The 144,179-nt window shown below is 38.6% G+C and overlaps 1 protein-coding gene and 2 pseudogenes across 1 annotated transcript; 2 read left to right on the top strand and 1 right to left on the bottom strand.

The window, feature by feature from the left end:
* Positions 1-8,834: 8,834 nt before the first annotated feature.
* Positions 8,835-9,539, bottom strand: LOC149237440 (uncharacterized; annotated as a pseudogene).
* Positions 9,540-27,113: 17,574 nt separating this feature from the next.
* LOC149237439 (putative calcium-transporting ATPase 11, plasma membrane-type pseudogene) lies at positions 27,114-27,793 on the top strand (annotated as a pseudogene).
* Positions 27,794-27,822: 29 nt separating this feature from the next.
* On the top strand, positions 27,823-98,668 carry LOC149237438 (uncharacterized). The gene is made up of 3 exons (XM_089369269.1): positions 27,823-27,977; positions 28,113-29,300; positions 98,398-98,668. The coding sequence occupies exons 1-3, from the start codon at positions 27,823-27,825 to the stop codon at positions 98,666-98,668; spliced, it is 1,614 nt and encodes a 537-aa protein (XP_089225395.1).
* Positions 98,669-144,179: the final 45,511 nt, after the last annotated feature.

The following is a 144,179-nucleotide window of genomic DNA, read 5'->3' as shown; positions in this document are numbered from 1 at the left end:
TCATTTGACTGGAATTTACTTGGTTGACTTGGGAAAGTCAAAGGTTGACTTTGACTATTTATTGATGTACAAATTGGATTATGTATCTCAGTGGAACATTGATTGAATATCTAAGAAGAAGAAGAATTGATTTTGGGATTTTTCCCTTGTGGTGTTTTGCTATGGTCTTTGACAAAAAATCTTTGTGTCTCATTGTGCTTGGCTATCTTTTATTATGCATAATTGCTTAATTTTTACTGGGGTGAATGAAATTGAATGCTACATTTTTTTAAGTAATTATAACAACATAGAACATGAGAAAATTTAACACGAATTATGTACTATCCCAGAGTATTTTTAATAATGATTTTTAGGAAAAACTTGCCATAAATTTTTTCTTAACAAGAATAGCACAAAAAAATGATACAAAATAACTCGGAAATACTTCAATCACAAAATATACAAGATAGCCTCAAACTCGGCTAGATTCATCCTTATTATATTAATATAATCGTTGGTTACAACAGTAGCAATGGTTGACAATAGCTCCTCAAATCAAATAAACTATAACTGATAAGCACACCCTTGAATGGTTGATGAATTCATTGAGGAATGAGATGGATTTTCATTCAATCTCACCAAATAACCCAAGGGTTTTCATCCCGGGGCTAACTGAAGCTGAGAACTAGGTTCTCAAAACCTCTCACAAGATAATACAAAAATCCAATATGTCCCAAATGATTTGCTCCCCCTCCTTTTAAAGGCTTGATGGATCCTTCTCCCTCTTTCTGGAAGCACTTTTTAAATTATTTTATTTCACGCTCTAGAATTGTCTCCTTTTATCCTTATCTTAAGTGACTTTTTATTTTATTTTAGTCACTTGGCCTTTCCCACAATTAAGAATTTCCCCTTTTTATTTAATTAAATGACTAATTAAATTCACCTTTTAATCTGGGAAAATGACAAATATGCCTCTATGGTCTCTCAGGCCATTGAAAGTCATTTTTCACCATCCCATCATGCAAATCTCTTCGGTCTGGTTCCAACGAGCTATTGCACTAAGGTGTTTCATTAAACATTCTTCCCAAAATGACACCTTAAGCATATTTAATTAAGGAATGCTCATTAATAACCCAATTTTATGAGAATTGTTGGAATGCAACAAAACCAAGAATAAACTGTGTAGAATTGACCTTGATGATGAAATGTTGTGAGCGATCCACGTTAGACTCCATAAAAATCGTCTAAATGATAGTGAAATCTCGCTCCCATGATCGAGTTGTCATTAACCTTGGAAATCCATCCTACCTGCATCATAAGGGAGACTAAAAATGGGGACATCACAAGTCCTCCCCGTTGAGATTAGTAGCTTGGGAGGTACTCCAAACCTTAGGGTTCAAGGTTGTGGAGGAATTGGCACCACAAAACTGCTTTGTGGGCTAAGAACCCAACATATGGGCTTTGCACCAATGTTTTAAAAAACGGCTGAACCAAATTGGAACCGGCCGAGCTAACTGAGCCGGACCCCTGCCCGGGTTGGCTTGGTACAAAAACTGGCCCAAAGGTTGATCCGTTACCGGACCAGCCGAGTCGGTCATCGACTCGGCTAGTTTGGTAACAGACTGACCGACTCGACCCAACCTAACATAACTCAACCGAGCCAGTCAAAACTGGTCCATAACGGAAAAAGGAGGGAACAACAGACTCCAAATTATATTTTTTTGGGGTTTTAGGTTTTTTGCAAGTCCATCTAACCTCTCCCAAGCCTATAAAAGTTACCCAACCCCCTCACATTTCCTCACAACTATCTCATTGCATTTGTGTGAAAATTTGTGAGGAGTTTGTGAAGAGTTGTGGAGTTGGTTTTTGGAGCAGCAGTGAGGAGTCTCTTGGGCAATCATTGGAGCAGCAGTGAGGAGCTTCTTGGGCAGTCATTGGAGAAACATTGAGGAGTTGGTTTGTTGAAGCATCATTGAGGAGGCTAGAGCCTAGAGGTATTCTTTTTTACTTCTCAAATCTGCCTTTGCGTGTTTTTTGTTGTTGCAAAATGGAAATTGAAAAGAGTAATTATTGTAAAAGAAATGAACATTGAAGAGTTGTTTTTTTTCCTTTTCATTTTCAGGTTTTTTTTTTTTCTTTTCATTTCCAAATCCAAATATAAGAAAATGTCTCCTAGAATGAAAGACGCTTCTTGGGCATATGATGAGATGATTGATAATCAAATGCATTTCAAATTTTGTCATATACAATTTAAGGGAGGTGGAGGGGGCATTCATAGACTGAAACAACACTTGGTTGGTATTAGAGGCCAAATTGTTCCATGTGCAGCATCAACAGAACAAATTGGGGATATTAGGAAGGAGTTGCGAGAAAAATTCAAGAAGCTTGAGGAAGAAAAAGCTAGGCAAAAAGAAATAGAGACTGAAATTGGGAGGAAGAGGAGTATAAAATACATGATGGTTGCCAATCCCAATTTTTATTATGAGGGCTTTTCATATATCCCTTGCACTGATGCATCCGACCCCTTTCGCTGTGTTCCTCCCTCTTTGGAGTCTATTCAAGAAAAGGGTAAGGGTAAAATTAAAAATAAGGGTGATCCCAAAAGTTATTCCACACCCTCCCGTCCCTCTGATAATGCACATGGTCCTCAAGCTAATAGAGGTCAAATGTAGCCCACTTTAGATGACCATTGGAAGAAAGAATTGAGAGAAACTATCTGTGATTACATAGCAAGATGGTGGTATGATGTTGATATCCCCTTCAATGCTTCTCGTTCACTATATTATGAACCTATGCTTGATGCAATATTTGCTACTGGAAAGGTCTTCATAGGCACTACTATTCATGAGTTAAGGGGATCTCTTTTGCAAAAAGAGGTTTTGTCCATTGATGAATATTTGAAAGATTTCAAAAGATCATGGGCAAAAACAGGATGTACCATCATGTCAGAGGGATGGACTGATCAAAGGAACCATACCATCATAAAATTTCTTATCTCTTGCCCACAAGGAACCATGTTTCTAAAATCAGTCGATGCATCTGATAGGGTGAAAGATGCACACTTGTTGTTTCACCTTTTGGATGAGGTTGTTGAAGAGGTGGGGGTGACTAACGTTATTCAAATCATCACAGATAATGCCTCTAACTATGTTCTTGCTGGTAAAATGTTAGAGGAAAAACACAAAACCATCTTTTAGACCCCATGTGTTGCACATTGCATAAAACTCATGCTTGAGGATATTGGTAAAATAGATTGGATCAAGAACACCGTTGAGCATGCCAAAAGCATAAAAAAATATATCTACAATCACTCATGGATTTTGAACTTGATGAGGAAAAACACAGGGGGCAAGGATATTGTTAGGCCTGTCGTCACTAGATTTGCAACTCATTTTTTGACACTGCAATCTATGATTTCCCAACATAGAAACTTGAAAAATATGTTTTCCAGTGATGAATGGAATGAATGTCAATGGGCTCGCAAATAAGATGGCAAAGATGTGAGAAAGAAAGTTAATGAAGAAATATTTTGGGAAAAGGCAGCAGAGATTGTGAAGGTTGTTGAGCCACTGGTTAAGGTGTTGTGGTTGGTGGATGGGGAAAGATTGGCTATGGGATTCATTTATGAAGCTATGGATCAAGAAAAGGAGAAAATAAATGAAAAATACAAGGATAGAGTGGCTAAGTATGGGTCCATTTGGGAAATCATTGATCAAAGATGCAACAATCAACTCCATCGCCCTATACATGCAACTGGGTTTTTTTCTGAACCCAAGGTATCATTATAAAGCTCTAGAGGCAGAAGCTTTGACTGAGGAGGTTAGAGATGGATTGATTGAGTGCCTTGAGCGTATGGTCCCTAAGGAGAGTGACCAGCTAGAGATACACTGACATATCACTTGTTTCAGCAGAGCCACAAGTACCTTTGGCAAGAACCTAGCAAGGATTGCAAGGGAAGTAGATGAGCCGACTAAACAAACAATTTCAATTTTCAAATTCTTATTTTGTTAAATTGTTTATAATTTGAAAGTTGGATAATTTGTTGAGCTAACTCATTACAAAAATATGTTTTTTGCAACACAATGGTGGGAGGCATTTGGTAGCCATTGTCTTCAATTGCAGAAGTTTGTAATCTGTATTTTGATTCAAAATTGCAGTGCTTCTGGATGTGAGCGCAATTTGTCTGTCTTTGACAAGATTCACATGAAGAAGATAAAATGTATGGAACAAAAACGGTTAAATGATCTAGTCTATGCCCAATACAGCCTCTGGTTAAGACACAACCAATTGATGAAGAAAAGACCTAATACAAATCCCATTGTGTTGGAAGATATTGATCCAACATCAGATTGGGTAGTGGAGAGTCATCCAACAAAATTTGATTTTTATGCGGATACTGGTCTTGATTTGGATTTAGAAATGGAGGCATTAGTTGACCATAATATTTAGTTAAATGTAGATCCACTAGTACCAGGCCCAACCCCAATCCCTCCAGTTGCAGGCACTTCTTCTACTTAGACACGACGCAAGTGCATAGCTAGTCTATCTTAGCGTGTAGATGTTGCGCTTGCTAGTTCTACTTCTATAGTTGCAGTTGGAGATCGTGATGAGGAGGAGGAGCCATGGGTTTCCCTGTCTGACTATGATTTAGAGTCTGAGCTAGATGATGTTGGCTTCTCTAGCAGTAGCTAATAGTGACTAGTGACTGGTGATGTTTTTTTGTAGAGGCCATTTAGAGCCTCCTTGGTTATGTGTTTTTGTTCTGATCTCTATATATTACATGTATTGGACAATGCACTGGGGGACATTTGATACAATGAATATATTCATGAGCCTACTTTGATCATATGTTATCTTATCTTTATATTCTAATTTTTTATGTTAGGAAACATGAATGAAAATCTTTAAAATTATTTTTTTTTATAAGAAAATAAATATTTAATGTATTTTTTACAAAGACCGAGTCATTGAAATCAACTAGGCTGAGTTGATACTGAGTCCGAGTCGACCGTCGACTGTTTTAGAGTCTGAGTCTGAGTTTTAAAACTATGCTTTTCACCCAAGCTCTTGGGTGTGAAACCAAAGATGATTTTGTTAACTTGACCCTTGGAGATGGAAGAACACCATTAAGGGAGCAAGGGGCAACTTCAAGCACCAAGAGAGGAGGTCTACAATTTGAGAAAATATATTTTTTATGTGTCAAAGTGTGGAGTTGCAAGTAAAACTGACAAGTTGGCCTCGAGTAAGGAGATGCCATTAAGGGCTAGTTGTCACACCACACGTGACATATAAATAAGACAAGTCGTAGACCTCACTTGGTATCATCCTAAGTGCAACACATCAAAGATCATCCCTGAAATAGACACAAATATTACGCAACCCTAGCCGAACTCAAGGAGGATGAGTTTTCTATCTTCAGTTGGGAATCACGATTTCTGTTAGACCGAAACTCACAGGTTTTAGTCAACGATTGCATCACCAAAGATAAGGATCCACAAGAGACGGTTACTCCATGTCGCAAAACACACAGGGATCGTTGGTTTATCCAATGTCTAACAATCCCCCCTAACGCGAGCCGGGTGTGTATCAAACTCGTGAACTACTCTATGATACCACTTTTTGGGAAACACGATTGCCGTTAGACCAAAACCTATAGGTGTTAGTCAACGATCGCATTGACAGAGATAAGGATCCACGAGAGGCAGTTATTCCATGTCGCGAAACACATGGGGAGCGTTGGTTTATCCAATTTCCAACATCTTCTTGGGACTAGTTTTTGTTGCGAGTTTCTTTGGAGTCTAGGCTGAGGATTTGGAGGTGAAGTATGTTAGTTTTGGTGCATATCTGAGGTGCGTTTTATCTATGATTCAAGCCGCACACCTACCGTGTAAATTACAGAGGTCGAATCTTATTTTGGAGGAGGCCGAGAGGCCTAACCTAGGCCATAGGCACATGAAGAAGCAATAAGCAAGTAAGGCTTGTTTTGGAGGGTAAAACACAGGGTTTGCAACAAAGTATTAAGGTTGAGGTGTGCCCTAACCATGGATGACAAAACTCAGTGAAAGTGCACAGGAGCCAAGGACAAAAGGAGTAGAAAACAAGGTATGCTTATCTCTTTTTGTTGATGTGTTGCTAGTGGATAGAAGGTCCAAGTTTGGACAATTTGTGAGGGTCATCTTGACGATGTTAGGAGGGAAGCAAGTAGGTGATCTTGGGAGCCCTAAGTGCAGACCTTGAAGGACTATTGGTCTACTAGGAGGGGTAGATTTGAAGAAAGCTTCAGGCACTAATCTTTGAAGGACGAAAGAAAGAGGTCAAGTGGAGCAGTTTGTCTAGCCCAAGTTCGCTGAAGAGAAGGACATCTTGCAGTGATAGAGGACAACACTTCATGGCCTAAGTTTGTCTCATTGGAGCAACACAGGAAGGCAATAGAGGGAATGTTGAAGTTTCTAAGTCTACTAGTTAGAAACCCTCCATGCACTTTACTGATTTATTCCTACCTAATTGTTTTGTTACTTAACAAATTATTTACAATGTAAACACTGAAAATAAACACTAGTGCATGCTCAACATATTACAGATCATCAATTGAAGGAAACAAAAAAAAGCACACAAAATGACACCATTATTTTTGGACCAATGTCCCTGAAAAAACCAATGCGAGAAAACCGGTGCAACTATCTGAGGGTTTTCTTATTAAGCAATTTTAGAGTACAATCTGGGTGCCAAATCCATCTTACCCAACAGAGAATTCCCTTGGCAGTAATACCTCTTAGTCTGAGACAGATGTCCCGACTGAAACCCTGTATAAACTCTCCGGTAGCTCCTCACCTCCAATCTGCCCCAGAAATCCCAGTGTCAGCCTCTCTGGACTGCGTCAACCTCTATCTGCCCAGTGTTGGCCCTGCGTCACCCTGAATAGGCCTGCATTAGCCTCAGGAGGCCCTGTGTCAACCTTTTGGCCTTATGCGTCAGCTACGCTGACCTCTCTGAAGCATTGCGTAACTCCTGGCTGCCTCTGTGTGGCCCTGCGTGAGCCTTGGCTGCTATTGCGTCACTCTCTGTGGCTCCTGCGCTGATCTCCCGGTACTATCTCTACCTCTCTGTCTCTCTGTACTCACCACCCCTCAGGTGCAACTCTGATCACTAATTCTATCTCTTCTAGCAAACCCCGCTCTAGAGAATAGAATGACTGATCATTTGTTGTGCTCTCCAAGTGACCCTCAAGTCTCCTCTTATACTTTTCTCGTTGACATATCAGCGACCAAGATTAATTCCCTAATCAATGGCTAAGATTAGATTTGGCTTGATCCATGTATTTTGGACCATTCTAACATAGTTTTATATTAATCCACATTAATATTTTAATTTCGTTAAGTTTAGACTTAGGGATTCCATTAAAAATATTAATTATTTTAATATTTCTCAAATTGTTTAGAATCTGTCCAAACCCTTTCTGGGTATTGGAGATCTTATGTGCCCCAACCTCTCCACCAAATTTCGTGGCTAGAGAACATCCAATGCTACCCAAAATCAACACTCTCTCTTAGCGAGGACTATACTCTAGCAATACTCCTCACTGAGTATCATCCTTATCATCTGGCATCAGTCCCTGTGCTGATGCTAGGCCCAACATCCTCTACACTGTTGCATCCTGTATTGCTACCCATGGCCCTGCTACTGCCACTGCTGCATCCATACTGCAACTTCCTTTGCATTCATGCTGCTACTGTTCCTTTCTCCCAACATTGCATCTGCACTGCAACTCCTCTCATCATGCTGCCCACTGCTGCACTGCAACTGAGTTACTAAGAAGTAAGTAACTGTAATGTCCCTTAATAATAAATAATAAATAATATAATATAATATTAAAATACAAGAAAATAAATAATAAACAATAAACAAAAAATAGTAATAGTAAATAAATAATAAATAATAATAAATAATGATAAATTAATAAATAACAAAACTAAAGCTAAATAAATATAAAAAGAAATAAAACAAGAAAGCAGTGAAAATCAGTAAAGCTATCAAAAAGTAAAAACAAAAGAAATAAAACAAGAAAGCAATAAAGTTGCATGTAGACACATGGAGTGTGTGCATGTGGTTCCCCTTCCAATGTTTGCTCTATTTAATAGATGGTGAGGAAGATGAGAGGTATTCCATCATTCCAAGATTCTATCATTCATTCTCTTGGGAGAATGGTGTTCTAAGACAGAGGAGTCACTGGTAGTAGTACATTGATTGAGGGCTCGGGGGTGGCCAGTTGTAGCAAGTCCTTGCGCAATTGAGCCTACGGTTGGGTGGATAGTCGTCCCCAAAACCTTGTTGCAGTAAGCAGACTTCAACCATAGGTAAGTGCTACTCATAGTTTGAACTTGATGTTAATTAGTTGATTAATTACATGTTTATTTTGGGCTGTTACATATGGTATCAGAGCAAGTTCAACCCTTAGGGCCTATGGGCATCTTAGATTTTTTTTTTTTTTTTTTTTGGGATTTTTAACTTGACTTCTGGGAGGCCGCATGTTTTTTTTGTTTGTTCTACAAACCCTCGCTATATACGTAAATTTTTTTTATTCAGTGCATACTTGCTGCATAAAAAGACAAGGGTTTTATTGGCAAGACACTTTCAGAAGTTTTTGTTTTGGACTTTTCTTTCTGTTTTTGATTTATTGCGTCTCACAGACTACTAAATTGGCGCATGGATTAATGATGACAATGAAAATCCCTCACAGTTTTTCAAGTTCCATGTTCTAAATAACCAGATTTACCAGCTCACTATTTATTTTTCCTTGAAAATGCAAATATGATAGCCAGGTTCAAATAAAAATTATGAATTTGTTCCTTGAAGAACTATGCGTTGTAGAGTTTGAAGTACAATTGCTCCATATATTTGTCAATGATATTGGTATCGAGGTCCTCATCTAGCTTCAAAACTTGATTTCTACGAACTAGTCGCACTCCTTTCTTCTCTGCCCGATTCTTAGAAGACCAGTGTTTACAAGTTTCTTCCCATACATCGTCAACATCGATTAACAGACCCATTGGCATGTGTGGCGGATGAATCCTCTCAATCCCTCATACACTTAAAGATTGCAATTGACTTGTTGTGGAGTCTCCATCTTTGCAATCAATGATCATGATTCTGTTCATCCTTTTATTTATCGGGCGAACAGGGCCCTTAGAAGTGGATCTTCTACGAACACTGCCGCGCTTGTTAGCTCTAGTGTCCGAGAAGCCCTTTTCCACCATGAATTTAAGTTCAAAGTTCTTGTATTTCATTTCTTCCATCCGCCTCTGGGCCATGCCTTTGGGGTTGAGACGGTTTCCCACATTTTGACTTTCAGGGTTTCTAGAAGGCCCCTGCTCGTTTGACGAATTGGCATCTAAATTTACAGATCCACCATGTGCATCAAGTAAGAGTACCTTTCCCCATAAACGTCTGTGTTTTTGTAAACAGGAGCGCCTGCGACGGGGAATCCATTCACAGAGACTTTGACCGTGGAACCTTTTCCCTGAAGCTCTTCCACATCCACAGAGAACCTCAAAGTTAGCCATGGATGGATTTAGCAGCCCGCCCAACCTCCAATTTTCACATGCTCAAAATTGGACAACAGCGCATTGTACTCTTATTATCCTTCTTTAATCCTAACAAGGTATCTGCCGACTATCCATTAGTTTCCTTCGATTTACTTAACGACTGCCCGTGAGTTTTCTTTGATTTACTTGATGAATGGTCAATAGGCGAGGTTTTTCTAGAATCCGAGGACTTATTGCCAGCTGCCCATATTGTATCTGGGCTGTTCTGTCCATAAATCTTGGGAATTTATATTGTCTTTCCCTATGGCTACACAGGTTTGTGTTCTGTAAGGTATGAAGGGTTTTCCTGGATTGGGTTTGAATGAATTGATGATTCGAGGGCCTGGTCTATGAGCAGGAGTGGTGTTGAAGGCTTTTGCAGAATTGGTTCTGTCAATTGATGATTGTAGGGTTTAAGGAGTGGAAAAAATTATTCATCTTTTGATGAATTGAGTTGCAGGATTTAAGTGTGACAGGGCACATTTAAAAGTAGGAAGAAGAAAGTGTTTTGTGCTTGTGATATAAACTGTATTTTGGGTTGCGATATATACGGAGTTTTGTTTTGGTTGGTTGGAGAAAATACTTATTTGGAGGTTGTTTGCCTTGTTAAGTTGGTGATCAGTCTAGAATAATACAGTAATGGGTCAATTGAAGGATTTTCTCCTGACAGATGAGGCTTTGGGCACATTCATGCCTATTGTTGTATATTGGGTTTATTCTGGTATCTATTACTTGTTACAGCCTCTTGATGGCTACAGAATGCATACTCTTAAGGAAGAGAAATTGAAGAATTTGGTGTCAAGGAGTACTGTTGTGAAGGGTGTGTTGCTTCAGCAGTCTGTTCAGTGGTTGCCTTGTCTTTATTTGCAGTATGTTTTTCTCCCTTTTGGATATTGATTAATTAAATATGGGGTTAGTCTTGATTCGACTGCAATATGTTATTTTTGACATGGTAGTGTCGTGTATGAAGAGTTGAATGCTTTTCGTCCTTTACCTGCGCTTATTATTTTGTATTGTTTCACCCCTCAATCTGCTATATAAACAACAGCTGTTATAATCTTATTAATTGCATATTTTGGTTCTGTGTTCTTTCCTTCCTTTAGCCATATCCTCATTTTCATGCGCTGATTATGTTGTATTGTTTCAATCGTCATACTGCTATGTAAAAATACAACTGTTTGAATCTACTTATGGGCATTACCTTATCGTAAAGTCATGCCTGCAATGGCCTTGAGCCCATCTTGATCCATCCTGATGTTCATTATATTACTCCAATCTTAAAGGGACCGATTTCATTATGTTAGTTCGATTGTAAAAGAACAAAAACCAAAGAAACTTGTGTTTGCATGTATTCATTTTTGGTTGAGCTATTCAATGCCCAGGCTTCTTATTTTCTTTCTTTATTTCAGAATTGGGGATCCTAAATAGAGGAGGTTGTTGAAATTTATGTTTCTGTCTTTCGCTTTTGTAATCTTGGTTAGTGGAACTATATTAGTGAGGCATAAGAAGGATCTTGATGCATACATTGGAAATTAACACCTGTCTTGGACTTCTGATGTTTTTATGCAAATTTTTTTATCGAGGAACAGAGCAAGCTATACAGAACTAATGAAATCCTTCTCTGTCCATTTCCTTAGTCCTAAAAGTTAAAAATATGTCAGGGAAAGATTAAACGATGTTTTTGCAACCTGTTTTGACTTGGCAAACCTTGTTCTTGTAAGTCAATATCAAGAACAGTCAGCCCAGCTTGCCTAATAATTGCATGTTTTTACCGCTATGATTCTTTGTGAGGTCATATTTATTTGAATTTTATATAGATTGTTGTTCTGGGTCAATTTTGCATGTTTTACCTCTCTGATTCTTTGTGAGATTCATATTTATTTGAGTTTTATATAGATTGTTATTCTCGGTCAATTTTCTTGCAACTAGGTATGGGCATCTCATTATACGATGTTTCTACAGAAACTATTTTCGATATATCAAGGAAAATAGCTTGTCTGGATTTTGTTGTTCACTGCAGCCTGATGTTTCTACTAAGCAATGGTTGATGATGCAATTGTCTTATAGGAAAATTTTGTTTTGATGCAAATATCAAACCTTTCTCAATGTGAAATTTATAGTATAAGAGGGACAAATTGCATGTGTCCATTTTGTTGGCAGTTGCATTCTTAAGCCTACCTAGGATCCTTAATGTGTTATTTGGTATTGGCTAGTATTTGACTTTGTATTTGTTTACCTCAAGGGCAGAAAATGTTTATAGTGGCCCTTACAAGACCCTTTCCAATTTAATTCTGGTGCTCTGTAAGAATCATGCATTGCATATTTCTGTTTGTTTCTGATGAAGATGCTCCCAGTGAACACGTGATTGCCAAGTGTAAGATTGATTTGTATGCTGATTGTTTTTTGTGTCCTCGTGCAATTATTAGTGGTTATAAGAGTTTGCCTTTGACAAGAAACTTAGCAAAGTACTTAGTGAGGTTACAATTACTTTTAGTGTTATTATTTCAATCGTTTGCACTTGTTATTTCGCATATAGTTTTGTGAATTTGATGAGAAACTTAGCATTACATTTGTTGCAAGTAGTTTTTTAAAATTTCTGTGCTCCACAAATCCAATGCATCAACGATTTTTAGCAAAAACATAGCTCTCTAACAATTCAAGCAATATGTGGAAAACAAAAATTTCTAATTTCGATTGCAGAAATCCATCTTAATATGGGACTATTGAATTGGTAAATTGTAGGGGCATTAACATTGACAAATCATAACAAATCCCTGGACATATCTTCATTTGGATTATATTTGGATTATATTGGGATTATCTTTATCATTCAGTGTTATATCATATTCAGATCATGAGCATATATGATATACTTCACCATACCATGTTCCACGACACATTAATTGTAGGCAATGATCTTTCTAAATATCTTTCTGATAAATTAAAATAGTTGTAGTCCTCTTACATTGGTTCCACTAAAGACAACACACTTTTGTTATGGTTAAAGTGGTATCATGAATTGAACATATGAATGAATGAGACCTTTACTTTTAAACTTTGGGTACCTTCATGAAATACACATGTAAAATATTCTAATAAATTTGATTTTGCATTGCAATTGCCATTCAAATTACATGTATGTGCTCATTTACTACATTTGCATCAACGTTCTTAATCATATCATTTGGATATTAAACATCATCAAGCTACCATTAAAGTCTCCTTCATTCTTGAGTGAATCAGTTGGGTCTGCGGTATATATATAAACCACAGGATGGTATATTTTAGTCTCAGTGGCAAATCGCATAGATTTGGATTTGGAGCATCTAAATCATGTTTTATTGTTTAAACTTATGATACATCTAAATCGGACAATATGATTTCAGTTTAGTTTTACATGAGGTTTCGTGATTCAAGGTCAATTGGATATAGTGGATAAAGTGTCTAAGGAGAAGTGGAAAGGAAAAACTTGCAAATTTTCTAATGATAGATCATGTGTTTATGGCCAACTTGGTGCTAGATAGATACTTATGGTGGTTTAGAGGAAGTGTCACAACATGGGTAAGAAATCAGTAAGAAGAGGCGACCTATTTTAGAACATAATGGAAGAGTTTGGTATAATCATAACTTGGGACTCTAAAGGTATCACTATAAGGTGTATCCAAGGATGATGCACATAAAGAAGAAAATATTGGCAATCAACTAATGAAGTTGAATAATCATGGTAATAATAAAGGTCATTTTTAAGGAACCTGGAAGGTATGATAAAATAGAATGATTGAAGAAGATAAGTTGTGTGCATGACAACATCTATAACAGTTTCCCCTCTGATGGGAGAGCCACATTGTAAAGTTTTCCATAGGTGACTAACTATATGAATGAATTATGGATAACAAGATGTATGATAAGGGAATTTTAATAGGTTGATAAGCGGAGTACATTTGATAGCCATTTTAATGAATGTATTTATAGGGTATTACCCAAGTTGGGGAATAGTCATAACATTTCCAAAGTGTATCAATGCTATGCTTTTAAGATAGGAGGAAAAGAAGCCACAATGACTGGAGGTGAGAAATTAAAGTCAATTTAATAAAATAGAATGAAGTGAAGAAGTTTCCATTTTTTTTTTTAAGCTAGTAGACATGGAATATTAGGAAATTAAAACTAGGAGAAAATATATATATATATATAAGAATATCTGGTAGGAGGAAATGAAGGGATGTTCTATCAGGAAGAAAGTTCTTTAAGGGTATTGATGAGTGGACCAAGAAACATGATTGGTAATGGTCATAGTAATGATCTACATAGTTCAAAAATGTGAAGAAGCTTTGTTCCCATAGCATTAAAAGAGGTTGTTTCCACATAAAACCACACATTTAAATTTTTCATGGACAATGATGATAACATTGTTTCCAACTGTTTCAAAATCTAAAATAAAGATACTATTTAATGAGCAAGAATCTCTTGTCCAACTTGAAGAAGGGTGAATTTACAATAAAGCAATCAAATGGTATTGAGATAGGAACTTGACGAGATAAGAAAATATTTTGGTGGATGAAAATGATAATTATTAAGTGATGTATGTATAAGTCAACATGGATCAACAAACCCTCATGCAAGTAAATTAAGCATGATATAAAATTAAATCATGATGACCTAGTGTTTGCATATAGCGATATTGGAATCGGTAAGCCAAAGGGTAAATGGATGTAAAACCAAGGGATTTTAAGTTTGAGATAGATGATTTAAATAATGATTGTATAACTAGTAATATCTTAACAATGAATTTCACTAGAATTTCCTTGGGGAAGGAAGAATATATAACGAGAGATTAAGACTCAAGATGATGAGGCTCATGTGAAATTTAACGATGTACTTAGATGATTATACCTATGGTGTAAATGGTCAACTTCCTAGTGAAAGAAGTGGAAATGATTATTGAAAAGTAATTGGTATCTTGGTGAAAACACAACACTAATAACACTGATGGATGTTGAATAATCTTAGTTCATAGTGGAATGTTTGTAAAGTAAATGAAATTGATTTTTTTCGATGAATCATGATAGAGTATTATTCTATATTTGATAAGTATTGAGATGCTTCTCATATTGATGATGTTTCATGATATGATGGTATGAGGGTGATCATGCACATGTGGTTCATATTTATATAGTTGTTTCAATAGTGATGATGTATCCTTATGATGATGATGATATGCATCGGCATTATGATGTTATGTCAAGGTATATTGACATATTCATTTACTATGTGATGATAGGTATTTTTTTACTCATGATGGATATGATATGCATAACGTGGCATATGAATTATGATGCTATAATATGAGGTTTATTGACATGTGGTTCATTTATTATGTGAAGTCATGATATGTCTCTGATGCAAATATGTTGATGGTATTTCATGAGGTGAATCATGTGATAGTTGCGTACAAATTGATGACATGCATGAGCATGCAGTTTGTTATTATTCATAATGTTGCGGTTAACAATGATGAATGTTACATGATGACGTGCAAGACTTGGCATGTGGATTATTTTCTATGATACTATGGTGGTATAGCTAATGCATTGGTTACATGTTGAGGTGTAATGATTCACAGGACCCCACAAATGGGCCGAGAGGGCCGGTTTATTTGATGATCTCGTGCGAGCCCATACGCACAAAGGAGAATAAGTAACACCATATGGGCTGGGGACAAACTCAATCAACACTATATATGCCAGTGGTTCCTTTGTCTTGTGTAGCTCTTGAAGGGCTATGGGACCATCTTGAGGAGGCCAAGTGCCGATGTTCCAGGCTAGGTGCCTGTTATTGGATTGGGATGCCGAAGTCTGGTGGGGGTGTAAGGACTTCGATGCCTGGGGCTGTGCGCCTTAGTAGTTGTGGAGGGAGTGGGCCAACCTTGTGAGATGCCCGGAGTCATTGAGTACTGTACTGGATGCCTGCCTTGGGGTAGATGAGGTCTGAGTCAGGCGCGAGCCTTGGGGCCAGCCTTGGACTAGGATACAGACCGGGTCAGGCTTATTCCTGGTGCCGAAAGTGGGAAAAAGGACAGAGATTCCTTTGGATTTCCTGGGTGTTTTGAAACTTTCGATGCCCGTTGCTTATACTAGTTCAGTAGAGGGTGTCGGCAACATGAAGTAATAAATAACAAAAATAATAAATAAATAATAAATAATAAATAATAAAAATAAATAATAATAATAATAATAATTCAACTTAACTTCGGACAAAGTTCCTTAAAGTGGGGAAGTATGTAATGTCCCTTAATAATAAATAATATTGATGATAAAAATAATAAATAATAAATAATATAATATAATATTAAAATACAAGAAAATAAATAATAAACAATAAATAAAAAAATAGTAATAGTAAATAAATAATAAATAATAATAAAATAATAAATAACAATACTAAAGCTAATAGATATAAAAAGAAATAAAACAAGAAAGCAGTAAAAATTAGTAAAGCTATCAAAAGGTAAAAACAAAAGAAATAAAACAAGAAAGCAATAAAGTTGCATGTAGACACATGGAGTGTGTGCATGTGGTTCCCCTTCCAATGTTTGCTCTATTTAATAGATGGTGAGGAAGATGAGAGGTATTCCATCATTCCAAGATTCTATCATTCATTCTCTTGGGAGAATGATGTTCTAAGACAGAGGAGTCACTGGAAATAGTACGTTGATTGAGGGCTCGGGGGTGGCCAGTTGTGGCAAGTCCTTGCGCAATTGAGCCTATGGTTGGGTGGAGAGTCGTCCCCAATACCTTGTTGCAGTAAGTGGACTTCAACCACAGGTAAGTGCTACTCATAGTTTGAACTTGATGTTAATTAGTTGATTAATTACATGTTTATTTTGGGCCGTTACAATAACTAATCTCCCAACTCTGACCTCTCTGTTGGGCTAGAGACACTCGCTGATGCTGAAGCTCCCTTTGCCGCTGACAAGTGCTCCCTCTCTGACCTATGCGCTGTTGCAAAAACTCCCTACGTCTCGCACCGTTGCACACCTCTCTGTGCCATCTTGCACTGGTGCAACACTCCCGTGCCTCCTGCATTGTTGCAGCCTGCTAGCCTTGCGCTGTCTCGAGACTCCTGCGTTGTATTTCTCTCTGTTGCTCCATCCACATCCATATCTACCCACATCATCCAGTCCTGCTACTCCTCTTCGAGGCTCCCGTAGAAATGTCTAATCCAAGAGGCTGGGTACCTCGAGGATCCTGCCCCTCATCGCCTGTAGTCCACCTAAAAACAACTTGATGTCTCCCCACTTCCGCTCAAGTGGTGCCTGTGCACTCATGGCACAGTCATCGTCTGTCTCCACTTCCTTCTTTGCCCTTGCTGGTGCTGCCTTAGTCTCAGAAGACTCTCATTCCTTCTTCTTTTGTTTTTCTTGCTTTCCCTCAGATTCTAGGGAAACATCTTCCTCCTCCTCATTTTCGACTCTGATCCCCTTATTGCTTGTTCCCACCTTTGTCTGTCGTCTGATCTCTTCTTGGCAAAGAGCCGCCCACATCTCCTCCCAAGGTGGAAGGGTCCCTCTACCCAACATACTCTGGACAAATACCTCCCAGTCCTCTGAGATTGCATTCAGGGTTGTTCTCACCATCAATTCTTGATCCGGCGTGGCCCCTATGGAAGTCAACTGATCTCGGATCTCATTTAGTCCACCGAGGAAGGTGTCGATCGGTTCTCCCTTCTTCATCTGATATGACCTCATCTGATTTTCTAGTAACATTCTTCTCTGCACAGAAGTATGTTGGTACAATTTCTTTAGGGCCTCCCACATCTCATATGTCGTTTCCTTCTTGGATATGTGTGGTACTACATGGTCCTTGACCTCGTCAAGGTTGATGCTCTTGGCCCTCGCCATTGCCTCCTCGTACTTGTAATTATGAGCTAGGTCAACTGGGATAGCTATCATCCTCAAGGAAAAGTGCTTGACATGATTTCTGTCAAGTACGGATAAGATTATCGCCTTCCAGACTGTGAAGTTGAGGCTCCGTCTAGTCTGTTCTGGTCTCTTACTCTATGTAGTGCCATGCTGCTCTTCTACTTCCCTCGTGGAAGTTCTCGATGTGACTCCCTTTGAGTCTCGATTTCCCTCCTGGAAATCTTTTTGCCGATGTCGATATGCCCCCTACTCTGATCGTTTGTGCAATGCACCACTGATCCAGATTTCTCGACTAGAAACCCTCAGTAGAAACTCCCTCCTCCTTGGCCTTGCCCTGTAAGGTATTGTTTTGACTACAGTACCCCACTAGCTCCACTCTGCAACTTTCCCAAAGCCTCCTAAACCCTAGCAACCTGAAGGTGAGAGCTCCTAGGCTCTGCACAATCCCGGCACCAACAACTCGGTCTCCTCAGCTAACTGTGTCACAACCCTCTGGCCCTTTACGTGGCTCGGTGTGAGCCCCCCTTTTCCTCCCTTGGCCTCTGCACTGCTTCTTCCTGGCTCACCCTTGATAATGCAGACACTGCGTCACCCTTCCCTTGTTGTTGCTCTATTAAGAACAACTTCTGTCACTCGAGACATCTGTTTTCTACTGTTATTGCTTCGCTCGGCTGATGTCCTTAGTTCTCTTATGATCCGCAACCACGCTTTGATACCATGTTGAAGTTTCTAAGTCTACCAGTTAGACACCCTCCATGCACTTTGTTGATTTATTCCTACCTATTTGTTCCATTACTTAACAAGTTATTTACAATGTAAATACTGAAAATAAACACTAGTGTATGCTCAACATATTACAGATCATCAACTGAAGGAAACAAAAAAAAGCACACAAAATGACACTATTATTTTTGGACCAATGTCCCTGAAAAAACCCAATGCGGGAAAACCAGTGCAGCTATCTGAGGGTTTTCTTATTAAGCAATTTTAGAGTACAATCTGGTACCAAATCTGACTTACCCAATAGAGAATGCCCTTGGCAGTAGTACCTCTTAGTCTGAGACAAATGTCTTGGTTGAAAACCCGTATAAACCCTTCGGCAGCGCCTCAGCTCCAATCTGCCCCAGACCCTCAACATCAGCCTCTCTGGCTTGCGTTAGCCTCTCTTTGCCCAGCGCTGGCCCTACGTCACACTGAATAGGCCTGCGTTAGCCTCAAGAGGCCCTGCATCAGCCTTCTGGCCCTCTGCATCAGCTATGCTGGCCTCTCTGAAGCACTGCGCAACTCTTGGATGCCTCTACGTGGCCCTACGTGAGCCCTGGCTGCTATTGCGTCACTCTCTCTGGCTCCTGCGCTGATCTCCCGATACTATCTCTGCCTCTCTGTGTCTCTATACTCACTGCCCCTCAGCTGCAACTCCGATCATTGATTCTATCCCTTTTAGCAAACCTCGCTCTAGAGAATAGAATGACTGATCATCTGGTGTGCTCTCCAAGTGACCCTCAAGCCTCCTCTTGTACTTTTCTCGTTGACATATCAATGACCGAGATTAAGTCCCTAATTAATGCTTAAGATTAGATCTGGCTTGATCCATATATTTTGGACCATTCTAACACAGTTTTATATTAATCCACATTAATATTTTAATTTCTCTAAGTTTAGACTTAGGGACTCCATTAAAAATATTAATTATTGTAATATTTCTCAAACTGTTTAGAATCTGCCCAAACCCTTTCTGGGTATTAGATATCTCATGTGCCCCAACCTCTCCACCAAATTTCATGGCGAGAGAACATCCTATGCTACCACAAATCAATAGGGAAGAAGTCTTTAAGAGCGAAAGAGTAGCGATGGGCAGTTAAGGAGTTTTTCACAAACGAAGTTGTGAACAACTCGCAAGAAGACCCTATGTATTGATTTGTTGATGGATTAATGATCAGCTAGAGGGAAGATTGGTGAGCTGTGTTCAGTGACCTAAGGGAGCAAGATCCATTGATAGAGACAAAGCTGCAGATTGGGAGTAGACAAACCAATAAATGTGTTCAAGGTATGACCAAGAGGAGCTGTGACGTATACTATATCAGCGAGATGGTTAGTTGTACTTTGTTTAGGGTAGATTGGTTGTCATGGTAGTTGAAACCAAACACTATTTGTATATCCTTGTATCATAGATTTTATGAGGGTCATTATCCTTGGTACGGGAGACCTAGACAATTGTATTACAGTTTGTTAATATAACAAAGTTGGGTTGTTGAAAAATTGTAAAAAGTTGTCTATTTTGTGCACTAGTTGATTCACCGTTGTTTATATTCTACTGTGCAAAGTAGTTTGTTGTGGCATTTGAGTTGGTGGTGTTAGAGATTATAAGATCCTAACCTATATTATCCTAGGTTGTGGAAAAACAACACTCCAACCTAAAGATTGCTTGACCTCAAGCAATCCGTATCTGTCCACTGTAAAGGCATCTGTACATCAATGCCAGGATCCCACACAAACCATTGTACCACATCATGTCTGCATGCCATCCAATCATGAGTGGACCCCTGGATACCTAGATCCCAAACTAACCTCTGACTAAATTTGCCATAAATAGATCCGCTTGGATCCTAATGCCACCTCGACCATCCATCGATGCTCATGCTCCATCTCTCCAACCGTGCTATGCCCCTGTCTAAGAATATCCTCCCAAGATGTAACATACCTAATTTACATATTTTTTTTAAATGGGCATTGGAGTTACTAAAGAAGAACATACCTTTTGAATGTTATATTCCTTCGTTTACTATACAAGCTATAATCTCCATTAACTCATTATCAGTATCGTTGAAATCATAAGGAACTCACTGTACAATGCTTGTTATTTCATGTCCTTGTTTTCTCATTCATCCAAAAATACCTATTCTACTCTCTAATGAATAGGTTTATTGTGATATTAATAATCATTTGACTTGCTTATGTTTATGAACACATATGCCAAAGTTATATCTCACACATAAGATTGTTTCAATCCCCGTTCTTGTAAAATATTGGTTATATCAATACATGTATTATCATCATTATTGCCTTCTTGTAATACAACATGATCCACCATTAACATAGGTCCTTACGTATTAATGCATCCATAGTATCTAGATCACATATTTCATACATTATAATATATTTATACTTCTTACCATGCTAAACCTTGGTGCATGAATATAACAACTATTTGTATGGTGGAATAATACCTTTGTTATTAATGTAAACCTTCTCGTATGTTTTTCAACCAAATTATGTGGGATATAGCATATCAAGTATGGGCTTCATACATTACACATGGAAGCCTTGTCATATGCCACACGAGAACTACCCATGTGAATTCACATGGCTCACCTGGCATGTGCAACTTCAATGATCGCGATGTTGAAATATGTAACTAGCTTTGGTCTTCATAATGACATGTGTAATTATGACTTTATATATTTAATGAAAAGAAAATAAATTTCATATTGTAAGTCTTGAGGCATGGGTTTCCTACTCAAGAGAATTTATATTATAGGTCAAGCACCCATTGAATGCTTCTAGGTTTGTTATAAAGTCATTGAGTCATTGTCATGTATGAATGCCCCATTTGGTCATGTTACATATTGTAAATGAAAATTTATTGAGTCATAATCAAGTCAAAAGACCCTCTAAGGCCTCGTCATCGTACAAAGTTCAAGTCGGCCTAAGGAAACTTCTAGTCGGCCTAAAGGAAGCAATTCGACCCTATGTGAAGCCTATATAAAGAAGACCTTGGCCTCATTTGGAAGACTCACTCTCACTCACACAAGTTCAATCATAGAGACAAAAGGCAGTGCGAAGAAGAGGAGATCAAAGGAAGGAGAAGAAGTCAAAGTTTTGGGTTTTGTTTTGGGCTACTTCTCTCCACACGCGTGGAGGAACTAGGGAATATTTTGTTGCAGTGAAGTTGAGTTACAAAAGTGAAGTTAGCTCACCAAGAAGAGTTGTTTTGGAAGTCAAATTTTCTAGGAGAGATAATCTGCCTAAGCGAAGAAGAGAAGTTGCAGTTTCTAGGAAAAATCAAAGTTGCACTTTGTTAAAATTGGCCACTAGGGCCAAACTTCATGTGGGTCACCTTATTCATGGATGATAATATTTTTACTAGATTCCTCTTATCGAGAGGTGTAGGATTGATCTAAAGATCATCTGATTTCGATAAGTATTTATGGAGATATGAATTTATTTTGATTATGGACTAATTGTCAAAGTCGACCAGCAACTTATGTAGGCTCAGAAGCCCAACAGTCGCATCTATTCAACCCCAACGTTTTGCATATAAATACAAGGAGTATTCTCCTCATTTGCACACTTCACTCTGATCACATCACTCTCCCTCCTGTGCAGAAAAGGGTCTCTTCTCTCTCTTGCGCAAAAAAGGCTCTTCTCTCACACGTGTGGAAGGAAGGACACAGATTTTAGGGCTGCAACTACAAATTGGAAGTTTGACCAGTGTTGACCATCATTCTCTCTCTCTGGACTGCACAGTAGGTGAACCTGAATCTCCTTGGAAGGCCACATTTTTTGGTGAAGGAATCAAGGCGATTCGACGACTGGTTTGCAAGATATTCACTGCCCTAGTTTAGGGCTGATCTAGGGTTTGTTGCTGTTGATGTAAATCAGATTTCTGTACTATTTCTCTCTTCTGAATTATTGAAGATAAAAGAAGATTTGATCAAAGGGTTTCCCCATATTGGAATTTGTCCCTGGCTAGCCACCACATATTGCGTCTCTTGTCTTGGCTTGTTTTCTGTCGATTGTTTAATGTTCTATCTGCACTTTACTTAATGTACATGTGATTGCTAATTTGTGGATAATAAAAAGAAAGATAAGTAAACTGCTCTAAGCATAGAACATACCATAACTTAACATGGTATCAGATCTGAGGTAAAGACAAAGCCTGAGCAAGAGCAAGAGCAATCACTGAAGAGAAGATTGGCAAGGCTATCCTAAAAGAACTATGGGGTCCTCAACACTCTTCCCCGCCGAAGACAAGCTTCGTGAGAAGTCTGACTATCACGGATGGAAGATGTCTCTCGATCTGACTTTAGAAAGATCAAGGAGTGTTGGACCATGTAAGAGGCAATATTGTTGAGCCTCCATCAAATGCACCCGCTGTTGCCAGGAACAAATGGAAATCCGGAGAAGTCAAAGCAAAAAATATCATTCGGGACTCTATCAACAAGCGCTTGGTGGCCTATGTTTATGAGCTGAACACCTCCAAGGAAATCTACGATAGACTGGTGAGTTTATTTAAAGTTAATGATGCAAATCAAGTTTTGTTTCTTAGAAATAAGCTGAAGGAAATTAAGAAGGGCAAAGATGAAAATATGCAAGCATATTTCTTAAGGATCACCGAGATCAAGAACGATCTCCTATCTATTGGGGAAGTAATTCTTGACAGGGAAATGGCACTCACAACTCTTGGAGGACTACCATCTGAATGGTATATATTCAGGACTACTCTCCTCAACAATAATGTAATTCCTGGATTTGAGGAATTAATGGCTAGATGCATTCAAGAAGAAGCAAGAATGGAAGAACAGGAAATGCCCACACTTAAAGGTCATCCCGCTACCTTTTCTTCTCATGCTAAAAGAAGAAACAATTCCAAGGCTAAATCCAAAAGGAAGACTGGACCAAAGGGTGGAAAAGGACGATGTTACCATTGCAATAAACTAGGTCATTATGCAAGGGAGTGTCTTGATAAAAGGAACTCACACCGGGATGATGATCAAAATCCCTCTCAAGGCAATTAAATAAATGGCAGGTAAAATGGCCAAGGTAAAAGGAGTGCTGGAAATCAAGGAAGAGGACAACCATTCAATAAGGCCAGAAATTCTAGGTATGAATCTAACACTGTTAACAATAAGCAGGATGAATATTATCTACCAGCTGCTCTATCTACCTCTGCTCCTCCAGACTCGCTGGGAAATTGGCTTATTGATAGTGGTGCCTCAAGGCACTTCACTAGTTACAAAGAAGTTCTCCATAATTTGATAGAGAAAGAAACCAACCTGGAAATTGTCCTTGGAGATAATATGAAATATCCCGTGAAAGGTGTAGGCAATGTCTCTCTTAAATTGAATCAAGGTAATACAATCCACCTACAGGATGTATTATATGTACCTGATCTTAAAAAGAACCTGGTGTCCATTTCGGCAATGGAAGACAAAGGCTACAAGGTGGCTTTCAGTGATGGCAAGGTACGTGTATGGAAAAACAATATTAAAGATGCCTTCACTCTTGGGTTTCGAGTTGATTCATTATATCAGGTCGGAGGAAGTCTGCTAGGTGTCATGTCTTGTGACACATCTCTTCAGTCCGAACTATGGCATCAGAGGTTTGCTCACCTTCATTATAAAGCTCTACCTGATGTAAGAAAAATGGTGACCAGGATGCCTGAGTTCAGATTAGAGCAAGAAGGTGTATGTCCTGGATGTGCTGAAGGAAAGCTAAAAAGGGGACCATTCCCCTCAAGCCAAAGCAAGACCTCCAATATATTGTAGTTAGTTCACTTAGACATATCTGGTATGATGCCTGTGAACTCCTTGGGAGGATATTCATATTACCTCACTTTTATAGATGACTATTCTCGCAAGACTTGGATATACTTCTTGAAAAAGAAGGATGAAGTGTTCTCTTAGTTTCGACACTTCAAAACCTTGATTGAGAATCAAGCTAAAAAGAAGATCAAAATTTTTTGGACTGATAATGGGACTGAATATGAATCTAATGAGTTTCATGACTTTTGTAAAGATGCCGGCATTAAGAGGGAGACTACTACACTGTACACTCCTGAACAGAATGGTGTGGCAGAAAGGAAGAACCGTACGATTGTGGAAGTTGTTCGTGCTATGCTCCATGATCAAAGAATTCCGAAGTTTCTATGGGCCGAAGCTGCAAATGCCGCTGTATATGTAGAAAACCAATGCCCCTATCAAGCATTGGGTTCCAAGACTCCCAAAGAAATGTTCACCGGTAAGAAACCTGATGTATCTCATTTTAAAATTTTTGGAAGCCCTGTATATTTTCATATGCCGAAAGAGAAAATGAACAAATTGGGTGCATCTGGAAAGAAAGGAATCTTCGTGGGATATAGTGAAAATACTAAGGGCTATAGAATCTATGTATCCAGTCAAAGGGAAGTCGTGATTAGTCATGATGTCACCTTTGACGAAGATATGGCTCTCAGCAAGGTGAACAATCTTCCTACTGTAAGGAGCTCTCAAGACGCTGACACCTTGGAACCGAAAGAAAAAGATGATGAAACAATGCTCGATGTGGAAGAACCCATGGATCCGATTGATCCTCCTCCACCTGAGCCTTCCTATTCTAGGAAGAGGCCTTCATGGCTTAGGGGGACACTTGATGATGCTGAAGGACACGTTGCACCCCGAGGAACCTTCTGTTAAAGTAAGAAACCAAACAGGTATCAGGGATACCTAACCATCATGACCACGATCATTCAAAATGAGCCTTCATCATTCTTAGATGCCGTCAAGCATCAAGTATGGAAGGATGCTATGACCAAAGAATATGAGTCTATTATGAAAAATGATGTCTGGGTAGTGGTTCCCAGACCCCTGGACAAGACAATTGTCACTTCTAAATGGATTTACAAGATAAAGCATGCAGCTGATGGAAGTACGGAAAAGTATAAGGCTCGTTTTGTTGCTCGTGGCTTCTCCCAGAAGGAAGGTATAGACTATGATGAGATATTTGCACCTGTTGCCAGATATACCACCATCCGCTTGATCATAGCCCTTGTGGCTTCACAAGGATGGAAACTACATCAAATGGATATTAAGACCGCATTCTTGCATGGTTCAATCAAAGAAGAGGTCTACATGGAGCAACCTGAAGGATTTGAGATTTATGATAAAAAATCTCATGCGTGCAAGTTGAAGAAGGCCCTCTATGTGCTGAAGCAAGCACCCCGAGCATGGTATGAGAGGATCGATAACTACTTGATGAAGCTGGGATTCACTAGGAGTGAAGCCGATCCCAAACTTTACTTCAAGGTTGAAAATGACAAACCTCTCATACTCGTGCTGTATGTTGACGACCTCTTTCTAACAGGTGCAGACCCTCTCATTCACAAATGTAAGAGGGAGCTGGATTCTGAGTTCGAGATGAAAGACCTAGGACTTATGCACTATTTCCTAGGACTCGAAGTCTGGCAGAAGCCAGGGGAAATTTTCCTATCTTAGGGAAAATATGTGGTGAAGATGTTGGAAAGATTCAGTATGGTGGACTGCAAGCCCGTAACTACCCCAATGGAGCTTGACTTCAAAAAGTTAAGCAGTAGTGCTGGTGGACCTGTTTTACGAAATGCCACCGAGTATCGTCAACTCGTCGGAGCATTAATGTTCTTAGTGAACTCTCGTCCAGACATATGCTTTGAAGTCAACACGTTGAGTCAACATATGGTTGAACCTCACCACATACATTGGATTGGTGCCAAGAATCTGTTGAGATATCTTTGTGGCACAATTACTTATGGGCTAAGATACACTGCCAGAGATGTGAGACTACTTGGATATACTGATGTTGATTGGGCAGGCAGTGTGACGAACCATAAGAGAACTTTCGGGTGTTGTTTCTCCTTGGGATCTGCTTCGATATCCTGGATGAGCAGGAAGCAGAAGTCGGTGGCTTTGAGCACTGTTGAGGCAGAGTATATTGCCGCTAGCATGGCCTCCCGTGAGGCAGTCTGGTTGCAAAAGCTCTTCAGTGAGCTATTTGGATTTACATTGGATACCATCGTGATTCTATGTGACAACCAGAGTGGGATCCGTTTATCAGAAAATCCCGTATTTCATGATCGCTCCAAGCATATCGATATCAGGTACCACTATATTTGAGATATGGTGCAGCGAGGAGCAATAAGGCTCCAACATATTGGTACAGATGAATAGGTCACCGACATTTTGACAAAGCCCCTAGGAAAGGTCAAATTCCTGAATTTTCAAGAATGACTTGGTGTCATTCAGAGACCCTCCGATGAGGGTCAAGTATGATGTACTGAGCTTTGGGAGCTCCAGGGGGGGCGCGGGGTACTTCTTGGAGCGACACATGACCACAGGGTGACTCACCATCCCCTGTTGGTGCACTTGGTACAGGGTAAAAGGTTCAACCTTCTCCTGTGACACCCCGTGGCGACTATGGAACAGGATGATTAGTTCTCCTGTGGGCCTGGATGATGTGTTCTCCATGGCGATTGTGGACATGATGATTCACTCTCTTGTGGGACAGGATGATTCGCTCTCCTGTGGACAGTGTTATCACTTAAGAATCCTAATTTCAAAACCGCTCACATTAGTTTGATGGTAAAAAAAAAAAAAATTCAGTGCTAGTCTAGTATTGAGTTTTTGTTTGCCTTAGAGTCTGAGTCTAAGGAGTCCACTATGCATCCTCATTCACCACTAGTCTCATAATTTACGCAATTTACATGTGTCAACTTTGTTTAAAGGTGATTATGTGCTACAAAGCTCTTTAGATGATTTCGTAGCGCATAAGTCAGTTTTAGGTGTTTCCGCAGCGCAACATGTTTCTGGTGATTTCGTAGCGCCTGTAATCATTTTAAAACAAGCACACCTTGGTGAGACAGTTGCGCACAACTCTGGGAGAAGTTGTTGCTGTGACTGGTGATGGCACAAATGATGCTCCAGCTTTGCATGAAGCTGACATTGGGCTTGCTATGGGCATAGCTGGGACTGAGGTTGCGAAGGAAAGTGCCGATGTGGTGATTTTAGATGATAATTTTGCAACAATTGTAAATGTAGCAAAATGGGGGCGTTCAGTATATGTAAACATTCAAAAATTTGTGCAGTTCCAGCTGACAGTTAATGTGGTTGCTCTAGTTTTGAATTTTGTTCCAGCATGTATAACAGGAACTGCCCCCCTCACTGCAGTTCAGTTGCTTTGGGTCAATCTGATTATGGATACACTTGGTGCTTTGGCACTGGTAACAGAACCTCCAAATGATGAGTTGATGAAAAGATTACCTGTAGGAAGAACTCAAAGTTTTATCAGTAATTCTATGTGGAGGAATATAATTGGCCAAAGTGTCTATCAACTCATTGTATTAGCAGTTTTGGAGATGGAAGGAATACGGCTTCTTGAGCTACATGGTTCTGATGCAGAATCAATTTTAAACACACTGATCTTTAATACATTTGTCTTCTGCCAGGTGTTCAACGAAATAAGCTCTAGAGATATAAAGAAGATAAATGTATTGCGTGGCACAATATCTCATTGCCAGGGTTTCTAGCCATGTTTACGGCCCTGTGCACACTTATCATGGATGCTCTGGCTACTGCTTACTCTCATTTGAAAGATCAGGAAAAACCGACTGATGAGGGTAAGGAGCCGACCGAGGATAAAGAGCTTGGAGGTAACGGCAAAGATTCATACGGTCACGCCCATGAACAACAGGTCTCGCCATTGGACAGCAGGTCTCGCCATTGGGTCATTTCTACGGTTTAGAATTGGCTATTATTGCTCAGTCAGCTGTTGTTGGAATATCGGTGGGTGGAGCGGAAAGTTCATGGATGCTAATTAGAGCTTTAGCGGCAGCGTTTACACTTCAGCAATTTTGGGAAGGAGAAAGGAAACATCGATCTTGCAATCCAATTTTATCTGATTGCTATTGAGCTACGGCCAAATTTTTGTGATGCGTGGTCTAATCTAGCCAGTGCATATATGCACAAAGGAAGATTGACTGAAGCGGCAGAATGCCGTCGTCAAGCTCTTCATCTTAACCCTCGTCTTGTTGATGCGCACAACAACCTTGGAAATCTGCTGAAGGCACAAGGATTAGCTCAACATGCATACCTATGTTACATGGAGGCTTTGCGCATACAACCAACTTTTACGATTGCTTGGTCGAATCTAGCAGGCCTTTTTATGGAAGTAGGAGATTACGCCAAAGCCCTTGCATATTATAAGGAAGCAATTAGACTGAAACCCAATTTTGCTGATGCACACCTGAATCAAGGGAATGTATTGAAGGCAATGGGCAGACCTCAAGATGCAATTATGTGCTATCAACGTGCCATTCAACTTAGGCTGGACTATGCAATTGCTTATGGGAATTTAGCAAGCGTTTACTATGAACAAGGCCAAATGGATTTGGCGATAATGCATTACAAACAAGCTATAATGCTGGATTCGACATTTGTGGAGGCTTACAACAATTTGGGAAATGCTTTGAAAGATGCTGGACGAGTGGATGAAGCAATTGCTTGTTACCAGTCTTGTCTTCAGCTCCAAGCAAATCATCCACAAGCTCTCACCAATCTTGGAAACATTTACATGGAATGGAATATGATCAGTGCAGCTGCCGATTTTTATAAGGCAACCCTAGCTGTAACAACAGGCTTGTCTGCCCCATACAGTAATTTAGCAATAATCTACAAACAGCAGGGGCATTATGAAGAAGCTATTGCTTGCTATAATGAAGTTCTTCGGATAGATCCAATGGCAGCTGATGGTCTTGTAAACAGAGGAAACACTCTCAAAGAGATTGGTCGTGTTAGCGAAGCAATTCAGGATTATATACGAGCTGTTACAGTTAGACCTACCATGGCTGAAGGCCATGCAAACCTTGCCTATGCTTACAAAGACAGTGGTCATGTGGAAGCTGCTATTAAGAATTACAAACAAGCCTTGGCGCTGCGCCCTGATTTTCCAGAAGCTGCATGCAATCTTTTGCATACCTTACAGTGTGTATGTAGTTGGGAAGACCGTGAGAATAAGTTTGGGGAAGTTGAGGCCAAGTAAGATTTTGTTTAAATTTTTGACAAATTTGCTTGACTTTATCTTTTTGAGGAAACATAAATCCCTGTGCGACATGTGTAAAGTTTAAAGAAGTTTTGGGCAATCAAATACTCGGCAAATAAGGGTCTCAGGACAAAGGCAAGCTGTTTAAACAATTCAGCAGTTTCGTAGCGCGCTACGAAACTGCTGTAGGTGATGGTTTTAACGCAAACAAATAGTTTGGTAATATGGGCGGGAATTTTCAAAAGGAAACACCTAAAGGATATGTAAGAAACCAAATGAAGCTATCAAAGCCGTTCAGATCAAGACAGGTGTATCTTTAAAAAGGTGGAATATTTTAACTCAAGTTTAAAGTTTGTGTTATAAAGCCACTTTATCACCGTTCATGGGGTATTAAATGAATTGCATACAAGGAATTTTGGCCTGCACACTTGTCCATCGATGAAGCCTCCAACACATCAGGAACATGGTAGTGTTCTATATTTTTGGGATATTAAAGGGCTAGAAGACATGCTGCTGTATATTCGAACAAGTTGTGGAAAACTGGAACCGAAAAGCAAGGGATATCTCCTAACACCACTGAAGCAGTTAAAGGGGTCAGCATCCAAGGTCAACATGGAGCATTGATTACCCATCTCAGCCATCTCAGCCAAACTGAAAGAAGACCAGGTGTCAAAGAACAAGGAGGAATCATTCGAATCATTCTACGAAGAAGATAGAGTTAGAGTCATAGTCAAATTAGAACTCTTTAGAACTCCAGTTAGCACTTATTGTATTTAATAGTTTGTTGCAAAGCAGATAGGTGTCATAAAAAGTAGTTATTGAATTCCCCTCATGCTGGAGGAGGAATCTCGAATTAGGTAGAATAATAATTCTATATATAGCTAAGACAGTGATGTAATGAGGGTTGGATATTTTATAAAACAGAGGACTATTTTGGCTTATGTAAAAACAGAGTTCAGTAATATAAATGTCTGTTTTACTTCTCAGGATTCATAAGGGATTTTCTTGTTCAGAATGTGTGATGGTATATTTTCTTTAGTGTTCTTTTACAGTTGTACAAATGCATAATCACTTAGAATTCATTGATCATGCTCTGACTTCCTGTATGTCTTTGTAAACTGTGGTTTTATATAAGTGGTATTCTGAACATCCAAATGCTAAATGCCCTGACTTCTATGTAAGGCATCATCATTGTTTGCTGTAGTATGTTTGACTCCATAGGCCCAATGGAAACTTATGTAATGTTTGTCCAGCCTTCATTATTTGTCAATGTTATTCACAAGAGTTAGCCATCTTACTAATAGTCAAAATCAATAATCCTTTGAGAGAGCCCTCTCAGGCTAAGGAGGCTAAGCCTTAGTCAAAAGATTGGTGTGAAATAGTTACTTGAAGTCTTCCTGGGTTGCAGCCTTCCAGGGCTTGATTTTGAGATAACAGACAGGATGATTTGCTCTCCTGTGGACAAGATGATTCGCTCTCTTGTGGGACAGGATGATTCGCTCTCTTATGGACAAGATGATTCGCTCTCCTGTGGACAAGATGATTCGCTCTCTTGTGGGACAGGATGATTCGCTCTCCCGTGGACAGGATGATTAGTTATCCTGTCGAGGCATTCTACCCATGTAGTCTGGGACTCATGGGAAGTACCTCTCATCTGATCAATGAGCAGGGAAATGAGGATAGGGACCATAGTAGTACCGATGGACGCATTGTTGTATATATCGTACTGCCTATGCTAGGATGACCTACATTGATCTGAGATCAATGATACTGGTTTGGGACCAGTGAGAGTGGTACACACTCTGAGACTGACTTCAGGTCAGTGGAGGATGGTATGATACATCTTCGATCATTTCTTCTTCTTCATAATTCGAGAAAAGTAGAGCAGAGCAAAGCAGAGCAGAACCAAGCAGAGCAAAGCAGAGCAGAGCAAGAAGGGTCAAGCCATACAGGACAATGCATTTGATGGATGGACAACAGTGACGGTCCGACAGATTGTAGATGAAGTTCTCCCTAGTTGAGAGGGAGTGTTAAAATTGGCAACTAGGGCCAAACTTCATGTGGGTCACCTTATTCATGGATGATAATATTTTTACTAGATTCCTCTCGTTGAGAGGTGTAGGATTGATCTAAAGATCATCCGATTCCGATAAGTATTTATGGAGATATGAATTTATTTTGATTATGGACTAATTGTCAAAGTCGACGAGCAACTTATGTAGGCTCAGAAGCCCAAGAGTCGGATCTATTCAACCCCAACGTTTTGCATATAAATTCAAGGAGTATTCTTCTCATTTGCACACTTCACTCTCATCACATCACTCTCCCTCCTGCGCAGAAAAGAGTCTCTTCTCTCTCCTGTGCAGAAAAGGCTCTTCTCTCACATGTGTGGAAGGAAGGACATAGATTTTAGGGCTACAACTGCAGATCGGAAGTTTGACCAGCATTGACCATCATTCTCTCTCTCTGGACTGCGCAGTAGGTGAACCTGACTCTCCTTGGAAGGCCACATTTTTTGGTGAAGGAATCAAGGCGATCCGACAGTCGGTTTGCAAGATATTGACTGCCCTAGTTTAGGGCTGATCTAGGGTTTGCTGCTGCTGATGTAAATCAGATTTTTGTACTATTTCTCTCTACTGAATTATTGAAGATAAAAGAAGATTTGATCAAAGGGTTTCCCCATGTTGGAGTTTGTCCCTGGCTAGCTACCACATCTTGTGTCTCTTGTCTTGGCTTGTTTTCTATCAATCGTTTAATGTTCTATCTGCACTTTACTTAATGTACATGTGATTGCTAATCTGTGGATAATAAAAAGAAAGATAAGTAAACTGATCTAAGCATAAAACATAGCATAAATTAACACACTTGCAGTTTCTGGTTGCAGATGAAGTTGCAGTTTCTGGTTGCAGTCAAAGTTGTAGTTTCTGGTTGCAGTCAAAGTTGTAGTTTCTAGTTGAAGTTTTTAGGCAAGTCGAAGTTGCAGTTTTTGGGCAATTTGAAGGTGCAGTTGCAGGATAGGTCAAAGTTTCTGGAAAGAGGAGCTTATCAAAGAAGGAGCATTGAATTGGTCTTGGAAGGGTTCTTGGTCAACGGTATAGGTCTTGGAATTCATCAATTGAAGATTCTATGAGAAGAAAAATTCATTGGCTTTTCTTCTCAAGCTTGGAGAGGTTTTGGCCCTCACTGATCGCCTACATCTTGTGTCCTTTGTCTCATTGTTCTTTATGGTTTGATAGCTGTTTGATGAAGAACACATAATAATAATCAAGTACAAAGAAGAACCTAATTAAGAAAAGTAAAAAGTCCTCACAAGCAATTATCATTATAAGATAAATCATCTAATTCCTACTGCCCTAGATTTCTCAACTCACGATTGGATTTCTAGATCTAACAGTATAGGAGTAGTCAAGCTTGTCAAAACTACTTGCCCTAACTTTTTGAAATCATTTGTCTCTGTTTCATTTTGTCTCACGCAGCCAGAGCATCGCTTTGCTTGCCCTGCAAGGTGTTATGGTCCTCAGTCATACAATTCTTGCTACACCTGGGGTTGAACGTATCCATCTGTCGTTTAGAGAACAAAGGTATTGTCCTCATAATGGGGACTTTGCACATAATTTTTATTATATTTCATGTTCTTTGCTTTATTCTGTTAATGGTTCTCACCAGTGTTCTTATTTTCCTTGCAGAGGCTTCAATAGGGTTTTGTCTGTAACATCGGGAGCCCCACATAAATTTGGATTTCCAAGGTTTCAAATTCGTAGCTCTCTTCGAGAGGTACCTTCTATTTCATCTCCTATTTTCCTTGTTTTATACAATTTGGGGTTTTCATTTTCGGTTTGGAAAATTAAACCCTTGTCCTAGTTCTTAAGTTGCAAATGGAGTTGAAAATTGATTATTTCCGGTGCTTTGGATTTGATGGACATTTGGGTAAGATACTTGTTGAAGAAAGTGTAACTAGGTTCGGTCTTCATAAATTTAATTTTGATCTTTGTACTTGTAAAAGAAAAGAATTATTATTTTTGTCATTATCAAGCATGGATTTCTTTTCCATTCGATAGGTCAAGCACATGTTTAAATGCTTCTAGGAAAGTCAAAGAGTCAATGTAATTATTGAAGACCCATGTGGGCATGTTACACTATGTAAACATATGCATTAGAGTCAAAGAAATATGTTTAGAATGATCCTCCAAAAAAATGACAAGTCTATTGTTCAAGTTGGCTTAAGAAATGATTTTTTATGCACAAATGTCAAGTCGGCCTCACCAGGTGATCAAGTTGGCCTAGAATGAGGGACAAACTCCCATATATAGAGAAATACAACCTCACCATTAGACCGTCAAGTGATCTCTGGAATCAGCGAAGAGAAGAGGCAAAAAAGAGGCACGAAAAGAGCAAGAGGGGTGCTTCTAGGGCAGTGAAGAAGAGAAGAAATAAATCTAAATTGTTGAGGACTGTTTTTAGGGCTCTTTTCTATCACACGTGTGAAGAAGAAAGGGAATTTATGTGGTCATATTAGATCTAGAAGTGAATCAACTTAAAGGGGTTCAATTAGGCTAAAGAGAGGCTCCAAATAGGCCTCCATCTCCAGCGAAGTAGGTGCCATCTCAAGCGAAGAAAGGGAGAAGTAAAAGGAGGTCAATTACAAGCCTAGATCAGCCACACATGCGAAGAATTCAAATCTACAGTAGAGTAAGAGGATGAGACTCTCATCTTGGAAATATCTCTCAAGGAAGGTCTCATTCTCTAGCTTAAGTGTCAAGGAAAGGGAAGATTGCTAAGCAAGGTAGAGAAGGAAAGGGAGACTCCAAAGAAGAGGTCTTTAAGGAAACCTAGGGTTTTTGTAGTTGTCGGAAAAAGAGCTACCAACTACCGGAAGAAGTGAGAAGGAAGAGATCAAGGTGCAAAGCAGAAGAAGAAAGACTGTGTCTTGTGCTTGGAGGATCTACTTCTCAAAGGTCTAGGGTTTGGCATTGTCAATTGAAGCTTCAATAAGAGAAATTTTACAAGAAGGATTTTCCTCTCTAGGAGAGAGAGGTTTTGCCCTAACAGGGAGCCAACATCTTATGTTCTTGTATTTTTTTTTTGGTAACAGTTTGATGAAGTAAGAAGAACACACACTAATCATAATAAGATAAGATTGTGCTAATAAGAAAAGTAAAAGTACTTCACAAATTGTTATCATCGATAGAAGAATCTCACTATAACCCAGATGCCCTAGATTATTCAACAATGCTTTCTATTTCTTTGTGCTATATGTGCTATGCCATTTTCGAAGAGAGCGAAGTTCTCATTTTTTATAATTAGTGCAGGGAATTGGGTTTTCTTCACTGTGTTCTCCTAGTTAATAGAGAAACTTGGTGCCTATTTTAGCCATGGCTTCTAATGGCCAAGGCACAAAAATGGTCCTTTTAGCATTTCGATTCTCTCTACTCTTCATTGTGATTGTTCTATACTCAATTATTACTTTTTGAATAATATAATAATAATGGGTACTACCCTGGCTTCCATAGTTTGATGAAGGAGGACATTCTCACACTCATTCTCAGGTATGATTTTATTGCATAAGCTTTTGTTTTGTATTGTTAACTTTACGCCTCTATACCTTGTTCTTCATAATAGTAATCCTCTGCGGGTTATCAATTGTTACAAGTATGGCTTGTGGAAAGAAATATGCTTATTCAGTTTGCAACAAGGACATTCACCTTAGTCTTGGAATTGACTTCGACTTCTTTGGCCTACAAGTTAGGCATTTTTCATGAAACTCAAAATCTCCCTAAAGTTATCATGGCGTGAATCTATGAATGATTTTGTTCTTGATAACTCAAGTTAGGGTTTCTTGTTAAGTTTCTAATCCTACTAGGGTTATGATTTGTATACAAAGTCCATGAGCCTTAACTGTTAAAATTGGCAACTAGGGCTAACTCCATGTGGGTCATCTTATTAATGGCAGCTGATATTTTTCTTGGATCCCTCTCATCGAGAGGTGTAGGATTGATCTAAAGATCATCTGATTTCGATAAGTATTCATGGAGCTATGAATTTATTTGTGTTATGGGACAATTCGTCAAGGTCGGCCAGCAACCAAATAAACCCCACTTGTGGTCAACGTTTTAGTATAAATAGAGGTGCCTTTAAAGTCATTTGGACACACATCCTCTTGGTGATCTCTTCCTCTCCACTTGTCTTTGGGTTTTGGTGGGAGGATAGATCTGAAGAGGATACGCTACCCTAGAGGATGCCCTAGATCCTAACGCTAGCATGGAGGAGATTATAACGCAGCAAGGAGAGATATAATTGCTGGTCTATGGAGAGCTCTATGCTGCCCTATACACAGCTCTATTGGAGAGCCCTATGCTGCCTTATACAAAGCTCTATGGAGAGCCCTATGCTGCCCTATACAAAGCTCTATTGGAGAGCCCTACACTACCCTATACACAACTCTATGGAGAGCCCTACGCTACCCTATACACAACTCTATTGGAGAGCCCTATGCTGCCCTATACATAGCTCTATTGGAGAGCCCTACGCTGCCTTATACACAACCCTATTGGAGAGCCCTACACTGCCATATACACAGCTCTACAGAGAGCCCTACGTTGCCCTGTACGTAGCCCTATGGAGAAGCTCTATGCTACCCTAACTGTAGTCCTCTAGGTGATATAAAGGAAGACTATTCAAGCATGCCCTAGTCACATCCATGGAGGAAGGAATGTCTGAAAGCGACTTTGATGACATGGAGAAGAGTGTTGAAGGGTACATGTTGAAGTCTGTCCAGCAAGGCATCATATGTTAGGACTGTGTTGATAATAGTATAGTCACTTGGATGGAGAAAACAATGATGATACATTGGAGAAGCATGATGTTGCAAGCAACAGATATATTGCAGCAGCATGATGTTGCAAGCAACAGATATATTGCAGCAGCATGTTGATGAATGCTGCAACATGATGGGTACAATGATGAAGTGTATCATAGCATAATGAGGGGAAACACAATGGTGAGGTACAACAGTATGATATAGCAAGTTCATAGTGCTGCTAGTATAAAACATTGGGACAACAACACGATACTTAGTGCATCAAGTACAACTAGCGTGCCAGGGACAACAAGCATGCTAGGGACAATAAGCATGCTCAGGACAATGAGCAAGCAAGGGACAACAAGCTAGCTAGGTGCAACAAACACATAGGTCAGTATGGAAACATGGTGCAACAATGGCACATGATGCAGTACAGTGATGGGTACCGTCATGATTGATGAAGCATGATGAGATGCAACATTGTGATGATGGGTGCAACATGGTGAGGCACAACATGATGACGAGATGCAACACGATGATAGGTGAAAGAGTCACCTTGGAGAATCAGTTGAAGAAACATGTCTTCAACTGATCTCATGTGTCACCTTCTTAGAGATGATCTATGCTCTCATCTAGATAAGTCAAAGTGTTGACTTCAGTTATAAATGTACTATCTCTCTCTCTCTCTATGCTGAACTATTGAAGAACATATAAGAAGAATATATCAAGGGTTTCCCAACATTGGGGTTTGTCCCTGGCTAGCGCCACATCTTGTGTCCTCTTGTCTTGGCTTGTCTTCTACGATTTATGTTTATGTTCTATCTGCAATTTCTGGAAAAGATATTGAGCTAACTATGAAAATTGAAATAAATTGCTCTAAGCATGGAACATACCTAAACTTAACATGGTATTGGAGCTGAGGTGAAGACAAAGCCCAAGCAAGAGTGAAAGAGCAATCACTGAAGATAGTTGGAAAATGACAAAAGGATCAGTGGATTCCTTATCCTTCTTCACATTCACCAAGGGTGAAATCATAGCAGAGAATATTATCAGAATAGTGCATCGGAAGCTTCTGATGGCCTACCTAAAGATCACTTCATTGGGAAGTCCGGATCTAAGGGTGGAAGGAAAGGCAGATGTCTTGGTTGCAATAAGTTTGGCCATTATGCGAAGGAGTGTCCGAATGGCAGGGACACATCACTTGATGATGATAACAATCATTCCAGGGACATCTTCAATGATCAGAGGAATGGTAGGTAATGTAGGTCATCAAGGAAATGACTGACTCTTAAGAGAAAGCAAGGAACCCTAGGTATGAAGAATTAAATGTTGTTTCTGATAAGATAAAGAAGTGTTGTCTTGTATTGGCCCTCTCCTTCAGATTCTTTGGGAATCTGGCTTATTGATTGTAGTGCTTCAAGGCACCTCATCAGATAGAAGGGAGCTCTCTTGAATTTGGTAGAGATGGAAACAACCGTGGGATTATACTTGGACTCGATGCCACCTATCCCGGAAAGGGTGTAGGGAATGTTACCCCTTAATTGAATGTGGGTAACTCGATTCGTTTAAAAGAATCTCTTTTATGTACCTGATCACAAGAAGAACCTGGTGCCCATTTCAGAAATGGAAGTCAAAAGGTTTTAGGGTGGCAGTCATCGATGGAAAGGTACGTGTTTGGAAATAGATTTTTCAAATATGCTTTTATCTTTGAGTTTAGGGTTAGCAGGAAGTCCATTGGAGACCATGTTAGTTGACATATAGCACCGGAGGTTTGTAAGTCAGATGAAGATAGGGATGCCTGAATTCAAAAGGAGCATGAAGGTACATGTCTGAGATGTACCACAGGAAAATCTTACAAGGGGACCATTCCCCTCATGTTGCAGGTCCATAGGTTTGGAACCCAAGGGGTTCGAGATCCATGATCGGGAATCTCATGTGTGTCGGTGGAAGAAAGCCCTCTATGGCTTGAAGCAAATCACCCCGGGTTTGATATGAGAGGATTTATAGCTTTCAGATGAAGCTGAGATTCACTAAGAGTGAAGTCGATCCAAACCATTGTTTGAAGGTTGTGGATGATAGACCTCTCATACCAGCACCTTCTAAGGACACCTATTTCAGGTAGGTGCAGACCCTCTCACTTGGAGAAGTAAGAGGGAGTTGGATTTCGGCTGTGGAATGGTAAATTGCAAGCTCGTGACCAACTCACCCTCCCCTGGTGGTGTGCTATGTATAGGGTGGAAGGTTCAACCTTCCCCTGTGATACCCCATGACGAATTTGGGACAGACTAATTAGTTCTCTTATGGACCAGGATGGTTAGTTCTCCTATGGAAACTGTTGGACAGGATGATTCGTTCTCCTGTGGGATAGGATGATTAGTTATCCTGTCGAGGCATCCTACCCATGCAGTCTGGGACTCATGGGAAGTACCTCTCATTTGATCAATGAGCAGGGAAATGGGGTTAGGGACCATAGTAGTACTATCGATGGATGCATCGTTGTATCTACCGTACTCTCTATGCTAGGATGACCTCCATTGATCTGGGATCAATGAAACTGATATGGGATCAGTATGAGTGGTTTGAGACACTCTCTTGTGATATTGATCTGGGACCAATAAAACTGACTTCGGGTCAGTAAGAGTGATATGACACACTCTCTTGTGATATTGATATGGGATCAATAAAACTGACTTCGGGTCAATAAGAGTGATATGACACACTCTCTTCAGATGAAACTGACTTTGGGTCAGTAGAGAATGGCATGAGACATTCTCGATCAATTCTTCTTCTTCATGGTTCAGCACAATAGAGAAAAAGCAGAGCAGAGCTTAACAGATCTTAGCAGAGCAGAGCAGTGCAGGGCACTAATGGCAAAGATAGTATAGTCAGACATATGGATCAGTGGATGGAGTTTTCCCTAGTTGAGAGGGAGTGTTAAAATTGGCAACTAGGGCCAAACTCCATGTGGGTCATCTTATTAATGGCAGCTGATATTTTTCTTGGATCCCTCTTATTGAGAGGTGTAGGATTGATTTAAAGATCATCTGATTCTGATAAGTATTCATGGAGATATGAATTTTAATTGTGTTATGGGACAATTCGTCAAGGTCGGCCAACAGCTAAATAAATCCCACTTGTGCTCAACGTTTTAGTATAAATAGAGGTGCCTTGAAAGTCATTTTGAGACACATCCTCTTGGTGATCTCTTCCTCTCCACTTGTCTTTTGGTTTTGGTGGGAGGATAGAACTAAAGAGGATACGCTACCCTAGATCCTAACGCTATCATGGAGGAGATTATAATGCAGTAAGGAGAGATCTAATTGCTGGTCTATGGAGAGACCTACGCTGCCCTATACACAACTCTATTGGAGAGCCCTATGCTGCCCTATACACAGCTCTATGGAGAGCCCTACACTGCCCTATACAAAACTCTATGGAGAGCCCTACATTGCCCTATACACAACGCTATTGGAGAGCCCTATGCTGCCCTATACACAGCTCTATTGGAGAGCCCTATGCTGTCCTATACACAGCTCTATGGAGAGCCCTACGCTGCCCTATACACAACTCTATTGGAGAGCCCTATGATGCTCTATACACAGCTCTATTGGAGAGCCCTATGCTTCCCTATACACAGCTCTATTGGAGATCCCTACGCTGCCCTATACACAACTCTATTGGAGAGCCCTACGCTGCCCTATACGCAGCTCTATGGAGAGCCCTACACTGCCCTATACGCAACCCTATGGAGAGGCTCTATGATGCCTTAACAATAGTCCTCCAGGTGATATAAAGGAAGATTATTCAAGCATGCCCCAGTCACAGCCATGGAGGAAGGAAGGTCTGAAAGCGACTTGAATGACATGGAGAAGAGTGCTAAAGGGTATATGTTGAAGTCTGTCCAGCAAGGCAACATATGTTAGGACTGTGTTGATAATAGTACAGTCACTTGGATGGAGAAAACAACGATGATACATTGAAGCAGCATGATGTTGCAAGCAGCAGATATATTGCAGCAACATGTTGATGAATGCTGCAGCATGATGGGTACAGCGATGAAGTGTATCATAGCATAATGAGGGGCAGCACAATGGTGAGGTACAACAATATGATATAGCAAGTTCATAGTGCTGCTAGTATAAGACATTGGGACAACAACATGATACTTAGTGTAGCAAGTACAACTAGCGTGTTAGGGACAACAAGCATGCTAGGGACAAAAAGCATGCTCGAGACAACAAGCAAGCAAGGGACAACAAGCTAGCTAGGTAAAACAGTGCAACAATGGCACATGATGTAGTACAGTGATGGGTACCATCATGATTGATGAAGCATGATGAGATGCAACATTGTGATGACGAGTACAGTATGGTGCAACACAATGTGGCGCAGCATGATGACGAGATGCAACACGATGATAGGTGAAATCGTCACCTTGGAGAATCAATTGAAGTAGCATGTCTTCAACTGATCTAATGTATCATCTTCTTAGAGGTGATCTATGCTCTCATCTAGATAAGTCAAAGTGTTGACTTCAATTGTAAATGTACTATCTCTCTCTCTATCTCTCTATGCTGAACTATTGAAGAACATATAAGAAGAATTGATCAAGGGTTTCCCAACATTGGGGTTTGCCCCTGGCTAGCACCACATCTTGTGTCCTCTTGTCTTGGCTTGTCTTCTACGATTTATGTTTATGTTCTATCTACAGTTTACTTTAATTCTGATGTGATTGCTAATCTGGAAAATATATTGAGCTAACTATGAAAATTGAAATAAATTTCTCTAAGCATAGAACATACCTAAATATAACATTAACACATTGTAGACTCTTATTTTCATTCAGGCTATTTGCCGATACATATATATATTGGTTTGTTTGATTTAGTCATAGTCCTTTTCCTTTCAAATTTAGTATGGTATCTATATTTGTAACATACCTTAAATTTATGTTTTAACTATGTTGAGATAACCTTTCCTTTTTCCCATAACTCGAGTTAGATATGACCCTCTGGTTCTAATTCTTTGTTACAATTTTTTTTGTAATTGTTTGTATTCTTATAAATTGGACACTTGCTTTTCTTTTCCTTCATCTCGATTTAATACTCTTACCATCTCAATATAGTATTCGTACACTAGTCTGAATGATTGGTTTACCATTCTTGTTATATTAATATGGCATGTCCAACTCCAAACTATTATATTCCACCTTTGTATGTTCAAATTGATTAACCCTTTTTTTCTTATAACATGGTAATGGTTTGCTTAGGATTTGATTATACAAATACTTTATAAGAATTTTCAAATGATACAAGTCTTTACTATACATATGTATATTTTTATAGTTACTATAATCAACAATCCATTTTGCTAGCTTCACAAACATAATGGATAATTTATTTAATTTACAAAAGTACTTCAAATATTACATCTTTCCTTATCCAAAATTTTACTCCCAGGTTCTCTGTGAGATTTGTATTTAATTGATAAATTCAGTTAAAAAACCTTTGTTTTCTTACTAGGAGCCTCCTTTGATATTCAAACTAATATATATATATATATATATTTATGACCTTCTTTCCAGGAAATACTAAATGATTTTTCACAGTAACCAAACAAATGCTATCAATTTAGGCATAAGAGTAATTCTATTACCGACATATCCTTTAAGATAAATACTTAATTCTTACCATTCAATCTTAGGCATCATATAATTTTGATTTATAATACTATTAAGGGCATGACAAAGAGGATTCTTTCACTGATTTACTCTCATGTATAATACAAAGTACACACAATTTACCTAGATTATAAAAATTTCGCTATCTATGCATGCATAGCTCTATATAATTTGCTCTCTCATTCAACATTTAGTCTATTTCACCATTGTAAAAACATTAAGCTATTATACAAATCAACATGTAGAAGCAAGATAACACACGTCTAACCGTGACCATATGCTTGGGGATTATTTTGGAATAGATCATGTTCCACCCAACCATGAATTGTCTCCAACAATTCCCCCCAAGCTTAGACCTTCTTGCCTTCAGGAATAAAAAAGCTTGTTGTGTTCCCGAGTGGTTTTTTTATAGATCTTCCCAACATATTTTCCCTTACCAACATCCTACTCTAAGGGTATGCATCCTTTATTACCTAGGGTTTTTATTTAATTTAAGAAAGAGTATCTCTTTTTCTTTAAAGCACATCTTCCTCTCCTGCTGTGCTTTATTTTTCTTTTTACCCAACTTAGAATTATCTCCAGTTAAGTGTTTAACAAAATATTTCTCTTCCATTATGCTAATTTATTTATCAACTTTCCTCCTTGGGATTTTTAGTAGACTTTTTGTGAAGGTCCACCATGTGGACTTAACTAGTAACAATTTTTTGGCGAGAAGTTTCTAATACTCGAGTACTCTTCCCTGAATATTTCCAAACGCTCCTTTATTAATTTAATAAAATACAGATAAATTACATAATCAAATAATTTAAATCCTGGCTTCCATATCCATTAAGTTCAATAAGAATTCAAAAGTATAAAAATTGCCATGTCTTAAAAAGAAAAACATAGGGGTGTCACTCAAGAATCACCCCATCAATAGAATACCAACTCTTAACTAGTAACAATTTTTTGGCGAGAAGTTTCTAATACTCGAGTACTCTTCCCTGAATATTTCCAAACGCTCCTTTATTAATTTAATAAAATACAGATAAATTACATAATCAAATAATTTAAATCCTGGCTTCCATATCCATTAAGTTCAATAAGAATTCAAAAGTATAAAAATTGCCATGTCTTAAAAAGAAAAACATAGGGGTGTCACTCAAGAATCACCCCATCAATAGAATACCAACTCATAATCTCTTTCTAATCCATCCCATGGGAAGGATTGAATGCATGAACTCCTGCACATGGAACAAGTCTACCATGCTGATCCACCCAATCAACCAACAAGATCTGCCTAGAAAAGTTTGCCCCTCTCTTTCCAATGTATAGAGGTGGGCTGATAGTGCTACAAGCCCTATCTGTGTACTCTTTCATAACACTGCTTTGAAACTACCGAGTATACTTCTCTTATTGCCTCACTAGGAACTTAAGTCGTTCCTCAATGCTAGATATCTTTTTGTTGACTGGACACATTTTATTCTAAGCTCCTCAATTTTGCTATTTTGCTGCAAGATGGTTCCTTAGACTGTTTAGATCTTTTGCTTCAATGCGATAAGATCCGTCTTGAAATGCTAAATATTATTCTAACGACTATTGTCTTGAAGTGCTGCAATCCTATTGACTGCCTTTGCATCTATTTGCACCTCATCAATGGGTGGACCCAAAGATGGATGCTCAACCATATCTACCATGTCTCCAACTTGAGCCTCCAACTAGATCTCCAAATATGGTTCATCTTGCACACTGTGCCTATCTTCCTCCTCATGCCCTTGCACCTCTAAGTGCTCTCCATGTTGGACCATCAATAGTGGCTCATTCCTCAAGTCTTCCTGAGTGTCTTTTTTTTTTTTTTCCTTCGTCGCTCATGGAATGAATTTTCTGCACTTCTTTTTTGCCATCAAATATGGATTCACAAGTGAATATTGCTCACACTCCTTAGAGGTGTCCTCATGAAAATCAATGGATTCAACCATAGAAGAATAATCCTTATTAGAATGATCAAAATGAATCTCCTCTTGTTCTATCTTCGTCATCTCCTCCGTATCACTCAAGCATGAGTGGTTAGGCCCCCAAGGTTCCTTGTAGATAAAGCAAAGATCCTTCCTCCTAAATTCATTTATGATGCTTGGTTTACTCTTTGCATCCTCATCTTCACCAAAAATCCTCACCAACTCTTCCTTGGTCATATGTCTTTTGAATAACCTTATGTTTTGTTAACCAAATTTTCAGCTAGTTCATAAGAAACAAGTGCGCCCAATTGTTCCTTCCTCCAAATGGCCAAAAACTTGGATTGCAACATTTTGTAGATGGCATCATGGTCACTCATAATTCTAGCCATGATCTCTGAAATATTGAGCCTCTTCCTGAAGGTAGGATCCAAGGTGTTATTTAGTCCTTACAGATTCTCCTCTATCAGCTGGAAATTTTCCCTCATAATGTCATCATTGTAAGGAAGCATGGGTGAAGTTATTCTCATAATATCACTGAGACATGAGGCAACCATAAGTATGACCGCTTCATAAGGGTGCTTCAAGATCTTATGTTGTATCAAGGCAAGCATGGACGGTTTTAGGGCCCAATTTAAAACCCTCAAATCTGATTTGCTCACCTCAGAAAGAAGTGATTCGAACTCTTCCACTTTAAAAAGTTCTTTAACTGTCACCTTCATAATCTTCAAACATGACCCAAGTGGAAAGAGTTTGTTTTTGATTCTTGTTGTTTCTGCATATCCTTCCATTGTTGCAGGATAACATGTACTCCCTTTGAGAAGGGTTTGTTGTTTTTCTTTGTTCTTTGGCCCATAGAAGCATTGTAGCTCAAAGATCTAGGTGTAAGTTGTTGATTCTATCTGTTTTCAGAGTTATTAAAGATACTTCTGAGTTATTTTACTAATGCCATACAAAACTTCTCATCAACTCAACATATATCATCTAAAGTCAATACAAGCACAACAATATATTTTGGTCAAACTTATCTCATCAAGACACATTTCAACTTCTTATGACAACACGTAGGCACATAACCCCTCGGAATAATTACTCAGCAACCCAGACACTACTAATAGATTTTTTTCGACTAATACCAACATTACAAGGCCTTGTACATTAATATAGAGTGTATGGCAATAGATTTACCAACTAATCATCAATTGGTTTCTTCTATGTTTCGTCACATGAACAAAGCAGCACTCAATAATAAATATGCCCTGCCTATTTATTTTAAGGTCTTTTGTCAAGTAGTTCAGTAGTAGATGTTGTTTACAAACATTTAAAGAACATGCTAAGGAATACTAACAACATAAATTAATTTTAAAGGAAAATCAATTAGATTAGAGATCGATTAGATTAGGAACTTGGGGTTCTTAAGCTCAAAATTAGACCCCAACATCAAAACTAAACCGGTTTCCTGAAGATTTGGTGGATTATGCTCTACAATTATAACATTTCAGAATTCGACCCTTGCTTAATGAAAATCGGTCCCTTGAATATCTAATATAAATGGTGAACATGGGCTTCCAAATAATATCAATACCTAACACTTGGAAAAATGTGCTTAACCACAATACAATCTGCTCTTCGTCCTGTCAATCATGGAGAATTACACCTAGAAATAAAGGATGGGTGGTCTTCTATCAAATAAGAATTTTTCCTAGGGGTGCAATAAGTGTTTGTTTAGGAATGCAAGAAATTTGGCTTGCCAACAAGTGAGGAGCACACCCATGTTACAAGAAAATTTGTCCTTTAAGAACTTGGTCTTCAAGTACTTGTATAGGGAAAACACGTTCTTTGATTTGGTCACTTTAAATTCAACCCTTTAAATTAACCTTCAAATATGTTGGGAAACTTGTTCCTTCAACAACAATATGCCCTTTTGGAATTGATTTGCTCTCCAGATAATCGCTTTACACTATTTGCATCATCTCTTGACCTCATTTCATCGAGATTCTTCTATCTCACTCACACACGACTCTACGAAATGCTTCACTTTACACACACACTATCTCAATCTCACTATCCATCGCTTAGCTACATGTGAAAACTGTGTTTTGAAGTAATCATTCTCTGTCTCGTTGATGAGCCTCATTGTTTGGTAATTATATGGGCCTTAATTCACCTCCTAGCTTAGTCAAACCAACTTTTCTCACAACTTATTACATGTTTTGATTATATTTTGTTTAATGAGATGAGTTAAAGTGAGATATTGTGCCTAGTGAACTAATATGCATTGAATGCAGGTTTAGAAGAGAAAATCAAGGAATTTTGGCAAGACTAAGGTTTGAAACTTGAATGGGACAAGGGAGAGAGATTGTAGGAGGTACATCCTCTTCATTTACTACTCCCCATTCGAATATTCCTCCATTAATCCCACTAGCTCGGAGTTTAAGCAACCAAGTCATGAAGATCAGAAGGCAGCCAAACAAGTGATAGACAAAGAGTTAGTTCATCTCGAGTTTGGGAACCGAGCCTCCCTAAATTTAAGGAAGTCATTGGGGACTTCAGTTTTATAAGTAGAGAGGCCTAGAGCCTCATTAGGATTCAAATTTTTGTTGTAAAAACTCTAGTTATTTTCGAGCTCCAGACTTGTGGAAGACTTTGATGTAATTTTCTATTTTGGTAAAGAATGAGCTTTTTCTTAGTCTAGAACTGATTTAACTCAGAGGGCTAAAGCTCTTGGGTTAGGGCCCAACCCTAACAACAAAGGCTCCTCTTCTTGTATCTATATGCTTATCTTAGTTTCATAGATTCATGGTTAAACTGTCTTTAGAAGTATTTCATTGCAAGTAGTGTATATTTGATTAATTGTTTATTAGTTTGCTTTCGTTTGTGCCTTACTTCAGTAGCAGGTAAAAGGGGATAAAAGAAGCACCACAAAGCTATTAGTAGGTGTCCTAGCCTCACTTCTTCCTTCTGGGATCATGATTTGAGGAAAAGACCCTTATGTAGCCCCAAAAAGACAGATTTCCATTTATTTCATACAATTTAGAGTTTACTGTACTTGAACCAGCATTTGATCAGTTTTGCAAGTGTAGGATTTCATTGGTATCTCTTCCATCTTCATTCTTTCAGTAGATCTCATCCATGATTCCATTTTATTCAGTGATTTCCTCATGCATAAGGTAGACAATTAGTTCAATAAATTCTGCTTTTCTAGCTCATGAGAATTTTTCTTGTTTACATGACTTTTTGGAAATTACACATGTTTGATGCAGAGCAGGTGCTTTAGAAGTAGAAAGAGATCTCATAGCAAGCAACTACCTTCCAACTTCATCCACCCATAGGCATTCCTTGTTTTCATCAAGACCTTCACCAATTTCATCATTTTACATAGAAATTCCCCCAAGCATGTTGAGCGAATCCAACCATCTCCTAAACTTGGTTTTGGGTTTTGAGTGATCCTAAGTCTTTTCTCACTCCATTCCACCCATCAACCACCTTCCCTAAGCCTTCCATCACCTCCAACACCCATCATTTTGCTCTCGGTTGTATCCTGTAGAAATACAGGGAATCCTATAGGTTTCTAGTACATCCTGTAGGTTTTCTTGTAGTGGCCTGTTTTGAGGCCGAATTGAGGGAAAACCTCTAGGAAGCCACCCAAGGTCACCCAAGGGTCTCCCAAACCTTCCAGCCATCTCCTGAACCTTCCTGCCATCCACTAGCATCCCTAAGCTACCTGCGACATCACCAAAAGATATTAGCTTGCAAACTTGATTTTTCATGTAATGCATAAAAAGACAAAACATATTCATTACAACCCTTCACATGCATAATAGTGATGTTTGATGTTTTTAAATTCCATGCTTAGGACAATAGCATTTTGTTCATGTTAATTTAGCATTATTGCAAAGCATAGCTCTTAGCAGTTAATTAGGAAATGGTGTGCCTTAGCATTGAATTTCAGTCTTTTTCATTATTACAGTAGATCAACTCTCTCTTAGAGTAGATTTCTATTTCTTTCATCAAGGAACCAAGCTTCTTCTGAATCCATAGAAGTCTGGCTTGAAAACCCTAGTGGTCTCTTGCCAACTGAATAGTGACAAAAGGCAAAACCATCACTTTTACTTGTGTATACAACACTGTCACCTCCAAGTTTGTACGAACCCTGGGTTGATAAAGTAAAGTTGGTACCAAACTCTTACATGTACGCACTTTCCTCTAGAGTATTTTTATGTCGCATTCCTGATCACACACATAGTTATATACGATTTGTCGACATCCAACGCATGCACTCATGTACAGGTTCTAGGCTTATACTCAATTGCATCGACTGATCATTGCTTCTCTTTGTTACAGGTGCACACATGCATATTCTTTTAACAAAATCACACCTTTGTCTTAGTCTCTGCAACAACACACTAGCATGGCTTCCAAAGAAATAGGAACTTGACTTTCAAATATGATTTTCTTGGTTAGGAAAATGTGTGATCCCAACTCCTTGAATGAATGATCTAAAGCTCAACTTCTTGATTTCCAAGATGGCAACAACTTGAAACCTCCAAGGTATCATTTCAATCAACTAATTCTCAGCCTCCAATAAATTAGGTTCTCGACCTATGAGAGATATTTTGCCACCAAATAAAGGTTTCCCTGGGCCTTTAAGAAAAGATACTCTTTTTTCCCTAGAAAATTTCTCTTGGTCTCCTAGACACGGTAGGCCCTCGACTTACGAGAAATTAAGCACTCAACCCCCTCAATGAATTCTGGGAATTCGACCTTTTAAAATTAGTAAGAAATTTGGTCTCCACAATATGCTGAGCACGCCTTCCCAATGGAATAATTTCGGCCTCTTGAAATAAAATTGAATTGGATGTAGCTTAACCTCTTTAGAAAGATGATTTCTGGTCCACACGTGGAGTTGTCTCATACAAATAATATTCAACTTTTTCTCTTGAAGAAAACCCTAAGAAAATACTGCAATGAAGATTAACTGAGAAATCTGAATGGTTTCCCACAATTTCACACCTGCAAACAATGATAAGCCAACTAGGGTGGCTATAGGAAACCATCGAAATTGACGAGATTTTAGCTAGGGTGATTGTGGAGAATCATCAAAACTAATTTCTCTTTGAAACTTATAAAAATTAATCCCACGAATTTAGCTTCAAATCAATCTGCAAATAAGAAACCCTCAGACTGATAGGAAAACCAACTCTGATACCACTATAGTATCCCAAATTAATTTTAATTATGATTTTCAAGAAATTTTTGCCATAATTTTTTCTTAACAAGAATAGCACAAAAACATCGACACAAAATATCTTGGAAATGCTTCAATCACAAAATCACAAGATAGAGAGCCACAAGCTTGGCTATATTCAACCTTATTATATTAATATAATAGGTTGTTACAACAATAGTAATCACTGACACTAGCTCCTCAAATCAAATATACTGTGACTGATAAGCACACTAATGAACTCTGGATGAATTCACTTAGGAATGAGATGGGTTTTTGTCCAATCTCACCGAATAATCCAACGGTTTTCGTCCTGGGGCTAACTGAAGCTGAGAACTAGGTTCTCAAAACCTCTCACAAGACAATACACAAATCCAAGATGTTCCAACTGATTTTCTCCCCCTCCTTTTAAAGGCTTGATGGATCCTTCTCCCACTTTCTAGAAGTATTTATTATTATTATTATATTTCTTTCTCTAGAAGCTTCTCCCTTTATCTCTATACTAAGTTTTTATTTTATTTTATTTTATGTTAGTCACTTGACCTTTTCCCACAATTAAGCATTTCCCCTTTTTATTTAATTAAATGACTAATTAAAGTCACATTTTAATGTGGGAAAATGAAAAATATGTTGGTTTTTGAGTAGCTTGGGAGGTACTCCAAGCCCTAGGGTTTAGGGTTTGGAGGTTGGAGCACCACAAGAGTCACTTGTGGGCTTGGAACCCAAGGTTGGGGTTTTTCACCCATCGATGTTTGGGCCAAAACAATGAAGCATTTTGTACATGTGATGGAGGACGATGAAGAGAATTCAACACAATGAGAATCATTGAAATCTGAGTTGTAGAAGATTAGTTATGAATTTTTGAAGTTGACAGTGAATTTTTGGACAGTGAAGTCATCTAGGCTTGAGTCAAATTGGTCCAAAAGACAAGTCTCTTCATAAATTCGAGTAGCTCTTCTTTTTATAAATAGAAGGTGAGGAAGTCACTTTTACTCATTCAATGTCCATCAAATCATAGAGAATATTTCTCTGAGGCAGCCGAGTTAGAGAGGAGGCAGATTGAACTTGTTTGAGGCTAGTTGTGTGGGTGCTTTTGTCTCTTATAGGGTCGAGATTCTACAGGAGGAGGATGCAGGCTTGAGGGAATATTTTATGATGTTTTAGGGTCTGTTTTGGGTGGTTATCACTTCTAAAAGGAAGCCACAACCATAGTTGTAATTTTTAGGGAGGCCACATGCCTATTCTCTCTTAGAAATGAGCGCTGTAAGGCTGTTGGAGGTTACAGGAGGAGCCGCAGTCCAAATCAGTCACTAATGATCTATGTGGGGGCAGTTTTCTGGCCCAGAATTGTAGCATGAAAGTCTTGGAGACAGGCCGCAACAAAACAAAGGTGAGATAGATGGAAAGAGAGGGTTATAGTAGCAATTTTAGCAAGCCCTAACCAGTGACCAGATTGCAGAAAATACATCAAGATTTAGGGATTGCAGAGGTATGTATATGTTGATATATTTGTGTTGATTTGATGCTATGTGGAAGGTTTTCTTAGTGTTTGGACAATGCAACTAGTGGGAGCCATGTGTTGAGGTTGACTTGGGTGGTTCGAAACCTCAACAAGGAGCATATTTTACAGTGAAAGGATTGGGTCCCATTGGATTGGTGGAGGGTAGCATGTTGGCGATGAAAAGTAGCCCTTGACAAGATATCCTAAAGGAAGTGTGATATTTGAAGGTTGGGTAAAGTTGATGAGCCTAATGTGCATTACATTGATGGACTAGTGGACTATTAGATTGGAAGATTGGAGCTTAGGTGTTGGCCAACCTAGAAGAGCATAATGGATCAGCCTGTGTTCATTGTAGCAGAATCGACTGCAACAATGATAGGTGGCAACCCTCCTGAAGACTCTATGTGTTGTCTCTTGATGGACTAAGGGGCACTAGAGAGTAGAACGAAAGCGAAGGACTGACAGGATGAGATACGACATAGAGACTGTAGCGAGATTGTTAGTGTATCTTGTATTCTTGTACTCGTGGATAATTGAGGGTCATTATCCCTAGTATGGGAGCCCTATACTGTTGTATTATATGTTGATTAATATAATGAAGTTGAGTTGAAATTTGTAAAAAGTTGTCTATACGTGTGAATGTGTGATTTACTTCTTTATATTTTTCCACTGTGCAAAGTAGCTTTTTTGAGATTCTTGGTTTGGTAGCGTCAGATATTCTAAGATTCTATCCTAGAACTAAGATCGTAGAAATTCAACATGGTTTCAGAGCATGTCTGAGCTACTTTGGAAGACAGTGAATCAGAATGTGCACAACGAAGTACAACTTAAGAGGGAGTTGGTCACATTATAGGTGAAGGGATCATTGCAATGTCAAAGTTGTAGGCTGGTATCCGGTATGAGGACAAGTTGGAGGGTTGTCCAACTATAATCCATGGAAGGAAATGATCAAGTTGGTCTTGCAGGTCAACAGGATCGGGGAGTTCACCAATAAAGCCATCAAGAAGTCAACTAACCCAAAGAAGCTAGAAGTGTACGAGGATTTGGATATGAAGGAGAGATTTATCATCCTTGATGGTGTGAAGGATCCCCTAATACCTCATTTTTCCGGGAAAAACACTCCACATAAGATGTGGATGGCTCTATAACAACCCTAGTGAAAATTCCATGTAATAAAAGTTAACGAAGGAAAAATAATACTACGGTCAAGGGAAACATATTCCACGCTGAATGTTGGGAATGACATCTCGGTGTGGGTGTTCATTTAGGTTTATTATGGCTAAGGAGATTGGCAAAGGAAAAGGCATTAAAAGACAAAAATACATTTTTGACACATTTAGTTATGAAAATAAAGGAAATTAGGAGAAAAGTAAGGTGAAAGGTCACAAGTTGCATGTGAGAAGGAAATTGAAGGAAAATAATGGAAAATGAAGAAAATAGAGGACTCATTGATAAAAAGGCTTTTGAGGATCAATTGGCAAGCTCTTGACTCAAGATTTTGCTTAGGTTTTGGAGCAAAGAAGGGAAAAGAAAGCAAGGGAAGGACAAGGAAAGGAAATGAAGTAAATCAAGGATTAAGTAAGGAAAAGCATGATCAAGCAGTTTCAACAGGAATACTTGCAAGTAACATATTGCATGTGTGATTTCCTAGTTGGTTTTGACATGCATGGCTTTGCATGTTGGTGTACGGTTCTCTTGCTGTCGGTGGCAAGGTTTTGTTGGGTATGATAGTGGTTTTCAGCGTAGCCTTGCCTTTTTCCAGATCCCATGTTGTGGTGGGATGTTTATCTCAGTTTTGAGCTTTGGATTTGCTGGATGGATTTCAGAATTTGGGGTGGAGGTGGTCTCAAGGTTCATTCCCAAAGGCCTAGGAATCCCTTGACCAACTTTAGCGGGATTCACGATAAAGCCTGAGGGAGGAGTCTCGACTTAGGTCCTAGTGTTTCGGTGTGGATTGTGGTAAATCTTGAGAGACTAGTGTCTCATTTTTGGGCTTAGTGATCCAAGATTGGATTGCGGTAAAGCCTGAGAGACAAGGAGATGAAAAATTCCTCAAGGATAGTGATGAATTTCGAATGGCATTCCAAGTTCAGTTCAATTTTGTGATTAGAGCACTAGTTTTGGTGTGATCATGGTTTGGTGAGGGTGGAGGTGGTTTAACCTTTGGATTCCCTTGGTTGTTCTTGTATTGGTTTATCCATGAGATCCCACATTCATGCTTAGAATATGGCATGGGGGTGATTGGCTGGAAGAAATATTTGGTTCGTCCATGTCTATGGTCAGGTGGTATGTGGAAGTCCCAAACCTAGTCGGATTTGCCTATGATTAATGAAAGCTAAGTTCTCTTACTTTTGTAATTGTTTATATGTGGATTAAATGGTTGTTATCTTACTGTTATTTCCATGGTTTTATGCTGGTTATAAGCATAGTTAATTGATTGGTTCATGTCATGGTTATTTCATGTATTTACTTGTAATGGTTAAAATGATGGATGAAAGACCTAAATGATGTCATAACAGTTCTAGGGAGAAGGTGGTGATCCTTCTTGTCATGTTTCATAAGAGTTTTTGATAATTCATGCTTTGTCTTGTATCCTAGACCTGTAGATTGCATTGATGCCAAGTGTTTGACAGAATGTCAGTCCCAGTTGGAGATGGTTAGGCATAGTCTTGAGGTTGATTTTTGGGTTTATTAGCCTTATCATCATGTGTTTGATGGATTTTGGAAGTTACAACAAGTTTTTGGTAGTGGCCAGATTTCTGGGCTAGAAAAGTGCCTTAAATTCTGTGGATGTTAGCACAGGTTTGCTGGGAAAAATCTCTGGACACAGGTATGTAGGCTTGTGAGAGTGTCTAGGGGTCCTTGGACTTTGGAATGCCAATAGCATGAGAGCGTCAAGAGGTCTAAAAAGTCAGTGGGATCCAAGGGCAGGATGCCTGAGTGGTTGAGATGCCTCCTGGTAGTGTTGTTGTTGATGTGGAAAGTATGGTTGATGTGTTTCAATCGATTCCATTTCCTTAAGGTCACCAAGGAGGTTGAATCATATCATAGTAGCCTCTCGTCCCATGTTTACCTTGGTTTTTTGATTACTTGGGTAGATGTGGGAGGAGGGTGGTTACAAAGTGGTCTCAGAGCATGGTTGCGCTCTCCTTGGGTGAATGTGTTTGTCATGCATACATGTTGGTTGCATATGTGTTTTGTATGTTTGTGGATTATGTGCTTTTTGCGTATGCATGATGGTGGTCATTGTGGCAGTTGTGTCGCCATGTGAAGGTTAGGGTGTTGTTATGGGATGTGTTGTCATGAGTGTATGGTTGTATATGCATTTGTTATGCATGTATGATAGGTCAGACACACATTGTGATGTCATTGTATGCCAATTAAGTCATCATGATGCTATTGGTATGTTATGATGCTGATGTGTTGGATAAGATAGAGTAGGAGATGCAGATCTTCAAAGTGAAGTTACAACATTGGACCTCGAGGCAAGAGCATGTCGTCCTACAAGTTGTATGTTGGGCATGCGGGTATGTAGGTTAAGGATTGTTGTATGCATTATGATAATGTGTATTCCTTTCATTCTATTGATGTTATGATTACATATATGATAGATGCTAGTTGATTAGTGTAGTCATATACATGTGTCAGATAGTCATGAGTGGTAGTAACCTGTGGTTGTATGCATTGCTCTTGTTGTTTTATGTTAGATAACTTGATGATTATGTTATATGTTGTTGATGAGTATGTTATAGGTTAACTTGTTGTTGTTATATGATAGTTAGCTTGATGATTAGGTTATATGTTGTTGATGAGCATGATATATAACTTGTTGTTATTATATGCTAGTAACTTGATGATTATGGTATTACATTAAGACCTTGATGTTATGTGTATCAAGATAAATTGGATTGGCTTATGCAGATGGTTAGGGTTATGACATTCAGGTATGAGTAGACTTATTTGTGACATTGTGTTGTACTAATCTAAACTGATCGTATATATGTGATTGCTATGCATAAATGATAAATGTTTATGAGTTTATGATGTGAACATGTTAACTAGTGACTATTATGGATATCATGACATTATTTATTTTGAGTTGATATGTTGTGAAGTTAGATCATGTTAATTTGGATTGATTGTGTAAACAAGATAGCCTCCCCTGAGATGCATTAAGGTATGACCTTGCTTATGTCATCTACTTTGTGCTTGAATGTTTGATTGTGTCATTTAATTGGTGTTTGAGTGTTGGTGTCTATTATGCCGCCTATCTGTTGTCTGAATGTTTGATTACTTGCATGATATGATTATGTGTCTATAAGATTCCCTGAATGAATGATCTTGTTTTACGATGATTTTACTAACACACATGTTGAGATAGATGACATGTACTTGAGTGTAATAGGTGACTATTGTAGTATTATATCTAATGACTATGAGTTGACTATGAATTATGACATGATCGCTAGTCTTGGTAAAGGTTGATTTTAAATTGATAGATATGATTGTCTTGATATTTGGAACATGTGTTTGACATGTGCAAATAGTGCAGGAAACATGCTTGGTATTAACATGACAAGGTAATAATTGATGTGTTTACATAACTAACAGTTGGGTAATGTGACAGTACATAGTAAGCCTCAATTACAACAAGGTAAAATGGGTAAAAGAAAGGAATTGGAAAATAATTCCTTTGGCTATGTTTGGAAACCCTAATTCCAAATGAATGAGTGCTTTGCATACAAGAAATATTCTTAACCTTGATTTTGTTTGACATTATGCAGATATGTGCTATAGTTATGAACATGTATTTGATAGGTACATCAACTAGTTGCTAGTTATAGGTGGATCTGTCAAGGGAATTGGAGTCCCTTGAGAGATGGCATGGACATGTTCAGTCACAAGGCAATGTGCTTGGCACAACAAGACAAGGTAACTGGTGTATTGTTATGTTTATTTAAGCACTAACAGTTATGTGTTTATGGAATTATGATGCAAGAGATTGCATGGAAAAGGAGATTTCCATGAAATCTTGAAGAAGGCCTGGGTTGAGCTTTCCCTTAGAAGCACTAGGAACCATGAGGATTGAGTCATGGTGTCTGTGGTTAGTCTTATGCTTTTTATATTTTGTGATTTTCTTGCACTTGATTTGCAGTTTTGTTATGTCCAGTGCATGATCATGACACTTTGTTTGTGGTGCATTTTGTTATTGGTTTTCATGGTTTTCGTCTTGTTTGTTTCTTATGCTTTCCTTTTAAGTTTTGAGTCTTAGAAATTGGTTGGGAAAGAGGAAAGTTAGTGGAGGTCAGGGAGAGTCGAATGAAGTCCAACATGTGATGTAAGACGTAGATGAAGTCAATGCATGTATAAGGGCAGTTGAAGGCAAGAGTATGACAATTGACTAAGTTGGTTGGGTCCATTAGTGTAAATGGATGGTGGCATGACAAACATGAGAAAACTAACAGAAAAGGTGAAGTAAATGGATCTGTGGCATCAGATGCCTTGGCCATGTTGGGAACGATTGTTCTCAATGTTGCGCATGGTGTGCATAGATAAGGAGAGTTCTCTTAACCTTGACCTTATGCTATCTAGTAATTATGTTATGATCATGATTATGATGATGTTTATATACATATATATGTATGTGTATATGTATGTCATTGTCTGACATGATCATGATTGTTTAATGCTAATATTTATATGTATATATATGTATGTATGTATTTTGATGTCTGAAAGGGTTGTTAGGAATCGTTCTTGTGAAGAAATGATTGCATACGCAGGTGAAAAACATGAAGAGGTTCTTGGTTCATGAGGAATAAAGTGGGAAGAGTAGTCCTGACAAATCTCTAAGGTCAGTATCATGTCGATATGAGTTGGTATTATGTTATTATAGTATGTTTATGTTATGGATAAGCTAGGCCGAGGGATTCATCAGCGAAATGAAAGCAGTGTGGTCTACGACATGCTGAGACAAACATGGATAAGACACTGGAAGTAAGGGTGCTTGTTAGGGACAATGTGGTACTAATGTGGTGCATTTGTTGTACATGTTGCATTTGTGATGTTGTGTGCATGCAGTGTTGTGTATATATAGTGTGTGTACATGTTGCTTATGCAATATTATGTACATGGTGGTGCAAATATTGTTGTGCGAATGTTGCATATGCAGTGATGGATATAGATGATGCTATGTACATGTTGAATATGCGGTGTTGTGTACATATTGTACTGTTCACATGATGGATATGCGACGTTGTGTGCATATGGTGCTGTGCGCATGTTGGATATGCAGTGCTGTGTACATAGGGTGATATGTACATGTTGTATACACAATGCTATGTACATATGGTGTTGTGTGCATGTTGTACATATGGTGCTATGTACAAGTGGTGCTGTGAGCATGTAGTGTTGTGTACATGTTGTACATGTGCTGCTGTGTACATGTTGTGCATGTGATGATGTGTACATGTGGTGGCGTGTACATGTTGTGCATGTGGTATTGTATACACGTTGTACAGGTGGTGCAGTGTACATGTGGCGCTGTGTACACGTTGTGCAGGTGGTGCCGTGTACAAGTGATGTTGCACACATGTTGTGAAGTTGGTGCGGTGTACAAGTGGTACTATGTACATGTTGTATATATGGTACTAGTGTATGTGTGGTATTGTGTGCATGTCATACATGTTGTGTTGAGGGCATGCGGTACTATGTATGTGCATTGTGTAGTTGGGGTATTGTGACGTGTATGCGTGATGTTGTACTCTATGTACGTATATGTATTGTGTTGTACACTAAATGTAGGCATATGTATTGTGTGTTGGTGTACCAGATGTGGGTGTATATATTGTGTTTTGTTGTACACTGGGTGTAGGTGTATTTGTTGTATGTCAGGTGTAGGTGCATGTATTGCATGGTGTTGTATGACATGTGTGGTGTATGTGTGTGATGCACACTATGTGCGTGTACATGGTTGAAGAGAAGATACTAGGTGTTTGTCGGGTGTGGCAACCGATCTGGAGTGCATACGGAATAAAGACAAAGGTAAAAGCTAAGGATTGATTAAAGGATAAGTATCAATATTTTACTTCAGTTTTATTATGCATGTGAGTTATGATTCTAGTCCTTGATGATTACGTGTGATCTATGATTAGGGTTTATGATGAATACATGTTATCTATGATTTTAGTTTATGATGATTACATATTATTTATGATTTTGATCTATGATGGTTGTGTTTTGAGCTAACCTGATATGATATGTTTATACACGATGATTTGATCAAAGATGCTAGTTTGACTTGTTGTGACAGGAAGTAAACAAAATTTCAAGTGTACCTTATTTACAAGTTGCCAATGAGGTATGATGTGAAGTTATTTCAATTTATTTTGAATCTAATGAAAATTATGCTCTTGGAATAGGAATGCATGAACATGCCCGGTTGGGTGGTTGAATTCGACTGCAAGCATTAGCAACAACGACAAAAGGAATTGGAACATGCAAAAATATGATGGTAAAGCACTTTAGGAGTTGGGCCATTGTGCAACACTGATACCCAATAGTGTCCATTGATTTCCATGAGTATGTTATGACTGGTATGATGGTTTAAGGCAGGTATATGCCTTGGCTGTTTGACTTTCTGATGCAAGGAATCCTTGCCAAGGGATAGATTTCCAAGGATAGGGGATGTCGGGGAACGTGGAAGGTGAGTTACTGCACTGAAGGGGGTGACCAGATTGCTTGAGGGACTGTGTAGCAGAGAAGGGAAGGTTAGAGATATATGTGTTTTGGTCATTAGAATTGCCAGATGGAATTAAATGCACGTTGGGAGTGTGCCCTGAAACAATGAGTCGGTTATTGTTCACTGAGAGGACAAGTGGCGCAAGATTATAGCGCTAGACATTGGATGTAGTGTTGACTGTGATAGTGGATTATGGACTTCTTGGGATTGAGGTGAATCTTGGTATTACTTTGAGGGTGGAGGTGTGAGCCTCTATATTCTCTTGTTGATTGATACAGACATCGTATCCTTTTATTTGCTGGTTTAACAAATGTGCATATGTGTATAAGTGGTTATTGTAAATACCGTAATGAGCTGTGTTATAAAGCTCCAACAAATGATATGTTTGTCATGTTGTCATGATGTTTTGCTTTTGGGCAGGCCATTCATTATAAATACTACAATGATATAAGTTATAAATCTCCATGGGAAGTATGTTTGTTTTTAGCGATTTTGCTGAGGTCTTGGTGTGTTTTAAGACCGAAGATGGTGTTCCCTAAGGGGGAGGGTTTTGTAATAGCCCTGGTGAAAATTCCATGTAATAAAATTTAAAAAAAGAAAAATAAGACCACGGTCAAGGGACACGTATTCCAAGCTGAATGTTGGGCAAGGCATCTTGGTGTGGGTGTTCATTTCAGTTTATTATGGCTAAAGAGATTGGTAAAGACAAAGACATTAAAAGGAAAAAATGAATTTTTGACACATTATTTATGAAAATAAAGGAAATTAGGAGAAAAGTAAGGTGAAAGGTAATAGGTTGCATGTGAGGAGGAAATTGAAAAAAAATAATGGAAAATGAAGAAAATAGGGGCCCCATTGATAAAAAGGCTTCTAAAGATTAGTTGGCAAGCTCTTGGCTCAAGCTTTTTCTTAGTTTTTGGAGCAAGGAAGGGGAAAGAAAGCAAGGGAAGGACAAGGAAAGGAAAGGAAGGAAATCAAGGATCAAACAAGGAAAAGCATGATAAAGCAACTTCAATAGGAATACTTGTAGGTAACATATTGCAAGTGTGATTTCCTAGCTAGTTTTGACATGCATGGATTTGCATGTTGGTGTATGGTTCTCTTGTTGTCAGTGGCATGGATTTTCTTGGTATGACAATGATTTTCAGCTTAACCTTTTCTTTTTCGGGATGCCATGGTGTGTTGGGATGTTTTTCTTGGTTTTGAGATTTGGATTTACCAGATGGATTTCAGAATCCGTTAAAATTTAAATAAATTGCTCTAGCATAGAACATACCTAAACTTAACATTTTGGAGCAAGGAAGGGAAAAGAAAGCAAGGGAAGGACAAGGAAAGGAAAGGAAGGAAATCAAGGATCAAACAAGGAAAAGCATGATAAAGAGACTTCAATAGAAATACTTGCAAGTAACATATTGCAATTGTGATTTCCTAGCTGGTTTTGACATGCATGGATTTGCATGTTGGTGTATGGTTCTCTTGTTGTCAGTGGCATGGATTTTCCTGGTATGACAATGATTTTCAGCCTAACCTTTTCTTTTTTTGGATGCCATGGTGTGTTGGGATGTTTTTCTCAGTTTTGAGCTTTGGATTTATCGGATGGATTTCAGAATCTGTGGCAGAGGTGGTTTCAAGGTTCATTACCAGAGGCCTAGGAATCCCTTGACCAGTTTTGGCGAGATAAATAGTAAAGCCTGAGGGAGGAGTCTCGGTTTAGCGTCTAGTGATCTGGTGTGGATTGCGGTAAATATTGAGAGACATGTGTATCGATTTAGGGCTTAGTGATCCGAGATTGGATTACGGTAAAGCTTGAAAGATAAGGAGACAGAAAATTCCTCAAGGATAGTGATGGATTCCGGATGGTATTTCAAGTTCGATTCAGTTTTGTGATCGGAGCACCGATTTTGGTGTGATTATGATTTGGTGAGGGTGGAGGTGGTTTAACCCCTAGATTCCCTTGGTTGTTTTTGGATTAGTTTATCCATAAGGTCCCACATTCATGTTGGGTGACTAGCTAGAAGAAAGTTTTGGTTCAACGGTGTTTACGGTCGGGTGGTACATGGAAGTCTAGAACCTGGTCATATTTTCTTATGATTAATGAAACTAAGTTCTCTTTCTTTTGTACTTGTTTATATGTGGATTTAATGGCTGTTATCTCACTGTTATTTCCATGGTTTTATGCTCGTTATAAGAATGGTTAATTGCTTGGTTCATGTTATGGTTATTTCATGTATTTACATGTAATAGTTAAAATGATGGATGCAAGAACTAATTGATGTCATAACAGTTCCAGGGAGAAGATGGTGATCCTTCTTGTCATGTTCCATAATATTTTTTGGTCATTCATGTTTTGACTTGTAGATTACATTGATGCCAAGTGTTTGATAGAATGTCAGTCCCAATTGGGGATGGTCAAGCCTAGTCCTGTGGTTGATTTTTGGATTTATTAGGCTTGTCATCATGTGATTGATGGATTCTGGAAGTTACAAAATTTTTTGGGTAGTGGCCAACATTCTAGGCTAGAAAAGTGCCTTAAATTCCGTGGACGCTGGCATAGGTTTGCTGGGAAAAGTCCGTAGACACAAACATGCAGGCTTGTGAGAGCATCCGGAGGTACCTGGACGTTGGCATGCCCATATCATGAGAGCGTCCAGAGGTCTAAAAAGTCAGTGGGACCTAGGGGTAGGATGCCTGAGTGGTCGAGATGCCTCTTGGGAGCGTTGTTGCTAATGTGGAAGGTATGGTTGATGTGTTTCAATTGATTCCATTTCCTTAAGGTCACCAAGGAGGTTGAATCATATCATAGTAGCCTCTTATCGCATGTTTAACCTGGTTGGCCGGTTACTTGGGTAGATGTGGGAAGAGGATAGTTACATGGTCTTCAAAATTTGTTCTAGAATAAGAACGAGAACCGGGTATTGGTATTGGAGGGTAAGTTGAAGTGCACCAATATGATACAGGGTGAAGGAGTGACTTCTTATCTAACGAGATTATCTCAGGTCAAATATGAACTTGCTATTGTTAGTGTGACTATTTTAGATTCTGATATGGTGAGGATTGCTTTGAAAGGGTTCACAGAGGAATGGAAGCCCTTCATCAAGGGGATCATTGCCAAAGAGAAGTTTCCAGTTTGGAATAGGCTATGGGATGACTTCATTCAGGAAGAGTTGCGAGACGAGAATCTTCATCCAAAGAAGAAGACTTTCGATGATGATGTGGCACTTGTAGCATGAATGAAGGGTAAGAAGAAGAAGGAATTGAGTAAAGTCAAGTGTTTCAATTGTGGTGAGATGGGTCATTTTTCGTCAAGATGTTCGATGAAGAAAAAGGGAGATGATGAGAAGAAGAAAGGGAAGCAGGTCACCAATGTTGCCACTTCTGGTGAGATATATGCTCTCGTGAGGAGATTGCAAGAGGAGGAATTTTCTATGATTTCTCATTTCTCACAGGGTACTATTGATGAGGATGGATGGTATGTGGACAGTGGTGCGTCGAAACATATGACAGGGTCACAGGAGGTTTTTAAGACTCTAGATGAATGGGACTTGAAGTTGTGCCTGGTGTTGGGCGACAAGAGTTAGAAGTAGATCCAAGGATCGAGAGTTGTGCCATTCATGGTGGAGACATGATGAGTGATGTGGGCCTAGGGTGTACTATTTGTACCAGGACTCAGATATAGCGTGATATTTGTCTCGAAGCTCGAGAAGAAGGGGTTTGAGATCTTGTTCCAGGATGGGAAGGCAAGACTCAAACCTAGATGCTTTGGCTTCACAAGTATTGTGCTTGAGTTAGAGAGCATGATCTATACAGGTTGATGGGCAACCCTATAGATCATGGGAAGAAGAAGTAGGTGGACCAGGTGAAGGTTCCAGAGAAGCAGATGCAGGTGCAGGCTTCAGAGTGGCAGGTATAGGTTCCAGAGAACAAGGTCTAGGTTCCAAAGGCTTAGAGGGAGTCAAGTTCTAGGGGAGCTTGCAGATTTAGAGGGAGACTTTGCAGTCCAAGAAGAGTGTGTGGCATTAGGGGAGTTTTGAGGTCTAAAATGGGCCTCTTATCATCCTTGTTCTTTATGTTGATGATCTTATTCTTACTGGTAGTGATCCCAACCTTATAAACCATGTGAAGTCCAGCCTTAAAAAGAAATTTGAAATGACAGACTTAGGACACTTACACTATTTTCTCGGTCTTCAAGTCTTGCAATCCAAGGAGGGTATTTTCCTTTCCCAGTCCAAGTATGCTTGTGATATTCTTCGTCATTTTCACATGGAAGAATCTATAAGGAAAAATCGCACCTTAAAGGAAATGGCTAATTGTATGCTGCAATCTAAAGGACTCAGTCTTAGTTTTTGGGCCGAAGCAATTAATTGTGCAAATTATATAATCAATCGCACTCCTACTAAGGTTCTAGAGAATATCACTCCAGAAGAAGCTTGGAGTTCCATTAAACCAGATGTAAGTCACTTTCGTGTGTTTGGAAGTGAAGCATGGGCCCATATTCCAGATGAAAAGCATAAAGCTTTAGAACCTAAGAGTGAGAAATGTACTTTTGTTGGATATTCTGAAGATGTAAAAGGTTATAGACTTATTCCATTTAAGTCCAAAAATGTTATCATTAGAAGAGATGTAAAATTTGATGAAAATAAATCGGCCTGCGAGCCTAGTCCGGCGGATGTGCCACCTCTTCCTATCTCTTCTACTTTTGAAAACATTTCTTCTTCAGATGATGAAAGCGAGGGTGATAATCCTCCCCCACCTTCTCAGGATCCTCAACTTCCAAGATGGGTCCGTGCTACTCGGGATGCAGCAGGTGATCTTGCCGGTGATCCTACAGATCAGCGACGTACACGTTCTCAGTTTGAAAGAGCCTCTTCTTTACTGGCTCAAGCTCCAGTAAATCATGATCCTGACACTTTTGCAGAAGCTTCAGGCCATCCACATTGGGAAGCAGCTATGAATGAAGAATATCATTCATTGATGACAAATGATACATGGGATCTTGTTCCTCTACCAAAGGGACGCAAACTTGTTAGATGTAAATGGGTTTACAGAACCAAGTATGGACCAGATGGGAAAGTTGATAAACATAAAGCTCGTCTCGTTGCTAAGGGCTTTTCATAGGTTGAAGGCATTGACTACACTGAAACCTTCTCCCCTGTTGCCAAAATGAACTCTATCCGCCTTGTTCTTTCCCTTGCTGCCTCTTTAAAATGGGAAGTCCATCAGATGGATGTTAAATCTGCCTTCTTGCATGGGGACTTGCAGGAAGAAATCTATATGGAACAACCCATTGGCTTCATACAAACAGACTCCAGCCTTGTTTGTCGACTTAAGAAATCCCTTTATGGCCTCAAGCAAGCTCCTCGGGCTTGGTATGCCAAAATGGATAGCTTTCTTTTAGAATCTGGCTTTTCTAGGTGTCATTCTGACAATACTGTCTACACCAAGAAAGTGGGCAACTCTCTTATCATCCTTGTTCTTTATGTTGATGATCTTATTCTTACTGTTAGTGATCCCAACCTTATAAACCATGTGAAGTCCAGCCTTAAAATGAAATTTGAAATGACAGACTTAGGACACTTACACTATTTTCTCGGTCTTCAAGTCTTGCAATCCAAGGAGGGTATTTTCCTTTCCCAGTCCAAGTATGCTTGTGATATTCTTCGTCATTTTCACATGGAAGACTGTAAGCCAGCCCCTTCTCCCTTTCAGTCTGGAGTCAAACTTTCAGTCTCTTGTACTTCTCCTGAAGTTGATGCTACCTTATACCATCAACTTGTAGGAAAACTCTTGTATTTAACCCATACTCGTCCTGATCTTTCCTTTGCTGTTGGCCTTGTTGCTCGTTTTATGCAAAACCCCCGTGAAAGTCATTGGAAAGCAGCTAAAAGAATACTTCGTTATGTTCGAGGTACAGTACAGTTTGGGATTCATTACAGTGCCAAAGCAGCTCCTCTGTTAGTTGGTTTCACTGATTCTGATTGGACTGGTGACCCTGATGATCGGAAGTCTACTGCCGGATATGTCTTCACTCTTGGTTCAGGACCTATTACATGGACTTGTAAGAAACAGGCTGCCATTTCTCTTTCGTCAGCAGAAGCAGAGTATCGTGGTGCCGTGGAAGCCAGTAAGGAAGCCTTGTGGCTTCGTCAGATCCTATCAGAGTTTGGCTTTGAGCAGCAGCATCCAACCACACTTTGGTGTGATAATCAAAGTTCCATTCAGCTATGCAAAGATCCAGTCCAGCATCAGCGCAGCAAACACATTGAACTACACATGCACTTCATCAGAAAGCTCATTCATGACCATGTTCTTGAAGTGCAATATTGTCCAACAGATGATTAGGTTGCAGACATCTTCACAAAGGCTCTCACAGAGGCGAAGTTCACTAAACTTCGATATATGCTTGGAGTTCAGGAAGTTGTCACTAAGGGGGGATAGGCTCTAGTGCCTCCTTCCTTCTCCTATTGTGTCATATTTTTAAATCCTTCAATCCTATCCCAAGTTGTTCTTAAGGGGGGATGTTAGGATATTCCGACACATAGGATATAGTTAAGTTCAACTTGGTCTAGTATAGAGTTAGGTAAAGTGTCTTTCTTTACCGTTGTACATTTTGTAACTTACAATCCAACGGTCACGATATGTAGTGATCCGACGGTTCACTCTCACCTCGGTATTACCGACACTTGATCCGTGGCTTGACACCCGATTGGTCCATGAGTTCTATTTAAAGCGCATGGAGGGTCATTGTTCGGGTAATCCGTGCATGAGAGAAGCTTATGTAAATTTTCATTCTTTGATTAATAAATTGCTTGTAGTAGCCACGTTGGCGCAGGCCGTGGACTGTTTCCCTCCTTGCACTTTGAGGGTTTTAACCACGTCAAAAATACTGGTGTATTGATTTGAGATCTGGTTGTGAGCGGTGTCCTTTTGGTGTTCTTTCTGAGGAACTTACCCTGTAAATTCCTACAATTACATCATCAAATTTTAGAGGGAAAAAAGAAAAAATATTTTTTCAACTTGTATTTTCAACTTATCTTCCTATGGGTTTACTCAAATTTCGAGTGGAAACACTCATTGGATGAAAAATTTGATTCCTCATCCAAGGTGTACCCATGTTGGATACTTTTGATGGACCCTGCTACACGAAAAATGAGAAATACATGAAAACACGTGATTGAAACCACATTTTTAATGTATTTCTCATTTTTCGTGTAGCAGGGCAATCACGTGTTTTCATGTATTTATCATTTTTTGTGTAGCAGGGTCCATTGAAAATATGCAACATGGGTACTCCTTGGATGAAGAATTAAATTTGTATCCAATGAGTACTACTGCTCGAAATTTGAGTAAAATCTTAAGGAGATAAGTTGAAAATATGAGTTGAAAAAGTAGTTTTATTATTTTATTATTTTTTAATCTTTTTATTTTTTTACTCAAAAATGGTGAATTATCCCCCATGGTTGACATCATCATATTGAATCCTATTGGTTATTATAAAGTTTATTTTGGTTGTACATTCTTATTAGGAGGCCCATTTTAGACCTCAAAATTCCCCTAATGTTAGTGGGGAGAAAGGATGCTTCTATAACTGCCAAGAAGGAATTATGGAGAGAGTGGAATACATTTCTGGATAAGAAGAAGCATGATTCTTCCAGTGACAACGACACTTCCGAGAGAGCCATAGTTCATACTATAGGGATTGTTGTAGTTGTGAGCACCAAGAATTGGGCGAGTGTTGCAAGCAGCGATGATGATGATGAGTTACTTCCTAATCATAGAAGTACCTCACTTGCTAAGAGGGAGTGTTGATTTTTGAGTAGCTTGGGAGGTACTCCAAGCCCTAGGGTTCATGGTTTGGAGGTTGGAGCACCATAAGAGTCACTTTGTGGGCTTGCAACTCAAGGTTGGGGGTTTTCACCCATAGATGTTTGGGCCAACATGGAGCATTTTCTACATGTGATGGATGGAGATGATGGAGGATGGCGAGGAGAATCTAACACAACAAGAATCATCGAAATATGAGTTGTAGAAGATGAGTTATGAATTTTTGAAGTTGACAATGAATTTTTGGACAGTCAAGTCATGTAGGCTTGAGTCAAATTAGTCCGAAAGAGATGCCCCTTCATAAATTAGAGTAGACCTTCTTTTGTGTATAAATAGAAGGTGAGGGAAGTCACTTTTACTCATCCAATGTGCATCAAATCATAGAGAATATATCTCCGAGGCAACCGAGTTAGAGAGGAGGCATATTGAGCTTGTTTAAGGCTAGTTGTGTGGGTGCATTTGTCTCTTACATGGCCAGGATTCTACAGGAAGAGGACGAAAGTTTGAGGGAATATTTTAAGATGTGTTAGGGTCCATTTTGGGTGGCTACCACTCCTAAAAGGAGGTCACAGCCCTAGCTATAATTTTCAGGGAGGCCGCATGCATGTTCTCTCTTAGAAAGGAGGGTCGTAAAGATGTTGGAGGTTATAGGAGGAGGCACAATCCAGATCAATGACTAAGGAGTTGTGTGAGGGAAGTTTTCTAGCCAAGAATTGCAACAAGAAAGTCTTGGATGTAGGGACCAACCCTATATTTTTTTAATGCTAAAAATACAACCATAAGAAGAATAGCATTGGGAACCCAAAAATTATTAAGAATTATATAAAACTTTCTTGAATTTCACTTTATTGAACATATCATCTAATTACATACTATTAACTAAAACCATAATGAAATCATACAAAATAATATTATAACGACATAGGTACCATTCACCAAGAGACAGGATTCAAACTTGACTTGCCGTTGTTTGCCCTCCTTTATTGTAGGTCACCTCCAAGTGTGAATGTCGACGTGTTTAATCCGAATGTAATGACCCACCAGTTGACTTCCCAACCTAGTCTTTGGGCACTCTCCTTCCCCACAGACCCCCGAGTTGCAATGGGGTTGTACAATGGAAGAATGTATTAGCTGGTAGAGGAGAGCACTCCTTGGCTCAAGAGTCCCCTCTCTAAAGTCCTCTACCTCACCAAACTCACTATAGCTCGTAGTCACTACTCTGACATAGTCTCATCCATCCAACAATAGGGTAAAGAAAAGTCCCTTCTCCCATGGCCTGCCCCTTCTTTTATAGGAGTCCTCATAGGTGACACTTGGCATTTCATGCATAATTAATTATTTTTTATAATTCAATAGTTTGATTATTCACCCACCCATGTGTCACTCTCTCATCAAGGGTCTCCAAAATTATTTACTTAAATTTTAAATTAAAACTAATATTTTTCCTCACCTCAACAAGATTCCTATTTATTCTCCTAGTTATCTCTTGATCCCCCTTTTTACTCCTTAATTTGTGTTCATTACTAAAGTCAATTGATAAGTCAAGATTTGATCCCCTATCTACTCCCTAATTTAACTCAAGTTATCTCTTAGATGGATATTCTTATGTTGGTTGTTACTACATGGAGGTTCTCTAAATTTCTTTAAAATTTAATTTATTAACCTTATTTTAATTCACCATCCTCTTCTCTTAATTAGGTTTAACTATTTTAGGATTAATATTTATCCTTACATTTATGTATCTCTTTCCCCTTTTTACCTAATTAAACTACATTATCTACCTAATATTTTCCAACATGGGAAGGGCATAATTTTTAAGGTAAAATATTTTATTTCTTCCTATGATCCTCTTAACCCAAGTTTTATTCTTGATTTAATTATCTCGGTTTCTAACATCATTTACTCTTGATGTGAACTTACATGGTTTTCATATCTTGATTATATTTAATAATTTTCTTATTTTTAATGATTCCAAGGGTGCCAAGTTTGGTCGTTCCCTTCAAGAACTTCCCTTGAAGTTCCAAGGGTGCCACACCTAACAGTTTATTTGTGATGCCAAGGGTGCCAAGTTGGTCATGCCCTTCAAGAAATTCCCTTGAAGTTCCAAGGGTGCCACACCACTTGCCTTTCAAGCATTCAGTGGCTACGAGGGGAAAGTATAGGTGCAATGACAGAGACCACTATCATCTCATATGTTTCCTTCTATAGTGAGAATAATGGTGTTGGGGATCAAGGAATCCGCCTTGATGCGCGCCCCCGATAAAATCCTCATGAGCGACCCAACTTTGAGACTTGCCCTCATGACATTTTGATCTTCAAGGCGAAGGTGTTTCAACCTTTCCAGCCCAAGTCACGACGAGAGTGCTAGCAGGTGAGATCAGGGACACTGCCCCACCCCTCCTATGCAGTTCCATCCAACTGTACAACCCCACCACCCATATGTGAGTCATTCGTCCAAGCAACAAATTTGTGCTTGCAACCACTAACATATCATCAGAATACAGATAAACATATATAGTATGTTTCAAAATTGGCTTAGAATTTCAAAGATAAAATAATATAAAATTTTCATCAAACCAGGTATCGTCAACTCGTCATATGTGAGTGCCTCTGGTGGTTTTCTACCATACTTAATAATCATTAATAACAAGGTTTGTCGGTGTTAGTCATTGTCATAATAACATCATCAACATCACTTAGTCATTCACATCATTGTTCATTGTGAACCAGAACTAATGCAAGTAGGTAACATAGGGGACACATCATCATGGCTATCATCATCATAACATCAATAGAGAGCATACATATCCTTTATTGCCATCATCATCATAAATTCAATAGAAACCAAACATAACCATTTATGCTACAATCCTCATAATATCAATAGGGAACATGCATAACCATTAATGCTACAATCATCATAATATCAATGGAGAACATACATAAACATCACAACCACTAATATCACAACCACTAATAATAGAGTCATGTGTCCGGATCCTCAACCTGAGGTCCTCAATAATAATGTGTGGGACTTAGGGCTAACTAAATATTAATGGCATATCATTGTCAATCAACTAGAGTGGGGCACTACATACACCCCCTCTAAATAATAGACTTCGTCTCGAAGTCCTTGGAATAGGTAAGGAAAACAGTGACGAATCTCCTCGGTGTCCTCCTAAGTAGCTGAACTGGGACTATAGTTGTCCCACTGGACCTTAACCTGGTCCACTAGCCCTCGTCTAAGCTGAAACGTTTGTTTGTTCAGTATGTGAACTGGTTTGGCCATTACTGTTCCCTCGTCCAAAACTTGCAAATGACCAAAATCAATAACATGCGAAGGATTTGAAATATAGTGACGCAAAACAAAAATATGAAACTCTTCATGCATACGTGATAAAAATGGAGGTAAGGCAAGCCTATATGACACTGGCCCTTTTCTTTCTAAGATTTCAAAAGGTCCCACAAACTGTGGAGACAATTTTTCTCCCTTTCCAAATTTTATAGAGCTTTTTTTTTTGGAGGGGGGGGGGGCTTACTCTCAAGAACACCCTATCTCCCACTTCATAACTTTGGTCTATTCGATGAGCATCAACATTGATTTTTTGTCGATCTTGTGTTTCTTTTAGCCTTCTGCTAATCATAGTCATTTGTTCTTCCATCCCTTGCACCACTTCTGGTCCTATTAATACTCGGTCCTCTAATCGGTCCCAACTGAGAGGTGTTATGCAAGGTCTTCCATATAATAATTCAAATGGTGCCATATTGATGGAACTCTGATAACTATTATTGTAAGAAAATTCCATGAGGGGTAAAAACTCCTCCCATCTCTTTTGTTGATCCATCACATACAGCCGATGCATGTCTTCGAGGATTTGATTAGTCTTTCTGTCTGCCCATCTGTCTCAAGGTGTTAAGCAGTGCTGAAGTTCAACTGGGTTCCCATGGCTTCTTGGAAACTGGTCCAAAACCTTCTTGTAAACACTGTTCCCCTATCAGATATGATCTTCCTAGGCACTCCATGCAATCTCATAATCTCATCACTAATAACTCTAGCTATTTCCGGTGCCTTATATGTAGTCTTAACTGGTATGAAATGGGCACTCTTTGTCAACGTGTCCACCACTACAAATATGGAATCATGTCTTCTTGAGGTCATTGGTAGCCCTACAATGAAGTCCATTGATATAATTTCCCATTTAGATTTTGGTATCTCATGGGGTTGCAATAACCCTGTTGGATGTCTGTGTTCCGCTTTTACTCGTTGACATTCTAAGTATCTTACTACCAAGTTCACGATGTCCTTCTTCATCCCTTTCCAAAAGAAGAGTGGTTTCAGGTCAACACTCATCTTCTTAACACCGGGGTGCGCCATGTATACTGCGTGATGTGCTTCATTCAAGATTAACTGGCGTATTTCTTCATTCGTTGGTACATATATCCTTCCCTGAAATTGTAGCAGCCCATCATTATCAAGGGAGTATTCTTCATATTTTGGGACCCTCATTTCATCCTCCCTCAAACTTTTGCTAACCTCCTGATACCAGGTGTCTTTAAATTGTAAATCAAGTAGTTTCTCTCTCAAATTTGTCTTTAAGGGAATCACTGAAATTATCCGAGGCCTCCTACTTAAAGCATCAACCACCCTATTTACCGCTTCTTTTATGTAAGTGATATCAAAATCATATTCACTAATTAGCTCAGACCATCGTCTTTGTCTTGCATTTAAGTGGTCTTGAGCGAATATGTGTTGTAGCCCATAATGGTCAGTCCTAAGATCAAAATTCCTTCCTTGAAGGTAGGGCCTCCAAATATTTAGTGCATAAATAATTGTTGCCATTTCTAGATCATGGGGCATAGTTTTCTTTGCGGGTTCTTAGTTTCCTTGATGCATAAGCTATTACTCTTCCTTCTTGCATTAACACACAACCCAACCCTTCCTTGGAGGCATCAGTAAAAATCGAAAATTCTTGTTCCATATCCGGCACCTTCAAAATTGGTGATGTCGTTAATAACAACTTTAATCTTTGGAATGAATCTTCACATTTTTCAGTCCAAATGAATTTCTTGTTCTTTCTTTGGAGCTCGGTAATGGGGCTTGCTATCTTCAAAAACCCTTCGACAAATCTACAATAATACCCTGCCATGCCCATGAAACTTTGTATTTCATGAACATTGGTTGGTGTTGGCCATTCCATGATGGCCTCGATATTTATGGAGTTTACTATGATACCATCTCCAGAGATAATGTGCCCAAGATAATGAATCTTGGTTTGGTAAAAGGAACACTTTGACAACTTCCTGTATAATTGGTTTTCTCTAAGACATTGTAGAACTATCCTTAAGTGTTATTCATGCTCTTCTACAAGAAATTTGATGTTGCCTTCGGAGTATTTGAAGGATAATTTTTTTTTTTTCCAAAGGTTTTGGTGGAGTGTATTTTGGATTCCAATTATCTGATTTCTACTGGTACTGAAAGATTGAAATTCATTTCTGTATACAGATCTTCAGTAGCCTATCATACTGATATTGAAACTAATTCCAGTATGTTAGCAACATTACAGTTGAACTAGATAAACCATGAATTGCTGCAAAAGTTACAGTATGAAGTTAATGGTTATCTTATAGCAATACTCGTTCTTAAAGATTGGTATTTATCTTATAGCAGTACTCGTTCTTAAAGATTGGTATGGAGATTCATCTGTTTGTGTTTGTGCATTTGAAACTTCTTGTTGCTTGCAGGAAATAATATGAAATTGACTACTGAATGCCTATAGGTAGGAAAGACTTTGCTAGGAATTGAAATATGTAATAGTACTAAAGAGTCATTAATGCATTTTGATTATAAATTTCCTAATCAAGTTGTAAAATAAGATGTCCTGTAACTATTACAAACATTCCATATAATGCACATTAATGGAGGAGTATATTGCACATTAATGGAGGAGTGTATGGCATTATTATAGCTATTATCTAAATTGATAAGCCATTAATTCAATAATTTTTATTGCTGGAATTTAAAGTTGTGAAGCTACAACAAACTCTTTTGCATTTAGGTCCCAACATATTAGGCCGAGTAAGATGACGATAGCATCTCACTTTGCAAGAATATAGAAAATAATCTCTTAATATAAAATCGAATAAGATTTCAAAATATGTACTTGATAAATTAAAAATGTTATTAATGCTTGATATATCTATATATATATATATATATATATATATATAGATATATATATATATATATATTTCAATATCAAACTATTGAAAAAAAACACAAAAAGCTTTTAAACTAATAGGAGAAAAGCAAAAACCTTTACAATATTCTCAGCTTCCTTTAAAACAAGGACTAAGAATATAGTGACCTTCTATCATATTTTAAAATATAAATTAAAATTCCTTGAAAAATGCTATAAAATAAAATTTTAAATTATAAACCATACATAAATTATCCTAGCTTTTAATAATTTCTACACTTTTCTTTTTCTGAACATATTAATAGTAATAACGTTTATTTCTAGACAATAAAAATACCAAACTCAGTACATTAACAAACAAATAGAAATAGAAATATAAAGATTACAATAAACATGTATGTGTGTTTGAAATTTGTGATAATAGTGATAACGTTTATTTCTAGACAATAAAAATACCAAACTTAGTACATTAACAAACAAATAGAAATATAAAGATTACAATAAGCATGTATCTGTGTTTGAAATTTGTGATTTGACATGAGTTGAAATTGTTGATTATCAATCAATTTACTCTACAGGGAATTAATTATGTCATTTAGAAAAGGACAACACAGGAAATGCAAGTGAAAGATAGAGTTTATGAAATGAATAAGGAAATTTGGAACACAAAAGAAAACTTTATAGGATTTGTAATGTTGAATGAGCAAGGCTAACAAATGTATGATGATGCTGAGCTTGATGATATTGACCCCTTTTTTATTGTATGTCTTAAGGTCTGCATGGCAAGGCAATAATCTTCCTATTACTTGTCTCTTGACTCAATTATTTTGTAATAATCATTTTCCGAACTCAAATATATCACAAGAATTATTGGTTGTGTAACCATACTATACGATTTTTTTTTATCAATATATTTTAATTCTATGGTAATTGTTTTTTTTAGTGTGTGCCTTGTTTCCTGTTTAATAAAAATTGAAAGTGCCATTTCCAAAACCTGTAACCATTTCTGAGACCAATACAGTTTCCAGGGTCTATGTGACTCTGCTTTGCATGTTTTAATAGAGATATTGTCATTGACGAACGAATATAATGATTGACTGAATGCATTTCAAAAGCATCTAGTTATGTCAGCGCTGTAGTAAAATCAACGACTTATATTCCTCAGAATCTCAAAAGACATACAAATTAAGAATTGAAACTAATAAGCTGGTACAATGCATGTGACGCACTGAGGGAAATACTTCCAAGCTAGCAAGGAAAACCAACATCTAAATTTCTCAGATGCCAAAGCCCATTGTCTCATTAAAAAAGTTTCATTTACCTTTAGAAAAACAATTAAGCTGGCTAAAATGAATATGCGTACTTAGAGAACATGAAACTGATATTATATTGATCATTTTGAGAAAGAGAAACAAATAGATCCACTTAGCACAACGCACAATATTCAAATGAATATTAGTATTGTCATTTATGTTGGGGACTTGAAGATACAAGGAAAAATATCAAGAGTTCAAAGCAAAAGCTATACAACGCTTATGAAGATTGCTTGAAAAGTGGGATTTGAAAAGTTATAGCTTCATTTTTGCCTTTGGTTTTGCCTTGAAAAACAAATCACAACTCTATTAACATTGAGAATAGAAACAAACAAATCCTAAAAGTCTAGAGAGAGTTATGTTTTGAGTGAAAAAAGGTAAACGCCAATGGTTTCTTATTTGTGAGCAATAAGCATTGCCTTATTTAAGAGAAAGCACCGAAAGGAGTATTTATACCAGATACCTCGTCATAAGCTCCAACATTAGCAGTTTTTGGATTGTCTGGTCCACTCTCGTTACTTCTATGAGGTGGTGATCGAGAACCATGTTTCCATCAACTTTTTCTAGCAGGGATTTTGTGGTGCATACCAAATTGGGAAAACACCATTGTCGGGGTTCAATACCTTTTTAGGGAAATTTCTCCTGAGTTGCTAGGGTTACATCACTATGCTGAGAACAAATCTTGGGCATTGGAGGATAATACTGTGACAAACATCAATTCGACTGCAGAAAATGTTCAAATCAATCTTGATGTGCGACAACATTATTGCACCACAAAAATAATCTCCACCAGACCTTATCAAGTGGGTGTATCCTGATTGGGATAACTGAGGCAATCCACATCTTAAGTGCCAAAACACTGAGAAATTTGAATCTTCAATCGAATCAATTTATGTCAAATAATTACACTCAAATCTCGAAAATCTCGCCCAAATCTCAGATGCAAAGCATTGTTGGCATAATTAATTAATAATTATAGATTTCTGAGGGTGAAACTGATTCAATTTATTTTCTATCTGCAGGATTTTCATGGCACGATTTTTGATTTGCCCAATAAGCCATGCCATGAGATAAGAAGCAACTATCGTCAGTTGGAAACGAAATCTATTAGTTTTCCATACACAATATGCATGGCATCAAAACGATCCATTTAAGAGTTCGAACGATGTGGGATTCAAGAGAAAAGAATGCAGGAACGAAATTCGACCGCACGAGAGTAGCACGAGTGGTTTCCTATGGAAAAGTGACAACGTGATGAAATCGAGGCGCCTTCAGAAATCTTAAAGGAGTAATTTCAATCCAAAATTAGAATGAAAGGACATAATTTGACCTCAACAGAACTCAAAAATATCGCTTGGAGGTGAATTCCTAGCATGAGAGATCAAGCTTAGAGTATTAATCTGTTAATTAATTCTAGGCATAAGGTAACTGTGAGTCTGCATTGAGTTTAATGAAGCATTTGGAGATTTTTCCCAATGACTGGCGTTGAAGAAATTGAGTATTCTAATGGGGTAATAATATGAATTGGACATTGGCTATTGTGAGTGGAGCAAAGAAGATGTCTAGTTGATTCAATGGGAATTAATGCCGTGAGAAGGAGCCAAAATTAATTATGATCTAGAATGTTGGAGTGTGAGGACCACCATAGCATGGAGCTTTGTGTGTACTGCTCTAGATCTGCGTAGAGAAGACTATGTGTAACAGAGTATGGTGAATTGCGTGGGTACAGAAGGGAACTAAACCAATTTTCAGGATACAAACACAATTTTCAATTGCTGGAGTGTGGAAGCAATGGAGCTAATTTGGCTCTTACAAACTTGAGAGCATTAGCTCAATACGTTTTAAAACAAAATTAGGAATAAAATCTTCTGAGCCAATCAGAAAATAAACAAACCTGAAGGAATCTATATATGTTGAGATTGTATTAACGTCAATTCCACACTCCTTTGATCTTTTGGTTAAAAGCTCTGGCTCATGGACACGCTGAGACCCTGATATGATTTCTTCACCATTGATCAAATTGACAGTACATTGATTAAATATCTTAGTAACACTAGTAACACAAACCCGCATCTCTGGGTTGCAATTTGACAACGCAGAAAATTATTATATCTGCCAAAATGTGTTTATTTGTTACCCCAAAAGTTTGAAGTATTATTGATGTACATGTCAATCACTAATTAAGTGCAACAGAACTCGAACCAATTTTTAAGCACGCCTTTGCGCAGAAGTGTTGCTACGTTGGTGTTCCTTTGGTTTGCCCTCTCTGGATGGCTATTATAAATTTGTTCTAACGTTTTTAGTGGGTAGTTACAGAAATGGCCCAATCTTCAGAATGCAGCCAACACCTAGTTTCAAATCCTCCATGGCACTGCAAGGCAGCATACAACCTCGAAATAGAGCTGGAAACCCAGGAACAACGTTGTGGGCTCTTGGCATTTCATTTCAAACCAAAAAAAAAAAAAAAAAAAAAGTTCTTGCAGTTAAGGGGGATAGCAAGACTATGTAGTTTAGGGGGATAGCAAGACTGTCCAATTCTTCAAACCCAGCCCATGAGAAAACAACCTGAACTGCAACAGACCATTGGAATGAATAGGATTATTTTTTTTTTTTTAAAATTATGGGAGATCCGTATTTTATTAAGTATTCATTTTTGTTTTTGATTTTCTCTTTCACCAAAAATAAATTTGCAGCTTATTAGGGAGAGCCTTGAAAGGTCACCATACACAATTTCAGGGTAGAGTGTAGTAGATATTTAACAAACTAGTCATGCATGCATGGGCCCATAGGTCTCAAGGGTTCAACTAAGCTCTGATACCAAGTGTAGGGACCAACCCTATAATTTTTTTTTTTTTTTTTTTAAATGCTAAAAATACAACCATAAGAAAAATAGCATTGGGAACCCAAAAATTATTAAGCATTATATAAAACTTTCTTGAATTTCACTTCATTGAACATATCATCTAATTACATGTTATTAACTAAAACCATAATGAAATCATACAAAAGAATATTATAACAACATAGGTACAGTTCACCAAGAGACGAGATTCAAACTTGACTTGCCGATGTTTTCCCTCCTTTGTTGTCGGTCGCCTCCAAGTGTGAATGTCGACGTGCTTAATCCGAATGTAATGACCCACCGGTTGACCTCCCAGCCTACTTCTTGGGTACTCTCCTTCCCCGCGGACCCCCGAGCTGCAATGGAGTTGTACAATGGAAGAATGTATTAGCTGGTAGATGAGAGCACTCCTTGGCTCAAGAGTCCCCTCTCTAAAGTCCTCTACCTCACCAAACTCACTATAGCTCATAGTCGCTACTCTGACATAGTCTCATCCATCCAACAATAGGGTAAAGAAAAGTCCCTTCTCCCATGGCCTGCCCCTTCTTTTATAGGAGTCCTCATAGGTGACACTTGACATTTCATGCATAATTAATTATTTTTTATAATTCAATAGTTTGATTATTCACCCACCCATGTGTCACTCTCTCATCAAGGGTCTCCAAAATTATTTACTTAAATTTTAAATTAAAACTAATATTTTTCCTCACCTCAACAAGATTCCTATTTATTCTCCTAGTTGTCTCTTGATCCCCCTTTTTACTCCTTAATTTGTGTTCATTACTAAAGTCAATTGATAAGTCAAGATTTGATACCCTATCTACTCCCTAATTTAGCTCAAGTTATCTCTTAGATGGATATTCTTATGTTGGTTGTTGCCACATGGAGGTTCTCTAAATTTCTCTAAAATTTAATTTATTAATCTTATTTTAATTCACCATCCTCTTCTCTTAATTAGGTTTAACTATTTTAGGATTAATATTTATCCTTACATTTATGTCCCTCTTTCCCCTTTTTACCTAATTAAACTACATTATCTACCTAATATTTTCCAACATGGGAAGGGCAAAGTTTTTAAGGTAAAATATTTTATTTCTTCCTATGATCCTCTTAACGCAAGTTTTATTCTTGATTTAATTATCTCAGTTTTTAACATCATTTACTCTTGATGTGAATTTACATGGTTTTCATATCTTGATTATATTTATTAATTTGTTTATTTTTAATGATTCCAAGGGTGCCAAGTTTGGTCGTGCCCTTCAAGAACTTCCCTTGAAGTTCCAAGGGTGCCATGCCTAATAGTTTATTTGTGATGCCAAGGGTGCCAAGTTGGTTGTGCCCTTCAAGAAATTCCCTTGAAGTTCCAAGGGTGCCACACCACTTGCCTTTCAAGCATTCAGTGGCTATGAGGGGAAAGTATAGGTGCAATGACAAAGACCACTATCATCTCTTATGTTTCCTTCTATAGTGAGACTAATGGTGTCGGGGATCAAGGAGTCTGCCTTGATGCGTGCCCCACAGTAAAATCCTCATGAGCGACCCAACTTTGGGACCTGCCCTCATGACATCGCGATCTTCAAGGTGAAGGTGTTTCAACCTTTCCAGCCCAAGTCACAGCGGGAGTGCTAGTGGGTGAGATCAGGGACACTGCCCCACCCATCCCATGCGGTTCCATCCAATTGTACAACCCCATCAACCATATGTGAGTCATTCGGCCAAGCAACAAACTTGTGCCTACAACCACTAACATATCATCAGAATACATATAAACATATAACAGGTTTCAAAATTGGCCTAGAATTTCAAAGATAAAATAATATAAATTTTTCATCAAACCAGGTGTCGTCAAATCGTCATATGCGAGTGCCTCTGGTGGTTTCCTGCCATACTCAATAATCATCAATAACAAGGTTTCTCGATGTTAGTCATTGTCATAATAACATCATCAACATCACTTAGTCATTCACATCATTGTTCATTGTGAACCAGAACTAATGCAAGTAGGTAACATAGGGGACACATCATCATGGCTATCATCATCATAACATCAATAGAGAGCATACATATCTTTTACTGCCATCATCATCATAAATTCAATAGAAACCAAACATAACCATTTATTCTACAATCCTCATAATATCAATAGGGAACATGTATAACCATTAATGCTACAATCATCACAATATCAATGGATAACATACATAAACATCACAACCACTAACAATAGAGTCATGTGTTCGGATCCTCAACTTGAGGTCCTCAAGAATAATGTGTGGGCCTTAGGTCTAACTAAATATTAATGGCATATCACTGTTAGTTGACTAGAGTGGGGCACTACATCGGAGGGAGTCTGCAACAAAACAAAGGTCAGATGGATGGAAAGAGAGGGTTGTAGCAACAGTTTGAGCAAGCCCTAACCAGTGACTAGATTACAAAAAATACATCAGCCTTCAGGGATTGCAGAGGTATGTATATGTTGATATATTCATGTTGATTTGATGCTAGGTGGAAGGCTGTCCTAGTATTTGGATAGTGCAACCTGTGGGATCCATGTGTTGAGGTTGACTTGGGTGGTTGGAAACCTCAACAAGGAGAAAATATTATAGTGAAAGGATTGGGTTCCATTGGACTGGTGGAAGGTAGTGTGTTGGTGAACCAAAGTAGCCCTTGATAAGTTGTCCTAAAGGAAGTGTAATAACTGAAGGTTGGATGAAGTTGATGAGCCTCATGTGTAGTACATTGCTAGATTGGCAGATTGGAACTCAGGTGTTAGCCAAATTAGAAGAGCAGAATGGATCGACCCGTGTTCATTGTAGCAGAAGCGACTTGTAGCAGTGATAGGTGGAAACCCTACTGGAGACTATATGTGTTGTCTCTTGATGGACTAAGGGGCACTAGAGAGCAAAACGAGAGTGAAGGACCGCCAGAACGAGATACGACATAGGGACTGCAACGAGATTTTCAGTGTATCTTTTATTCTTGTACTCGTGGATAATTGAGGGTCATTATCCCTTGTATGGGAGCCCTATAGTGTTGTATTATATGTTGATTAAATAATGAAGTTGGGTTCTAATTTGTAAAAGTTGTCTATACTTGTGCATGCGTGATTTACTGCTTTATATCATTTTGTTGTGCAAGGTAGCTTTGTTGAGATTCCTGGTTTGGTAGTGTCATAGATTCTGTGATTCTATCCTAGACCCAAGATCATGGTAATTCAACAAAATATGCCTCTACGGTCTCTTAGGCCACTGAAAGTCTCTTTTCACCATCCCATCCTATAGATCTCTTGGTTTCAGTTCCAACGAACTATTACACTAAGGTGTTTCATCAAATATTCTTCCCAAAATGACACCTTAAGCATATTTAATTAAGATATTCTCATTAATAACCTTGTTTTACAAGAATTGTTGTAATGCAAGAAAAGCAAGAATAAATTGTGCATAATTGGCCTTGATGATGAAATGTCATGAATGATCCTTGTCGAACCCCATAAAAATCCTCCAGAAGCCTCCAGGACCACTAACAGTGAAATCTTGTTCCCATGACCAAGCTATCACTGACCTTGAAAATACATCCTAACCACATCATAAGGGAGACTAAAAATGGGGAAACTACAAATTACCAGCTCATTTCTACTGCAACTCACTCTTTGGTACTACTACCATATTTTCCTTTGTTTCTTCATCACAGCAAGCACTGATCATATACTCCCCATCCATGCATCACGTGCACAACTCATCCCATTCAAGACATTCCACTACCTTTTTTCATAGTGTACAAAGTTCCTTTAGTGCATCGAGTCCTTCATGCTTTAAACCACACAATATGGAGTCACATGCTCCCATGTTACATTCTCTCGAATCAACCCACAATCACATGCAAATTGCCTTAGTCGACAATTTTGTCCTTGTATCCACTTGTTTCATAAATTAAAATCATTAGAGACATGCCTTCAATATACAATCTTCTTACACAACACCTTTAAACTTGGTTCTCAACACGTTCTCTTTCAACAACCTCTAATCCTTTTTACATTCTTCCACAACATGTCTTCTTCCTCTAGTAGATTTGTAATCTTCTATATTTTCTTGTTAGCAACCTTTTCAACAACTTGTTCTTCAAGACTATAAATTCATTTATAGCTTTTCTCATGCTTCCTCCTAGGTCACTCATCTTGTTAGCATCTAAATTTATGTTTAGACATCTTCATCCTCTTTGACTTCTTATGCTGCGTCATTTGTGATTTTCGATTGTTGTGATCTCTACAGATTCATTTTCTTACACATCCTCTTTCTATTGAATCTTCCTTGATTGATAGTCATATTTCCTTTTTCACCAAGTACTTTTTCTTTCATTTGCAGCTGCAAATTTCCTTCTTCCTACGAACAAATAAATAACATATCAAGGGAAAACAAAGAATTTCATCTCCACTCCCTCCTTTTCTCTGCTACATTTGACACACACCACATGTGCTTTTATCTTCCACTACCATAAGATTCCCTCTCTCCATTCATTCTTTTTCCCTCTCAAATTCTTTGAATTTGTAGCCATCATCAAGTAAAAATGTATTTCCACCATTATAATGCTACCGACGCATTCCTAAGATCTTATTAGTCCAGTCTCTAGTCTGGGAAACCTTTTGAGTTCATTTTCTCTTACGACCCACTTATTTTGTCAAGAATCCCACTCAACTATGACGTGGAGACATTCCTTCCTCTCCCATGTCACATTTTAAATAGGTGTTCACTGTGTAGCCAACATTCATGTTGCAACTGCAAACTCACTTCAAGTGACTATCCTTTCATCTCAAGATAACAATGGATAACCACCACAACAACCGCCATCTCATTCAATCATGAATGACACACCATACCTCTATCTGTAGTAGAAAATTATCTCAGATACTTTGCTTCTTTTAGCGGCAACCTTTTGGGTTTTATTTACCTCATGTAATATTCTTTCCGCATGTTATGGTAGAACTCAAATCGACTATCTTCTTTTTCTTGCAACTTCAATATTTTCCATTTAACAAATTCATTCTTATTTTATGATACTTGGTCCTGTAATTTGTGCATATTTTTCTTTTCTTTTCCTTATCCTCAACATTTATGCAGTTACTTCAGCATCTCCAAATCATTTATTCTCTAATTCATCAATTCTTGGTTTCTTACACCCACTTGACTTTCTCCTCTTCACGACAACATCCTTGGGATTTGTCCTATAGTCATCAACTAGACTACCATTCACATGCCTTTCTTCTGGCACTAACTCCCACCACTCATATTATAATAGACACAAGCTGAAATGAAACTCTCATAGGTCTACTTGTTGTGATAGTTCCACAAGGACTGATCTCAGGTAGCCAACTCTCAAGAGAGATAGTTCTGATAATCCTGCAAATTCTCAACCTTTCTTTTATATTCTTGCAAATTCCTTCATAAAAAATTGTAGCTAGCTCTAATACCCTTGTAAATTGTTTCATCTCAGAGTTGTTACTAGATTCGATGCACTTGCAAATTATTCATCCTAGAGCTGTGGCTAGCTCTGACATCGCTTGATGCAAGTGGACATACCACCCCTTGCCTATCAGTGTAATTTCACATAAAATTTCAGACTTTCTATGTAGAGTTGATAAAACATACTCTCCAATATCTCTACCACATAATAGAACCATACAAGATCATAGGCTTCAATGCGACAATTGTTGAAGTTTCACATTCACCATTGTTTTCTATTTTGTATGACAAGTAACTAAATGCTATAGAACACAAGTCTGTATCGATCCATTTTCTCCATACTTCTCAATGTGTAGCAAGGGAGTTCCAACTTCATATGGTGTTTCCAAAATAGTTTTATACTTGGCAACATCTCTAGGCAATGTTCATGGTGGCATCACCATTGGGGTTATGCCTCTCAATCCTACAATCAATAGTGAGTTTAAAAACGATGGAAGCTATCCTTCTTCATATGTATGTTTCTTAGTGTTACGACAGATAAATCCCTATTTCTAACAAGAGCGATCTCCCTAGATCCTAAAGGAAACTAGAAACCAACAAACAATTGAATAACTCTTTCTCTAAACTTATTTCGTTCAAATTTTAAATACAATAATAGGAGAATAAGCCTCTAACCTATTTGCGAAATGCTTGATGAAGATCCTTGCTCTGTCTCGATGAAGCTTCCCAATGCTAAAAAATACCTGCTATCACTGACATAAAATAGATCAAAGGCATATGTAATTATAACAATTCAAAGAAGCTTAATCTAATGATCAAGTAGATTAGAAATTGAGATTATCTTAATGAATATCAAAATAATCATAAACCATTCATCATTTCAATAAGACAATACAATGGGAAAAAGGATTCATTTGTATTAATTCAAGGATAAAGAAGAGCCTTACAACCTCTGCCTTGATGTCATGAGGTTCCTCCCAAATGCCTCTAAACCTCTCCTTAGATGATAAGCCTTCCAATATAAATCCAACATCATAAGTGTATATTTTCTGAACCTCCATGATCCCTCTATCCTCTAGTTAATTTATAGGCCAAGAGGAAGAAGTTTCAGATCCAAAAGAGAAGGATGAGATCTTCTAATTGGGGGATTAGGGTTCTTTGATGAAAGGGAATTAGCTCCATGGTTTGAGGGGTATGGCTCGAATAGATATGACCTAGAAGCTTTCAGTTGGGATATATTCGACCAACAATGCTTCTGGACTTCACTTTTTATTTTCTTTTATTTGATTTATCTGCACGGTCTATAGTGGAAGACATAACATAGTTTTGTGTAGTTTTCAGGGATAGAAGCTACAAATGCGCGAAAAATTAATAGGAAAAGCGCACGGGTCATACTTAACAATTTATAAAGCCATTTTACCCAAAATTCATATCTTCTTCAAGAGTTTTTGATTTTTTGACTTCTAAGGGAGTGTAATGGAACATGTTTATGGATGGCAAGAAATCCATTTTAACGGTCAAGTTTCATGGTGACAAAATGACATGTAACAGATTGCCCCCTAAAGTGTAAAGTCTGAAAAATAAGGATTAGGGGAATTTTGAGGTCTAAAATGGACCTCCTAAGAAAAATGTATAATCAAAATAAAATTTATCAGAACCAATAGGATTCAAGATGATGATGTCAACCATGGGGGATGATTCACTATTTTTGGAGTAAAAAAGGTAAAAAGATTAAAAAATAATAAAATAATAAAACTGTTTTTTCAACTCATATTTTCAACTTATCTCCATAAGGTTTTACTCAAATTTCAAGCGGGAGTACTTGTTGGATGAAAAAATTAATTCCTGATCCAAGGAGTACCCATGTTGCATACTTTTGATGGACCTCGCTACATGAAAAATGAGAAATACATGAAAAAATGTGATTGCAATCATGTTTTTCATGTATTTCTCATTTTTCTGTAGAAGGGTCCATCGAAAATGCAACATGGGTACTCCTTGGATGAGGAAACAAATAATGCATCCAAAAAGTGTTGCCTCGAAATTTGAGTAAACCCATAGAGAGATAAGTTTAAAATACGAGTTGAAAAAATAGTTTTTCTTTTTTCCCTCTAAAATTTGGTGATGTAATCTAATATTATTTTATTATTTCCACTATTATTTTATAATTTCCTTAGGAGGCCCATTTTATACCTCAAAATTCCCCTAATCTTTTAAAGATTGAAGTGCTTTATCATGCCAAATATTGGATTAAAGACAATGGTTGGGAACCTACAAGAAACATTCAAGGATTACAATGCAATATATAATCATCACTAAGGTATGCATTCCCATATTCAGAGTAAAACTAACTCAATGAACAAGTACAGAAAAACTCAAAAATCATATCCATAGTAGACATAGTATGGACGCAGCCATCAACTATGAATTTGTCTACATAATCATGAATATATATCTCCTCACAACCTAGATTGATGAAACTAGATCTAGGGTCCTAATTTCCATCTCTCGATCCATACTACGAATCTAACCATGCAAGTGAATGTCTCAAAGTCGAACATGGTAGAAACCACTTGATTACCGGTCAATGATGTGAACCATTAACAAGCACTAGAGAAACCACCAATAATGAAAATGGCTCTCAAGGTAGTCTCAGTACAATCTATAGAGTGTGAAAAGATGATTTGAAGTCAAACACTCATAAAATTGTTCGATCGAAGGCCAATGATGAGAACCTATCATCGAAAGTAAGAAACCTGCCATTAAGGCATGCAGGCCTGAAGGCATTGAAGCTTTCTAGATCAACTACCTGGATAATGAACTAATATCGATAGGAAGTGACCCGTCACAGGAGGGCCTACAACACGAAGCACAATGTCAAGTTTTAAAGAATACTTGCAAGGACTGACTCAGGAATAGCTGACGCAAATGAAGGAAAAAATTTGCAAAGGAACATGAATTGAGGTTGAACTTATCTTGAACAAATAGCAACATGACAATTTACTTGACAACATTTGAATCAAGGATAATATTCAAAACTAGAAAAAGTCTTTCAATGGGTTTCAATTAACTGTAAGACAAATGGATTTCCCAACCCGGAAACAGGCGTGACGTACTGTCGTGTTCAAGAGCACCATACTGACTTTATAATGAATTTAAAATGAATACCTTTCCCCAATTCCCCTCCACCATTACTAGAAAGTACCTCTTTATTTTTTAGAAGCTTGAGGAGGATAACATATGCTTGTCCTCTAAGATCATACTTCAGATGAGTCCTCCAAAGTATTTTTAATGAACCCTAAGGAGTGGTTTGGTCTCGTTATGGTTAACGAGTCCTATACTCTTTAATTTTTAATGAGTCTAGTAAAGGAGTAACTAGATTTCGTTCTCATGTTTAAAGAGTTTGAAACAAACACAAAAGAAAACTCATTCAGTTCTTTTACTGTAAAATTTTAACCAGCCCCGAGAAAGTAAAGTTTGGTGTTTTTCAGTTTTAGGGAGTCAGGAGAAAAACATAAGTAAACTCTACAATGTTATTTTTCATAAATTTAGTCCCTCAAGCCCAAAAAATGATAAAATAATGCAGGATCTATTGACCATAATAAGTCAACGTATACCTTTTTCATAAATATTCCAATTCAGTCCGTAAAATGGGTAAACTTATACTCAGTGGACGGTTGCTCATTTACTTTTACAAGTTCTAACAATACGAGTTCTATCAAGCAAGTGCTCGACAATATTTTCATGTTTCGAGAGTCTAAAAAGGACTTAAAAGAGTACTCTAGGGTTTCACTTTTTAAGAGTATGAAAAGTGATAAAAGTCTGCTCACAGTCAAAATGATATGTTGTAACCTGTTCTTCACATTAAACTCAATATATTTTTCATAACTGCTCGATATTAAGGTAAAAAAACACTAAAAATTGACTTTTAAAAGGTCATAGGCATAAAAAATAATATTTTAATCACCCAAAACTTATAAAAGTTCAAAAAGTAACTCCATCTAATTTTTAACTAGTTTGAGAGAAAAAAGAGGGATTTTTACCACCAAAATTCTGAGGTTGATTCCGAGCAAACCGGTGGACGAAATCCTGAACCATTTCCTCTAAGTAAGGGCTCTCTTCAATATCTACATTTTCGTCCATTTACATTTCAATTTTAGGATTTCATTTAGTTTTTTGGGGGGGTTCTATGTTAAAAAATCTGTCCTCAGGCTTGCGCGAGAACTCTTCATTAGGTCCCCACAGGATGGTAATTTTTTGTGTATTGAGAAATGTGGTCTACATGGAAAATCTCCTGAGATCCGCGCAACTGTGCTTTGTTTACCAAAAATAGGCCGCAGAAGTACCGCGAGTTTTGAAAATGCGGAAATTCCACCCCAAAAAATCTCAAACTTGTTTTACAAGTTATTCTAACTCCTAAATGTCATTATCAGGATAATTGACCATTAAAAAATGGAATGGAGGGAGAGAGAACTTGAGAATCAAGATTCAACAGCTTTGGATGATTTGGACACTTTGCAAGCTTTGAGAAATTGTGGCCTCTACAAATATTGGATTATTCCGGGGATGAAAGCTCAAATAGAGCTCATGACATGGTTGGTGAGAACTTGGAATGTCCAGGATCAATGTTTTTGGATCAGGGATCATCGTGTCACCATTGATGCTGATGATATATACTTTTTGACTGGGATCTCTCATATAGGGGTTGATATTTCTTTATATGGGCAAAGGCTGGGTGGAGATACTATTGTTGGATATCTATGAAGATTCTGTGGGAATGCACAACTCAAGGATGGTAGGATTGATGTTTAGACTATTGGGAACCTAGCCTTGAGAACCATAGCTTTCATGGTTAGCAAACTGTGTGGCAGCACAACTCTTCACTTGCCCACCAAAGCCTAGATGCAGACCATTGTGGAATCTTGGGAGTCCATGATCTTTAACTGGTGTGAGGTAGTGGTTGTCAATATGAAAGGACAATTGACCATAGCTAAGAATGGTAGACTAGAGAATTTCGTTTATGGCACCATTCTAATTTCTTTCACTCTAGAGAGGGTACCACTTCTCAGGCCACAACAAATTTTAGTGGATGAGGGAGGACCTCAATGGCTTGTCATGGAGGTAATGGTCCAGTGGTGAGATATGCTCCTGCGTTTTGTGTATCGCTGGGTCAACAAATCATCTCGATTGAGGAATTCCCATATGAAGAGATGAACTATGGGAGTGACCCAGATATCTTACTTCTAGCAGGGACACAATGGGGTGACCTAGGTAAAAATTACTCATTTTTATGTTTGTTTTTAAGTTTTTATATGTTTTTTGTCTTTCAAGACTAATTATTCGAAATGCATATGTAAATGTGGGCCTAGTTCAACCGGCAGGGCTACGACGTTTTGATAGGTGGGGTGACCAGCCTATAACAGTTGCATCACCCAACCCAGAGGTAGCAGAGGCACCAGCCGAGCTGGAACACAACCTAGAGAGGTTGACTATAGATATCCCAGAGACTGGGATTGATGATTTGCCTCTTTAGTACCAGAGGCACATGGTTGGGGTTCCAGAACCGCTTAGGCGATTGTTACGTCGAGTTGCTCATGCTATAGTCTGCTATCATGATCATCATCATGCTTAGATGCTTAGTCTTTTAGGGCTACATTTTGATTTTTGTATCGAAATAGTCATATAATAAAGGCCACGAGGCCTTATGTCCTTGGATGACATATTTTTGTATAACACACTCTCTTCAGACTTTATCTAATGGAGATTACTAGTTTTGATTTCAGTTTATCTTGTTCAATATATGGATGGATATTGTTTTTGCTTAAAATGTTGCAAACGTTTATTTAACACGTGATTGGCTAATGCCTCGGTTAATGTGATTAAATTTCTTGGAATGTGTTGATATTCAATGTAATCAACCTGCCTTTCCAAAAGACAAACCCGTAAAAACATTCTTAACATTGATGAACTTCTTATTGTGTAAACACTGTTTAAATTTAATACTACGATTTGCGAATCTGACCTAACAATCAAACATCGAATGCCAAACAAGATGGCGTCAGATAATAGTTTAATGACTGCATTATATTCTGCTATGTTGTTTGTTGTTTGACCAAGACATATCCCATGAATAGAAACTAACTCATCACTGGGCGAATAAATGACCCAGGTTGCGGAAGACAAATTCTGAGTACTATGACTAACACCATTAACAAAGGCAATGTAAGTTTGAGGGAGTGTTGACATCTGCAAATCAAGTGTAAAACAATATAAGCATGAGAAGTAGTAGTGAAATTTTAAAAAATGCTAAAACTACTGCACACACTTATAAAATTTTAATACAAGTAATGTACAAATCTCCAGAAAATATTTTATGCATAATATCTCTTCAGGTAAAGGCCATTTCTAGGCTTTCCCAAAGAGACACCATCATAATTGACCAGCTCATAGGCTCCTTTAGCTAATACACATTTTACAATGTAAGGGCCATGCCACATAGGCTCAAATTTACCTGCACCCAATTTGTCATCTGTTTGATCATAGACTAAGACTAGGTCACCGTCTACATAAGAACGTGGATTTACGTTTTGATCAAATTGAGTTTTGACTCATTTTTTATGAGCCTCGCTAGCCAATGCAGCCTCACGACGAGTTTCATCTAGACGTGCTAAGTGTAAAAAACACTCTTCCTTTACAGAGGTAGCCGGTAATAACTCAATGGCTAGTTTCCAAGATGGAATTTCACATTCAATTGGTAAAATTGCTTCTAATCCATAGACAAGTTGGAAGGGAGTGGAACCCATAGATTTTTCGCAGTAGTAAGGTATGCCCACAAGGTTGAAAAAAGCATGGTATTCCAATTTCCTTTATGAATGCCAACTATCCATTTAATCATGTTTGTTAAAACTTTGTTAACAACTTTGACTTGACCATTTGCTTATGGATAGTAAGGGGTAGAGCTATCATGGCGTAGGTCGAGCTATGAAGATAGTTCAATCATCATAAAATTGTGAAAATGGCTACCATTGTCCATAACAATGACTTGTGGGACACCGAATCGAGCAATCACATGATTGAAAATGAAAATTTATATAGTTTCGTTGTTTTCCTTGTATGTAGGCACCACCTCAGCCCATTTCCTAAAGTAATCAACTGCCAGGATAATATACCCATGCCCCCCAACCAAGTGAGGGTTACAAGTGACGAAATCTATGCCCCATTTTGAAAAAGGACTGATAGCTATAATAGGGTAAAGAGGAGTTGGAGGCGCTCACATCTTGCGATCATAAACATGACAATTATGGTGTTTTCTGACTGCAATAATGAAATATTTAAACATGGAAGGCCAAAAATAGCCAGTGCGCAATATCTTTTGGGCAATGGCATACCCAAACATATGAACACCACATGCTCCAGAATGACAGTCATTTAGTGCTTTTTCACCAACAATGTTGTATAGTTGGGATTGGTAGCAGATGCGACGAAGATTAGTTCGAGATAACTTAGGACTAAAAGTTTGGGCTTGAAGATATGTGATGATATCTTCATACCGAGGATCATATGCACTGATTAGAAAGAGAGATTCATCTGCTAGAGAATCTTCTACCACTGTTTCTATGTTAGTATAGGGAAAGTCACATAATAATTCAATGAAAACTAATGATTTATTTGATTTAGATATTTTGAATTCCAAATCAAATTCCTGTAGAATGACTATCCATTTGGAGTATTTCCCCCTAGAAATTGTTTGGTAAGAATATACACCATAGGGTTGCAATCCGAAATGATTGTCATTTTTCACAAAAGTATATAGTGACGAAAACGCTAAACAACTTGGACAACTACCAATGCTAATTTCTCCACGTGCGTACTTGATCTCAATTTTAGTGAGATTTCAAATTAGGTAATAGATCACATGTTCATTGTTAGATTCATCGTCCCGAACTAATACCATGCCAATGGTGGCATCTGACGCAACTAGATATAAAAATTAATCTCAATGATAATAAGGCGGATGTAATAACAATGCACGGGTCAATGTGTATTTCAATGCATTAAAATAATTTTCAGCAAGCTCATCCCAAATGAAAGGAATGCCCTTTTTCAAAAGTCAGGTAAAACCTTTGGTCAGCTCGGCATAATTCAGTATGAATCTATGTAAAAAGTTTGCTTTCCCTTGTAAACTTTGGAGTTGAAAAAGACTAGAAGGAGCATGCAAGTTTAAAATTGCCTCTACCTTAAGAGGATTGACACGAATGCCTTATTTCGAAACAAAAAATTCTAGAAGTTGACCAGATCGTACCTCAAAAAACACATTTGTGTGGATTCAAACGAATATTGTAGTGCCTACATCTAATGAAAATTGCTTTCAAATGTGATGGATGATCTTGCCGTTTCCATGAGTGAGCTGGTAGGTCATCTAGGAAGGGCTAGCATATGTATTTGATATCATGAAACGCGTAAGACATCGCTCTTTGAAAAGTTGCGCCAAAATTCTTCAAGCCAAATGGGAGTTTACGATAAGCAAAAGTTCCCCATGGGCAGATGAATGCAATCTTATGCTGATCAGCAGGGAGTATGTTTATTTGGTTGTAACAAAAAAATCCATCCATGAAAGAGAAAATCTCGTTTCCGGCACAATCATCGACAATTTGATCGATATACGAGGTTGGGTAATTGTCTTTTGAGAAGCCTTGCTAATTTCCCTGTAATCGAAACATACTCAAATGGTTCCTTGTTTCTTATTAAGTAGTACAATGTTTGATACCCAATCAGTCAAAGGAACGAGGTAAATAAATCTTTCTTTTAATAGTTTTTCAACTTCAACTTTTATAGTTATATATTTTCGCGGATGCACCAGACGCAATCTTTATCTAAAAGGTTTGGCATACACATAAGTCTTAATTTTATTCACTATAATACTAGGATAAACTCCTGACATTTCTTCATAAGACCAGGAAAAAATGTCATGAAATTCCTGGAATAGGGATTTATATGTTTCAAAGCCTAGTACAGTAGAATAAGGAGTAGTGTATCGTGGAATTCCTTGACCTAAAAAGTTCAAGGGCATAAAATACCAAGGTTCAGGCCGAAAAGTAGAAAAAGGAAGTTTCGGAGTATCTGCCTGATCACCGGTAGAAACTGGTGTATGTGGTGATTCTTCCTTTTCGTCAGAGGTAAGTTCTTTGATACTAATAGGACCAGGAGGTGGATTATCGGTAACAATAAGTTTTACTCACAATGAATGTGGAGGAGTACGGGCTAAAGTAGCTGAAGGTGACTCAGGTTCTTCGATATCTGGTTCGGTTAATTGTGAATCCAAGCTCTCTCCAAAGTATGATTCTATCTGAATAAGTTTAGTAATTTTTGGATCGGTTACTTCTGAGTGTGATTCTAGTGTTTAAGGTTGATAAAATTCAGGTTTTGTTACTTTAGGTCCTAGAATAGTAGATGTTTTTAATTGATTTACTTCAGTTCCTGTTACATCAGAAGTTTCAGGTTCATCTATAGTCCTGAATCCTTTTGACTTTGATTTTTCAGTTTTAATCTTTTCTAGCTGACTTGGCGTATATTCAGGGGGTTGGCCTAGCATTCTACGTGATTGTCTCGATAATTCAACCACAATGATTTTCTTTTTAAAATTAATAATTCACACAATATCAAAATCACACCTAAAGCCTCTAAAAAGTAAAAAACAAACAAACAAGGTAACACATGCTAATAAATCTAGGAATTCAAACCATACAAACTAACTTGTCACAAAGATCAATAATTACTAGTTGGTGATGAAATCCAACATCGTAGAGGTCAAAGTGATTTTTTTTTATAGATATGAGCGATTGGAACCAGTCACACACAAAATCTTTAATGAAACGATCTGGGGCAAGTAACTTTTCTTATGCCATCTCGAGCAAATATTACCCTCCAAAAATTCCGAATGAGTCTAGCCAATGACTGTTCTAGGTACAAAAAGACTTTCCCTCTACCGTCACCTTAGGTAGAACCTTAGGATTATGGTCACTAAATTTACCAACTACAACAATTTTACCTAGGGGGACAGTTGTAAATCGGACGTACACGCAAGGGCAGAGTAACAAATCTCAATCCCCTTGAAAGCTCCTCAACATGGTTAATTGGAGGTTTACTTTCAAGTGACCCCAAGTACCTTTTGGCATTGTTGTAATACATGCAAATCGCTCTATCATAGCCAATGAAGTGGGTACAATCACTTCACCAGATCGAATATGATCTTGTGCTTAACTTATGTATAAGAAGAGATTCCTAGAGAAAAACTGAAATAATTGGATTTCTCTCCCTAACGCAAGATTCTATTGTTTGTTTGTAGCTTTGGAAAGTTTACTCAGTTTCCTATTCCAAAGCCCTACACTTAAGCTACTGTAGGTGGTAAGAGTCCTAAAAATTATGAAATTTTAATTGATTTTAATTAACACTGTGTTATTAAGTTGTTGTTTACTCAATAGGTAATGAAAGTGAAACTTGTGATATTATGACTTGACTCAAAATTTTAATGCAATCAAACATGCAATTTGTAATCTATTGTTCAATGAAATCCTAATTAAGGGAAAGTAAGAGTTTCTTTGATTTTCTTCAAATAAAATGAAAAACTCACAACTTCACCAAAATTATTTTCATAAGACATCCAATTTCACTTTAATGTAATCCAGATGCAAAAATAAACTAAGATTTCAAATTTGCCTAAGAGACCAAACAAACCCAAATTGTCTTTTATCATTTATCACTTAGAATTCTGAAACACGAAGAAATCAATCAAGAGTTTGGAAAAAATGAAATTTCCCTAATGAATGCTTTAACTTAATGATGTTAGAATGTAATAATGAAATTTTTCGAAAATGAAAAGAAATGATTTCCTTTTTATCATTCAACACTGAAAACAATTCTTCACAAAACATAACAATTTATGAGAAACCCTAATTTGTGATTAAACAAAGAACTTCATCACAAACAAGCAAGATTGATAATGGATCTAGTATATTTGACATAAAGAGATAAGAATACAATGATCTTAAAGACAACCTATCTCTTTTTGATCAATCAACAAACAATCCAGACAAAACCCTAATCAATTTTGAAAAAGGGATTGATTCCCAAAAAGACTTCACCAAAGCACTCAGATAAGTTCAGAAAAGGTATTGGACACTAAAAAAAAATATGATGACACTTTCAGAAACCAAAATTCAGACTCTAGCTATGAGAAAACCTATTTTTTCAAAAATTTCTAGGAATTGTGTAGATGAGCAGTATAGTTCAGTGCACATGTGTATGGTTGCTGAGGCAACAACTGTGCAAATCTATGCTATGTGGGTGAACAGAAACCACACAGGTATGTGAAGTCCACGAAAAGATAAAAAAGAAAGCAATCAACCTAGAAGATTTGAAATATTGTAAATTTACCAAGACTCAGGTCCAGCTAAACAAAAAAGATCAGAAAGCAAAACCAAGGAAAGAGAAGAGAATAGTAACATTCCCTAGTGGAGTTGCTAATTTGTTACTGTTAAAATTGGCAACTAGGGCCAAACTCCATGTGGGTCAGCTTATTAATGGAAGCTGATATTTTTCTTGGATCCCTCTCATCGAGAGGTGTAGGATTGATCTAAAGATCATCTGATTCTGATAAGTATTCATGGAGATTTGAATTTATTTGTGTTATGGGACAATTCGTCAAGGTCGGCTAGCAACCAAATAAACCCCACTTGTGCTCAACGTTTTAGTATAAATAGAGGTGGCCTTCAAGTCATTTGAACACACTTGGGATCTCTTCCTCTCTACCTGTCCTTGGGTTTTAGTAGGAGGAGAGATCCTAAGGGATAACGCTGCCCTAATCCAGAGGGCAGAAGCCAGAACTGTCGGAACTGCCAGGAAAAGACAAAACTACCAGAACTGTCGGGAATAGTTGGAATTACTGGAACTGCCTAGAACTGCCAGAACTGCTGGGAAAAGCAAGAACTGCCGAAATTGCCGGGAATAACTAGAACTGTTGAGAACTGCCGGAACAGCCAAGAAAGCTAACGCATAGGGTAGAAGCTGGAACTGCCAGGAACTCCCAGAAGTTTCGAAATTTCCGGAATAGCCGAAACTGTCGGAATTGTTAGAATAGCTGGAATTGCCGGGAATAGCTGGAATTGTTGGAATTGCCGGGAAATGCCAGAATAGGTGGGAAAGTTGACGTAGATGGCAAAAGCTGGAATTGCTGGGAACAACCAGAATTTCTAGAACTGCCGAGAACTTCCTGAACTGTCGGGAACTTCCTAAACTGCCTGGAACAGCTGGAACTGCCAAAACTGTCGGGAACTGCCGAAAAAGCTAGAGCATCTATCTCCAAAGGAAAGAAACATGCAAGGGACAACTAACTAACATTGGGATAGTTGTATGGTACTTAGCAATAGATACACCAAGCATGGAATGTTATAGCTAGCATGTAAGGGACAACTAGCATGCAACATCAAGCACACTAAGGACAACAAGCATGCTAGGGACAACAAGCAAGCAATGGAAAACAAGCAAGCAAGATGCAGCCAACACATTGGTTAGTATGGCAACATGGTGCAGCAATGGCACATAATGCAATACAGTGATGGGTACAGTCATGATTAATGAAGCGTGATGAGATGCAACATAGTGATGATGGGTGCAGCATGGTGCAGTGCGGTGAGGTGCAACATGATGACGAAATGCAGCACAACGATAGGTGAAGGAGTCACCTTGGAGAATCAGTTGAAGCAGCATGTCTTCAACTGATCTCATGTATCATCTTCTTAGAGATGATATATGCTCTTATCTAGATAAGTCAAAGTGTTGACTTCTGTTGTAAACATACTATCTCTCTCTCTCTGTTGAACTATTGAAGAACATATAAGAAGAATTGATTAAGGGTTTCCCCACATTGGGGTTTGTCCCTGGCTAGCGCCACATCTTATGTCCTCTTGTCTTGGCTTGTCTTCTGTGATTTATGTTTATGTTCTATCTGCAGTTTACTTTAATGTTGATGTGATTGCTATTCTGGAAAAGATATTGAGCTAACTGTGAAAATTGAAATAAGTTTCTCTAAGCATAGAACATACCCAAAATTAAAATGGTATCAGAGCTAAGGTGAAGACAATGTGCATGCAAGAGAAATCACCAAAGACAGTTGGGAAAGGACAAAAGGATCATTGGATTCCTCATCCCTCTTCAAATTCACCGAGGGTGAAGTCAAAGTAGAGAATATTATCAGAATGGTGCAACGGAACTTTCTGAAGGCCTACCTAAAGATCACTTCATTGGGAAGTCTAGATCTAAGGGTGGAAGGAAAGGCAGATTCCTTGGTTGCAATAAGTTCGGCCATGATGCGAAGGAGTGTTCGAATGGTAGAGACACATCTCTTGATGAAGATAACAATCATTCCAGGGACATCTTCAATGATCAAAGGTATGACAGGTACTGCAGGTCATCAAGGAAATGGCCAACTCTTCAAAGAAAGCAAGGAACCCTAGGTATGAAGAATCAAATGTTGTTTTTGATAAGATGAAGAAGTGTTATCTTGTATTGGCCCTCTCCTTCAGATTCTTTGGGAATATAGCTTATTGATCGTAGTGCTTCAAGGCACCTCATCGGAAAGAAGGGTGCTCTCTCGAATTTGGTAGAGATGGAAACAACCATGGGATTATATTTGGAGTCAATGCCACCTATCCTGGAAAGGGTGTAGGGAATGTTACCCCTCAATTGAATGAGGGTAACTCTATTCATTTACAAGAATCTCTTTTATGTACCTAATCGCAAGAAGAACCTGGTGTCCATCTCGAAAATGGAAGTCAAAGGTTTCAGGGTGGCATTCATCGATGGAAAGGTACATGTTAAAAAATAGAATTTTCAAAGATGCTTTTTCTCATGGGTTTAGGGTTGGCAATTTGTATCAAGTTGCAGGATGGTCCATTGGGGATCATGTCAATTGACATATTGCATCTATAACACTAGAGGTCTACCTATGGGGCCCTACCCGATGTGAGTTAGATGGTGATAGGGATGCCTGAATTCAAGAAGAGCATGAAGGTACATGTCTGAAAAGTATCGAAGGAAAATCTTATAAGGGAACCATTCCCCTCATGTAGCAGGTCCATAGGTTTGGAACAACCTGAGGAGTTTGAGATTCATGATCGAGAATCTCATGTTACAGGTGGAAGAAAGCCCTCTATGAATTGAAGCAAAACACCCTGGGCGTAGTATGAGAGGATTGATAGTTGTCTGATGAATCTGAGATTCACTAGGAGTGAAACCGATCCAAACCATTACCTGAAGGTTGTGGATGATAGTCCTCTCATACTAGCACTTATGAGGATGACCTATTTCTGACAGGTGCAGACCCTCTCGTTTGCAGAAGTAAGAGGGAGTTGGATTCTAGATGTGGAATGATAAACTGCAAGCCTGTGACTACCTCGAGGATCTTAACTTTCAGAAGTTATTTGGTAGTGACATTGGACCAGATTTGGGAAATGCCTCTGAGTTTCATAAACTCATTCACGTTGATGTTCTTGGTGAACTTCCATTCGAACATATGTTTTGCAGTTAACATGGTAAGCTCATATTTGGTTGAGCCTCATTGGATTGGTGCTAAGAATCTTTTGAGATATCTTCAGGGAACAATCTCTCGTGGATTGAGATACACTGCCAGAAATATGAAACTGCGTGATTATTCGAACGCTGACTGGGTAGGCAGTGTGGAGTATCACTAGAGCACTTCTCACTGTTGGTTCTCTTTGGATTCTTCTTCGATATCATGGATGAGCAAGAAGCAGAAGTTGGTTGCTATAAGCACGGTCGAGACCGAATACATAGCTACGAGTATGATCTCATGTGAAGCTGCATGGTTGTAGAAGCTCTTAAGTGAGCTGTTTGTACACATGATGAATACCACTGTGATTCTCTGTGACAACCAGAGGGAGGATTCAATTATTGAGGAATCACGTATTCGATGATTGCTCCAACAGATAGACATCAGATACTGCCTTATCTGGGATATGGTAAGTCGATGAGCGAGGAGGCTCCATCGCATTGAGACTAATGTACAGGTCACATACATTTTGTCAAAGCCCTGAGGAAAGGTCAAATTTGTGACTTTCCTGAATGACTTGGAGTCGTTGAGAGACCTTCTTATAAGGGTCCTGCATGTTGCATGCATTGAGCTCTGGGAGCTCTGGGGGGCTTGGGGTATTTACTGGAGCAACATACGACCACAGGGCAACTCACCCTCCCCGGGTGGTGCGCTATGTACAAGATGACAGGTTCAACCTTCCCCTGTGATACCCCGTGGCAACTGTGGAACAGGATGATTAGTTCTCCTGTGGATTGGGATGATTAGTTCTCCCGTGGCAATTGTGGAACAGGATGATTAGTTCTCTTGTGGGCCGGGATGATTAGTTATCCCGTGGGAACTGTGGAACAGGATGATTAGTTCTCCTTTGGGCTGAGATGATTAGTTCTCCTGTGGAAACTGTGGTACAGGATGATTAGTTCTCATGTGGGCCGGGATGATTAGTTCTCCCATGGCAACTATGGGGCAGGATGATTCGTTCTCCTGTGGACAAGATGATTAGTTCTCTTGTCGAGGCATCCTACCCATGTAGTCTGGGACTCATGGGAAGTACCTCTCATCTTATCAATGAGCAAGGAAATGGGGTTAGGGACCATAGTAGTACTATCGATGGACGCATCGATGTATCTACTATACTCCCTATGCTAGGATGACCTCCATTGATCTGGGATAAATGAAACTGATCTAGGATCAATATGAGTGGTTTGAGACACTCTCTTGTGATATTGATCTGGGATCAATAAAACTAACTTCGAGCCAGTAAGAGTGATGTGACATACTCTCTTCAGATGAAACTGACTTCAGGTTAGTAGGGAATGGTATGATACATTCTCAGTCAATTCTTCTTCTTCATGGTTCAACAGAGCAGAGTAGAGCAGAGCAAAGTAGAGCTCAATAGAGCAGAGAAGTGTAGGGCACTGATGGTAGAGATAGTACAGTTGGACATATGGATCAACGGATGGAGTTCTCCCTAGTTGAGAGGGAGTGTTAAAATTGGCAACTAGGGACAATCTCCATGTGGGTCATCTTATTAATGGAAGCTGATATTTTTCTTGGATCCCTCTCATCGAGAGGTGTAGGATTGAACTAAAGGTCATCCGATTCCAATAAGTATTCATGGAGATATGAATTTATTTGTGTTATGGGACAATTCATCAAGGTCGGTCGGCAACCAAATAAACCCAACTTGTGCTCAACGTTTTAGTATAAATAGAGGTGGCCTTCAAGTCATTTCAACACACTTGGGATCTCTTCCTCTCTACTTGTCTTTTGGTTTTAGTAAGAGGAGACATCCTAAGGGATAACGCTGTTCTAATCCAGAGGGCAGAAGTTGGAACTGTTGGGAAAAGCCGAAATTGTCGGAACTGCTGGGAATAGCAGGAATTGTTAGAATTGCCGGAACTGCCAAGAAAAGCCGGAATTGTCAGGAATAGCCGGAACTATCGGGAACTGCTAGAAAATCCATGAAAGATGATGTAGAGGGCAAAAGCCGGAATTGTCGAGAACTGCAGGAATTGCCGGAATTGTCGGAATTGCCGGAACTACCGGAATTGTCGAGAACAGCCAGAACTGCTGGGAACTGCTGGAACTCTCGATAACTACTGGAATAGGTGGGAAAGCTGACGTTAAGGGTAGAAGTCGGAACTGTCAGGAACAGCCGGAATTTCTAGAACTGCCGGAACTTCTGGCAACAACTGGAATTGCGGGAACTGCTGGAACTGCCGAGAACTTCCGAAACTGTCAGGAATAGCCGAAACTGCTGGAATTGCTGGAACATCTAGAGCATCTATCTCCGAAGGAGAGCAGCATGCAAGGGACAACTAACTAACATTGGGACAGTTGTATGGTACTTAGTAGAAAATACACCAAGCATGGAATGTTACAGCTAGCATGTAAGGGACAACTAGCATGCAACAACAAGCATGCTAAGGACAACAAGCATGCAAGGGACAACAAGAAAGCAAGGGACAACAAGCAAGCAAGATGCAGCCAACACATAGGTCAATATGGCAACATGGTGCAACAATGGCACATACTGCAATACAGTGATGGGTATAGTCATGATTAATGAAGCATGATGAGATGCAACATAGTGATGATGGGTGTAGCATGGTGCAGCGCGATGAGGTGCAGCATGATGACGAAATGCAGCACAACGATAGGTGAAGGAGTCATCTTGGAGAATCAATTGAAGCAACATGTCTTCAACTATTCTCATGTATCATCTTCTTAGAGATGATCTATTCTCTTATCTAGATAAATCAAAGTGTTGACTTATGTTGTAAACATACTATCTCTCTCTCTCTCTGCTGAACTATTGAAGAACATATAAGAAGAATTGATCAAGGGTTTCCCCACATTGGTGTTTGTCCCTGGCTAGCACCACATCTTGTGTCCTCTTATCTTGGCTTGTCTTTTGCGATTTATGTTTATGTTCTATCTGCAGTTTACTTTAATGTTGATGTGATTGCTAATCTGGAAAAGATATTGAGCTAACTGTGAAAATTGAAATAAATTTCTCTAAGCATAGAACATACCTAAAATTAACAGTTACTGTGGATAAATCCCTCTCACTGACAAGAATGATCTCCATATATCCTAAAGGAAACTAGAAACAAACATACAATTGAATAACTCTTTCCCTGAGCTTTTTTCATTTGAATTGTAAATACAAGAGTAGGAGTATAAGCCTCTTACCTATTTGCAAAATGCTTGATGAAGATCTCTGCTCTGTCTCGATGAAGCTTCCCAATGCTCAAAAAGACCTGCAATCACAGACATAAAAGAGATCAAAGGCATATGCAATCATAACAATTCAAACAAGCTTAATCTAATGGTCTAAGAGATTAGAAATTGAGATTATCTTAATGAATATCAAAAGAATCATAAACCATTCATCATTTCAATAAGACAATACAATGGGAAAAAGGATTCATTTGTATTAATTCAAGGATAACTAAGAGCCTTACAACATTTGCCTTGATGTGATGAGGTTCTTCCCAAATGCCTCTAAACCTCTCCTTAGCTGAGAAGCCTTCCAATCTAAATCCAACAACATAAGTGTATCTTTTCTGAACCTCCATGATCCCTCTATCCTCTAGTCAATTTATAGGCCAAGAGGATGAAGTTTGAGGTCCAAAAGAGAAGAATGAGGTCCTCTAATTGGGGAATTCAGCTTCCTTTATGAAATGGAATTAGCTCCATGGTCTGAGGGGTATGGCTCAAATAGATATGACCTAGAATATTTTATTTGGGATATATTCGACCAACAATGCTTCTGGAATTCATTTTTTATTTTTATTTTTCTTTGATTTATCTGTGTGGTCTATAGTGGAAGACACAATGCAGTTCTACGCAGTTTTCAGGGATAGAAGATGCAAATGCGTGGAAATCACAGGTCATACTTAACAAGTCATAAAGCCATTTTACCCAAAATTCACATCTTCTTCAAGGGTTTTTGATTGTTTGACTTCTAAGGGAGTGTAATGGAACATGTTTATGGATGGCGAGAGATCCATTTTAACGGTCAAGTGTCATGGTGACAAAATGACATGTAACACCTACATTTCATAAATATTTATTACATAGACCCTCTTTTCTACTCTTATAAACCAAGAACACTATCCTCCTTCATTGTAGGTTTCTCACGTCTCATAAAGCTATATTACATGGACCCTCTTTTGTCATGTGCCAATCTCTATGCTTAGACTTATATTCAAACAATGACTCTCATCCTAATGGGTAACATACACAACAAAAATTCACCATGGTTCAATGCACTTATAGACTTCTTGGTACAACTCTTAATTTGAGGAGTATCTGTGAAAATTTTTGCAGTTACTAGTAATTATTCTTCTCTCTTTAGAGATTATTTACCTTTTGTAAATTAAATTACGATAAATACTATGCAATTTCACCAAAATTTAGTCATAGGAACTTATAAAATAACACACATAAAAATTGGCTTTATTATTAAATTCTTTAGCAATAAGCGACAATGGATAAATACAATCTGCTTTCCTTTCACTCGCAAAGCTTTGTTAAAATATTTTCTTCACTTCTGCAAGTCAAATCGAACCTCTGGAAGCTAATCAACCCATTGGAAGCAAATCGACCCACCTATAGAAATTCACACTGCCTCACACTAGCTACTCGCATTACCTCAACCAATTCGCACTGCCCTCTGGGAATGCGCACTGCCTTTGGGAAATATTTTGGTAAGATAAGCTGTCTCTAGCAATCTGCTAAAGACACTTGCACTAACTCTATTGGAAAATGTAACTAGGTTCGGTCTTCATAATTATCATTGTACTTATATCATTGTATATTTCATGTAAAAGAAAAAGAAGAAAAAGAAATTATTATTATTATTATTTCACTAGACAAACATGTTTCATGCTTATAGGGTTTATTGAGTCAAAAGAATATTTGCCATGAGTCAAATTATTGTACTAGAGTCAAGTCCCATTTGGAATTTTGAAAGAAAGTGGAAAAATAATTTTAGTTGAGTCAAAATAGTCAATTATGTCTCCACAAGACCAAGTTGGCCTTGGAAGGGACCTATTTGACCCCCTAGATGTATATATATAGAGAGAGAAGTTCGGCCTCATTTGGTCATCACTTGGCAACTTCGACTTCTATGGAGGAAAGAGAAAGAATACAAGAAAAGTCTAAAGAGATAGCTAAAATTAAAAGGGGAGAGAGCGATGATCTAGAAGGAAGAAAAATCGAACTCTTGTAAATATCTGTTCCAACATGCGAAGTTGATCCTGACTTAAATAGGAACGCAACAAATTACAGAGATAACTGTTGGACACCTAATCCTCAAGTGGGTGAGTGTGGAAGTCGAATGGACAAAAGGAGTCCAAGAGACCTTGGGATGTGGAACCCAACGGTCAGATATTGTACTATAAATGTATATCTCGTATTAATAAAAAATGTATTGCATGTTTTATCTTTCATATCTCTCTTGCTGTCCATGTGAGTTTAACATGGTATCAGAGCAAGCGTATTCCTGCCCTGCATAATTAATGTGAGCCATTTGTTTTATGGCCTATCTGTGCAGTTTATTTCTGCCATATTCCTTTATACAGACCTGTGCCCTGTCTGCCATATTCACTTGAACGATGAAACGTTCCTCTGCCCCAGCGCTGTCCAAGCTGTTCTGACATGTCTGTCTGTCATATACGTTTTTGATATTGTCTGCACCTTCTGTCAAACCTGCGCCCTCTGTCAAGAGACCAGCTGCAAACGCTGTCTCACTGCGTCAATGTCATAGACGTTTTATACCTGCGCTCTCTGTCTGACATTCATCTGACATTCGCCTGACATTGAAACGTTTGAGCGCTGGCCTGTTCATTCCATTATATCCTTCAACGCTGTGTGTTCATTCCATTATACCCTTCAACACTGTGGAAGCAAATAAAAATCAGAGTGTGGAATAAAAGTTCTGCTGATAGTAACGGTTTCCCTGACATAATGCGCTACCTCTGGCCATAACGTATCTATTCATAACGCTGGTCTGACACTGGTATGTCCATATTCCAAAATTGCTGGCTCCAATCTGCCAAGGCTTACCCATTCCCAGCGACCATTCCGCCTTGTTCTAGCTGATCAGGGAAACTAAAAGGGTGCGTATTACCGTTGAAGGATTGCTAGCCAAGCCTTCGTTGAATTCCTTGTGCGCGGTCTCCATGCGAACATCTTGAGTTGTGAAACTTGCGTACATCTTGACGGATACAATCCTCACGCTGGCCACTCTTCTGGTTGTATAGTATCAAGGCAAATCGCACAGATGCAAGAGTCATCCGCATTTTGAAAAGCTGCAATGTTGGGAGTATCAGACTGTTTTCCCTCATCCTGCACCGTTTTGCCTGCAGCCGCGTTGGATGAGCAAGCATAAGAGTTATCCAGGGAGGTGATAAAGCACTTATCCATGTCCAGAACGCCTTCCATTAATGCGAATGGTATTGAATGGTATCTCTGTACACTATCCCTGTAGATTCCAGGCCAACAATCTCAGGACGTGGGATTCTTTATTCTCAAATTCCCATAAACAGTTCATTTATTCATTTTTTATTCCTGATGACATAAAGTGGTTTGGCCAGGCTCGGTTCCCAGCCTCGAGATTTCCCGAGCCTTTCACACATGGCGGTCACGCGCTGGTGTGAAAAGTCATTTGCAAAGAAGATTTCCATGGCGTTTAACCTTTGACCGCGTTTTAACTTTCAATTTCACATAAAGTTTCGGGCTTTAATTGTAGGAAGCATCGATGGCGATGGTGTCACTGCGTCTTTTCCATCGTTTTCCACACAATTGACGAGCTGGGTATTTGCTGAAACAATTTTTACCTGCCCCAACTTCTTATGTCGCCATACGCGTGCAAATCTTGTGCAGCATTGATGGGTAATTTCTGTTCCTCAGGCTTGAGACCCACATAAAAAAAAGGGACTCTAAGATGTTATTTATTTGGGTGGGGAAGCAGATAAGAAGGGGCCGGAACAGTACCCAAATGCTCAGATTTTAATTTATGAAGCGAATTTGAAGTGCTCACGAAGCGACAGCCTCCAGTCTCTTTCAGCTGATCGTATTGATGATGTAGGAAATGTGCCACGTTTTCACGGATGATCCTTTCTTTTTGGTTTGTTGGGTTTGTAATTTGGTGAATATATGATTTTTAACGCAGAACGATAGAGATACATGTTAGTTTGTCCCTTGAAAGGCTTTGCTTTCTTTGCATCAAAAACAAGAGTATATTTGAAGGTTGCGCTGGAAGATGGAATTTTTGAAATTCTGTTGAGAACCGTGGTGAAACTGCCGTGAATAACGTGGAATGCTACCTAGATTGAACGCTGTGAAGACCGTGGTGAACGTTGCCTAAATTTAATGTTGTGAATACTGTGGTGAACGCTACAAGATAACATTGATGTCATTAAAACAACATTGTTCCATTTGATGAGTTCATTGATGCACTAAGAGCTGAAAAAGAAACAATCAAGAGAAAATGGGCGTTGATGAGTAATAGTCTCAATAACGTCGCTATATTTTGAAGGAGTCAAAAACACTATTGGGCAAAAGTCTGGTTGGGAGATCCTTCACTGTGCATTCAAATCCTACTTTAATTTATGGTGATGTGTTAATTGATTTCCATGTAAAATGCATTAAAATAATTCTGTTGTGCATTCTCTTTTGGAGGTTGAGAATTGGAGTCATTGATCATAATATATGTGCATCTATTGAATATTGTGCATACACATTCGATGCAACGAAATTATATGTAATATGGAATATAGTTAGTGCAGCTTTATGAGTTGTGATGGGTATGCGTTGATATTTAATGCCCATGACATGGTGTTCTGATAGCCATCATTTTTGAAGGAGTACTTGAAGGATCCAAGCAAGTTTGCAGTTGCTGCTGCCCCAATTGTGGCATTATCCATTATAGTTTTTGTCTACATATATATGCATTGATTCCCTGATTCATTTGCTGCACATTTATACAAAATATTGCTGTGTACTGTGAGTGGATATTACTTTTATGCATTAAGTAATAATTGTGATCAACTTTTAAGGTGTAAATCTGACATTGAAGAAAAATGGCCAGAATCAGTGAAGTATTAGAGTTCATGAAAACTCTTATACAATCTACTGTTGATGACACATTACAAATCAGCATAGGATCTCTCTCAGAAATTCAGACATGTCTACAAAATGCACAGGAAAATATTGAGTTTTTGCAGCTGGAAACAAAGCTACAACAGGAAGAATTACAACAGTGGAGTCATCATTCTGAACCTATTTTTGTTCAGAGGATTGAAACAGACTCCCATAAACAGAGAGTCAATAATGTTATCGTTCATTCAAATAAAGTAGCAGTTATACATGCAGATGCAGAAACTCAGTCTGCACTTCCCAAGCCCATCATCAGACCTTGGGAACAGCTTGTCCACAACAAGCATAGAACTGGTCTTGGATATGACAAGGACTTGTCCTTTCATATTCCAGACTATGCCAAGCCCATTCAGTTTCAGAGTGCTGGATTCATTCATGACAGTTCACCTGCTCCTTATGACAGTTTAGTTTCAGCTGTTCCAGACTTTGCCCCTCTTCCACAGCAACAACAGATTGTGAAATGCCAACACTGTGACCGAGTTGGCCATTTGAAAGATCACTGCTTTGATCTTCATCCATGTAAGCACTATCATAAAACCAGCCATTCTTCACACAGATGCTTTAGAAACAAACGTCCTGCAAGAACAAAGATTCATCTTGGATGGATTGCTTCTTGGCAATGGGCATCAGCAGCCAAGAAGATATTCCAAACACATGTCAGAACTTGTTCCAGAGTATTGAATAGTCTTGCAGTTGAGTTTTCTCCATCTTCTCACCTTGTATCTGACAGGGGGGGAAATGATGGTCATCTACAAGCTTCAAAGTCACATCAAGCGAGCCTGAGCCACAACCTGCCACACCAGTTTCAGAGTTGTAGCCAGAGACAAAGATGCCCGTGAACATGCCTTCAGTTGGCAATCTGGGACACTTCCTCTAGCAGAAGACTTCAGCTTCTTGCCAGTTTTGGAAGAATTCCAGGAACACAATTGAGAACACTTCCTCTAGCAGAAGACACCAGCTTCTTGCCAGTTTTGGAAGAGTTCCAGGAATTGCATTAAGCATTCCAGAGTTGTTGGTTATCCTTAAACCATCACAGGTTGAGACTTCCCTTTTCAGGTTGAAGTTTTACCTTTTATGCGGGGTGAGACCTCCCTTTTATGGTTGAAGGTTTCCCTCTTTAAAACAATAGGATCACTTCCTCTAGCAGAAAACTTCAGTTTCTTGCCAGTTTTGGAAGAGTTCCGGGAACTGCACTAAGCGTTCCAGTGTTGGTGGTCATCTTTAAACCACCACCCTTTATACCAACATTTCATAGAGCACATTCAGCCTAGTGCTGCCTTGCATATTTGCACATTTTGTATTACAGCTCTCTTCTTGGACTCATACATAACCCTTCGGATTAAGGGGGGGAATGTTGGACACCTAATCCTCAAGTGGGTTAGTGTGGAAGTCGAATGGACAAAAGGAGTCCAAGAGACCTTGGGATGTGGAACCCAACGGTCAGATATTGTACTATAAATGTATATCTCATGTTAATAAAAAATGTATTGCATGTTTTATCTTTCGTATCTCTCTTGCTGTCCATGTGAGTTTAACAATAACCATATACACAAAGATGCAGCGGAAATAATACTTCATTTCATTAATGGAAAATACTGAAATATGCTTACAACCAGAAATGGAAATAAACTAGCTAGGGCGATGGTAGCTTATCTCTGAGAAGAGATGTGTGGCTACATGCCTCTGAACTGTGTTACAATGAGGCTCGAAGGCCTATTTATCGTTGAGAAATAGTGGAAAACCCTTCACATTCCAAAACCTAACCCTAGAAGATGAAACGCCAAATTGTGGGCCCCGTTTTTGGGTAAGTTGGTACATCAACTTCTCGGGGCTGCGAATTGGTCGTATTATCTCCGTTTGACGCGCATGATAGCCCGTTGGAAAGATCTCTCTGAGGACTACGATGGAAAAGATGATTTTTAGATAGAAAAGTTGCTGGCGGTAGATTCCCCAAAAAAATGTCGTTTAGGGCCTCAAAACGGCTTTGGAAGTTTAGGACCCAAAAAACTGCTAAAAATAGTAAACTGTGCTATAATTAAGGAAACTGAAAAAACTGAAAGAAGCACTAGAGGGGATCCAAGTGGAATTAGCGGGTGGCCACCAATATCGACCTGGATCATTCCTCCCCCGTTAGGAAGCAATGGTCCCCATTGCATTGAGTTCCTCCATGAGATGAGGGAACTTCTGCTGCAATTGGTCCCTGGTGAGCCACTTGCCCTAGTGAAGGAGTTGTCTTGCTTTGACAACTCGATATAGTTGGATATTCTGCTGGTGAGTGTGCTTGATTTGTGTGTCCATGATCCGATCAGTTGCAGCTTGTTCCATGAAAGTTGGATTTAACTCTGTGGGTGTGAGTTGTTCTGCAATGTCGGACGTGTCTAGTAATGGTGGAAAGTATGGCCGAAGGCGGTCGACATTGAACACCGGGTGCAGGCCAAGGAATGGGGGAATGTTGAGCTCAAATGCATTGTCTCCCACAGCCTTGGTAATGGTGTAAGGGCCATATCGGAGTGGTCTGAGTTTCCGATAGGCTCCGGTAAGGCGTTCCTTTTGCAAATGCAACCAAACTTTGTCACCCACCTGAAACTTGTGTGGCACCCGATGTTGATCATGTCGTTGCTTGTAGTTAGCATTTTATTTCTCTAGAATGTCATGGACCTGCTGGCGAATATGTTGGATGTGCTCAATGAAGCTGTTTGCCTTATCTGTTTCAGACTGGACATGAGCAGAATCTACATGAGTAGCTGCAAATGGCATGGCCACATCAATGGGACATAGTGGCTGGAATCCCAAGCCCACTTGAAAAGGGCTGTGGCCAGTCGAGCTGTGGAGAGCCCGGTTGTAGCTATGCTGAACATAGGGGAGGCTCTCGTCCCATGTGCATGGATGCTTTGAGTTGTACATGTGCAGAATGTGTACGATCATCCTGTTGACAACCTCTGTCTGGCCATCAGTTTGAGGATGGAAGGCTGTGGACTTAGTGAGTTTGGTGTCCAGCATCAACCAGAGACTGGACCAAAATGTACTGAGGAACCTGCTGTCTCGATTTGAGATGATAGACTGTGGGATCCCAAAGTGTACCCACACTCGTTCAAAGAAGAGTTTAGTAGTGGCTTCTACTGTGATATTCTTCTTGCAGGCTGCCATAATGGCCATCTTTGAGAACCTGTCGACGACCACAAAAACATAGTCATTTCCATGCTTAGTGGAAGGAAGGCCTGACATGTAATCCATGGAGATGGATTCCCAAGGTCGACTAGGGGTAGGCAGCGGGGTATAGAGGCCTTGCTTCTTGATGGTTGGTTTGGCAATGGTGCAAGTAGTGCATGACCTGATGTACTTCCCGACATCATGTCGAAGATTTGGCCAATAGAAATACTTCTGTAGCACTGCCACCATTTTTTCGACCCCAAAATGCCCAACAGCCCGACTATAGTGTGCTTCCCAAATCATCTTGGCACACTCACTTGAAGAAACACAAAGGTGACCTAGGTGGCATAACAGGCCATCCTGGAGGTGAAAATCTGGAACATGCTGACCCTCCAAGAGGTTCTGGTATGTGTGGCCGAATTCCGGGTCGCTTTTGTAGAGCAGTGGCCAATCATAAGTCTCGTGCCCACAAGAGTTGAGCACGGTGGTTAACGCCATGATCGGTGGTCGACTGAGGCAATCTGCAACATTATTAGTGTTGCCCTTCTTATACTTGATATTCAAATGGAACTGTTGCAGGTATGTGGACCACTTCTGATGGCGATCATTCTGCAATTTCCCTTGGGTCTGTATGAACTGCAGGGTTCGATGGTCTGCGTCGATGACTGTTTCCTTCCCCAAAATGTAATGCTTCCATTGTCGAAAGGCTTGCACAATGGAATACATCTCTTTATCATAAGTGGGATACTTCTGGACTGTGTCTGAAAGTGTTTCACTGTGATATGCCACTGGATGCCCATGTTGAGTAAGGACTGCCCCAATAGCATAGTCAGAGGCATTTGTCTCGACCTCAAATGGTTGTTGTAAATCTGGTAACGTGAGCACTGGTGCCGTGCAGAGGCGATCTTTCAACTCTATGAATGCCTTCTCTTGAGATTCAGACCAAAAGAATTTTGCCTTCGCTCCTCCCTTGGTGACTTGACTCAAAGGCTGAGTGATATGAGAAAACCCCAACATGAACCTGCGGTAGAAGTTGGCAAGACCTAGAAAGCTGCGGAGCTCTGTCAGAGTGGTTGGAGATGGCCAATCCCGAATGACTTTGATCTTGGCTGGATCCACATGCACCCCCTGTTCATCGATAATGTATCCCAAATACTGAACCTGGGTCATGCCAAAAGTGCATTTCTCCAAATTGGCACATAGCTTGTGTTGCCGCAGTGTTTGGAGAACCTGTCGGATGTGGTGGAGGTGCTCTTCCCAACTCTGGCTGAAGATCAGAATGTCATCCAATTATACCACTACAAATGAGTTGGTGAATGGTCGCAAGATGTCATCCATTAGCCTCATGAAGGTTGCAAGAGCATTCGTCAACCCGAAAGGCATAACCAACCATTCGAAAAGGCCCTCCTTGGATTTGAAGGCAGTCTTCCACACATCAGAGGGTTCGATTGGTACCTGGTGATATCCTGAATTCAGATCAATCTTGCTGAAATATTTTGCCCCCTTTAGTTGGTCTAGGAGGTCATCAATCCGCGGGATCGGGTACCTATTACGGACAGTGATCTTGTTCAGTGTCCGATAATCAATACAGAGTCTCCAAGTCCCATCCTTCTTCTGTACCAACACAATTGGGCTCCCGCAAGGCGATGAACTCGGACGGATGTGGCCTTTCTATAGCAGCTCCTGAATCTATCTCTTGATTTCATCGTTCTCCAGAACGGAGCACTGATAAATTGGTCCATTGGGTAGCGGTGCACCTAGAGTCATATCGATGGAGTGCTTGACTTGACAGTGTAGAGGAACCCCTACGGGGGAGGTGAAGATGTCTTCGTACTCCTCCACAACCTTGTCCATCTATAGTTGTCGTGCAGAGGGGCCCTGTTTGGAGGTTGTGGCCACCGTCTTCTTCTTTCCTTGAGGGCGTATCATCACGAAAACAAATTTTCCAGTTTTGGAAATGAGCTTACTGCATTGTTTTGTAGTAATCAAAGAGATGGCAGCAGGCGGTGCTACCTCTAGTATCCTGTACAACTGATTTCCCAATGTAATAATAATAGCACGGGCCCTTGATTCATACACAGCATGTCGCTTCCACAAGTATGGTTGTCCTAATAATACATCATAAACTTCAAGCGGAGCAATGTCACATAATACCTCATCTGTGAAGGGCTTGATGTTGTATGGAAGGCGACACTGTTGGCTCATGCGAAGATCCCGTCCTTGGTGCAGCCACCCGATGGTGTACGGTTGTGGATGTGCTGTGGTCAGTAAGCCCAACCGCTTCATGACCTCTGCTGAAATGAGGTTCTTTTGGCTCCTGCTATTGACAATGAACTGTAGTGGGGAGCCCCTTACCCACATCTGGGAGTGGAAGAGACGCTCGTCCTCCTCTGGATCTTCGGGTTCATTTTTCTGGATCTTGGCAGTAGCAACAGTGGTGTTGGGATCCGCATCAATGATATTCTTCCCTTTGTCATTCCCCTTGTCGGGTTCTGACTCAGAGTCGGAACATGCATCTGATTCTGAAACCTTTAGCTCAGCCACCAGTGACTGCTTGGCGCGACACTCACTTGTGTTGTGAGTGGAGCTCTTATGGAACTCACACCGTTTTCCCATGTCCTTTTTTGGCTTTCGGCACTGTTCTTTGCTTGTAGCTTTAGCGGGTTGTCTTGGGCTTCCCCGCCTTGGCTTTGTCCTTTGTTCTGTGGTTTAGGGGCACCTTTCCCTTGCTTTGGATTCGCAGATCCAAAGTCTCGCTTCTTTTGTTTAAACTTTTGCTTGATCTTGACGGCATATCGGTATGCTATGCCGAGCAATGAGATGTTCAGGAATTCCATTTCTTCCTGGATGTACTTGTGCAGGCATCCACGGTATTTGAGTATCAAATGCTGCTCCGAATCCTTGATACCCAACTTCATGCGAAGGGTATGGAAAAGATTGGTGAACTCCGGCACATCTTGATCCCTTCCTTACCGCAGCGTGGTCCACTTTGTGTATTCGTCCTCATAGCTTCCAATAGGGTAGTATTGCTCCTTAATGGCATCCCAGAATGAATTCTAGGTGGGTGCGGCTGAAAATAGCGAGCCTGTAGTTTCATCCTTCTGCTCGCAGTAGGTTTCCCACCAGTCCTTGACGTGGGGGGCTGCTTTGAGAAGAGCGAAAACGGTCTTTTCCCGACTCGAAAATTCATGAACAGAAAAATAACCCTCTAGCAGATTTAACCATTTATCTATGGCATCTGCATCTATCTGACCCTCAAATATGGGGATTTCAAAATTAACTTGTACCTTAAAGGGCGTGGCGTTTCCAAAGTAGCTGCTGGAAGCCGATGCGTCACTTTTGGGTAGCCGCTGAAGGATTTGGGCAAAGTTGTCCATCATCGCATTCCGTTGTCGCTCGAGGGCTTCTTTGAGCAAGATTTTGATAGGATCTCCTGCTCCCTTGTCTTTCTTCTCATCCGCCATGGGAGGCCGTCAGGATTTGCGAGGCTGGTCTTGCAAAGGTTCAACCAGCTCAAGCCCTAACTCCTTATATCCCAACCTCGTTGGGGACATGCAAAGAAAAACAGAGAAAAAGCAGACCACTCTGATACCACTGATCTAGACTTAAACAGGAATGCAACAAATTATAGAGATAACCATATACACAAAGATGCAGCAGAAATAATACTTCATTTCATTAATGGAAAATACTGAAATATGCTTACACCCAGAAATGGAAATAAACCAGCTAGGGCGATGGTAGCTTATCTCTGAGAAGAGATGTGTGGCTACATGCCTCTGAACTGCATTACAATGAGGCTCGAAGGCCTATTTATTGTTGAGAAACAATGGAAAACCCTTCACATTCCAAAACCTAACCCTAGAAGATGAAACGCAAAATTGTGGGCCCCGTTTTTGGGTAAGTTGGTACATCAACTTCCCAGGGTCGCGAATTGGTCATATTATCTCCATTTGACGCGCATGATAGCCCGTTGGAAAGATCTCTCCGAGGACTATGACGAAAAAGACAATTTTTAGATAGAAAAATTATTGGTGGTAGATTTCCCAAAAAAACGTCGTTTAGGGCCTCAAAACGGTTCCGGAAGTTTAGGACCTGAAAAACTGCTAAAAATAGTAAACTGTGCTATAATTAAGGAAACTGAAAAAACTGAAAGAAGAACTAGAGGGGATCCAAGTGGAATTAGCGGGTGGCCACCAATATCCACCTGGATCAGAAGTACTGGGGCAACTTTATGAGCTATAAGGCCGAAATTCTATTTCTGCAAACGTACTAAGGAAACTCTACAAAGTTTGGATGAAATTAGGATTGGAAGAAGCTGTGACCTTCGTTGACTTGATTGAGGAAGGATTGAAGGATGACTTTCTTGGGCCTTTTAGAAGGTCTTGGTCTTGGTTTTTGGTCCTGGATTTCTCACTCTAATCTGATTCTATAAGACGAAAAGAGTTGAATGGGTTTTCCCCATTGTGGGGTTTTCCCTGGTTTGGAGCCTATACCTTGTGTTCATTGTCTTTTGTGATCTTCATGGTTTATGTTTTAGTAATTTTTTTATGAAGAAGAGCATAACTTAATAACAGGAAGTCAACATATTTTCACAAGAAATTATCAAGGAAAATAAATCAACCCTAATTTGTCACCCTAGTGATTTCTCAACATGGTATCTGAGCTAAGGTGAGGAAAAGGTAGTTTGAAGATCACTCTTGTTGGCATAAGTGGAAGAAATTTCTATAACAATAATCTAAGCTCCTTTGGAGGACACCATTTGCAAAGGGCATAAGGAAGAAGTCTCAAGGACCATCACTCATCTTGAAGGAAGACTACTACATCAACTCTCCATATCTCTCTCTATTATTGAAGGCTCTTAGTTACTCATCATCATTTTGAAGAAGATCATCACCTTATCAATCTCTCTTGTTGAATGGTGTTGTCATTGATGCCAATGTTTGTTGATGAAAACTCTTAATATTTGTCAGGATTACATTAGTTGGAAGCTCCAATGTAAGGATGGCTGGAAACCCTAGCTCTAGGGTTTAGATTCCCTAAACGATGGACATACCCCACACTTCTTAGATATTTTGAAGCAACAGATCAATGAATTTTCCTTGGAGACACTCACCATTGGATTCTCCTCGTCATGATGATTCTATTGATATGTGGAGCATCTCATTGACCTTTACGATTTAAGAGATATGATTTGAAGTTGAAGACCCATTTTGTGGGTTAAAACCCCAACACCAAATTGATGTGGAAATTAACTAATGATTGGAAAATCATGAGGTCATGGGAATATTCATTACTTTTTTTATTAAAATAATTGTGGGGATTAATATCAAATGAAGAAGGGCTTCCTCAAATTGTGGCTCCGAAAGAGAAAAGATTGAATTTTAATTTAATTTTATGCACCTAACATAGGTCGGCTTCATCCAGAAGTTTAGGTTGGCTCTAAGCCTAATTGACCCCTTCATTTCTATTTAATATTAAACTATTAATATAATTCTAGTTGGTTAGTAAAGGTTTTATTTGGAGCAATACATACTTGATGATTTTGATTTGGCAACTAACTAAAATCACTAATGCTTCTGAGTGTCTCAATAGATTTTGAGCAAAATGTCAGAGATCTAAGCAGGGAATTTGGACATACACTTACAAATCAAAGTGAAGCATATGCTGGTTATATTACTCATTGAAATTTCATTAATTGTCTTGCAAACAAGAAGAAAAAGAGGTTAGCACAAGGTTGTATACACAAGAAAGGTCTCATTGTTAAGGTATGATGGACTTTGGAGTCTTATTTGCATAAGTGTTGTAGGGATAAATAAGCAGTGTCATAAATTTCATGTTCTGAGTGCAACCTAAAGTGGCAATCTTATCACTTTGATATCTTGCCTTGAATGATTGATATTGCTTCACATCAAAGACTGAACATTGATGATTGCATTGAAGTGTACTTCTTAGTAGTCTATGTAATGGCTTAAGTTAAGACACAGGTTTTATGGGCCTTTAATTTGATAAATTAACATTCAAGTTGAATAAGTGTATACTATTACAAAGGCATCAGAAGAAAAGTTTCATCATCCCTACAAAACTGAGGACTCTCATCATTTTGCAGTTGCATGCTAGCAATCAAGCCTCACATATCAGAAAGGGTGGTCACCACAATTATCCAGTCAGTAACTTGATGTGGCACTTCATAAAGGTTAAGGAGAAAAATTGTTACTCAAATCAATTTGTTGATGGGCCAATGCAAGACTGTAATATAATAATTTCTTGAAGTGACTGCAATATTATGCACCAAAAGGTGACAAAAATGATGTTAAGTATTGAAGTAATAAGTACTGAAGGATGTGAATTTACAAAATTTCTAAGTATGATAGCAAGATTGCTGAAGCTTCGTGACATAATCAATTAAACAATATATGACACCAGATAAATGATATTACTATAAATACCAAGCTATTTGCATGAGCCGTGACTTGGGTCTATTGAAAATAATTAAAGGACAACAACCATGATAGTCTGATCATCTATATTGTTGATGACAAGGACTATGGGTATCTGATGATAAAAGGTTCATGTTTGATATTGTTAGATGCAAGAGTGTTGATGTAAATACATGATCATTGCTAATGGATAGATGCACATTGTTATTGAGATGTATTAATAAGAGGTGGGAGATAGTGCAGGGTCTGCCAAGGTGGAGTGAGATTGACCGTTTCTGGTTGCATGAGTATAGGATTTACTGATATAGAGATCATATTGGTTACTTAATGAAAAACAATGATGTTTGGTGCATAATTCATGTTAACTAGTGATAAGGTTTGATGTGCAAACTGGAAGAGGTAGAATTATTTATGATCATTAATATTGACAGCTAGGGTTTGGTGCACAGATTTAGCAAAGAAATATTTGATTGACAGATTCTTGATTTGTAGTTTTCTATTGATATTGAGCACATGTGGATCAAGACTAAAAATTGTGAAACATGGTTTGCTAGCTGATCAGGGTGGTAGGGTGGTGCAAGGCAAGAGAGTGTAGTCTCCTTTAGGTCGCAGCCTAAAAGCACTTCAAGATGGCAGGGTAGTGCTAGGGTAGATTGGAGAATGTGCAATGTGTTGTAGCATCCTTCCAGTAATAATTGGTGAACCAGGGGGTCAAAGATTCCTTTAGGTCAGAGCCTATAAACTTGGGCATTAGAGCATTTATCGAGTCGATGCTATTGAATAGGGTATTGGAGTGTCCTTGAGGTCAGAGCCTGTAAACCTGGGAATTGGAGTGTCCATCCAGTAGCAGTTGGTAAACAAGGTGTTGGGTCATCCGTTAGGTTGTAGCTTGTAAATTAGGGGTTTGGAGCCTCCTTTAGTTGGAGTTGAAAACTTGATGTAAATATTTGAAGACAAATATTAAGAAGCGTTCGATGGTTTTTTTCTTGGAGGGGTTTCCACCTAAAATTTGTTGTCTACTATCTTGACGATTGTGTGTTATTGAATGGTGTTGTTTACTGTTCATATGCTATTGATTTATGTTGATTTATGTTAATGACAATTAATGCTCTATAAAGTTTAAAAATACTATTTGATAAGAAATATTGATTCACCCCCCTCTTAGTATTTCCAACAATTTTATCAGAGCCAGTTCCTTCAGTAGCAACTTAACAATTGGAAGGTAGATCTCAGATGAATCAAAATGGGAAAGTCAAGGAAGAAAACCACCAAGTGTTCAAAGAAGCCAAAGGAAGTTCCTAGTATTGAAATTCTTTCAGAACCTATTATAGTTGACAAAGAGAAATAAGTTGGTCCAATTCCTTTGATCAATGAATCAAGTTTTGTATTTTGGAAAGATAAAATGGAAATCTATTTGCAAGCTATTGGATATGATGTAAGGGAATCTGTTGTTTTTGGAAATACATCTACTGATGAATCAAGAAAATACAATTACAAAGCCATGAATATTATCTTAAGTGCCTTGCCAGAATCTATGAAATCCAATGTAGGACAACACTCATGCAAGTCAAGACCATGATGATCATGGTCAAGTGGATTCTCATATCGAAGATTACGAAGAGGAAGAAGACAAAGAAGAAGAAGCATACATGGAATGTTAAATTATGAAACTAGGGTTAATTCCACTTTGGAAAACTCATTTGATGACGATAATTGTTGCATTAAATTCCTCTCTTCGAGAGGTCCAAAATCGACCTAAAGATCATGCATATTGGACGAGCATAAGTTGGATTTTTAATTTATTTTCACTCATGTACAAATTGTTAAGGTTTGCTTCAATGCCATGTAGGTTTAGAAGCACAAAGGATGTGTCTTTTCACCCACTCAGATTGGTATAAATACAATAGGCCTTCATCCTCATTTGGCACTTCATCATTACACATATCTTATCTCACCTGCTCCTATTTGGTTCATACAACTCAGAAATGGAAGCCTTCTCTCTCTCTCTAATGGTACATGTGGTTGAATCACAGGGTTGACTACAAGGCTGAATTTTAGACAATTGCAGAACGTTGACCAACATTGACCTAGGAGAAATTGACATCATTTGACTTCGGTTTTGGCTGGAAAAAAATGATTTTTGCAGGCCGCATTGAAGGACACCAAAATTAAGGAATTATGAGTAGTTTGACTATCGTTAACTTTCTTCTTTAACTGCAAAAAATTGTAGACTGTAATAACATAATTTCTCTCTCCTTTCACTGGGTTTGACCAATGTTTTTGGGACTGTTTTGACTAATCCTTGACTAGAAAAAGAGTTCGTATTGACTGGGATTTGATCGAATTATGTTGGAGCGGATTTGTCTATGATTTGACTGTTGTTGACTTTTTGCAGATTTGATAGTCAACTAAATTTAACTTTTCTTCATCATTTTGGAATAGATTTGAATTTACATTGTTGAGATATTTGATATGGATGAAGTACTCTCTCTGTTGAACCTTTGAAGACAATCTAATAAGGAGAAGATTTGCAAGGAATTTCCCCATAGTGGGTTTTTCCTTGGCCTTTGACCAGGTTTGTGTCTCTTGTCCGTTGGCTATATTTTATTCTGCATTTGCTTAATTGTTATATCTACTATTTCTCTACTGCTATTGGATAATTGAAGAAGTGAAATTGCTAAATTGGATGTTATTGAACTTTTTTGAAGTGATAATTGCAACATAGAACAAATTGATGAAAAATTAACATGGTATCAGAGCTGAGGTGAAGACAAGTCCAAGAGACATAGAGTAAGAAGCATCCATCTCTCAAGCAACTAATTGAAAGAGGGAAAACCTTTCAATAAAAATGTCTTCCTCGTTCTGCAAAGAACATGAGAATCTGGGTGATTCATTTAACTGTGCAACATGGAAAGTCAGGTTGGAAATCATAGCTGACAACAATGATGTGTTGGCATTATGATACATATGTTGTACTTGATGGCAACTCATCTCAGATGATAAATTATAGTGCAACAAAGTTCACGCACTTTCATGAAGATAAAAGTTTCTTTCAAGTAGAGAAAAGTTCACGCACTTTCATGAAGATAAAAGGTTCTTTCATGTAAAGAAAAGTTTACACACTTTCATGCAGAGAAAAGTTTCTTTCATGTAGAGAAAAGTTCATGCACTTTCATGCAGAGAAAAGTTTCTTTCATATAGAGAAAATTTCACGCACTTTCATGCAGAGAAAAGTTCCTTTCATGAAGAGAAAAGTTCACGCACTTTCATGGTTGGCTCATGGTATTAGTCCGACAGTTTTTGATCCTATGGTTTTGGTCCGTGGTATTGCATCCAAAAGTGTTGACCCCAAGTATTGGGTTCATGGTATTGTGTTATTATGGTTTTGGACCGTGGTATTGTGAAAGGCCTAAGACTATAAAAGAGGAAGGAGATCATTTGGCAAGGCAATTAATCTGAATGAATTGAATATCTAATAAGTGCTAGATCTGAAATATTTGTGATTGGGGTTATGGTGCAGATCTAGATCTGAATGAAGGAGGAACCTTAGCGCATAAAGAAGGATAATTTCTATTGATGGGTCATAATCTTTAAGCTTGAATAATAGTATCTTTGTATGATTTTGATCTGTTATATGAGGCGCATGCTTGATCTATAAATCTGACAATCTGGGTTAATTAGTGTCTGAATATTTGAAAGAATGAATTAACCTTTATAGATCTGTACGTAGGTTTAGTGAAGTGAAAGAGCATATACACGCTGGTTCAATGAATGAAAACGACATATACGTAGGTTGGTCCAAACACAGGAGCGTATGCACGTAGGTTTCAGGTTGTTGAAGTAGCGTATATCTTTTAAATTATGATCTAGCTGCCTCTGTTTATTGTTGCAGTATTCTGGGTTCAGAATTTGGTGTGTGGTTACTGTTACTGTGTTCTGGGTACAGCTGTTAGAGAAGTGTTTACTTGATTCAATGCTATTTGGGGAAAAGGAGATTGTTTGATGCAGATATACTTGATGATTGATTGATGTTCATGGATCCAGTCTGAAAATTTATGAAACGTGGTCCCTGGAAGAAAGAGAAGGTTGTAGCCTTTAGTAGGCCAGCACCTACGTACTAGTATCTTGGCTAGTACAAGAGCTAAGGGGGTTGTAGCTCCCTTCTAGGAGAAGCTGGAAAACGAGAGAGGGTTGTAGCTCTTTGCAGGTTGTAGCCTGCGTACTGGTAAAGGACTGCACCAATACATTGTAAAAGGAAGTTTCTAATTAAAGAAAGATAGAGACGAATTGTAGCAGGTGGTTTTCACCCACATTGGGTTTCCACCTTATATCTTGTGTTCTTGTGTGTGATTGTCTTCTGTTCTGTTTTACTGGTCTGGTTACTGTTTATTTCACTCAGATACACAGATTAATAATCAACATCTGAAAGATAAAGTAAATCATAAGTTTGCATTGTATACGCGGGTTTCCTTCTACATAGTTGCGTATATACACGGGTTTTACTAACTGAAGTAGCGTATATCCTCTGATTTTTAAAAGGGAATATTTGGCTTGATAATACTAATTCACCCCCCCTCTCAGTATTATTTCCAATAGTTGGTATCAGAGCAGGTCCTTCTGAAGAAGCTTGATCGCTTGGAGGAAGATCCATCATCATGAGCAACTACAAGAGAGAAGAATCTATCAGGCCACCGATTTTTGATGGGACAAACTTCATATATTGGAAGGTAAGAGTTACTGCCTATCTTCAATCTCTTGGTATAGAAGTCTGGGATATCATCGATACAGGGTACACTTTTCCATCAACAACTCCTACAGATCCGGCTGAGAAGAAGAAATATGAAACAAATGCAAAGGCAGTCAATACCCTATTAGGATGTCTATCTCAATCAGAATTCGTCAAGGTTATGCAGTATAAATCCGCAAAGGAAATATGGGACAAGATTATTCTGAGCTATGAAGGAGATGAACAGGTAAAACGAGCAAAACTTCAAACCCTCAGAATTCAGTATGAAAATCTCAGAATGCACAATGATGAAAGTGTGGCTAACTATTTCCTTCGTGTAGATGAGATTGTTAATTGTATGAAAAACTTGGGTGAAGAAATAAAAGAGGCTGTTGTGGTTGAAAAAGTTCTAAGATCTTTGTCCCCTAGGTTTGAATCTAAAGTTTCTGTAATAGAAGAAAAAGAGAATCTACGAAACCTTACCATGTCACAGCTGCACGAGATTCTAATTGCTTATGAAATGAGGAAAGGAGGACCATCGGACAAGAGAGAAGCTGCTCTCAAGGCTTCAGGCAAAGGAGACTACTATGAGTCAGGACACGTGTTAGGAGAAGAAGAAGAATCAAATTTTGTCAAGAATCTTCAACAAGGTGCTGGAAGATTTCGAGGTAAGTTACCTTTCAAATGCTTTGCTTGTGGAAGAGTCGGTCATTATGCTGCCAAGTGTCCTCATAAGGATAAGATTGACAAAGGGAAGGAACCTGTTAGATGGAACAAGAAACAAAATGCAACTAAGAAAAGTTACTACACTCATGAAGACAGTGATGGCCTATCAAATAGTGACGAAGATGAATGAGGTAATGATTATAAACTTTTAATGGCTTTTGAAGATGATGATTACATGGATGCTATAGATGTAGATGGTTTTTATGAAGAGATTTCTAGACTCAAAACATGTTTAGAAGAAAAATATATGATCATTGATACTCTGCAATTCCAACTTGATGAAAAAGAAATTTTTTTTGAGAAGTTAGAATGTGAAATTGTTGGCCTTAGAAAAGAAATTGAGAAAACAAAGGCTCTTAATCTTAAATTTGTTAAAGGATCTGAAACTCTGGATGAGATTATCAATGTACAACGTTCTCCACTAATCAAGACAGTTCTGGGGTATAATGGAGAAGCATCTCAAGCATCCACCTCAAAGAGTTATCTTGATGCAGTAAGGAGGAATGAGCAAAATCCCAATGGAGATCACCAGGTAAAACAGGGACAAATTACATCAAGAATAAACAAAGACTACCAGGTAAATCAGGGGCAATCCATCTTAAGGGTGAACAAAAGCTACAACCAGCCACAGGTAAAAACTTCTCAATTTGCTTCAAGAATGGATGACAATAGAAACTACAATCATTTGGCTGGTAGATTTGATAATCGCAGAAGTTTCTTCAATGGCCAATGTTTCTCTTGCCATAACTTTGGTCACAAAGCAGCTCAATGTGTTGCCTATAAAACAATCATGACTAGAGAAGCTCGAAAACAAAGAAGTATGACTGGGATTACGAAAAGGACCTATAACAACTTTTCGGCCCTTGAAAATGAAATTGAATGTTCTATCTGTAATAACTTTGGTCATGAAGATTCTGAATGCAGGAGTAGGTTTCGGCAGACAAAGGAACAAGCCTCAAGCACCAGAACATGGAGAATAAAGGAACCACAACCAGAAAGATCTGGGATAGCTTTTTATGCAGAAGGACAGGAAAATCTATGGTACATCGACAGTGGATGTTCGAAGCATATGACAGGTGATAAAGAAAAACTTGAATCATATAGTGTTTTAGAAAAGGGAAAGAAAGTTTCTTTTGGAAATGATACCCCTACAGTCATAAAAGGAAGAGGCACTGCTCAGTTGAAAGAAAAGGTCAAAGCTGGAAATGTTTTGTATGTTGATGGCTTGAAGCATAATCTACTGAGTGTCAGTTAGATGTGCGATCAAGGAACCGAGGTAATATTTCGATCAAATGGATGTAGTGTTCGTGATCTTGATACAGGAAAAACAGTGATCAAAGATAGAAGAACTCCAAATAATTTATACATATTTGAAGAAGGACAGCAACAATGCTATTTGAGCAAGGATGATGAACACTGGTTATGGCACCGGAGGTTGGGGCATCTAAGCTTTTCACAAATAAGGAAAGCATGCAAATACTAGGTAGTTCGTGGTCTTCCAGATATCAAAATTCCAGACAACACAATATGCAAATCATGTCAGTTTGGTAAGCAAACCAGAACTAACTTCCCTGAGAAGGAAGGATCAGCTAGTAGGCCTCTTGAGCTAGTCCATACAGATGTATGTGGTCCATTTAGGACAAGGTCACCTCGAGGAGAAAAATACTTTATATTATTCATTGACGACTTCTCCAGGATGGTTTGGTTAGGACTTATGAAGCACAAAGACGAAGCATTCGAAAAATTCAAATCCTTCAAAGCCTTGGCTGAAAACGAATCAGATCACAAAATTAAGTGCCTCAGGTCTGACAGAGGTGGGGAGTTTACCTCAAATGAATTTTTTGATTTCTGTGAAGAACATGGAATAAGAAGGGAATTCTCTACAGCTAGGACTCCTCAGCAAAATGGAGTGGTGGAAAGGATGAACAAAACGGTCCAACAAATGGCTCGTGCTATGCTTGATGAGTCTGGAACTCCCGCAACCTTCTGGGGTGAAGCTGCATTTGCTGCGGTTGTTATTCTCAACAAAACAAATGTCTGAGTGAACAGCACTCAAACTCCTCATGAGCTCTGGTATGGTGAGACTTCTTCGGTAAAGCATTTCAAAATTTTTGGAAGCAAATGCTATATTAAGAATAATGATGAACATCTTGGAAAACTTGAATCTAGAGCAGATGAAGGTATTCTCCTTGGTTATTCTCCCCACAACAAAGCATATAAGTGTTACAATAAAAGACTTGGAAGAATTGTTGACAGCATTGATGTAGTGGTTGATGAAAAAGGATACATTCCTAGGCAAGTAAATTATGAAAATATCGAAGAGGATGAAGACTACTCTCCAAATCAGACTGATGATGAAGAAGAACCTCAATAGGCACCAGAGGAACAGATAAGGATAAAAGAGAAGACTCCATCTAGGTATGTTCAAAAGAATCATCCAAAATCTCAAATTTTGGGGCAGAAAGAGGCAGGTATACAAACAAGAACAATTGCAAAAGCCTCAAGCTATTTGGCTTTGCTCTCCTCCACTGAGCCACAAAATGTAAAAGAGGCATTCAAAGATGAATTCTGGGTCAAGGCAATGGATGAAGAACTTGAGCAGATCGAAAAGAACAACACTTGGGAGTTGGTTCCTAGACCAAAAGAGAAGAATGTCATAGGGACAAAATGGATCTTTAAAAATAAGTTAAATGAAAATGGAGAAGTGATTAGAAACAAGGCCAGACTTGTTTGTAAAGGGTATGCTCAACAAGAAGGAATAGACTTTGAAGAAACTTTTGCTCCCATTGCTAGACTAGAGGCCATCTGAATGTTCCTTGCTTTCTCAAGCTTTCAGAAGTTCAAAGTATTTCAAATGGACGTGAAATCAGCCTTTCTAAATGGAGACTTAGAAGAAGAAGTGTACATTGAACAACCAGATCGTTTCATTCTTGGGAATGATCCAAATCTTGTATGCAGACTAAAAAAGGCTCTCTATGGTCTTAAACAGGATCCAAGGGCTTGGTACTACCGTTTGGACAAATATCTTCATCAACAAGGATTCTCAAAAGGATCAGCAGATAGCAATCTTTATATAAAAATTGAAAATGACAAATTGCTAATACTTGTTGTGTATGTAGATGATATTATCTTCGGCAGCAATGAAGAAGCTATGAGTCAAAGCTTTGCCTTGGTGATGCAGAAAGAATTCGAAATGTCTTTGCTTGGAGAACTGACATACTTTCCTGGATTGCAAATTCAACAAAATGAAGGTGGTATCTTTTTGTCTCAAACCAAGTATCTCAAGCAGATCTTGAAGAAATATGGCATGGAAGATTCAAAACCAATGTGTACCCCTATGGTTACAGGATGCAGCCTCAGTGCAAATCATGAATCTGCAACAGTGCATCAACCAACCTATAGATCCATGATTGGAATTCTTCTTTATTTAACAGGTACTCAACCAGACATCATGCATGCAATGGGAATAGTTGGAAGATTTCAGGCAAATCCTAAAGAAACCCATCTTTAGGCAGTAAAGAGAATTTTCAAGTATCTTCAAGGAACTCAAAACTATGGCTTATGGTATCCTAGAGATACAAATCTCACTCTACATGCTTATACAGATGCAGATTGGGCTGGAAGCGTGGATGACAGAAAGGGCACAAGTGGTGGAGCATTCTTTATGGGTTCCAGATTAGTATCTTGGTTCAGTAAGAAACAGAGTTCGATTGCTTTATCTACAACTGAAGCGGAATATGTGGCTGCTGCATCTTGTTGCACTCAACTTCTTTGGATGATGCAAACCTTGTAGGACTTTCAAATCACTTGTACACCACCTATCTCCATCTTATGTGATAATACAAGTGCAATCAACATTTCAAAGAACCCAGTCATGCATTCAAAAACCAAGCACATACCAATCAAGTATCACTTTCTCTGGGAACAAGTGTTGGAACAAAAGGTCAAGTTGGAGTATGTTCCTTCTAAGGAACAAGTTGCTGATATTCTCACCAAATCACTGCCTAGGGAGACATTTGAATACCTCAGACAGAAGCTGGGTATAGTTGATGCATCATCTTGCTGTTAAATCTTGTCTGTTTCAGAGAAAAATGGGGGTACGCGAGTTGCCTAAGGAGGATCCGCGTACATATGCAGGTTTGTGCAGAGACAGTAGCGTATATGGAGGTTTGATGGATATTAGTAGGGACAGGCTCTGGTTGAAGATAATCTGGTATGGGTCTGATAGAGACCATCTGGCACAGGTTTAGGGGGAGCAGATAAACTTCTAATGATGCATTGTTGGCATTATCTCAGAAGCTTTTGGTTCTAGTTCACAACTGTTGTTGGATTCAGGTGGAACAAATGCAGAGGCAGAACAAAAGGAAATCATGGTCGCTGATCTGAATGGTGATTGACAGATGCTGCTGCTATAAATTATTGTGACTTTCATAAGCCTTGCTCTAGATATTTCATCTTTATGCCATGTATCTCTTTTATGGTGTCAAGGTCATGTAACGGCCTATTTTTGGTTCCCCACTATGCCTGGGATGAAGATGTAATGTATTTGGTTGTCACATGTAATTCTCTGATGTATCCCCACTTGGTTGGGTGGATGATCCCCACTTGGTTGGGTGATGGATGTATGTATTGAGTCTTTTGGTGATAGGAAGGTCTTTTATGATGTATAAGTCATCGTTCTTCTTGTAAAACATTTTTTTGCAGACCTTGCTTATAGTCAGGAGGAGCATGAATAGCACACTTCAGCAGAGCAGAGACTTCAGCATGTCCTCAGAGGAAGCATGGATAGAGTGGTACACCTTGGCATATACAAAGGGGGAGCTCATTCAGAGATTTCAGCAGGTACTTAGGGAGAGTATGGGCAGCGGAAAGTTTATCTAGGAAAGAGATTATCTTGGTCTACCCTTTGCCCTTGATGACAAAGGGGGAGAGTGATTGGTTGTTGTTGCCATCAAGTCCAAAGGGGGAGATTGTTGGCATTATGATACATATGTTGTACTTGATGGCAACTCATCTCAGATGATAAATTATAGTGCAGCAAAGTTCACGCACTTTCATGAAGATAAAAGTTTCTTTCATGTAGAGAAAAGTTCACGCACTTTCATGAAGATAAAAGTTTCTTTCATGTAGAGAAAAGTTCACGCACTTTCATGAAGATAAAAGGTTCTTTCATGTAAAGAAAAGTTCACACACTTTCATGCAAAGAAAAGTTTCTTTCATGTAGAGAAACGTTCACGCACTTTCATGCAGAGAAAAGTTTCTTTCATATAGAGAAAAGTTCACACACTTTCATGCAGAGAAAAGTTCCTTTCATGAAGAGAAAAGTTCACGCACTTTCATGGTTGGCTCATGGTATTAGTCCAATAGTTTTTGATCCTATGGTTTTGGTCCGTGGTATTGCATCCAAAAGTGTTGACCCCAAGTATTGGACCATGGACCATGGTATTGTGTTATTATGGTTTTGGACTGTGGTATTGTGAAAGGCCTAAGACTATAAAAGAGGAAGGAGATCATTTGGCAAGGCAATTAATCTGAATGAATTGAATATCTAATAAGTGCTAGATCTGAAATATTTGTGATTGGGGTTATGGTGCAGATCTGGATCTGAATGAAGGAGGAACCTTAGCGCATAAAGAAGGATAAGTTCTATTGATGGGTCATAATCTTTAAGCTTGAATAATAGTATCTTTGTATGATTTTGATCTGTTATATGAGGCGCATGCTTGATCTATAAATCTGACAATCTGGGTTAATTAGTGTCTGAATATTTGAAAGAATGAATTATCCTTTATAGATCTGTACGTAGGTTTAGTGAAGTGAAAGAGCGTATACACGCTGGTTCAGTGAATGAAAACGACATATACGCAGGTTGGTCCAAACACAGGAGCGTATGCACGCAGGTTTCAGGTTGTTGAAGTAGTGTATATCTTTTAAATTATGATCTAGCTGCCTCTGTTTATTGCTACAGTATTCTGGGTTCAGAATTTGGTGTGTGGTTACTGTTACTGTGTTCCTGGTACAATTGTCAGAGAAGTGTTTACTTGATTCAGTGCTATTTGGGGAAAAGGAGATTGTTTGATGCAGATATACTTGATGATTGATTGATGTTCATGGATCCAGTCTGAAAATTTATGAAACGTGGTCCCTGGAAGAAAGAGAAGGTTGTAGCCTTCAATGGGCCAGCACCTACATACTAGTATCTTGGCTAGTACAAGAGCTAAGGGGGTTGTAGCTCCCTTCCAGGAGAAGCTGGAAAACGAGAGAGGGTTGTAGCTCTTTGCAGGTTGTAGCCTGCCTACTGATAAAGGACTGCACCAGTACATTGTAAAAGGAAGTTTCTAATTAAAGAAAGATAGAGATGAATTGCAGCAGGTGGTGTTCACCCACATTGGGTTTCCACCTTATATCTTGTGTTCTTGTGTGTGACTGTCTTCTGTTCTGTTTTACTGGTCTTGTTACTGTTTATTTCACTCAGATACATAGATTAGTAATCGACATCTGAAAGATAAAGTAAATCATAAGTTTGCATTGTATACGCGGGTTTCCTTCTACATAGTTGCATATATACGTGGGTTTTACTAACTGAAGTAGCGTGTATCCTTTGATTTTTAAAAGGGAATATTTGGCTTGATAATACTGATTCACCCCCCCTCTCAGTATTATTTCCAACATGATGTTTGGACTTCATTCAAGGAAGTGTACTTGAGCCTCCTAAAAATGCTTTTGTTGCTGTTAAAAACAAGCATAAGAAAGGTGAGTTAAAGGCAAAGCAAATTATAGCTGATGGTTTACAAGATAATATACTTGCTTATGTTGGAAATTTGAGAAGGTCCAAGGACATGCATGACAAGATTGCTGGCATGTATGAAGTCAACAATTTGAATGAAACCATCTCTTTGAAAGATCAACTCAAATACACGAAGATGAACAAAGGAGAATCCATGCAATCATAAATAATGAGTATATCTCGTATTAGAGATCTATTGCTAAGAGTTGGGGAAATCACACTTGTCAGAGAATTGGTGATTGTAACTCTTAGAGACCTCCCTTCCATTTGGGAAAATTTCATTACTACTATAAGCAACAAAAACAACATCCCGACATTCGATGAGCTTGTTGGAAAAATCACACAAGAAGAATCAAGGATGATATCTAGAGGAAGAATTCAAGGATCAAACAAAGGAGAACCCTATGCCTACGTTGTTCAAGGAAAGAAGAAGAATGCAAAGAAAGGGTAGGGAAAGCCATCCAAATAAATAAATCCTCCTCAATCCAATCAAGATTCCAAGGAATCAAGAAGATGAAAGAGATATGTTGAGTGTTGTTGGGCAGCAAAGGCCCCACGTAACAGTTTTGGGGCTTAAAACCCGGAATTTTGGGTAATGGTATGGTAAAGGCTCCGTAAAGTGCACGGAGTGTGAATTGTAATGGGTCACGTCAAAGGGTTATCCGCCTGAAAATAATGTAAAATAATAGAAATCGGGTCGGCCTACCCATGGTCTGCGGACCATGAGAATGTATAAATAGAGCGGGGCTTTGTTGGCCGGATAAATCGATCTTGCGGACAAGACCGATCTCCCTAGTATTAGAAGATAGTCTAGCAAGAAATGGATAAACAAACCTATCTTTCTCTACACATATGTGATTTATAAATAAATACTACAAAGGTGTTAAGATCCTACCTTAGATCCAATGCTTGTTCGTAGTAGTCATCCCCCGGTCATTTGAAAGAGTTACCTTTGAGGACCTGCAATCACAAACAAGCAAACATTAAATAGCACCTGCATAGCAAATATCATAAATTGTGTCTATTATGGTGATCAAGGAATCCATAAAATAAACCATGAATCAACAGCTTATTGAGAAAAACAAATTTATTTGTATTAACTTTGAAGTAGAAGAACCTTACAACATTTTTAGCCTTGATGTTGAACATGCTCTTCCTGGGGTCCAAAACAAGAATTTCCTTTACTTTGACAAGCCTTGCAGTCTTCCAAATGAGATCTTAGAGGTATGTAATCTCTCCTCATAAAAACTCAACTAAAGAAGACTAAGTTCCAACAGCGTTTCACCTAAAAAATATTCAACTTCTAACCCCAAGTAACCAGCCCAATGCTTCTTTTTATAGTGCAGAGGAGGAGGTTACTGGTCCATCTATGAAGGGATAGAATCCTCCTTCAAAGGGATAAGCTCCTCACATCAAGGGGTTAGCTCCTTAAGGTATAGGATGCATGAACCTTAAGAAAGCGAACTTGCCACCTCAATATTTCTTCTAGAAGCTTCTAGAAATGACTGAAAGTGAGTTTTTCAGAGTATACTCGCGCCTTTTTAACTTTTACAGGGGTCCGCACCTTTAACACAGAGACAGTGCGGTCAGGTGCGTAGGAGACATGACCATTAGGTGCGGGACCACAGGTAAGACAAAGATAAAGTGCAGAACCAGAGTTTTAAAGAATTTTGAAGGCTTTTCTCTTATTTTCTAGACTTGATATGAGGAACTGATGCTTTAGACTTGCAGAGGAGGAAAGTATGAGTGGTAATGGACTCACAAAGATAGCAAAATGTCAAAGTGACAATTTTCAGTGCAACAGATTGCCCCCTAAAGTGCAAAGTCTGTAATAGATGAAGAGAGAGTCTGTCATTTATGAAGAGTGAAGTACTTTATCATTTCAAGGATCATCCTGTGGACACCCCAATCGGAACTTGTAAAAAAATTCAATGCAAAATATATATATATATATGTAGACATATCATTGTTGAGGTAAGCATTCCCATACTCAGATCAAAACTGACTAGAAAACTGACTAAACTATTCTGATACAGGAATGATTTTGTAATACATCAAGAGTATAGACATGTGTAGACACAGTATGGATGTAGCCATCTGTTTATAAATAGTCCACTGTATAATGAATAACAAAATTCCTCACAGCCTGGATGGTAGAAACTAGATCCAGGGTCTTGATTTTCGCTTCCCGAACTAGTACGATTCTATCCATGTGAATGAATGTGTTGAAGTCGAACATGGTAGAAACCACCTGATTACGAGTCAATGATGAGGACTATTAACAAGTGTGAGAGAAACCACCAGTAATGTCAATGGATCTCAAAGTACCCAGTACAATCCATGAATTGTGAATAAATAAGCTGTAGTCGAACATGTCATAGAATCATTCGATCGAAGGTCAATGATGCAACCTATCGTCGAAGGCGAGAAAACTGCCATTAGAGCATGTAGTTTCCAAGGTACTGACGATTTCTAGATCAACTTCCTAGATAATGAGTTGAAGTCGATAGAAAGCGATCCGTTGTAGGCAAACCCACAACACGAAATCATAGATAAAGTTTTGAAGAAATATATTGGCAAGGACTGACTCAGGGATGGTCAAAATGGATGACAGATATTTTGCAGATGAATGGTTTGTTTGAACTGTTCTCTTGAACACATAACGACACTGCAGATGGCTTGGTGACAATTGACCCAAAGCTAATACCCAGAAACCGGCTGAAGAATTTCAATATGGTTTGATTAACTGTTAGGCAAAGGATTTTCCCAACCCAGGTGAACAAAAAGTGTCGTGTTCAAGAGTGGTTGACGGTTTTTTTACAAAACAAAGTGTAACAAACAGGTTCATTTTCCTCTCTTTTCCCCCACCATTTCTGGCAAGTGCCTCTTTATTTCTGACAAGTTTGATGAGGATAACATTTGCTTGTTTATAAGCTCATCCTTTGGATGAGTCCAACTTAGTTTAAAATTCGAACCCTAAGAAGGAGTGGTTCGTTCCTGTTTAAAATTAAACAAGTCCTTTACTGTTAAATTTTAACGAGTCTAATATAGGAAAAAATTGGTGTTTTTCAATTTTATGGAGTCAGAAAAAAAAACTTAAGAAAACTCCATGGGGGTAATTTTTCATAAAATAATCCCTCAGGTCCGAAATAGGATAAAATAATATAGAAGGGATGACATTTCCAGTACTTTAACAAGTTGGAAAAGACAAGTGCTCGACAATCTTTTCATACTTAATGAGTTTGAAAAGGGTTTAAAGAGGACTCTATTGACTATAATTAGTCAATGTATACCTTTTTCGTAAATAGTTCATTTTAGTCCGTAAAAGGGTTAAACTTATACTGAAGGGACGATTATTCATTTATTTTAACGAGTTCGAACAATCAAGTGCTCAGCAATCTTTTCAATTTTCGAGATTCCAAAAAGAGCTTAAAGAGGACTCTAATGTTTCACTTTTTCGTATATTTTTGAAAGAGTCCGAAAAAGTGATAAAAGCATGCTCTTTGTTGAAAAATGATCAATTTTCTCGAAAAATCCAATATTCTGCACAAAAACTCAAAACATTACACACACCTGTTTAAGATAAATAAAAATGTTTTTAAAAATTGCCTTTTTAAAGTGAAAAATAAATAAATTAAAAATTCATTTATTCGAAAAAAATTATAAAAATGGCTTTTCTAACTTCATTTTTACCATTTGAGTTCAGAGTGAGAAGTGAGAGCTTTTGGGTAAGAAATTTCCTGTGAAGATTCTGGAAAATCCATCCGTCGGAATTGAAAACCGTCAGCTCCAGGTAATCCACGTCCTCCTTAACTTGCATTTCATCTATTTACATTTCGTTTTTAGGCTTTAAATTTTATTTTTGAAGGAAAAATAGGTTTAGAAAGTCGCTCGCGGGGGTTCGCAGGTGCAACATGCGGCCCCTGCGGACCCCGACTTTTTTCTATAAAGGAAAAAGTCGTGGGTCTGCACCTATTGCTCACAACCCATGTAGACCTACACACTATTTGTAAGTAGTGGGTATGGACCCCGCGCAATGAATTTTAAAACTTAATTTCCTCGAAATTTGCCCAAAATTTTTCGAACAAGCTTGTTCTAATATATCTTTTTATGCATTTTAGGACATTCAATATGCTTATTTGGCAAGAATGCGAGCACGCGGATGTAGATTTTGCTGCAATAAATCATATGCCCACATTGCAGGCATTGAGAGCATGCAGATTGCTTAAGTTCTGGGGCATACGGGCATGAGAGTGCAAGTAGATCTCTTACAATGGCTAGTAGATAGATGGAACACATAGGACCAGTGCTTTGTCATTGGTGGCCACGGGCTCGAAATCGAGCTAGAGGACATATAATTTTTGACTGGTTTATCCAAGAGGGGCGAACAATTATCTCTTTTTGGGACTAGGGCAGGTGGCCAGTCTGTCGCTAGTCTCCAATTGGAGTTTTACGATGATCAATCAAAGGACAAATGGATTGATATTAAAAATATCAACCGTCTTGAGCTTAAAGTTATTGCGTTCACTGTTACCAGACTATGCGGGAGTGCAGCATTGCATGTGGCTACTAGATCCTAGATGCAGATGGCTGTAGATTGTTTTCAAGGCACCATATTCAACTAGTGCGAGGCTGTGTTGGCAAATGTGAAAGGCCAACTAACCAGAGCAAAGAATGGACAGTTGAAGAACTTTGGATATGGATTTATCGTAGTTAGCTTTGCTCTAGAGAGGATCCCCATGTTAGCCCCGCAGCATATTCTTATTGATGCTGGTCTTCCTTGAGAGCCTAGGATGGTTTGTTGGGTTGCTTTGATGGCCCGTCACCCTGAGGAGGGCACAAAGGTTGTTCAATTTCTGCCTGAATATTTTCGTTAGTTAAACAACCAACCTTTTGTGATTCAGGATTTTCCATATGCCGGGATGGATTACCGCAGTGACCCAGACATGATTCTTCCACCAGGAGAACAATGGGATGATTCAGGTAAAAACCATTTTCAACACTTTCTAAGTTTTAATTTTTTTATATTTTAAATTGTCCAAAATTGACAGTCAAAAGTTTAAATGTAGATGTGGGTCCATGATGACCAGCTGCTCTCCAGTCTTACGAGAGGAGACAACCAGCTATAGCAGCACCAGCCCCATAGGACCAATCAACAGAGATCTTAACCGACTTGGAGGATCATCTAGAGTGCTTGACACTAGATATTCCAGAGACTGATATAGATGATATTCCACTTAGGTTACAGAGATATGTGGTTGGGGTCCTAGGACCTTTTAGGAGGTTCCTATGTAGGGTGGCTTGAGCAGTGGTTTCTTATCATGATCATCGCCAGGGATAGGATGATTGATTTGTAGACTCACAACATTTTTTTCTTTTGTATAATCATTTTGCTGATCATAAGGTGTTTTTCAACCTATGATCGAAGACGATGTATATTTTGAAACACACTTCTATGCTATGATATATCATTATTACCGGCTATCTCGTGTAACATGTTATCGAATGTTATTAAATTTACTGTCTTGATTATTGCAAATGTCTATTTATCATACTAGAAGTGACTGCATATGATAATGTATTTAAATGTCTTGGAAAATGTTAATATTCAATGTAATCAAATTCACATTCCAAGAGATGAACTCTAAAAAATAACCTTAATGACACTAGATTTCTAATGGCATAAACCTTGTTAAGCTGTAATACAATTAGTTCAGAATCCAACCTAACAATCAAACTCTGAATCCCAAATGAGATGGATTAAGATAATAACTCAATCACTGCACTATACTCTGCAATGTTATTCTTTGTTTGACTGAGGCTTACCCCATTTATAGACACTAACTCATTAGAGGGTGAATAGATAACCCAAGCTATGGAAGAAATGTTCCATGTACTACGACAAGCACCATCAGCAAAACCAATGTATGTTTGAAGAGATGTCGACATTTGCAATATCAAGAGTAAAATCAAGATAAGCAAGAATAATGATAAGAGCACTCTCTAAACTAGGCACACTTTTCTAATATAAAACACACCAGCTATAAAGAAACTAATCTAACAAAAAATCTCCACCCAGAATTTAAGCATAATATCTCTTCAAATAAAGTCCATTTCTGGGTTTACCCAAAGAGACACTGTCAAAATCTATCAATTCATAAGCCCCTTTTGCTAGCTTTCGCTTAACAATGTAAGGGCCATGCCACATAGGCACAAATTTTCTAGCCCCTAGTTTATCATTCGCTTGATCATATAGTAAAATTAGGTCTCCTTCTGAAAAATTACGAGGTGTAACGTTTCTATCGTATTGAGCTTTCATTCGTTTCGCATGAGTCTCGTTTGCTATTGCAGCAGTGCGTCGATTCTCATTTAGCTGAGCTAAGTACAAAAAACATTTCTCTTCTTCAGAAGTAGCTGGGAGTAATTCTATGGCTAATTGTAATGACGGAATTTCGCATTCAATAGGTAACACTGCTTCCAAACCGTAAACCAGTTGAAAAGGAGTGAAAAAAGTTGATGTTTTTACTGAGGTTCGATATGCCCAAAGTGGTGAAAATAACATGGTATGCCAATTTGACTTATGAATACCAATGATTTGTTTGATCATAGTGACTAAAACTTTATTGATAGCTTCAACCAGACCATTAGCTTGCAGGTAATACGGAGTAGAACTATCGTGGCGTAGGCCAAGTTGATCTGTCAGTTCAGTCATCATGATATTTCGAAAGTGACTTCCATGATCAGTAATAATAGCTTGAGGAACATCGAATCTAGCAATTATATGATTGAATACGAAAGTTGCAGCAGTCTTGCCATCTGCCGAAAATGTAGGCATCGCCTTAGCCCACTTAGTAAAATAATCTACTGCTAGGATAATATACACATGATCCCTCGACCGAGTGAGGGTTACATGTAATAAAGTCAATACCTCACTTTGCAAAAGGACCAATAGCAATTCTACGGTGAAGATCAGTTTCGGTTGAATAGGAATTAGAAAATGACTGTACAGCCTCATATGCAATTTCAAAGGGACTCAGAGGCATCGCACCACCAAATGAATCCACCTCAAAATCAGAAGGTACGATCCAAGGATCATCAAAAGTGACAGTATTCGATGAAATCATATGAATAGTTGCAATAGAAGGTGATACGTTAGGAGGAGGGAAGGAAAAAGTTCCCAGTAAATTAGAATCTTTAATCAAACCGATGCCAACATCCTTGTAAGGGATAGTCGTTTTACCGATGTGCTGAATACTATCTGTAGAGGCTAGGTCAAATGAGAAATAAGTCAGCTGGTCTATCGTAACGATTTTTCCATTATGAGGAAACTTGATAAGCTAAAAAACCGATGAAACAATAGTAGTCATAGCATAAGACCAACTGCGACCCAGGAGAAGGTTGTAATCTAGAGGGGCGTCAACCACTTCCACATCTAGATTTATGGTTTTGCCTTTTACCCCTATAGGTAAATCCTGCAAAATGCCAAAAGGATGGAACCTTCAGCCATCAAAAGCCTTTAGAATTTTCGGAGACTGATTGAGCGTGGGAGAACCAAGCGATTTCCAACACTGGATTGACATAATACACGTAGAAGCCCCTTCATCAATCATAGTCCGAAAGCAAGGTTTGCTTTTGACTAAAACTGGAATCTGGAAAGCCATTTGATGAGGTAGGCGAGGTGCACTATTCTCTAAATCGAAGATTATTAGTTTCGAATCCTGAATATTGATAGCTCCTATAGCAAACAATAGTAATTTACGCTGTGCTGGGCACGATTGCAGCACTTCCAAAGCCGACATTGCTGAAGGGGAAATAGCTAAGTATTCAACAATATTGTAATTCTGAGCAGCTCTTGCATGTGGATTGAAAGCTGATTTCCGAAGTACACCTTTAGTAGGTGGTTTTATTACTAAATCAGGGTTGGCTTTAACGAATTTTGAAACCTCTGCTCGATGTGGGCAGTCTTTGGTAAAATCATCCTCGTCGCAAATGAAACAAGGATAACGAGGTTTCTGTTTTTCGTCAGTAGATTCATTTTTATCTGTTTTATCTTTTGAATTTTGTTTGTTTTTCTTCTTCCCTTTATTTTTACTACCGATTTTGATTTGTTCGTGGATGATTCTACGACATGGATGTCGGCAGAAATTTCAGTGGAAGAATCTCCTACTGGGGAATCAGGTAAAGTTATTATAGTAGAAGAATTCTTTGAAGATTTCTTCTTACTTTTAGTACTAACTGAACCAATCATACCATCAATGGCATGAGACCCTAAAGGAGCTGCAGTTATTTGACCGTGTTTTGGAAGATTAGGGATTTTTTCATGTAAAGTACCTGATTGCGTATAGATGAGGTCAAGGTATTGAGCTTGAGCAATGACTTTCTCTTCAGTAACAACTCCTCCCTTAGCTACATCTTCAGTGATTTTGGGTAACAATGATTTAATGAACCATTCTGCTAAAATTTGATCCGGAATGAAAACTTTCACTAAACGCCCTCTACGTCACCATTCATGAATATGATCAAAAATATATGTGGACGTGGATTGTTTCAGTGAAGTTAACAATTTTGTGCCATTGTCGTAACTGATAGGCAACTGAAAATGAGTTAAGAAAGCAGTGGCTAACTGATTGTAATTATTAAAAGAGGCTTGTGGTAACTCAATGTACCATTTGGCAGCAAGACCAATAAGAGTTCGTTGAAAAAGACGCAATCGAATTGAATCATCAATGATTGAATTAGATGCACACCAGAGGTGATAAGTCATAACGTGATTTGACGGATTCTCGCCTGACTTACCTTCGAATTTTGGGATATCATTAGGCAACTTACTAGGCATTGGTGACCAATACGGAAGATAGTAAATCGGATCATTCGTAAGGCACGACAAATCAGGTAAATCCAAAGTTGCAATAAATGGTAACTAATGGTTAGGGTTGCGAAAACCTTGAGTAATGAGACCAGTTCCAGGAGGAGGATATCCAGGATAACCTGGAATCAGATTTGCATTAGGAATGTTATAACCTCCTGGAAAACTAGGATTAACTAGACCAAACTGGGGTTGTTGAGGCTGTTGATAAGTATAGCCAGGATACGGTTGATACTGATAAATTGGGTTTTGTACAGTAGGCCCGAATTGATACTGTCCCTGGTACGATTGATATGTGAATTGTGGTTGACTTGTGGCAATTGTACTTGTATTAGCTTGTCCTGCAGGCATCTGGATTGAAGTTTGAACTGTAGGTCTTTACTGTGGCACAGAGACTTGAGGACTTTGCACTGATCCAGGGATAGTAGAAACCGAAGCTACAAATACTCTAGAAACATGTGTTGTAGGTTGAACAGAGGTTGCTGTAGTTGCAGCAGTTTGAGGTGGAGTACTAGGTGAGCTAGGCCTAAGCTGCTGAGCTAAACCAGATGTAGGGATTTGAACAGTAGGCTGGACAGGTTGTTGGGTTGGACCAGAAACCAAAGGCTATCCAGGTTGATTAAGTAACTAAACATTAGGTTGCAAGTCTATTGAATTTGAGACGGATCCCACGCCATGTTCATTCCGGAGTATGGACCCATAAAAGGTTGTGCATATGGAGGACCATAACCTCGTTGAATGTAGGGCTGATAATTAAGCGATACATTTCCAGCTCCTTGTAAAAATGATTGACCAGAAGGTGGTTGGAAACTTTGAGTTGGGTACTGACCTTGAGGTTGATAACCGTGAGGCACGTACTGAAACTGGGGTTGACCTTGAGGTATGTACTGAGTCTAGGGTTGACCTTGGGGTATGTACTATTCTAAAGGTTGAAAACCTTGAGGTAGACCTCCAAGCAGTAACTGACTACCTTGAGGTTGCCCCCCAGGCGGTAACTGACTACCTTGGGGTTGCCCCTCAGGCGATAACTTACTACCTTAGGGTTGCCCCCTAGGCAATAACTTACTACCTTGAGGTTGAGGATTTGGAGTACTACCAGACATCTTAATGATTTTTTCTGTGTTCAACATTTGAATTCCATTACTACCAGATGATAACACTTGTTCAATCGGTTGAGGAGTTTCTCCTGAAAAAGTACCAGAGAGTGACTGGTACCCCGAAGGAACAGAAGGACCGTCGGATAAAAATGTTTCCGGTGATTGGGAAAACATAGATGACTATCTTGACATGATCGATGAAGGATAATAACCTCTTGGTGTAGGAAAAAAACGAATTCGAGGTGGTGAAAAACTAAGACCCGGGTTTTCTAAAAAATTTGTCAATGATAAATACTAAGAGTCACTCCTAAAAGGACTATAGAATATTGATTCATGCGTCCTAAGATTCAAAATCTGTTGGTTTTAGGAAGAGTTACTTCTTTTTCTGGACTAACAAGTTCTTCAATAGAAATGAGGCCAGAAGGAAGATTTTGAGTAATAATATTTCTTACCCTAGGTGAACCAGGACCATTAGAAGTTGGAGAAGCAAATCCTGAAGTTGAAGTAACAGTAGGTTTAGTGTTAGGCTCAGAACTTTCAGGTTCTTCAGCTAATTCACTAGAAGGAGAAATACTACCAGTAGCTTCAGAAAATGAAATTGGCTCTTGAATATGCTATGTTGTTTGTATTTGATAATTAGGATGAACAATTAAAGATGACTCTTTGGCCTCTAGTGATCCAACTCTATTGTCACTAGGTGATACAAGAGCTCGTAGCCCTTCAAGGTGGCTTGGTGTATACTCAGGAGGTTTCCCCTGAAGTCTACGAGATTGTCTCGGTAATTCGGCCACGATTAAATATTAATTAATCACACGCAAACAAAGAAAATTTCAATAAAAACACCTAAAGTCTCTAAAGTAACAAACAGTTGAATCACACGCCTAAAAATCTAAGAGTTCAAACCACACACAAACAGTAAATTCCCGTACTAAAAACACAAGTTGGTGATGAAATCCAACTTAGTAGAAGTTTAATACAGAAAGGGCGGTTGGAACAGTTACCCCGACAACCTGCTTAATGAAATAGACTGGCACAAATTTCTTCACAAAACCATCTCAAGTGAAGAGAATGCCCCAGAGAGTCTAAGTGAGTCTAGTCTATGTCTGCTCCAGGTACAGTGAGATCCTTCTTTCACCGTCACCTTAGGAAATAATCTTAAGTTTATGGACACTAAGGTTACCAACAGCAACAAATACAACTGGGGGAACAGTCTACGATCCGATCTACGCGCAAGGGCAGAGTAACAAAGCTCAATCCCCTTGAAGGCTCCTCGACATGGTCAATCTGAGGTTTACCAACAAGTGACCCCAGGCTCCTCGACAATGGTTAATCTGAGGTTTACCATTTATAATACGCACAAATCTTCTATCTTTCCCAATGAAACAAAATTGATTGTCTCAAAGGTTCGGACATGATCTCGTGATTGACTCCTTTAAGAGAAGCTTCCCAGAATGTATGAATTACAATTGGATTTATTTCCTACCGCAAGATGTATCTACTTGTTTGTTTTAACTATCTTGGAGAGTTAATTACTCCCTACTCCAAGATACTAGCCTAAGCTATATTGGTGATAAGAGCCCTAGAAATAGAAAAGATTACTAGATCAATTTTAATTAAGCGTTGCTTTTATGGGTTGTTCTTTAAGTCAATAGGTATGGAAATGAAACTTTGATGGTGTGAAGACTCAACTCCAAACACACTAAAAAATGCACCTAAAATGATAAGAAATTCGTTTTTCTTTCAATGAAATTCTAGTTAAAAGAAAGAGTTCGAGAATGCAATTCTTTCTTTCAACATGGAAATGGAAAGAAAATATTTTTGTATTTTTCAATAAGAACTCATAACGAGACTAATAATTAATGCTCACAATAAATCCCTTTCCTTTTTCAAAACTCTAAACTACAAAAAGCAATGTTCCCTTCAAAAGAGATCTACAAGTTTTAGAAAAACACTCAAAACTACAAAAACTAATTTTGAGATCTAAAAACTTTAAAAATCTAATTGAATAAAAGCTTCAATCCTTTTTGAGGACGTTTTACCTAGTTGTTCAGTAAACTAAGGATTCATTTATTCAAAATAACAAATCAATCAAAAAACATCCAGATATGTTTTCTTTTGTAAAAATGAAATTTAGAACTTATAACAAAGTTCGTTCAAAAAATTGCAATGAGAAAACTAAATCTATTTCTCACAAAGGATAGATTTCACAACCAAGTCAGACTCATCAAGAAGACGAAAAGACACCAGGGTAATCTAAGGTTTTTCAAGCTTCTGATCTTTGAGTCACTACAGAGACAAAGTGAAAACCACTCCAAGCATGCAAAATTTCTAGAAAATCATCCAAAACAAAAATGCTATCGAAACTCACTCATAAGAGATTTTTGACAGCAAAAATACAGATCTAGGCAGACACTAACAATCCTAAATCAAACCTAAACTTAACTAGAATAATATATTTTAGGTTTTTCAAAAATAATTACAGGGTCTGCAGGCTCCAGAAGCAACATGTGTGGTTCCGCTTTGTTTACTAAAGGAAAAGTGCGGAGATTCACGCATTGTCTGTAAAGAGAAAGTGTGGTCTCCAGAAAACTTAAAAAAAAAAAAATATTTCCAGATTTTAAAAACTACCCAAGCCAGTATACATCAATCAAAAACTAGAAAACAAAGCAATTTTCTCAAGTCAAAACAAAGGAAAACCAATAATCAAATGCCTTCCCCAGCGGAGTCGCCAATTTGTTGGCCAGATAAATCGATCTTGTGGACAAGACCAATCTCCCTAGTATCCGAAGATAGTCTAGCAAGAAACGGACAAACAAACCTATCTTTCTCTAGACATATGTGATTTATAAATAAATACTACAAAGGTGTTAAGATCCTATCTTAGATCCAATGCTTGTTCGTAGTAGTCATCCCCTGGTCGTTCGAAAGAGTTACCTTTGAGGACCTACAATCATAAACAAGCAAACATTAAATAGCACCTACATAGAAAATATCATAAATCATGTCTATTATGGTGATCAAGGAATCCATAAAATAAACCATGAATCAACAGCTTATTGAGAAAAACAAATTTATTTGTATTAACTTTGAAGTAGAAGAAACTTACAATCTTTTCAACCTTGATGTTGAGCAAGCTCTTCCTGGGGTCCGAAACAAGAATTTCCTTTACTTTGACAAGCCTTGCACTCTTCCAAATGAGATCTTAGAGGTATGTAATCTCTCCTCATAAAAAATCAACTAAAGAAGACTAAGTTCCAGTAGCATTTCACCTAAAAAATATTTGGCTTCTAACCCCAAGTAACCAGCCCAATGCTTCTTTCTATATTGCAGAGAAGGAGGTTACTAGTCCATCTATGAAGGGATAGAATCCTCCTTCAAAGGGATAAGCTCCTCACATCAAGGGGTTAGCTCCTTACGGTATGGGATGCATGAACCTTAAGAGAGCGAACTTGCCACCTCAAGATTTCTTCTAGAAGCTTCTAGAAATTACTGAAAGTGAGTTTTTCAGAGTATACTCACGCCTTTCTAACTTTTAAAGGGGTCTGCACCTTTAACACAGAGATAGTGCAGTCAGGTGCACAGGAGACATGACCATTAGGTGCGGGACCGCAGGTAAGACAAAGATAAAGTGCAGAACCAGAGTTTTAAAGACTTTTGAAGGCTTTTCTCTTATTTTCCAGACTTGATATGAGGAACTGATGCTTTAGACTTGTAGAGGAGGAAAGCATGAGTGGTAATGAACTCACACAAATAACAGAATGTTAAAGTGACAATTTTCAGTGCAACAGGCTCTAAGGGTAGAAGGTAGTTTTTTGGTAATTCTTGATAAGATCTGAAGTGTATGGGTTTTTATTCGCTCTGAGTCTGTAAGTTAGAGTCGCGGTTGGTAGTAGTTAGATAGAGGCTCTGCAGCTGTGTGCGCAGAGGCCTGGTAGAGTCCGCAGCTGTGTGCGCGGACCCTTGCAGTTGAGTGCGCAGGGCGGAATTGGAATGTATTGGACCAAAGTTAATAAAATATAAAGTTGTTCTGGCAAATATTGTGCATTTGATTGTAGATCTATATGTTTATGCTTATGTTCTAAGGTTGAAGGTTACACGCACTGGTTATAACTGTTGAATGCTTGATTAAAGACCTTAAGAATTAGATTGGATCTATAATACACATATTTATAATAAGGATCTAAGAAGTGCCTTATCTCCAATCTACGCGAAGCGTAGAGTAGCGCGAGTGCGTAGATCGGTTGTGACCCTTCTAGTCCTCATCAAGACATTCCTAGGGTGTGGAAACCTGGTTCCAGCACCCTCCCATACTACCTCGGGTGATACTTCAGTTCACGCTCTGTGGACTGTTGCCGAAAGGGCTGGTAGTGCGGGATTTGTTTGGCTAAACACTTCCGAACCTGGGTCAGGCCCCATCAAGCCAACAAGTGCTACAATTTTCATCGAAAGGTTCACTATGCTTGAGATTGTGTCGAAAAGAGAGATGCTCCAATAACAATAACAATAACCATGGTTTCAACAACCACGTGTCATATGAAAGAAGATATGATAGAAGAAGGAATGAAAGAAGAAGAGGCTACCTCGCTCATCATGACGATAACTATCATCCTCCTAAAAGGCTAAGAAACTCTAGGTATGAAGGCAATACTATTAATCAATCAGAATATATTCTTATTTCTTCATTAGCTAGTTCATATCCTCCAGACTCTTGGGATAGTTAGCTGGTTGATAGTGGGGCCACTCATCACTTTTCTAGATATAATTAGGTTCTCTCTAATCTGGTAGAGAGGGAGACAAATCTGAACATTATCCTTGGTGACAATACCACTCATCTCGTAAAGGGATTTGGTTTTGTCAAATTTCACTTGAACTCTGGGAAATTTTTTTTGCTTCATGATGCATTATATGTGTTGGGATTGAATAAGAATTTGATTTTGATGTATTCCTTTGAGTATAAAGGAATGAGGGTTGCACTTATTAAAGGAAATGTACTTACTTGGCCTGCTAGATCCTACATGAGGAATGCCTTCACATTGGGAACTAGGTCTGAAGGAATATATAAAGTCACTGGAAGACCTCTATTAGCTATGGTCCATATGTTATGAAACTAGCTCACAAAAAGATAGAAAAGGTAGATCAACACCTTAGAATTCAGCCTCTTCGAGGGGACAACCTCCTTTACATTACATAAATGAACAATTCTTGGATGATTCAAATGAAAAAACCTCCTTTCTATATATAGGAGTCTAACGGGTCACAATATAACCAAGCCAACCTAACAATAATAATATAAGGGCACAAAAATAACAATAGAGGGATTCTATGGGGCACAATAATAACAATATGGGGACAATAGGGGCACAACAATATTAATAAGGGATACAACTACAATATTAATGGGGGCATCACTAGTATTATAGGGATCTAACATGCCCCTCTCCTTCAAAAAAGTGTTGTCCTCAATGCTTGAGTAGTTCTAGATGCTTCTGTATAAAATTCTCATCCTCCCATGTGGAATCTTCAGTGGATAAGTTCTTCCACTTGATGAGATACTCTGAAATGGATCGATTTCATAGTTGTCGAGTTTTTGTTTCTATGATTGCTTCCGTTTCCAATATAATTTTTCCTTCCTCATCAAGTTCTGGTAATATTGTTTGAACTGGAAGCTTGTCACCTATAACCTTCTTTAAACATGAAACATGGAAAATTGGGTGCACTCGAGAAGCTGCAGGAAGCTCCAATTTGTATGCCATAGTACCAATCTTTTGCAACACCTTGTATGGACCATAATACTTTGATGACAATTTGTTATCCTTCTTAGCTTGCTTGAGGGACATTTGTTTATATGGTTGTAGCCGTAGGAATACCTAATCACCTATCTCAAAACTTCTTTCACTGTGACGTTGATCTGCCTATTGTTTCACTCTATTTTGTGCCAACACTAGGTTATCCTTTAAGAGTTGGAGAACTTGTTGTTGATGCTCGATGTGATGTTCCATTGCTTGAACCTTAGAATTTTATCTTAAATATGATGTGATGGATGGTGGTTGATATCCATAAAGTGCCATAAATGGGGTCATTTTTGTTGCAGTATGGAAGGAAGTGTTATACCACCATTCAGCCAGAGGCAACCATTTGACCCATTGTGTCTGTTTATCATATACAAAGCAACGAAGATATCCTTCCAAACATTTGTTTACTATCTCCGTTTGCCCATCAAATTAAGGATGATAAGATGAGCTATGAGCTAATTGAGTAACAAGACAAGAAAATAATTCTGTCCAAAAATTTCCTGTAAAAATAGGATCTCTGTCACTTACAATAATTTTTGGGTTTCCATGCAGCTTTTGAATTGTTTCCATAAATGCCGTAGAAACTGTACTGGCTTTTAATGGATGTGATAATGCACAAAAGTGTGCATGCTTGGTAAGTCTATCAATTACCACCATGATGACACTCTTTCCCTCAGAATTGGGTAAGCCTGTGATAAAAATCCATTGAAACCTCCTCCCAACGTTGGCATTGAATGGATAAAGGTTGTAATAGACCTAGTGTCTTAATTGTTTTAGCTTTATTTTGTTGGCATACCAAACATTTCGCCACAAACTTTTGAACATTCAATTTAAGGTCATCCCAAAAAAATTCCTTCTTAACCCTGTGGTAAGTTTTTAAAAATCCTGAGTGCCCTCTTAAGGGAGAAGCGTGCAATTCCAAAATAATCTTTTGTTTGAGTTCGGAATTCTTACATAGGTATAAGCGATCTTTGTACCATAACGAATCATTTTTCTAGCTAAATGTATTAGATGTACTGGAATCTTGTTGTAACTTTCGAATAAGTTCCCACACTTCATCATTCTTCCATTTCTCCTTTGCTTCGTTTATCCAATCTAGTTGGATAATAGAAATGGCACACAACAATGCTTCCACATCCTCATCCTTTCTTGAGAGTGCATCTGCCACAACATTTTGCTTCCCTTTTTTGTATATGATTTGAAAGTCATAACCCAACATCTTTGTGACCCATTTTTGTTGTTCTTCAGAGGATGATATTTTTTCTAAAAAGTATTTAAGGCTATCATGATCCGTTTTTACCTTGAAGTGTCTTCCCATTAGGTAGGGTCACCATTTATTAAGTGCATGTAGTATTGCCAACATTTCCTTCTCATAAATAGCTTTGTGTAAATACTTTCTCTTGATTGGACGACTTTTGAAAGCAATGGGTCTTTCATCTTGCATTAAAACAACGCCAATTCCATTTCTAGAAGCATCACATTCCACAATAAAGGTTTTTGTGAAGTCTGGTGTAGCTAAGACCGGTGCTTGGCACATTGCCTCTTTAAGATCTTCGAAAGCCTTTATTGCTTCTCGAGTTCATGAAAATGCATCTTTCTTTAACAATGCTGTTAGAGGTGCTGCTATTTTCCCATAATTCTTAACAAACTTGTGATAATACCCTATCAACCCGAGAAATCCTCGCAAATGCTTTATGGATGTGGGGATTTCCCATTCCTTAATGGCTTAAATTTTTCTAGGGTCTACCTTAACTCCTTCATGAGATACAATATGACCCAGATATTCCACCTCTTGTACTCCAAGGAAACATTTAGATCTTTTTGCATATAATTGTTTCTCCTCCAATAGTTGTAGCACCCTGTCAACGTGTTCAACATAATCCTTCCAAGACTTGCTGTAGATTAGTATATCATCAAAAAATACTAACACAAATTTTCTAAGGAAGGGTTTGAAAATGGAATTCATCAAACCTTGAAATGTAGAAGGTGCATTGGTAAGGCCAAAA

The sequence above is a fragment of the Pinus tabuliformis genome, chromosome 8 (genome assembly GCF_031772625.1).
Source record: "Pinus tabuliformis cultivar Carrire ecotype Pingquan chromosome 8, CPIR1, whole genome shotgun sequence".
Lineage (NCBI taxonomy): Eukaryota > Viridiplantae > Streptophyta > Pinopsida > Pinales > Pinaceae > Pinus > Pinus tabuliformis.
This window is presented reverse-complemented; position numbering and strand designations above follow the sequence as displayed.

Coding starts and splice junctions, on each gene's coding strand:
- LOC149237438 (XM_089369269.1), top strand. CDS start 27,823: ATGGATGCTCTGGCTACTGCTTACTCTCATTTGAAAGATCAGGAAAAA. Junction 27,978..28,112: donor GTCTCGCCATTGGACAGCAG/GTCTCGCCATTG, acceptor TTTACACTTCAG/CAATTTTGGGAAGGAGAAAG. Junction 29,301..98,397: donor TTTGGGGAAGTTGAGGCCAA/GTAAGATTTTGT, acceptor AAGATGATGTAG/AGGGCAAAAGCCGGAATTGT.